The following is a 144,179-nucleotide window of genomic DNA, read 5'->3' as shown; positions in this document are numbered from 1 at the left end:
AATAAATCTCTTCCTAGACGGACTAAAGCAGCTGTCGTGAGCGACGTTCAGGGTTGCGGTTTTTTCTTTCTGCGAGGCTTTAATTTATTCAAACCTCCAAATAAGTTCAGGATGGCATACAGCAAGATGATGACGAGCGCTCATTATTACTAATATGTAGCCCGTAGCATGCAAAATATAGAATATATAGAAATAGATTACATATGAAAACGATACAAATATAACAATACGTGCATTATTAAATGTGAAATACTTACAAAATTATTCAATTTAGTATTTTTCAAGAATATACATGTTTTCTTTTTTACTGTAGCCTATAAGAGACATAACCTTTTTTATATTGTCAACAAGATTTATTATAAAATAAAGCATATTATATATATATATATATATATATATATATATATATATATATATATATATATATATATATATATATATATATATATATATATATATACATATATATATGTATATATATAAATATATGTGTGTACACATATTTTTTACAACAGCCATTTATTCTATTGAAAATAAGGTTTGTTTTATAATTAAAGCAAAAAATTGCCATTACAATTATCAATATTTAGAGAAACCCCCACTTTTTCTTTTAACTCTGATTTAAACTGGCTGATTAAAGTCGAGCGCTCCTTCCCTTTATATTTCAAGTATGTATTAATTAAACTTGCATTTAAAAACAATTTTAAAGCATTTAAAGCCTACTGGACTGTAGGCTTGTAGATATATGCAGATATTGTCACGATAAGGCACACAATACTAAATTTTCCCCACAAAAGATTCCTTTAATATTAATAATAACATTGCTTAATTTTCTAACAATTAATATTCAATAAAGTGGCTGCATACTCCTCAACTAAAAAGAAAAATCCCGTCTGTGCTTTAAAATGTTATTAGGCTATTATTGGTAGTAAAATATTATTCAGCTATTTTAAGCCTTCATTCAGTTATTTGGAAATTAAGCGAGGAGTCTTAAATCGAGAGGAGAAAACCCCGAAAGCATCTTTCTTTGTCCAGGAATAAAGAGAGATCAGGGGTCCGCGGTCCGCTGGAAGGAGCGTGTCCAGTGGCTTTCAAGAGGACCGTCAGAGTCGCTGATTCCTGTCAGCCAACCTCCTCTTCCTCTACAACTGCAGCGTATGTCACTTCATTACCATAATCCACCACTTTCCCCTCCGAGACTGTCATTAAAGCAGCACGACCAGTTAATGATGTCTTTTCTCCGTCCTAACCCCACAACGTGGGCCTCTTCACCCCCCTCGCCCGCTCTGCGCTCCCCTCCGTCTCCACGCGTTAAATACAGCTGGGAGTACACCTGATGCATGGGTACAATAGTGGAAACTGAGTAATTTAATAATAATCTAGTCTTGGTGTATATTAAATCCTAAAAAGTCCTTCCCAAATCGCTGAAACGGCGCCACAGATCACCGACTCCACATCGGAAAGTCATAAAACGACTCCGCTGTTGTGTTTCTGCTCCGCAGCTGAGTTCTGCAGCCTGGGCAGCTTTTTCAGGTGCTTTATTTTATTTGGAAACATGCTAAATTGCTGCAGTCACTGGTTTAAAAGTTAAAATAGATCAAACCTGAAGTAAGAGCAGAAAAACTAGGAAAATAGTAAATCCTGGGGATGGATGAGTTACGATCGGATGATTCGTGGCTGGACGCACGGAGAGGGGACGCACGCAGAAAAATGTCTAATCTGGTTTATTTTATCATTATTTTTCAATAGTAAAAATAAAGTATATTATGTTTAAAATATCTCGTATAATTATTAGTGAAAGCTCCTTTTATAAAACAGAAGAATTTGGATTTTAATTTCTTCCCAAGAGGTTTTGCGCACAGCGCGGCTTTCGCGCTGGACTCCGGACCCGAATCATTTGCTCTAAAACCTTGTGTTGAAGATGAACCGACTCCGCGGAGACCCACTGAAGGAGTAACATACCAAACTGAAGCGTATCTGGCCGAGCTCCAGGAAGGAAAAACCAGATAAAGAGCTTGATGTCCATAAAGTGGAGGAAAGCAGCCGCCCTGCTGCGGGTGGGGGGGCTGCTTAAGCCATCTGTTAAAGCACTAAAGTGCCCCAAAACCAGCGCAGCTGCAGCGCTGCAACACCAGCCGAGCTTTTTGTCTTTATTCCAGGACGCGTGCCCCTAAAACTCCCCGAACCACGCGCGCTTTCGTTGCACGGACCTACCTTTCAGTCGGTCAGGACGAGCAATAATCCACAATCAGTTTGAGAGCGATGCTGCGACTCCAAACGCAACCCCACAAAGATGCAAATACAAGCAAAAAAACAGCTCCGAAAGCGGGCAGCGGGGCGAGATGGCGGCGGCGGAGGTGATGGAGACGCGCTCCCGGTCTGGCCCGAGCTGTCAGCACATGCACATGCCCCCCTCCTGCAGCGGGAGAGAGACGGGTCTGCCGCGGGATGGAGGAGATGAGAGTGAGACGGAGGCGCGCAGATGGGGAGGATGGGGCCCGCTGCTCTGGCTCGCTGGCACGCAGACACACACTTTTTGTTTGCGCCACATAATCTACCCAATGAGGCGTGTCACTCTCCGTCTCCTCCCTTTAACTCTTCCCTGGCCGACTGTCATTTGATGCGATTTACGGACGCGCGGAGGGATAAAGAGCCCTCTCACCAGCTTCAATTATTATTGTAATTCACATCACAATAGTTGCTGGTTGTACTGGGATAAAGTGACATTTGAGCAGCGGGATGCTGGGAAGGATTAAAGAGCAGCTTCAACAGGATGACAGTCAAACATCTTCATTATTCTCCTATTATTATTATTATTATTATTATTATTATTATTATTATTATTATTATTATTATTATTATTATTATTATTATTATTATTATTATTATTATTATTATTATTATTATTATTATTACTGTTGTTGACAAGAGCAGCCATGGAAACCTCATTTTAACCCCACAATTATCCCCTGGTTCTCAGGCTTCTTTATTAACTGTGACGTGTTTGGATGTATTTATTCTAAATAAGCCATCTTCCTCTGTGATTTAAACACGGATCTCTTGTGCTTCGTGTCCGTGGGTAGCGGCGGCAGCGGCCTGTGTGCGCGGAGCGGCTGGACTCCCGCGGTGGATCTGAGCCGCTGCCGCTGCGGCTGCTGCCGCTGCGGCCGCTGCCGCTGCTGCGGCTGCTGCAGCGGCCGCTGCCTCCTCCGTCTGTACTGTGTTCAGGTTCATTTAGGGGGCGCCAGAGTATAATTCGCATTGAACACTTTCAGTTTTGCACAAGTCTGCAGACTGAAGAGAAGTTTCGATTATGTTGCGGTGTTAAAGAGCAGCTGATTGTTGAACTAAACCTGCTGAGCTCAACATGTTTAACCCTTCACGTATTCACGTCACAGGCGCTCGTGGAAGGGAAACAACAAAAGTATTGTGCTTATATTTATAATGCAACCAGTAATTCAGTTGTTTCAGCTGTGTGTGTTTTTTTGAATTTTATTTTTTTTTTACATAAACTACACTAAAATTGAATCACAATGTTGATAATATTTACAAGAATAGATTAAAAATAAAAAGAAAGGTAAAAAGGCACATCTCTTATTTCTTAGTTTTGAATGATTACCAGTAATTAAATGATTTTTTTGACAGAGGAAGATCCTTTGCAGGCGCAAATTAAACAAATTAATATCATCAAGGAAATGTATGAACACCTTGTCTTTGCCTTGATAAGGTACCAACACATTTCTTTATGCCAACGTCCAATATTCAGTTGATCAGAACCTTTTTCAATTAATGGTGTAAAGTTTTTCTTTAATTTGTAAAAATAATAATGTTATTATAATATTAATAATTATAATAAGAATAATAATGTTCACCATGCTTTGAAATAAATGCTCAGGATGAAAAGGCTAATTTGCAGGATTTCCTGTGTGACTTCCCTGACTTCGGACAAAAAATTATCCTATTTTTCAACAGCTCTAAATGAGACATAAACTTGGGCCTTTATCCTCTATAAACTTGACCCCTATATCTAAATTATTTGGAATAAATCTACTTCAACTTTCCAAGAGTTTCATTCATGTGTTAAGGACTCTGTTGACCTCAGTTTTATTAAGTTATTTAAATAAAAAAAAGATGCAAATAGTGTGGGTCCATTATAGTTTTAGTAACATGTGCCTGGTAAATTCACGGGTTGGGTCCCACCTATAAACCAGGTCCAATTCAGCCATGTGGGCGAACACAGGGACCCCAGAACCAGCAGACAAACCCATGTGGGGAACATTTTGCAGCCCACAGGAATTGTTTTCTCGAGTAAACCATTCGCCTTATCGTGATGTGTAACACAAGCCTCCACTGTGGCGTCTCCTACACAGGACAGGCCTTAAAGGAGTCGCTTGGCTCTGCAATATCAATATCAGGATATCAAATAATCTACTATATTTTTAAGTGTAATGGAGAAGAGAAAGTGCAGTTTCTTTGGAAAAAGCGGCTGATCTTTCGTCCCTCTGGTTTCTGCTGCAGAGCTAGGAAAGCGCTCACCTCTGGCTGTAAGACACACTCCTGCAGACGGAACAACATGACTGTGTTCCTCCTCTTCATCCTACTATGACGAAGAAATAAATCTTGATAATGTCTTTTATTTCAGAAGCTAAAATGATCTGAAACTGCACTTTCCTCCGATTCTGACACGTTCTCTCAAGTTGGATCCTCCAATACTGTAATCATTTTTTCCTCCTTTCTCCCTCTCTTATTACAGATGGCCGAAAATCACTGTGCATTAAAGACAAATTTGAGGACAGATCATCCGAATCATCCCGTCGGAGGCTGAGCGATCAGCAGCGCTCACAATTCTGGGTGGAGGGTGAATGTGCACACAGCACAAACCCACCAAGGATCAAACCCAGTTGTCACAGTTTGCAGAGAGCTACACGTTTCTGGCTTCGCCGTGAGCGTTCTTGAGAAAAAAAAGAAGTATTTCTTCCTCCAACTATCCGGGGCATTCTTCAACTCTGGAGAAACGCTCCTTAAAATTGTCTTTATGCACAAAACTCATCGCCAAGTCGACTATCTTCCTACTCCACATGTTTCAGAATGATACAGACAAAAATGAGAAACTTCAGCCTGATATTTATTCCTCATTCCAAGAAATCTTTGCAAATATTTATCAATAAAATTCAAAGAACTTAATTTAACCAGACGGGGGAAAAATAGTTTTTGATATTATATCAAATTTAATTTCTGCACTAAAATCTAAAGGCAAGAAAGACAAGAAACAAACAGGTTAAACTCTGATCTCATTACCTAAATATGTGAGGAACTGCTGAGGGACGGCGAGAGGAGTGTGTGAGTGTGTGTGTTTTCACACAGTTGCATTGTTCACTACAGTCCACATTCACATGATGTCGTCGTTCAGGAGATCTGGAATCACAAGAGACTCAAAGAATTTCCATCATATCTGAGAAAAGAGGGAAATGTTTTTGCAGCCGGTGACGACACTGCAGACAAAGATATCAACCTCCATTAAAGCCATTTCTGTCATGAGTTCAACACTATGTTAAAGTCCCTCTGAAGTAGCTCATCTGATTTATTTTTCATTTATTTTGTCATGTTTCACGTGAAAGAAGATTTTTTTCTAGCATTCCTGAAAAAGCTGCTCTGATTGATCTGCATCAGTGGTCTTATCGTCCAGCACTTAACTGTCAGCATCCAGCGGCAGACGCTCACGGATGCACGAGGTGGCATCTGCATCATCAATATGTTCTCAATGGAATAGAAAATAAAAATGAAAACAACTCAAATACTATAAAAGATGACTAAAGACAGAAAAGATTTGTGTATTGCAGGACAGTTTATAGAAGTACACTCAATCAAGACATTTCTATTTTATGAGTACTTTACGCTCATGAGCGTAAAGTACATGTGAATAAACACAGATGTCTTTGATTCTGAGATGTAGTGAATATTAAAGTGTTTTTCTCATTTCATAGTCCAAAATCAAAAGAGTGAATCTGAACCATTTTATTTGTTTTGACCCTCTTGTGTGAAGGAAAAAAACAATCAATCACATTTAAGGGCATTGACCTCTTTTAATTTAGGACCCCCTCTCAGAGCAAGAGGGAAAACTCTCTGAATCCAAATTCCTTGATCGTTTTAAATCTCTGTCCTGCACTATTCCCCGACCCACCTTACGCCAAAAGCATCCAGCTCACTTTTCTTCAGAACTGCCAGCCTCATTTTTCAACACAGATGGTAGTTTTCAGGGGAAACGTGCTGGAACAAGGCATTCGTGTCACTGCCATCTGACATACTGAGTTTGAAAGAGAAAGATCTCAAGCTTTTTAACCCTAACTGTGGAGATTTGTCCTTAAATATAGCTACAAAGTTCTGTTGCCTTACAGACAGACAGACAGACAGACAGACAGACAGACAGACAGACAGGCAGACAGACAGACAGACAGACAGACAGACAGACAGACAGACAGACAGACAGATCGACCAAACTGATCAAAAGTTGCTGGTAGCCCTCTTTAAAATAGCACAGTATTATGTCCACTGGTGAAAGTTGAGCGGTAGTGTGCATACATCTGACTTCATGTGAATAAAGCCTGCTGAAACTCCCAAAGCAAAACTAGGAATTAGTACAAACTGAATGTGATCTGTAGGGCGATGTTTCTGGGTCTCGGGAGTCCATCAGCCCCCACACTCTCTAAAAACGCCCCAATATGATGTTTTCAAACTCCACAAACTACTTAGAGATCAACAAGGTGGCCCATACCCAAACCATGTCTAAGTCGCCGTCCGTGTGGAACCTGATGACGTTTTTTTTTTTTAAATATGGCATCAACAGAACATTTTCTAACAAAAATCTGAGACCCCCCCCACACACACACACACACTAACTATCATTTTTTTCAAAGAAATATAACAACAAAGCAAATACACAACATACTGTAACGTGTATATATATATATATATATATATATATATATATATATATATATATATATATATATATATATATATATAAATAACAAAAATAAAAATAAATGAATAAAAAAAACCTCACCTCATTAACCCTTTGGCGCCACTGTTTTTATCTTGGGCGGCCGTGGCTGTAACCATAGTACTGTTATTGTTTTTTTAGCTACCAAAAGTAGTGTCATCAATAAAGATGATTTCTTTTGCCCCATTTGATATCCCGTAGGGATGCCCAAAATAAACAACTTTGGATCCAGTTTTAGTTTTATCATCAAAATATGTTTGATATCTTTCCAGTACACCTGCAGTTTTGGGCAGGCCCATATATGTGAGAGGTCTCCTCGGTGGCCACAGCCCCTCCAACATCGTTCTGAAGTTCCAGATTTACATGTTGTAGCTGGTGTTCTGAAATATCTATTTTTGATCTTCCAGTCAAATTCCCTCCAGTTTGGACTGTTACTTTATGACCAGACAGGCAGGTTTCATCCCATTCGTTTTCACTAATTATTATATTCAGTTCACGTTCCCACTTTTTTTTTATTCTATAAAGTCTTTATTATTGCAGTGCTGTATGAAACCTGAAATAATTCATTTCTTCAATTTTTCGCCTTCACACTTTATTAAGAGCCTTTGATAGTATTTGATAGTTCCCTAATATATTTTCCCACTCCTTATTTTTCTGAATATAGTGTCTCACTTCTATAATGGTCTTGAACTGATATGTCAAATTCTTTAATGAGTTGTTGAAATGATCTTAGTGTTGGTCCATCAAATACAGTAGTTGATCAAAGTACACCAGCCACTTTTTCATCCATTTCTTAAAACCCATGTTGGTCCTAGATGGTTGAAATTGATTTATTATAACGTTGGTAACTCTTGAGAGACTGAGTTTGAGATTCCCAGTTTTTTCCTTATTTTAGACTATATTTTCAATGTTTTCTCAGTCCATTCCTTTGTTAATTTAAGTTTTTTCAATTCTATCTAACTCATAAATGGTAGGTACCCTAATCTGTTCACTTTAAAAGAAGAAAACCATTCTCATAACTTAGTCCCCTCCCTTCCTTTCAGCACATCACCAGAATGAAAGATAGGAGCCCTTTTTCGGGGTTTCGGCAGACAGGAACTGGCAGCGCTGCGTCTCCCTGTCACCACATCTCATCAAATATTAGACACGCTTTGTGTACTGCAGGAGTTAAAAGAGAAAAAGAAGCTGCCCGAGAGGGCGATGCATTGATCTACGATGGGCAAACACATCAGAGGAAGACCAAAGTTATTCACCCAGATGTCCAAGTCGTCGGCTGCAAACATGATGGATATTGTTTGGAACAAAACCGATGAATTAAACACCATCCTCTTATACGTCAAATTGAGTAGGTTTGTGCGAGCACACACACACACACACACACACACACACACACACATCTTTCTGTTACTGTAGGGATTTTTTATTTATTTATTTATAAGCACTGGCCATCTGTGTGGACACTGGAACTGGAGTTTGACACCAGAACTCAGAGGAGCACCAACATCCATGAATGAATCTTGTGGAGATGTGTACGAGGGACGACAGGGAGGGAGGTTTGTGGGTCTCATCTTGGAGGTAAAAACCTGGCACGGGGGTGGTTGTGTTTACATTTCTACAGATTAATTTTAAATTGACTGAATTCCTTCGTTATTATTGGTGCTGCAGCTCTGACCCCGCTTGCTCGTGCTGCTGTTAACGCAGCAGCTTGGGTTTATTTCACTCTGATGTCATGCTTTTAATCCCAGGTAAGGAACGGTTCTTATAAAAAAGGTGCATGGATTCATTAGTTGGATGATTTTTAGTGAACTGCATCAGAAGCAAGCGCAGATTTAACTTTGTATTTTTCTTTTCTTTTCTTTGCAACGGCCCCCTACAGATGTTTGCAGAGATATTTGTTCCATTTTATTTAGTTTTAAAAGAGCCGTCGATACAGTTTCTCTTTGTCTCTTAAGGACGGCGACAGCTACACGCCATCTTTATTTTAGCCCCACATGTCGGGCGCCGGCGTCAGACCCAGCAAAGTGCGCCTCTATTGGGACGATGTGGTATTACAAGGCTCGCAAGGCCCGACCCATTTGTTAGATCTGTAGATGTTTAACTAAATTATTAGAATAATTGATAAGCAGGTTCCAGATTATAGCACAATTATAAAAAAAAAAATCTATATTTCTAATAGAAAGTATTTTTTATGTGATGTAAACTGATGAACCTTTAAATCATCATCTTTTTATAGGTTTGTGCTGATATAATTTTAGCTTTTTGCATCCCGATGTTTATTTTTGTGTTGGATATCTCAGAGTACATGCACCAAGCACTGATGCTAGAGGAAATAAATACGTGAAGTGGGTTTGTTTTATCCGTTAACATGAACTCAAATAAAACCATTTTCTCAGAAGGATTTGCTCACAGATTTAACCCCTTTCATGCTGGTAGTCGTGAAAGTGGACGGCTATGCAGGAACTGCAGTCTGGTACACGCACGGGTCTGATTCAGCTGGACATTATTCACATCGCAGGCATCCCACATTCCTTAAATAAAATACAATTGAAATAACATTTAAGATGTTTTTTAGACATTTAAATACTGAAATCCATGATAAACATGTTGAATCGGTAAACTTATCAACCCAATTTTATTCTGGCAACAGTAGAATAAATACATTTGATGTAAAATTCAGCTTGAGTTCATTGTTCTCTATTTTTGGAGGGATTTCATGACATTCAGAGGAGTAGCTGCATTAATAACCTGCTCAAAAATATGAGGACATTTAAGAATGAATCTTATTTAGCATGTTCTCAGATGTAAATAACTGACCATAAACCATAAATGCTGGATATGATTGATGTAGAAGTGATATTTTGGCCCCCAGGCTCTGGATATCTTTTCAGGTGAGCCCACCTGAAGAGCTGAGTTCTTTGTTAAACACAGTCCAGAGGCACCGAGGCGCATCGGGAGCTGCAGCTGACGACACGCAGAGCGTGGGAGTCGACGCAGACCTTCCAGTCCTTTTCCAATGGAGGGCAGAAGAGGAGAAGGAAGAGAGAGGCGACGACTCCGAGGAGGAGTCAGAGAGGAAGTGTGGGATGTTTGTGAGGAGACACCAACGCAGCACGAGGAAGAAATTCCTGCAACAGTGGAAGAGGAACGTGAAAGCTGCTTGTGTGAGACAGAGGAGGGAAAACTGGAAGTGGTAAACGAGCATCTGTGTGTCCGAGAGGTGCTGCCTAATTTATTCACAAGTATATCTAAATAAATGTCAGTCTGGCCGCTCGGCGACACGACAGTGACTCAGCCGGCAGCCAGCTCAGGGAGGGCTTACATTCGTCGTTCAAATCCTTTTCGGTAACAGAGGAAGTGTTGCGCTTATATGGCTTGATTGAATAAACAAAATGTGCTCAGTCAAGCAAGCCATGAAAGAGTTTTCCAAAAGGAATCTTAAATGTTTATGGACTGCCAATATTGTTGAATTTGGAGGGATGAAGAACGACCTGAACAAGACGTCTGAGGCGCCGATCCAACAGTTAACGCAGCAACACGTCATCTGCTGGTGCTGTTTTACACAGAATAAGACAGAGATTTCACATCCAACAAGAATACTGGGGGGGGGGGGACTTTTATATATAGATAAAATAGTCTTAAACTACAAATGTAAATGCGTAATTAGGGACATGCTTTTATGAGTGGCAGCTGCTTTGCAGTCTAGGCCGCCGAATGGCTAGACGTTATCATTTTAGCTACTTAGCAGTTTCGATGAGTTTCACTCCCAGAGTGTGAATAAAGACCTCATTTTAAAAAGAAATATGTGAATCAAGGCCTTATTTTAACGCTAGCATGACTGAAAATCAGCGATGGTCTCTGGGTTGGCCTGGAAGGGCCTGGCGGTGGTGGTAGCACCTTAGCTGCTGGTTCCAGGTGACTGCCAGCCCCGGGGAGCAACTGACCTGACTTTTCCAGATTTCTTTATAAGGTCTATGTTTTTACACCAAATGTCTGATTCTAACCCTGCTTTCATCCCAAACTCAGAACAATAATTATGTCCCAGCTCTTGATCCTGGTCCTGCTTTGGCATCTGGTCCCTACAAGGGAACCAAAAAACTTTGATTGGTGTCTTACTGAACCCGAGAAGTACGTTGAAACAGCCCTTTAAATTCAGCTTGTGTAGATAACATAGTTTTTTGTTTTGGGCAACACAGGACTTCACTTTCTCTGCAATTTGCATGCATATTAGCTTTTACTGCTTATAGAGAATCGATTCCCCTTATTACTATTCATGCATTAAAACACATTTGGCTACACAACACAGAATGAAACACCAGCGTGCTGCAGATTAGCACCAGACAGGGATGTTTCGCAAAGCTCCAGTGAGATGGAGATCTAACCTTTTAAGATGCTCTGTTCGATTTCTCACACTGTAAAGTGAAAAACAGGCCAGATTTGTGACTCGTGGGCTCAAATTCAAGTTGAACCTGTAAATAAAATGAAGCTACCTCCTTCACATCTCAGTGTGGCTCGCTGAGTGTTGGTGGAGAAAAATGTCTCTGGGACATTTGAGGAAAAAGCAAAAAAGACAAGTGGTGGCACAGGAGGATAACATTTCTGCAGTAAAAATTTAAATAGTTGAATATAGAGTGTCAATTTTTCAACAAACTACTCAAAAAAAATTTCTTTTTAAACTCACAAATTTGCAAAAAAAAAAAAAAAGTGCATTTGTGAGAAAACAATAATTGCGACTTCATAAATGCACAAATTTGAAACAAACAGATGAAATAAATAAAACCAAAATCAATAAACTCTGATTTATTTTCAACTTTCACATTAAGACACAGGGATAAGGACGTTTTAGTGGCAGTGGGAGCTCCGTCTGTCTCCATGGTGACAGACAGAAACAACTCTGATTTCTAACAAGCCCTTTAACAAGACGAGCACTACTATGAATTTAGACGTGATGTTTATGGTATATTTTGGTTTTGCCGAGCCAAGATACAAGGTTATTTCATCGTTCCCAGCGTCAGCATCTTTCAGGTTTCTGCTGCACTCACAAAAGGTTTTATGACCACACAAACCTCTCCGTGTCAACATTGTCATCAAATGATCATGAATCATCTGATGAAAATAGGAAAACAATAATGTTCCACTTCCTCTCATCTGACCAGTATTTGTCGCTAACCGGCGTGACCGGTGGTTCCAGGGAGTCGGGATGAATCTGTGCTTGTCACAAGCTCTTAAAGGCCCGCCTCCTTAGCAGGAACGTAGCAGTGGAGAGGAACCAGACATGATGAAATCATTAGCTGTTGGTTTTATCACATTATGTTTGTTGACAGTATAAAAAAGAACAACGGCGGCTCGCCTCTTTGATGCTTGCTGCTGGAAGCTCGTCCAGCGGGATAAATTATTCCAGATACAGACAGTGCAAGGCATCTGAAGTTACAATAGTTTTGTGATTCTTGTTGTAATAAAAACAATTGCATTTTTTTTAATTGATGCTACAGCAGAGCAGAATAACAAAACAGATTCATGTTCAGATACCGACAATAATCCCCACGTTTAGCTTTGAGTCTCCAAAAAGCTTTAATCCCCGCACGGCAGGTTAAATTAACTTGTCGTTCCCGTCCTCACAGACATCAAACGGATAGGGAGAAAAACGAAGCAAAAATTAGAAAGAGAGAGAGAGAGAGAGAGAGAGAGAGAGAGAGAGAGAGATAGAGAGAGAGAGAGAGCGAAGGAGAGGGGGGAAAAACACACACACCGGGGAACTAAAAGAGGGAAAAAATGGGAGTGAATGAATTAATAATGAGCCACTTTTATACCGGATCCAGCGATTATACAAATGGGGGAAATGGCCAAAAAATATTCTGTATGGCATATGGCACTTCAGCTGCCATATGTGCCAGTTTTCACAAAAATTGGCAATGACGTTCATGATGGTCAGTAGTAACTGCCAAAAACACAGCAAGGCCTGAACAGAGGGATGGAGGGATGGAGGGATGGAGGGGGAGTTATGCTTCAATTGCTTTGTTGGCCGACGAGGACTCTTCCCTCCACAGCTTCTGGTGCTACAGCTACAAAGAGAGGAGAGACAGAGGAGGGGAGGAAAAAAGGATGGAGAGAGAAAGTGAGTCTGTGTTGTTCACGTTTGTTTGGTCGAGTGTGAAGAATACAACAATGTCTCTCTGGTACTCTAAAATGTCCACCAACGAATTGAATTGCAGGTATTTTCTTAGCGTTACTGTTTTTTTTTATTTCTCAAAGAAAAGGAAGAAGGTCTCCTGCGATACGGGACACAAGAGATGCCCTTTGAGTCGGTTTTGATGGACAGGGATGCAAAAGCGGGCTCTCTGAGGAGCATTAAATGTTGCACAGCTGTTCTGTTTGAACGACTGCATCAAAACAGAAGTGCAGAGGAAATATGCAGAGGTGGAAACAGACCGAGAACATCACAGAGCTTTTGGCACCTACGGCAGTGATGATGCTGGTGGCACCAGGTGCCGATTCTGACCTGAATTAGTGTGGCTTGCTTTCCATTTCAATTTGGCTCAAAAGAGCACGGGCCGCTGATGCCAGCCCCAAATGACGACTTTGTGCTGCCATTCAATAAAATATCACATGTACCAACGGCACTGGAAAAGGTACAAACTACAGCACATGGTCATCAGTTCTTGAATGTTCTAAATGAGGTGTAGTTCCACGGCTTACATCAGCTCCCCGATGCAGTTTTATTATCTCCTGACAGAGAATCAACGTTATTCCTAAAGTTTCCATTACACTGAGTTGGGTTGAAGAGACACCTACGGTAGCTGGTGTTTGACAAATGCTAATTGACCCTTCATCAAGCCCTGTCCCCGTGCTAGGTCGCCCGCGATTCCAGGTCGGACAAAACAGTCATCTCTCCTGTCCACTTCCATTGTAAAAACTGGGTTTTACATCACTTTATTTTTAATTAATGTACCAAAGAAAATCAACAGCAACTAGATATAAATAAAAAGGAACACTTCAGTTACCGTGGAGTGAGTTTAAAACGGAGGTTTATGGCAAAAACAAGATATTTTGATGAATTTAGCTAATAGCAAGGTGGAAAGTGCGGCCGTGCACATAGCTTTATCCAAAACAGACATATTTTACCGTTGGTTTTGGGATGAAATGTATTTCTGTGATTCTCTCTGGGTAGCGGGTGTCACTTTTACAACTTTTACCAGAGCTTAACCCATTTTAAGATAGATGAATAAAAGCCTTCACGGTTGTAGCTATGGGTTGTAGTTGCTGCCGAGCAGACTTTGTTTTGGCAGCACGAATTGGATTTCTGCCAGTTTGGGGATAAAAATACACTGCACCCTCACTGCACTACAAGTGTTCATTTTTACTAAAAGAAAGTTTAAAAAAAATAAAGTAAAGTAAAAACTACTTTTTCCATTGATGTGAACGAGAGAGATGGCTGTTTGGTCCAACCCGATAAACCGGATGTAGCAACGGAGGATGATTTTTCTAATTGGTCAGTCAGGGACCAATCAGACGGCTGACAAAGGGTCAATTCCAGCAGAAATTTCTGCTGGAATTTTGTATGTTTAAACTGCATATTTCTATCTTTTTTTTTCATAATCCACGGAGGTATTAATTTTTGCTAAAATCCCATGTTTCAGTCGGTATTCCATGCAGTTTGGATGTTGTGTCGCTAGAGGATTTCAGCTGCTAACTGATTTGTAACCATGACAATGGGAGATTTACATGTCTGAACAAATGATTGCACTTTAAGCCCAATTAATGGCTGATATGAGACTCAAAATACAGACAAACTGCAGAGAAGACATGGGCGGAAGTAAAACAAATACATTTAATGAGCTCAGAGCACGGACAGTGGGAATACCGGGGATGCACTATGGTGTTTCAGCAAGAAATGGCTGCAGGATGAATAAATGAAGACTATGTTGCTCAAAGTTTTTAACTGACTGTGGTGCTTTTCTTTGTTTTGTTTTATTTTGGGTTTTTTTTTCAAGAAGAAATTATTTTTTTTAAATGCCTGGAGGCTAAAGATATTAAAATAATGTCTCACTTACACTGATAACTTACTCTGGGCTACTTCTGTGAATTCACTATCAAATCACATCATTTGTCATTTGCATCCCATGTGTTTTTCTGTCTTTTGCTCTGGGCTACATCAAAACAGCCCCACGCTTGCCCTCTCAAAAGATTTCAGACAGCTGTTCAATGTTGAAACTGGTGAGAGTTTAGGTCACACTGGAAACCATGCATGATTATTATGAGATTACAATAAATCACCACGCATCACCTTAGTCATAGCACACTCTGAAATGTATGAATGTACTTGGCATACAAATGGAAGTAAAGAAAAACACCAGTAAAAACCTGAGCTACATGACTATTCTGGGCATTATAGGCAAGAAAAGTGTGGTATTGTTTCTCTTAATCTCTGCTGATTTATATTTTACAACATTAGGGGCACAAACTTACTGTTACAAGACTCCTGTTTACTCTCAGTTAATATACAATACGGTCAGGGTTGATTTTTGTCATCTTAAATGTCCTGATGCGTCTGCAGATCATCAGATTGTTGTGTGGTGTGTTTTGGTGTGAGTTAATAGCCTTTGAAACCGGTCCAAACACTACTGGGCCACCTGCCATTAGAAAAAAACTACGAATGCTGGGACCTGGGAAGCAGGAAAATAACGTGGTGCTTTTCATTATTTTGTTTTATTTTGGTTTTTTTTTTTTGAGAAGGACTTTTTTTTTTTTTAAATGCCTGGAGGCTAAAGATATTAAAATAATGTCTCACTTACAGTGATAACTTACTCTGGGCTACTTCTGTGAATTCACCATCGAATCCGCTCTGAAGAGGAACTCAGTCCGTTCGGGTTATCCTCGCCTTTGCAAGACGTCCAAGTGGAGCGTTTGAGGAGTTTGGGAGGGGTCGTTGTCCTGCCCTGACAGAGCCAGAAGCGCAGAACCTTCCCCAAAGTGTGTTTCTGTGTGTTGGGTTGTGCATGGGAGGACGCCCCGAGGGCAGAGGAACCTGGAACATTAAGCCTTGCCATGGCAGCTCAGCGCTGCCCTGAGCCTTGAGCAGCTTTGGCAGCTTGCCGGGGGGGCAGAGGTGGTGGGTGGGGTGGCTGCAGGTTTGCAGAGGGACCTTTAGCTCGCTCCTCCTCACCAAACCCACTCAGTGTCCGAGTCAGAGGACATGTTTTTGTCACTTTGCTTTTGTTTCAATTTTAGTTTTCGTCTAGTCGTTGGGTCAAGCTATCATTTTAGTTTTTATTAGTTTTAGTCACATTCATACTCCTTTTAGTCATGTCAAGTTTCAGTCGACTAAAAGTCTGAGCATGTATTTTAGTCAGAATTGTCCAGGACCATTTTAGTCTCGTTTTAGTCAAAGATTGTATTTAGCCAAACCCATTTTAAATTCAAACAAGGTTATCTTATTATTATATTATTGTTAGATTCAAGAATACTTTCCTTCCAGATACATAAGATGCTCTAATTTGAGTTTACAACATATTTATTTTTCCACATTTCTCCCCATTTTTTTTCTTTTTCGACAACATATTCAGTTTTCTTTTCCACATCTATGTAGGAAAGTGTATCCAAAGATGGTCTCTTCTTCTTCTCCCAGCCCCAGAGAAGATCCCCGCGTGGCCGGCCATCGGTCCCTTTCTCTATATAACTTTGTTTTTAATTGACGTGAACCTAGAGCTCTGCGTTAACGGCATCAGCCTCTAACCTGCAGCTGCATCTTCTGGATCTGATTCCCCGCTGCAGCGACTGGGATTGAGGACGTGACGTCACCCAGCAGCAGAACTAAACCAGAGGAAACTACTTAAAACATGGATATTAAGGATCTTTGTTGGAGCTTTTTGTCTCGTCTCGTTTTGTTCAACGAAAATGAAGACACATTTTAGTAGAGTTTTTATTTTGTAATCTAAATTTTAGTCTCGTTTTTATTCGTCTACGATATTGCATTATATATTTAACTATCGTTATCGTCACATGACCAGCATTTTCGTTGCGTCTCGTCTTGTTTTCCTCAGGTGATAAAGGTTCGTTGACGACGATAATTAGTCATAATTTTCGTTGACGAAAGCAACTTTAGTCTCCACCCCCTCGACCCCTCGGTGGCCCTGAACTGCAGGAGGAGCTGCAGAGCGAATCAAAGCCAGCGGCAGCAAACGCACATGCAGGTCCCCGCGGCCAACTGAGCGGACGCCTGCAGCGAACAGAGCAGGCATGTGAGGGGGGGGGGGGGGGGTTTCCTCTAAAGCGGTGGGACGCAGCTGCTGCGTAGAGGGCATCTGAGGTGTGTGTGAGTGGTGTGTGTTTGGGGCTGGGTGGCCCCTCTCAGAGGAGACGGCCGCGCTCCATAAGTGCATCAAAGTGTCCTTTCAGAGACACAAACACACAGAGACAGAACAGTACGGGAATTCAAGGTTGACTGACGGGTTATAAGAACTGAAACACAACAAAAAGATGAATCCGATGCAGGCTCCCGAGGCAATCACACAGGTTGGGAAGGTCCTTTGGAACCCGTCCAGCGGGAAATATTTCAAATGGTGAGTTCAGAAAGTGCCTGTTTCTGAGAGCTAACGAGTTGTTTTGACACTGACATGAAAGAGGCCTCTGTGAGGAGGACCTCCACTCGCCGGCGCTCGCGAGGAGCAAGTGCAGAAATTACCATTGCTAATGTGCTGCGCCCCTGAGATGTGCAGCACATCTGCAGCTGTTCGGGAAAAAATGACACATTTTTGCCACATTGCAGCTTTGGCTCCAGTCAGAGCAGAAACTCATGCAAGGAATTAATCAGATTCAGACTAACTGGAAATAAAATCCACATTTTCTGAAGCTAGAAGGAAGTTACCCGAAAACGAAAGAGGTGCTAAAAAGATCTTTTATCCCCATTGAGTAGCCAGCTGAAATGCTTACGTGGAGCTGAACCGTCCAAACCCATGCATGTATGGCAATGTAATATGAAACAAAATAGTTAAAGTTAAAGACTGATAACGGCTAGAATAAAAGATGTGAACTCTCTAAACATGATGTAACTGAGTTCTGTTTTTTACAGAAGCAAGAATCTTTTTAAACTTGATGCTTCAATGCTGCAGATATATGATTTAATAAAGTTATTTTTGTCCATGGCTTTAAAATCTAACTTGCTGATTCTTTTCGCCGGACAAGAATATTTAGGTTTCTAAATGCCTGACATGTTTCGGCGATTACTTCCACCTTCATCAGAGGCCAAAGCAAGGACAGAACAATCAAATCAACCAAAACAGAGGCAGAAGCTTCACACACTTAATTAGGTTTATAAACAAACAATCCTTCTCTTTATCGTGTTTAACCACAATAGCCTCTGGTCTAATGTTTCCTGCAGCTTTTTCATGTTACACCTGTAAAAATCACTGTAAATAAAAATACTTTTACGAGCAGACTAAAATTCTGATTTTACCATCTGCACTTTGTTTGGGTTGACGTTTCCAGACTGAGCCTCATGTCTCAAGGGAAACGTGAGTTTTCTTTTTATTTAAAGTCTTTTAAATAGAAAAAAAGGTCTCTGATGAAGGCGGAAGTAATCGCCGAAACATGTCAGGTATTTAAAAACCTAAATATTATTGAAGCCTCACAGGGAGCAGAAGAGGCGGCACTGTCCCAGTACATGCTGGGAGTCACTGGGGATCCTTTAACTTCTGACCCCGGCTGACATGGATAACCATGTCTGGCCGTAATTGCTTTGAAGCCCCCTCTCCTCCAAGACATTTAAGCCGAGAGAAGGACCCCGGCCTTAATGAATGACCTCTGCTTTTAACGAAGCACTGCCGTCGCCCCCCGGCTCTGTATTCCCTGAACTTACTCAGGGGTCGTGGGCCCGGGGTACATCGACCTCATTCTCGTCACAAGCAGACGGCGTCGTCCTGCACACTTCCTACACGGGGGAGATTTCACAGCAGATTTACCTCATAACAACCCATCATCCTCTCTCCTGCTCTCTGGGGAATCCCCCATCGTTCCTACGCCTTTGTCTCCGTTGAAGTGGGCCTGGGCCTGGCGCGCACCCCACACCACCAGCTCGCTCTTGTATTAGGTGGTGTTGGGAAATGGGGGCAAGAGCACAAAGCTTTCTGGAGCAAAGAATGTGCGACGTGTAACAAGGACGCCTGCCAGGAGAGAGGATGGATGCAAGACCCTGCTCCCACTTTTAATTGGTCTCATATTCTATGCATTCAACTTGCCAAGATTGAAAGCAAGTGTGTGAAAATTAGGAATAAGAGAGGGGAAAAGGATGTGGCACAACTCAAAACAAATTCTGATTGTTTTAGACGAGAAATGAGAGCCTAATTAAATTAACTAGAATATCAGCTTCAGAAATGCTTTTTTTTTTAATGTGTTATTTCACAAGAATTTTTTTGTTTTAATGTGCAAACGAAGGCATATTCTGTAATACTTTAATTGCAGCTGGGATGAATTAGTCCTCGGTTACTTAACTCCAGAGTTTAAAGTCCTGAAGAAGTATTTAGGTGCATCCGCTCACGCTGCCCGAGGGAGTTGGAGCGACTTTGGGGAAGCAGCAAATATTTTATTGTGAAGCCAAGTATGTGGCTACGAAAATGTTTGCACTCACTTTGCGTCTGAGAACCTAATGGAGCGTCTCGCTGAAGCTCACCTCCCCACCCCGCTGTACTTGAGTGGCGTTTGGTGTTAAGCTAACATGACTGGAGGCTCAGGCACTGCAGCTCAATGTCCAGCTAAATATTGCAGAGATTGGCTTGAGTTTACTGGTATTTCTAAGTGCGCCCATTTAATCTCGCAGCCTTGGACCACACATCCGCAGCGCTCATTACTGTCACAGCCCTTTAATATTAGATTACGGACCCTTTGAAAATTAGAGGATGACCAGAGATGGAGGTTGCTGGATTGATTGCCAGGAGGGATGAGCCCACCATCCATCCAAACCTCTTATGTTCGCTCTGGGAAAACGGACGCCGGGGCCTGGACTCATGTCATCCATTGTGGCTGGTAATCGCATTAAAAGTTCACACAGTAGTCTGAGATGAAAATACTGTGCAGTGCTGCGGTTATTCTCAAAGGCTTTCCTCTCTGGTGTACATGACAGGGACACTGCTTCAGGCTGAGATGGAGCTTGTCAGCTGATGCTTCTTTAGATGCTCATGGAGAAGACATAGAAGACACCTTAACAGAAGATGCAACTTCGTACCTGCCAGTAATACCTTCTATGTGCTCAACATTTTATTCCTTTTAACCCGCAGAAGAGATTCTAAATGAGTTGAAATAAACTAGTCGGTCAGCTGCTATATTTAGTTTAGCATACCGTAGCTTCAAACATCATGATAGTTAAATAGCTAGAAGCATCTCAATAATGGCAAAAGCTAGACACTTCCTACATAGCAAATCACTCTACACTCTGTACTGTTCAATGGTTTTACCTTATTTAATTACTGCATAGAGGTCTGGGGCAATACATATAAAAGTACTTTGGAACCAGTATTCATTCCCCAAAAAAGAGCTATCAGATTATACACAATGCCGGTTATCTTGAACACACCAATCCATTATTCATTAAATGCAAAATAATTAAATTGTTCGATATTGCAGAGTTAAGGACTGCACAAATAATATTGAAAGCCAGAAATAACTCGGACATATACAGCAAAGGTTTCAGGAAAGACGGGAGAACTACAAGCAAAAAATGTTGCATTTCAAACAGTGGAGTGAGGCTATGGAACAGTCTGAGTAAAGAGCTGAAACAATGTCCAACCATCTACAGGTTCAAAAGCAAATACAAAGAAAATATTTTTGCCAAATACAGGGAAGGGGAGACATGAGGTAGTGATTGTGTGGGGATTCAGCATAATGTACGTATAAAAAATGGTATATATAATATATAATAATGATTATATAGTTTATGATAAGATGTGTATATATATATATATATATATATATATATATATATATATATATATATATATATATATATATATATATATATATATATATATATATATATATGTTGTATGTTGTATCTGTAGGAATTTTCCTTGTTTTTTTCCTTCTTCCGACGAAATGAGGTCCTTTTTGCCCCCCTAAACGTGCCCCAAAAGTCACCAAATTTTGCACGCAAGCCAGGCCTGGCAAAAAATTTGATATTTGATGGTTTGCATTAATGGGCGTGGCCTAATGGCTCAACAGCGCCCCCTAGAAAACTTTGTGCCTCAAGCCCCACAATACGGTTTGACGTACATGCACGAAAATCGGTACACACCTGTTTCATGTCGCAACTTAAAGAAAAGTCTCTTGGCGCCATGGCCGAAACCGAATAGGAAGTCGGCCATTTTCAATTAATCGTGTAATTTTGGCGCAATTTATGCCACTTCTTCGGCCGTTAATACGGCCCGAACCGTAACGTGCACCCAGGTGTGTTATACATAAAAATGTGTGTCTCGATCCTGCAACGACTTAACTTTTCTCAGTCAAAAGCGTTACCGTCAAGACGATAGATGCCAAAAAGCCCCCCCTCCCCTTCATCTGATTGGTCCATATTTGATAGTTCCTACTTTCTGTCAAAACTTTTGAATGGTTTGACATAGAGAGTCGTGGGTGGTGTCATCTGACTCGGTTTTGACTCCTTGACCATAATTGGTGCAAATTAGCCCCGCCCCTTCTTCTGATTGGTCGATATTTAATAGTTCCTATTTTCTGCCATATTCTTTGAATGGTTTGACATAAAGAGACATAAAGGTTTTGAGTCCTTGACCTTTATTGCGAGGGCCCGTTCATCGCTGCTTGCTGCTTTAATTTATAATTGCTCTGGTATATCATTTATTTATATCGTTTATTTATGCTCAGGTATAATATTTATAATGCACATGTATAATATTGCAATGAAGTGCTGTAATATTTTTATAACCTACTCCTTTTCGGGCATGAAGGTTTAATACCCTTTGATTTGTTTAATGACTGTGTATTTGTATTCTTTTCTAATATTTGCGTAATTTTTTTCTTTTTTCTTTTTTTAATATGCTTGAAATAAAGATTTCAATCAATCAATAGTTGATACAGAAAGTAAAAGAGCCAATATCAGACTACCCAAAAAGGGCCGTTTGGACCAGATATTTTTTTACCTTACCTGCATTGATGATGTTGGGTTTTGTCGCACTAGAATATCAAAACAAGCCACACCAACTGTCGGACACCTTTAAATGAAGTTCATGTGTTCCTGATACGCAGGAATATGAATGTTGTCCTTGTGAGCACCGTTGCCAGATTAGAAACTTTGTTGCCAGATTTGGCAACATTTCAGTCCTATTTAAGGTGGACTCCATGATGAAGATTTGCCAGAATGGGATGAATTTTGAGAGTCTACAGCCAACCCTCCAGGACACGTGGCCATATAATCCTGCACCACCAGCTAACTAATATAGGGGTTTGATGTAGTTTATGTTGGCAAACAACAAGAATGACCAGACTTTCAGTAGTTTATGTTTGAGTGAAAAGGAATCAAACCATCTGAACCGTGTGCAAAGAAACAAGGGCCCCTGTCCAACAAAAATACCACCATCACGGCCGTTCCAGTGTTTACCTCCATCTGTCTGTATAGAAGTCTCTGCTGGATATCTGCCGACATTTATTTGTTTATTTAATTTTTATTTAACCTTTATTTAACCAGGTAAATCAATTGAGAACAGTTTCTCATTTACAATGACGACCTGGGCATCCTGACCTGCAGTCTGTCAGGGTTCTTTTTTAAAGAAGTCTGACCTTGTTCAAAAACTGGAAGGAGGAAGTGATTTGATCAAAATTCACCAGAAGTGTTTATTGTACAGAATACTTGATATCAAGGGTCCAACACTGACTCATCACTAGATGAAATTCGAAAGATAAAAGACCCCGGCCGCATGGCTAACGTAAACATTTATACTACAGCCGCTCGGTGGCGTTAAGCAAGCGGCTCATATACTGAGGCTACAGTACTGCAGCGGTCGCACCTTTGCTGCATGTCATCCCCATTCTCTCGCTCTACCCCCTTCCTGTCTGCAACTTGAATAAAAGGCCACCAGGGCCCAAAAAAAGACAAAAACAAAAAACCTTTAAACTCCAGGTGGAGAGGGCGTGGTTTAGACTTTGTCGCTCCCTGGTTGGCTGGTTCTGGAGGCTCGTCTCCCCGTCCAATCCGGTGCCGCTAGAAAAGGGAAAAAACTACATCTGGTGGCACCGGAGGAGAAGAAACTACAACCCCCAGCAGCCTTTGGTCTTGGTTTCTCACATGTCCTTTGTTCCATACACGTGGTCCACCAAGCGCAACTAGTGAAACACATATTGACCACATTGATGATACAAAATGAAGATGGCAGATCCACTTAATGCATTTGAAAGATGAGGAATAATTATTCAGACATGAATATGAGACTCTGCTGATCAATAACAAAATAAAAATGGATGACATGAAAATTTAGAAGATGGTACATTTTTCGATCCTACAAGTCCCACCCTCTGACCATCTCAGTCAGTGCGGTTACTTGTACATCTAAGTCAAGCTATTGGCAATAATCAAGCTAAGGATTTAACTGGAGTTTCCGAGTAATCAGAGTACACATGTGCAGGAAGAGTATTGAATTATTGAGTGTGGTGCGTTCGACTCCGCAATGCTAGTTTGCACTTCATGTTCTTCCGGATCGTTGGAACAATTAGTAAACAAACCTCTTCAGCCTCTTCCTACTAGGAGACCCCACTGATCAACTCATGATCCACTCAGCAAATTTGTTTTTCCTCTTCTTCTTCTACTTGTTGTCATGCCCTGACTGATGTTATTCCTGCTTCCGCGGTCTCGTCACTTCTGGAAGGGGGAGTCCTGGGCCAGTCAATAGCTCGGTTAACCGTGGTTTGCGTATACATCCCAGAATAGCTTGATTTAGAACCTCGTTATCTGGCTCTAATAGCTCGATTTCAAAAACTCCAGTTCAGTTTGACTAATGCACGACTAAGGTGCCTACATGGCTTTTAAAACGTCGATATCAGTCAGACTAAGGCAATAATTCAACTTCCTCTTAGTACATTTAAACGTACTGATTTCTGCTGTGTACACTTGTTTATACTGTATATTGGACTCTGTAGTCCACCAACTAACCATGTATCGATTATAAGTATATACAACTCTTAGTTCTCCAGCTAACAGATAATAAATACTAATATATCTTATCATTTGTACCTTTGACAATATATATGTGCCCCTCTTCTCTCTGTTATTCATCCTCTCTTTCCTATCTCTCTTTTCCTGCTCTACCCAGCTGGTCTTCAGCAGGAGGGTCCCCCCTTATGATCCAGGTCCTGGTCCAGGTTTCTTCCCTCCTAAAGGGGAGTTTTTCTTGCCACTGTTTGGCTTAAGTTTTTTTCCCACTAGGGGAGTTTTTTGCCTGCCATTGTTTATGTTATGTTTATGTAATAATTGCTTGTGGGTCATGTTCTGGGTCTCTGGAAAGATCCTAGAGACAACTTGTATAAATAGACGCTATATAAATAAAACTGAATTGAATTGAATTGAATGGCATCCCCCTTGTTACCTTCTGCTCCTTCAGTTGTCTCTATGAAGGAAACGCCACACCAACTTTAAGCCTTATTTCACTTCTTCCATCACCCAATCTTCTTTTTGCTGTTGCTTTATTGAACACTGATTTTGCTTTTGGACTCACACCGATATTTGGTGTGTTCTTGGCCATTTAGCTTCTTCACTACATCAGCACAACTTGCTGGTGTCATCTCTCACGACTGATGGCAGCGCTGCCCCTGCCTACCACATGCACGGCCAGTGGCACGTCAACCGCTGTTTTCAAGCCTCAAGCTTATCAGTTAGACGCATCTGGTTCTTTTTGTAACTAGAAACACACTTTTGGTGGACGGCGAGCTGATGACTGATGCTGGATTCACACAGCAGCGCTGCAACAATGCATGACAGAAGGTGTGTCTGACACATCTGGTCGACGCCATCGTAGGTTGCTTTCAGGAGACAATCTGGCAACCTTCTTTCTTAGGCACATTTTGTTCATCAGAACCCAGGCAGAGAGGTAAATTTCACGGTGGAAGACAGTGATGATCAGCTTAACCTCCATTGACCTCTGACGTGTGCTCGAAACGATTCGCTTTTTACTTTTGATCAGCCTCTGTGGACGAGTTCATTGTTTTCGTCTCCAGCTGCGTAGCCGTCCATCTGTCCATCCGTCCGTCCATCCATCCATTCATCCATTCATCCATTCTTCCATCCAGATTATGCCGCTGCACCATTAAAAAACAATTTGAGAATTAAAAAAAAACTTCAGATATGACAACATGTTGTTTGTCTGCTTTTATCTCAGCTGAGTAAAGTAACCTTGGCGTTAGGCATCCTATTACCATCGTTTTTCTCCACCTCAGCCTCCCAGACTCCGGTTTAAGTTCAGGATATTACTTGTTTAATTTCTCTGTCTCCTCCTGCTATCATTCCTGCTCCGGTGGAGGCCTGCTGGCTCTCTCACTAATCTCCGGTGACACCGCGCCAGCTCCCTCCGCTGTCGCCAGTCTGCGCTCTGGAAACCCGGGCGGGAAGAGGTGGCGAGGAAGTAAAGTTGATGGGGACTTGGCGGTCGGCCGGCAACGAGGGCGAAGCACGGTACAGAAAATGGCAGCTGTCAAGAGATGTGATGCTGTGAGCAAGCAGGCGAGGACTTCCCCCCATGCCACACTCACCCGCCGCAGTGGCCTGGCTGAGGATTTTGTCACATGCGTTCGGTTCTCCTGGCCGTCACTGCAAATGCAGACGGGCAAGCTTGTCAGGTTGAGTGAGGAGGTATGTCCCTGCGTGAAGTCAAGTGTGACTGCTTAGGTAAATGCATTAAAGCGCTGCAAACGAGGTGCTCTCGTCTTTGACTCCTCCTGAGCTGGAAGAGCAGATGATATTTTCAGTTAGTTTCATGTGGAAGAGACGGGCTTGAAATATAAATAATTATGTTGCAATAAACCTGAAAGACTCATGACCGTAGGAGAAACCATTTCCACCTTCTCTGTGAAAGCTGAAATAAGAAATACTTACTGTGGTCCGTGTTACTCGAGGAGTTTCTAAACTTGTAGTGTTTTAAAGTGTTAGATTTTCACTGACATACACACCTGCTCACTCACCTACATACTCAGCCAACAGTTTTGGGGGACACATAATCACAGTAGTCTAGTCTTGATCCAGTTTTAGAGACCTGGAATGGTCGCTGTTTGTGTCTCTACCTGTTCCTGTTTCTGTTTGTTTTCTCTCTTGCAGATTCCAAAGGCTTGTGGCTTCTGGCCTGTTATTGCTGGTACCTCTGAGTATTAAAAAAAAAAACCCCAACCAATTTTGGACATATAAATCGTTGTATTCATCTAACTTTATGCGAAAAAACAAAACAACTGTAATAAACAATAAAAATGTTGCCCATACTGATGAAATGGTCAGACTCTTCCCACTGTAATGTTATATTTAACCGGCATTAATTCCAGAGGGTTTCAAGAAAAGTGTTTGATTTTGGTTCTTTTCACGGAGAAAAATCCCAGAGTGCCTTAAAGTACCGCCTCAAACCAGGCAAGGACATCCTCATGGCGTATTACACAGGGGCGGTGGGAGCAATGAACGGCAGAAGCTGCTCTGTTTTGAAACAGAGGTGTGATGATAGCTGGAGAGGAACGTCTTAAGGTGCTCAAGTTGCTGCAAGCACAAGAACAATGTAGTGCAGGAGTTTGTGTCCATAAATATTACAAAACGGTAAACTAAGCGATTTAGCTGAATGTTGCATCAAATGATGTGATTCTCAGCCTGCTTTTGTTCGGCCTGGTGTTCTCACCAGGACGACCACACCAGAGTTCACCATTCGATCTGAATTAAGACAACCTTTCAGGGTGGGGTCTTAGTGCGTTTGATTTGCTCTTCAGCCGAGTGCGATTACCTCCGATGACACCAGACAAAAGAAGGCCATCGTGTGAAAATGCATATTTGACTTTGTTCTTCGTAGACTTAAAGCCTGAAGGTGTGAAAAGAACCCCAAGAAGAAAGGAGTAATCCGTGCACATCTCAACAACTACCCAGTCAAGATGAAGACATGTCCTCAAAAGACCTCCAGCCACACAGTTCTTATTGACAAAAACACACTGTCATTGCTAGCAGGCCTTTTCATTTTGAGCAAACTGGGACAAAAATAACAATGCATCATTCCTCTAAAACTATTCCAGACAACTATGTGTCACCGGGCCTAAAGGTTCGGTAAAAATATCATAAAGGTATCCAATAAACTCTAATAAATCCATCAAAACCCAATAAGCTGTTGAGAAAATAGTCTAAAAAGAAGTCACATTTAATAAAAACCTCTTGTAGCAGTTGGCTCATCAATGGAGATAAAACTAAAATATCTTCTCAAACAGGAAAATTGGTGGCCGAGTTTATGAAACACAGACCAACACAGTCAATCGTGGATACATGGCGTCAGGATTCCTTGAAGCATTTGTCCTTAATGCAAAGTAGCATTAGGTAACGATAAAGAAAGAAAAATGTGCCTGTAACTTTGCTCCCGACACTGGAAAAGTGCAAAGACCTCAATGACAGGCTGGAAAAAACATCGGCAAGACGAACTGTGAACACAGCGCTGGTTTACTGCCCTGCTCGAAGGGCCCGGGGCAGTTTGAGCCGGGCCCGGTGGAGCTGGGGGAAGAGGACTGCGCTCTGCACCGGAGGTGACGAGGCAGAAGGGATTATTTGTTGGCAGCTTAAGCGACAGCAAGGCTTGTGGACTTCCTGCTTCTTTAAAAACTGTTTTTTCCCCCTGGGGGGACAGGGCGCTGTGGGACAGCCATTTAGCTCGGAAGGACCAATCAGCCCCCGTCAGCATTCAGGACCGCTGCAGCCTGATGTGAACTAACAGCTATTTGAAAGGCTCATCCATTTTGGCTTCACTTCAATTACTGCGCTCTTGCTGTTCTCGTTGTCCTTCTACATTTCACTCATGTTTTTCACTCCCTTCACGCATCTCCTCTGAATTGGATATTTATGTAAGGCAACACTAATTTTCCAGTGAATGAAAGTGATTCTGTGATAGCTCTGACACTGAAAATCAATTAAGTTGCCCACCACCTTTCAAAATAAAAGCATATAGCCGCCACTCAAATAACACTGACTGAAATAATTATGCAAAACAAACACAATAAACATACATTAAATAAACATTGAAAATACAATATACAGTAGCAAAATACTGAATAGCTCCCATATTTTGATTAAATTGAGATCAGTTCATTCAGGACTTAATTCATTCAGGGCTTCGTCTTGGTGCCGGTGGTTTCTGCTTTTAGAAATGTGTTTGTGACCATGTGTGTTTTCTCAAGGAGGAAGGAGAAAGAGAGAGAAGCCGACGGCCCGTGTGTTGTTCTTTTCACATATGAACAAACATGACGTCATCCTGAAGCCATCTACCCTACGTTTGATCTCAATGTCAGAGGAGGAAAAACCTCTATTGCGCAACCTTTGTGTGACTTGTGTGAATGATGAGTATTCGTAAGAAAGCTTATTTCAGCAGAAAGTACAGTGGTTTGTGGGTAACGTCCTCCTTCATCAGCACTAATATCCTCATCTCATCCCTCCTCTTTTACTTTGGTGTTCTGTATATGCCTGATGTTAAAACTGTAGATAAGAAGGCCAAAACATTGGTTGAATTTGAATTTTCAACTATAGTAATGATTACTATTTCTTTTTGCACATCCTAAACAGTTTTTTTTATATCAATACATTTTATCATAAAACATCCTTATTTATCTCCCTTCGTGCAACTTCAGAGACACTGTTTCCCAAACTCGAGAGCGTTGGATATGGAGTGTGCTTCCCCGGAAAGCCAGAAATCGTTTACCGGGCCTTTAAGAAGCACAATCTGTTTGTTTACTGACCAAAAAGAGGTGGCGATGTTTTTATTTTGGTTCATATTCTACATGTCTTTTCATTTCTAAACTGTTTTATACCGACCTCAGCCAGGTACTCGTTCACATTTGTCTGAATATTTAAACTACTAAAACAACTAAACTGAAGCAGCGACAGAAGAAGAAGAGTTCTCCTGCTACTAATAATAACAATGATAGAAAACCAGCTCTCATTCACAGTGAAGATAAATGTGTGGCCTTTACCGCCCAGATTCAAGCAGAGGGCGATAACTCGTACACACCTTTGAGCAGCGGGGACGGGGGGGACAAGAAGCCATCAAACTGCAAGAACAGACAAGTATGAGTAATGGAAAGGGATTTAATAACAGAGAAAGTAACGTGACGTCGGGACACATTTTACCCCAGAAGACAAACTTTGTATCACGTAAACAAAAACCAGTAACAAGGCCGGTTTTTCAGAAGCCAGCTGCATTTTGAAGGACTTTCCTGTTCGACACACTCGGCGGCAGTAAAACCAATCCCCACGTGAAAATGATCAAGCCTGGTCTTTGTCCTCTTCACATGGAGCGCGAGATCCTGTGGTTCTGTTGGACCTACAGTTAAAATAAGTGTCCTTTGTTCTATTCCCCTGCCTTCTTCTCCTTACATATGTGCTTGTAATCCACTTTATGAACTGTAAACACACCAACTAGACTGAACTGAGGTCAACAGTTGTCCCTGGGGACTCCTCAAGGGTCCCACCAAACAGAACCAGCCAGTGTTCACAGCTGTCGGACCCCTGAAATCCTCATGTGGTCTTTGCTTTACAGATTTTTGTAGCAGGACTTTTAAGCTGACTGGGTTATCCCTGAAATATGAATACTAAGTCACAAGATGTGAGGTAACCCCCCCCCCCTTTATCCCATCTGGACCCCAACTGTGTTTTAACCAGTAGTTTTACATGGGGTGAGACAGAGAGGTGAGATAAATGCAAACTGATGGTTGTGTTGTTCCAGACCGGCGGCATCGTCTGAACGGAGAGATGAAGCAGGTATTACCTGATCAGTTCTGAGGAAGCCAAGCGTGAAGCCGGGGTGCTGAGGGGGATTCAGTCTGCAGTTTAGTGGGAAGAGGTCGGTGTGGAGCATTACAATGTACAATGGTTTTTCAAAGTTATCCATCCATCCACCCACCCATCCGTCCGTCCGTCCGTCCGTCCATCCACCCATCCATCCATCCATCCAACCATGCATCCATGCATCCATGACAATTTTTTACTTATTTTTATTCACTTTCGTTTATGTGGGAACTCCCATGATGCACTCTGCTCTCCTTACACGTCTTCTATGCATATTTGATTGTTATTAGTCTTAACTTTCTATTTGCACTATATATTTAGTAAAATAATGTCTTTGCCAAGGAATGTTGACCAATGCTTCCACTTTCTCTGCAGGCATCGTGCCCCCACTTTCCCCAAATGTTGCATTGTAATGGATACAAATCCTGAAAAAGTCAAATCAAAAAACGGTTTTGGTTGTGGACTTTGGAAACAGCTGTGGAAAACTCAGTGTTGTTCTGTCTTTAGCAAGGAAACAAGTCATGGCAAGTAGACACATTTTTTGGTGCTGCAACAATCAATCTAAGATAAATATTTTCTGTTCCTCAACCTTTGAAAAACATGAATATTTAAAAGTTCTCAGAGAAGTGAGTTTACCAATAGCCATGAGAAGTTCCTGCTTTCCTTCTTCTCTCTCTTTTTTAATTTAAAGGGGACTTTCTGAACTTTTTCTATAGGTTGGCGGTTTCCAGAGGTTGTAATTAAATACCTGCTATATGTTTGGTACAAAAAACCAGACCGACACTGTACAAAAGCTTGATTCCCATCTATATTTACACAGCTGTGGTCATAGCAGCTTATAGGGGGTGGAGTCAACCACTCGACAAAAACCCCTGATCGAATTGGGGCCCTAAACGAAATGTTATTTGGAGGCCCCCCCACCCCCACCCTCACACCTCTCCCCATCCAAAATGTATCACAGGTAGAAAATGACCATATAATAACATGCCTTTTAACTTGACAACCTTTATTAATTCTAACAAATGTACAGTAGGTATAGATACAGTAGTAGTAAAATAAAACAAATCAACATGAAATAAATAAAATATTAAATAAACTTCAACCTGAAATAAATAAATAAATAAATATTAAATTAAAAGAATTGAACCTGAAATAAATACATATAAAATAAACTTCAACCTGAAATAAATAAATATTAAATGAAAAGAATTCAACCTGAAATAAATAAATATTAAATAAACTTCAACCTAAAATTATTAAATATTAAAAAGTAAAAAGCTTCAACCTGAAATAATAAATAAATATTGAATAAAAAACTGAAATAAATAAACAAATCCGGGTTGCATCGCACCCCTCTGATTGGTCAGATGTCGAATGTTCAATCATTGCAAGGTCAGATTAGAGGTTTGTTTTCTCTCCTACGCAAATGCATCCCCTCGCACTAAATGTGGTCCCCGATGAGGCCCTACGTATGTTCTGCATTTCTGCTTGTACTGTACTATACTGAACCCTCGTAACGAGCTATAAAAGTGGCTGAAAGTATCCTCTTCTCTGTGACGTCCATTGCAGCTCTGTGAGCATCATTGTTGAAGTGTCAAATATACCAGTATCTCTATTCCCTAACTCCATGCAGGCTGCTGCCGTGCGTGCTACAGATGTTGCCCCACCCCAACACACCGGGGCTCAAACGGATGGGTCGTTAACAGACTTCTGCAGACCTTGATGAGAAGCTGTGTGCAGATTTTGAAAGTCAAAGGATTATCAAAGTCAAAGACAGCGATCGATCGATTGATTGATCAATCCCAAACTGGAAAATTTGAAATTTGAGGAGCAGCAATATTACGATAATACTTCCTGGCAATTTGATGTTATTGTCTGTAAAAACAGAACCTTCATCACAAAGCATTGTAAGGATTGTCCCTTTGAAGGATATTATACTCTAAAGCAAACCATCCCATCATGTGCGTACTCCGGACGATTCCACTCCTGAGCATCAGGAAATGTTCCTACTTTGACGTTAATGTGTTCCGCCTAATGTTTCCCCAGATTAATACATACGCCCTCACACAGGCTCCCGCGTCCTCCCGCGGTTCTCCGAGCCGGAGAAATCCCTGACATCCCCGCCGTGCCGTAAAGAAGTTGATAAGGTAATTCTGAAATAACCCCATCACCTGTTTTCCCTGCATCCGGTCCTCCCTGACGTGTGTCTGCGAGTGTATTAATCCCGACTCCCCTCTAATCCAATTAAATGTGGGAGCAGAGGCGCTGTCATCGCCGAACATGTTTCTGCAGGAGCCAGCTGAAAAAAGGCCTCCAGACAGATTAAGGCAAAGAAGATCCTTAATTTGTTAATCACTGAACTCTGCTGTCGCTGATAGGGGGAAATGAGCACGTCTTCATGCGCAGGCCCTGATGTGAGTGGGGAGTCAAGCGTGAAACACAAAGGGGGAATCAAGAACAATTACCGGGAGATGACGAGAGGATCAAACGTGGATTCATTTCATTATCTGGACGATGCCTCGCTGCCTGTCCTCCGCTAAACGCTAACGTCTGCCTCCGAGGAGCTCGGAGCCGGTGAAGACGTGGGCTTCGTCTGAGGCCTGTTGTGAAGGGACGGAAAGCTACATCTTCATGAGTAGTGACACGTTAAAGACAAAATCCCCCACTGGGAGGCATCAGGGCGGCTTGGTTTCGGTTCACCCGTCCCGAGTGGAGGGAAAAGAAATCCAAATAAATGTAAACTAGTTCTGAGTAATCTTATTTTTCCTAGGATGGAATATTTCCATGGAAACTCCACGGAGAGCAGGATGGCGTGTGGAGCATCAACTGGCGCTCTGCAGGTGCATAGCTGTCTGAGCTAGTGTTGTTTTTGGCAGCCTGTTTCAATTTGAGTTTTAGTCTAGTCTTTGGGTCAAGCTATCATTTTAGTTTTTATTAGTTTTAGTCACGTTCATACTCCTTTTAGTCGTGTCAAGTTTCAGTCGACTAAAAGTCTGAGCATTTTAGTCTTATTTTAGTCAGATTTGTCCAGGACCATTTTAGTCTAGTTTTAGTCAATGATTGTATTTAGCCAAACCCATCTTACAATTCAAACAATGTTCTCTTATTATTGTATTATTGTTACCTTATAGACTCAAGAATACATTTATTCCAGATACAGACGACGCTCTAATTTGAGTTTACAACATATTTATTTTTCCGCATTTCTCTCCATTCGGTTTCCTTTTCCACGTCTATGTAGGAAAGTGTATCCAAAGATGGTCTCTTCTTCTTCTCCCAGCCCCAGAGAAGATCCCCGCGTGGCCGGCCATCGGCCCCTTTCTCTATTTAACTTTGTTTTGACGTGAACCTAGAGCTCTGCGTTAACGGCATCAGCCTCTAACCTGCAGCTGCATCTTCTGGATCTGATTCCCCGCGGGCCGCGACTGGGATTGAGGACGTGACGTCACCCAGCAGCAGAACTAAACCAGAGGAAACTACTTAAAACCTGGATATTAAGGATCTTTGTTAGAACATTTCGTCTCGTTTTGGTCAACGAAAATGAAGACATATTTAAGCAGAGTTTTTATTTTGTGATCTACAATTTAGTCTCGTTTTTATTCGACTATGATATTGCATTATAGATTTAATAATTGTTATCGTCACATGACCATTATTTTCGTTGCATCTTCCTCAGATGATAAAGGTTCGTTGACGGCCAGATTTAGTCATAATTTTTGTTGACGAAAGGAACTTCAGTCTGAACCTGCCAGGCATCCTTCGCCCCCTGTAAGAGAAAGGCAGGGTGCTGGTACCGAACAATGGGAGAAAACCCTGCTTCAGCTCAGTGATGAGACAAATGGAAGGTCTAAAGACTTAACGATCGGATGAGCTAAATGTAGTGGAAGGGAGGAGGGAGAAAATCCTGGCTCGGTGTCGTGGTGAAGATACGACGATAAAGGAAAGAGCGTGCTGGAGGTCTGTCCTGTATCCTCGGGCTGAGATGAGCTGAATGTTTCTGACTCCCGCGACCCCGTGTGTGACTAAGCCGGCACAGAGGATGGATGGGGGAACGGATGGTTAAAGGACATCTGATTGTCTTTTGCTTCAATCTGGCATGGCCGACCTGCTGAGGTACAGCAGAAACTGATGAAGGTGATGTGGAGCAGCTGAGTTCGCCCGTTAAAATGAAAAATGGCTTGTTAAAAGCAACTCAAGATGGTCATTGTGTGCATAATTATCACTCACTCAAACAAAAACACGCAAACACACACACACAAACACACACACACACACTGTTGGCTCTTGTGTATTTTGACACTTGGCCTCAAGTCGTGATTGATAGATGCTGTTTACTTCTGGGCAAGGCACTCAATTTCAACTTAAGATGCCATTAGTGACAAACAATGCTTCTCAGAGGAGGAAAAACAAGCTAAAATAACAGTTATTAAGGTAATTATGACTTATAGATGCCATTAGGGCTTGGTGGATCTCTGTTATTGTGACTAATACTACTTTGGTTGGTTTTCTTGAGGTGCTTTAGTAATTTGATGCTTCTGCAATTATCAAAACAAGTGTTTTCCCCTTGATGAGGACAGCAGTTCTGAACTTCAAGGATACTTCAAAATACGTTTTTTTCAGTAATGTGTGGAGTTCCACAATATGACTCTGTGCAATTGTTGTACTGTATATGAGACTCATTGTGCAGCATAGCTCTTAAAAACAAACGCTTAAACCATTAATTCGACTTTGCAACGATCCAGTAGCTTGTAGAGCCACCGTTACCAGCTAGTCATTCCCTGCATGACTTCATTCCTGTCTGGAAAAATTGTGGATGAGTTCTGGTCCATGAGCTACAGGATTCTGTTAACAGTCAGCTGAAAGATGGAGCTGTCATCGTAGCAGGGGACTTCAGTCGTGCAGGCCTTAAAACTGTAAAAAGCCCAGATTATACAAAAACGTGCACTTCCCCACCAGAGACCTCAACATTTTTGTTTCTGAAGCTTATCAAGCCACTTCATCCCCACATCTTGGACTGGGTGACTACAACTCACTCGTACTTATCTGTAGAACCCAACTATTAAAACTCCTGGGGTCTGGAATGAGGAATCCACCACTCAGCTACAGGACTGTTCTGGGAGGTGTTCACAGACACCACAAACTTGGAGGATTACAGCTGATCAATGTTAGATTACATCCCATTCAGATTCAGATTCAGATTCAGACAACTTTATTAATCCCTTTGGGAGGTTCCCTCGGAGAAATTGACATCTCCATCTCACTCACTCAGCACTGTCATTTACAAATCAAACACCCCAAAAACCAGACAGCCATATAAAGATAAAAAAATTTAAAATAAAGATAAAAATAAAAACAAGAATAATAATAAAAAATGCAGTGCAATAAAATAGAATTATATGGATAGAAAGAAATAAGTTTCATGTAATATTGCACCAAGTTATTGCACTGTGCTGGTTATTGCACAGTCCGGTTTGTTGTTGGTCAGACTGACTGACCCCCCCACAGTCCCTCTGTTCTTCAGGTCGTCTTTGCCCTCCTCCCCCCCAGTGAGGAGTTGAACAGTTTGATGTCACGGCCGGGTAGGGTTGCCACCTTTCAGAAATAGAAATAAGGGACGCCCTGATTTCAGCAGCGCAGGAGCCAAAAGAAAAAAGCCCCCAAACTTCTAAACTGAATAAAAATGTGTTTATTTTTATATAAAATTTTTATATAAAAAAACAAAATGCTTTGATTTCAAGTTTAAAGTGCTTTAATAGCATTGAACTTGCATGACTGTACAGACAGCCAACCATACTAGCAACTGAAATAGCCTCCTATGTTACTCTATGTCCACATCAGCCCAAAAGTATAATATAGCCTACAGGTGAAGAATATGGTGTAAAAGTTAATTTATTTCAATAATCCAACTAGAATATGGTTTAAAAGTTAATTTATTTCAATAATTCAACTAGAATATGGTGTAAAGGTTAATTTATTTCAATAATTCAACTAGAATATGGTGTAAAAGTTAATTTATTTCAATAATTCAACTAGAATATGGTGTAAAAGTTAATTTATTTCAATAATTCAACTAGAATATGGTGTAAAAGTTAATGAAAATACGGTACAAATCGCGTCCCGTATTAGTTCAATACGGGACGCAACATTTTTTTCTCAAATAAAGGACAATTCCGTATTTTACGGGACAGGTGGCAACCCTAGTCACGGGGGACGAAGGAGTTCCTCTGTCTGTTGGTCCTGCACCTGGGGAGGAGCAGCCTCCCACTGAACCGGCTTCTCCGGCTCCTGATGACAGTGAGCAGAGGGTGGCTGGCATTGTCCAGGATAGCCAGGAGTTTGTGCACTGTTCTCCTCTCTGCCACTGTCTCCAGAGGTTCCAGCTTGGTGCCCACCGCGGAGCCGGCACGCCTGATCAGCTTCTCCAACCTGGAGAGGTCTGCCTTTGAAGTGCTCCCTCCCCAGCACACCACAGCGTAGGACAGGACGCTGGCGACCACAGACTGATGAAACATCCCCAGGAGCTTCTTGCAGATGTTGAACCATCTCAGCCTCCTCAGGAAGTACATCTTGCTCTGAGCCTTCTTGTACAGCTGTCTCATGTTTGTCTGTGGTGTACAGAGTGAAGAAGATGGGGGACAGCACGGTCCCCTGTGGAGCTCCAGTGCTGCTGACCACAGTGTCAATTTGGGTCAATTTAAAAAAAAAAATAACAGTGAGAATGTTATGTCTTTGTTTGTCTGAGGTTGTATTTGCCTAATAAGTGTAATAGATGTAGTAGAATCCTCTGTAGTGCTTATATTTATTTAAATGTGGAGATGGGATGGGAGATCTTGGACCAGGATAGCAAGTTACTGGTGATGTTTTATCTGATTTATCTCCAATTGTTATGGACTTGTCTTCCTTTATTAACCCTCTTGTTCGTATTGCTTTGTGAATCTGATTTAAACTTCGAAACCTCTGAACCTTTTCCAGGGAGAAGTTCCTTAACTCGGTGGAAAAGGCGTCAGATTTCTCTGCTACCGTTCATAAATACTTGTTTGTTCTCGCACTTTTGTTGTTTGTCATGGCCGTATCTGCTGATTAGCTTCCGCGCCTCACTGCTCTCATAAATTAGTTATTTTAACCGGCGCTTTTGATTTCTCCTCCAGTTAAAAAAGGCGCTGTGACAAATTGCGGCGCTGCAACTATTTTCACGAGCCACTGGATTCCCACGCACACTTCAGTTCCTAAATAACAGCAAATACATGCCTGTTTTTTTGTTCTCTTTGTCTTGCGGAGCCCTGCTCAGGATGCACCAAGTTAGCTAGCATATACTGGAACCAAATGGCGTGCAAAAGAATTAACATTCTAATTAAAATCTAATTAGACTTTGATTTGCCAGATAATTGTGCTCGTGTGTCGTGGTTCTCGGGACTATTCAGATTTGATGAGGTGTGTTACGGTAATTGCCTCGCTGATGTTGAGTTGTGTGACAGCAGAGTTTTCACAACAAGGAAAAACAAAAGAAAAAAAAACTGATTTAGTTTGTGTGTATAATCCATATTTCAGTAGAAGATTGCAATTATTCTCATCTGTGTGACATCATTTAAGATTTGATAATGATTAAAAACAAACAGACTGACCTTTTATGACTTAAGTGCTAATGACCAACCTCTCTTCCGTCTCAGTCTGGTAAATCCTCACACACTCACCCTATAAAAAAGCGTGGCAGGTATCCCAGAGGCCAAGGGGCAACATCCGGGGTTGCAGTTCATTGACCGACCTATAAGGGGGTGGGGGGGAGGGGGCTCTGAAACTGAGTCCCATATTAAGCTGTCTAACTTTACAGCTGAAGTATGTTACAAATAAATACATTAATTTCCCCTTCAACCTTCACCTCAGATTAACGCCTTTACCTCAGTAAAGGAAGGGGTGGAGAACAGTGACTGATCCCGCCTCCTAATACCGCCAGCTAGGAACGTAACTGTAAACATATGGTTGAAAATACAGATTTTGGACTATATTCCTGAGGTATTTTGATCAAAGCATGTCATAGACATTTCTTTATTATTACATTACATTACATTACATTATTACATTACATTATTACATCATTACATTAATCATTCATTCATTCATTAAGAGGCTCAATACCTTCCTTTTTAGTTAAGCTTATAACTGAATTTTATTTATGTTATTAGTGTGGTTTAATTTATTTTTATCTGGTTATTATTATTTTAACTACTTATTTTTCAATTATTTTATTATATGCTTATTCTTTTATATGAACTTTTTAGGTTTATTTTAATGTTGTTTTTACTTTTTCACATGTTAACTCCAGTGCTTTTTCATTGATGATATTTCATTAGGACTTCAGGAATCTGTTAGCATTTAAAAAAAAAAAAAAAGAGTGTCCTTTAAGATGCCTTTCCTATTTGACAAATAGATCTCGACTTGAAAACCAAGACTCTGAACTTTTTAAAAAAACATTGTCTTACATTTGAAATCAAAGAAAGTTCCCGTAGATACACAAATACACTCTACCCTGGGTTTACCTTCGGGGGCGACATTTGCAGCGGTGGTTCCAGGTAAACCAGGTAGAGCTCAACAACACGCGCTTTTCCACAGACTTTATAGCCTGGAGCCACATTCACACATGATCTGTTCAAACACATGAACGTAACCGCTGAGGTGATACCTCACCGGGGAATTTCCAGTCGGCCCTGAAAAATACCACCTGAGGAAATATACTATTACCGTAGTTGAACTGAAAGGAAATTAGTCAGAGGCTTAGGCAAGAAAGACAGGAATTATGAAATGATGTTGCTCATCTATGAAAACATTTGCACTATCTGTCTTTTTATCAGAGCACTTCTGCTTTTTGAAAAGCCACTTTGCAACCTGGTGAAGTGCAGCTTGTAGTCAAGACTTCCCAAACCGAGACCAAGATGGACCAAGACAAGACCAAGACTAGTTCAGCTCAAGACCAAGACCAGAAAAAAACCTAGTTATTTCATCAACGATATGCAAATATTAGTCATATATATTCAAACAAGGCCGTTATAAACACGGAACTGTAATTAAATACAGACACATGCAGATGCACCAAAACATTAAATCAAATACAAAAAACAAATAGTTTGCAAAACTGTACATTAACAAGAGGAAGAACTGCTGACACCAGGTTCTGTCACCTTGGTGTGCAACGGATCTCAGTTATCCGAGTCCGAGACCTGGCGAGACCGAGACAAGAGCAAGACCACAAAAAAGTGGTCTTGAGACCAAGACCGGTCTCGAAAACTACAAGTCTAGTGTGGCGTATACTGCCGAATCCAGTGCTCAGCTGTTTTTTTTCAAAGTTGAAGCCGGTTCCTTCTAATATCAGTAACAGAAAGATGTCACTGTTTTGGCAGAAACAGTGACATAGAGGAGGTAGAAATAACGTCCACAGACTTATGTGCAGGAACCTCTTTGAGGCCACATATGGCAGGACACACATCTGCAGGCCGTCTCTCCCAGCCAGCAGGCCTCCCTGATTCTCTCACAAGGCTTCTTCTTTCTACATTGGGAAAATAGTTGTAGATGCTTGGTTTTTTTTGTGCTACGTGGTCATACTGCTTAAAAGGAAGTGTGTCACAGACAAGATGCAAACAGAGCTCAAACCAGGACGCTCTCAACCTGGATGTCATAATGAGATGGGGAAATGGTGACATTGTGAGAAAAGGGGAGCGGACGTGTTCTCATGGCTCATTACGTGCACGGGGAGATTTGTCAAGTTTGGAAAAGAAATGGGAAATAGACTTCAGTCGTTATTCTCGTGTCAAAGAGTCAGATTGTTAATTGATCCCTGATGTACAAAAGCAAGATTTGTTGTCTGCAGGCGAAACATGAACTCCAGTGTTGGTGGTCCCACTGGCACCTGGTGGAGTAAATATGTTGTTTCTCAACTGCTGAAAACAATAAAAACAGAATAAAAGACAAAACGGAAATACCTGACATGTCATTTTTCTTTTCTTCTTCTTTTTTTTAACATTTGATTACTTTTTACTCATTACAGATGTTGCTGGGTGTGTTGCAGCGTGAGCTCAAAACAGCTGGTCTCATCTTGGGCATGCGTACTGGACTGGTGCCTTCGGGTGTTCCTGGAAATGTTGCAATTCCAAACAAAGTTTGGGAAACTTTAAAAACCCATCCCTTTTTCTTACTTTTTTTCCTTTCAAGTGGTCTAGTGAGGTGTTTGGAGACATGCATTTAGGACAGAGGCCGCTAAACAGTTAAGTGATTCATCTCCTGCATCTGGAGTTGGGTTTGCATCGGTTTGCTTAAATTGTATAACTCATCATATGAGTATGCAACAATGGAAGTAACGGTTATAATCAGGGGATGATTAACCCTATACTGCCAATACAATAATAATAAAAAAAAAGAAAAAAATATATAATAATAATAATAATAATAATAATAATAATAATAATAATAATAATAATAATAATAATAATAATAATAATAATAATAATAATAAACAACTAAAATAAACATGGTAGATGGTGGAGCTGGATTATTCCACTGATCCGACCTTGTGATGTCACAGTACGCAGCAAATTTGAAGAACACACAGGATAACACATTTTCAGTCTTTAAGGCTTCCCAAACAAACAAAATACATATAATTTTATAGTATACCCCCTTTTAGTGTTCCAAAATATGATTTAGTGTTTCCATAGTCTATATAAATCTAGTAGTGAAGCATGTGCAGTGTAAATCTGTGCTTTTATGCTTTTACTTCTGGTCTTTTATGTGTCTTCATTTTATTCCTTTTTGTTTATGTTGGCACTTTGAGATTATTTTATGAAAAGTGCATATGAGTATGTATTATTATTATTATTATTATTATTATTATTATTATTATTAAATGTTTCCCGTCTTCAGTGTGAACTATGAACTCTAACTGCATCATGCTGATTATGACTACTTACAAAGGACAACACGAGCCACCGCGTGTTATGACTCATGTGTCTATAACAATAACATCTTCAAGTTAGACCCGCGGTGCTCAGAGTTACGAGTTTTCTCCGGGTCCGTGAAGGCAGCTAACTTTTCTCCGTGCGGCATAAGTTGAAGTTTGATAATAACATCGATTTAGATTATCTTTACAGGGCTGGGGCGCGTCACGGACCAGCTCAGCTCTTTATTGAGGATGTGAGTGAGTGAAGGGTGAGTCAGGAAGATGTAGAAACTTCAGTTGACGTCGAGCTTGCGGTTTCCTTTATTTTGCAAATCACTCACAGAAGTTTTTCTTGTTTTGGAGGACGTGTAACATGTGTCTTCCCTCGCTGCTGGATATGAACCTCGCATTCAGCTCTCTGTGAAAGATCATCCTTTGTTTCTACACTTTGTTTTTCCTGGTGGCAGATATGTTAAGAAAGTCGCCCCCCTCGCTCCCGGAGCAGCGGCTCCCCGGCGGGACGCGCCGCTGCGCGGCTGCCGCTGTGTGCGCGCTCCTGCTGGGGCTGCTGGCCGCGTCCGGCCGCGCAGAACAAGCGTCCTGCCACGGAGCATACGACCTCTACTTTGTTCTAGACAGGTAAGTAAGTCACACAAGGGGAAAACAACCCTGCAACTGGTAGAAAACGACTACACATTTCCCGCAGAATTGAGAAAACTGGAGATAACTTGTGGAAATGTGCTTCTTCATTTGTAACAAACTGTTGCATTGGAGCGTTGGAGTCGGAAAATACTTAAAATGCTCCAATCATACTGTTTCAGTCTGTTTTCAGACACTAGATGAAGATCAGATACAGTTAGTGTGTGGGAGAAACTGAGAGCCTCAGCCTCAACCTTTGTGGTTTGGGGTCATGGATGTCAGGAGAGCATCACTGAAACAGTAGCGAGAACAAACTATGTGAACCCCTTGAAATGAACTGGTTTTCTTTATTAATCATCTATAAAAGAATGCTTAAGGGCTGATGGGGGGGCGGGAATAATATCAATATGGCAATATATCGCGATACTTTGCTGACCGATTCAATATTCAAAATTTTAATATCGATTTGTATTTATTTATTAATTTTTCCAAATTATAAATCATGTTTCAGACAGGTTGTAAATCCAGTACGAATTTATTGTATACATGGGCTTAAATAGTTTTGTTAATGTTCATTTCATATTATGTGAATAATATAAAAAACATGCAAATAATTTGTGACTTTAGCTTGTATAGTTACAATAAAACGGCATGGATAATTTGAATAATTTTGTTTTGACTCAGTGACTCACTATAATCTGCTGGACGTGCAACTCGGATTTTAAGATGCATAATGCCTTTTACAGTTTTCAGCAAACTATGTATAACATCGCAATATATCGAAAAATTTGGATATCGCAATATCATATATCATGACTCAAATATCAGGGTGTGTATCGTATCGTGAGGTCATTGGTAATACAAATGAATGCAGAAAACCAATGATTGATTGATGCACTCACACTTGACATGTGATGTGGTAAGCATCACATACTCAGAAATTAAGCGAATATCAGTGCTGTTATGCGATACCTGAAATCCAACTGCTGTGGATAATATTGGGCCTGATACGTGATATTAATGTGGGTTCAAGCAGACATTACACAGTGCAAAAGTCTCAACCAGGTATGAATACATATAAAATCAGTTTTTATCAGTTTACAAAAGGCAAAGTGAGAAAAATCTAAGATCACTATTTGTTGTGGCCGCCCTTCAAAACGGCACCTGTTATTCTGTGCGGGACATACCGTCACTTCCTTGATTCCTTTGTTCTCTTCCTGCTGGAGATGGTTATTAATGACGCTGACTCCAGTCGTCCTGCTGCAGGATACATTTGGAGCAGGCAGATGTTTTGATGGGGGACATCTGTCTGCATTTCCGGGACTCCGAACCAAATACCAGGGGGGGATCGATTCAAATGTCAAGAATTGATTCGATTCTGATTCTTAAGATTCAGAATCGATTATCAAGATTTGATCCGATTTGATTCCGATTCGATTCCGATATTGATTTGGGCTAGTGTTATTAAAACAGTTTTTTGAGCTGTTGCATGAATAATATCACTGTGTAGTTATGCAACATATTAATACTAGTGTTATATTGAGATTCACAACACGTATTGGCAGCTAATGATGGCTGTAAGGACCAATCACCTCCCAGAATGCTGATATACAGTAACTGCTTTCAGAAACATCGTGTGGGGCAGAATGATCAAACAGATCCAGGGCAGCAAACAGAGCCCGTATGAAATTGTACGTCTTTTTTGGTTTTTAATTTTTGAGAATTTATTTTTTAGACAGTATATAAAGTAATTAAATATAGACAATTTATGCAATTATAACAGAAATATTTAATGTTTTTATACTTTTAAATATATTTAAAGACAAAAACATGGCACAAGTTATTCTCGTGTCCAACAAAGCATAACGTTTTTGGACATAAACAAAAAAATACAAAAAGCAATGTAATGATGAAAAAAAAAATCGATCTTTATGACATATGAATCGATTTTTAGGATTTAATATGAGAATCGATTTAGAATCGAATAATCTGTGTTTTTTTAACACAGGTCTACCAAATACTCAATTCCATTTGCCAAAAAGTAGACCCGATGCAACGAACCTCCGCCATATCTCACTCTTGGCTGCAGACAGTCGTTAATGTACTTTCCTCCGGTCCTTCAGTGAGCAAAACTTCAGTGAGATCAGATCTGCTGCCGTCTACCTGCCTGCCTGCCAGTTTCTGTGTTGTTCAGATTTCTGGATGTCCTTGACCGCTACATCTGCAGCCCTCAGTGTTTCCCAGGTATTAGCACTTTCTGCTGCGCTCAGCCCTGCCGAGGCGTATGAGCCCTCCACATCCTCAGCTTGGTGGCACAGTTACTGTAACCTGTTCCTCTCCAAGGTTTAAGCCACCTTCACACCTGTTTCTGTTTCAAGTAATGACTGTTTCCACATACAGAGGAAACTGGTGGTCCTTCGCACCTGATGGTTAATCAGACACCTGACCACGACCCTAATAGATCCCTGACTTAGTGTACCTGGAAGAACTGATGCAGTCTTGAGGGGGAAGGGGCGTTGCACCAGATCTCGGTTGGAGTTGGACTTTTCCTCCCTGTGCTCACTTTGCATTTTGCAAATAGATTAAACTTAACAGTTACATTTTGTATTTAGTTTTTCTTCGCAATCTAAGACTTTTGCATCACTTACAAATGATGCAATCATAGACGCTTTATACATTTATTGGTTGTTATAATTTACTATGCAGTTAGGAGTGTGTGTGCATGCTTGTGTGTGTATGTGTGTGTACTTTCATCTCAGAGTTTCTTCATCAGAAAAGTAGACCAAAGATTCCTTATTTTGCAATTCATTTCCTGCGCCTATGCAACTGATTTGGCCGGAAGCATGAGGAAACTCCTCTCCAAACACGCAAACGTGGACTGAATCCGAACACAAACTGAGTTCAGTCATACTTGGCTCCTCCTGGACGTTAACCTCTGTTGCTGAAGTGTAAATAATAGATGATGGGAGGAAAAAAATAGGCAAGAATCACATCCTGTTCTCATTGCAGCAAAGCCGAGGGAGTCTCTGACCCTGATGATTTATCATGGTGGTGTTTGGAGGATGTAAACCTTTGTCCAGTATATGTAGCAGCTTGTGCAGCACTCTTCTGTGTGTAATCAGCCTGAGAGGCTCGGTCACAGGCCCCCCTGCACTGAGCTGAGTCTTCTTTATGAGTTTGTTCTGTTTCCTGGAGTCACTGATGCTACACACCCAGCAGATGACGGCAGACGAGGCCAACAAGGCCACCAGGGCCACCAAATCCACCAAGGCCACCAAGCCACCAGGGCAACCAAGGCCACCAGGGCCACCAGGGCCACCATGGCCACGTCACCAAGGCCACCAGGGCCACCAAGGCCACCAAATCCACCAAGGCCACCAAGGCCACCAAGGCTACCAGGGCCACCAAGGCCACCAGGGCCACCAGGGCCACGTCACCAAGGCCACCAGGGCCACCAGGGCCACGTCACCAAGGCCACCAAGGCTACCAGGGCCACCAAGGCCACCAGGGAAACCAGGGCCACCAGGGCCACGTCACAAAGCCACCAGGGCCACCAGGGTCACCAGGGCCACCAAGGCCACCAGGGCCACCAGGGCCACCAGGGCCACCAGGGCCACCAGGGCCACCAGGGCCACGTCACCAAGGCCACCAGGGCCACCAGGGCCACCAGGGCCACGTCACCAAGGCCACCAGGGCCACCAGGGCCACGTCACCAAGGCCACCAGGGCCACCGAGGCCAGATACAACTTGTAAGCCAGCTCCCTGAGGAAGTACGGTACTCTATGTCCTTTCTTGTACATGGCTTCTCTGCTGCATCCTGAGTCTTGCTGTATCGGTACCTCTTCTCAGATGTGCGAGGGAATCCAATGGGCCGCGCTCTCCAGCCCAATCCTGTGCGACTGTGTGAATTACGCGGGGTTCCTGACCTCTGCTGCTCCCTGATCCCCAGTACCTTGGTGTTTCTCACCGCACCACATCAGAGCATGGATCTATAATATTAACTGGATACAGTGCCCAAAATGGCCGCCCATTCATTTCAATGCATTCTGCTCAGCCAGCGCATGTGCCGAAAAAATCTCAGACTTCCTGGTTTACTTCCGTGTACACGGGCCCATAGAGCATGCGCAGTTGAGTCACCTCCCATGATGCTCTGGGGCCTCCCATCATGCCCCGGGGCAACATCAATGGCACCGACACGGCCGTGACGTCACGCCCAGAAAGAGACTTTTCTTTGACTTTTCTGGCCGTTATAAAACATTTTTGACGGATATAAAGTCCATGACTTAAAAATATAGAATACAAAGATTAGTAATTGCCGGTGATTACAGCTGGAGGTGTCCTGTGAACAGTTTTAGAGGCTTCTCTTTTACTATTGCAGTCTATGGGAAAAAAGCTTTCTGGGCCCCATGGCCCCATTTTTGTTGCAGTACCGCGGCTGGCCACTGGAAAAAATCGGCACACCTTCTGAGCGCGAGACTGGGGGGTTGCATCAGAGTGTGGTCTCACTGGCCAGCATCCAGCTACTACTGCTACTATTGTCATTTAGCAGACGCTTTTATCCAAAACGACTTACATCTGAGAGAACAAACTAATGCTAACTTCTAATGCGGTGCAGAACTCAAATCGTCCTGCAGTGGTATGGTAACATCAAACAAACGTGATGTTCAGCGGTAAAAATAGTTTGGGTTTTCATTAAGTCTCTCCAAATGTTCATAACAATGGGCAAAATTTGGGAAATGTCAATTAGAAATGATCGAATGCTAATTATAAATTGTTCCATTAGATTACTTTGTATAACCTAGGAAGCAAATACATTATTTCCAAGCATCAGTATTTTATTTATGTCTTTTATGCCCAGCAAAACTCTGCAGAGCTGCAAACGGACTTCCAGCGTAACCTGGAACATTTCCAGCCTCGACAGGAACTGAGTTGAATCCTGTCCTCCCATGCCGAGCAGCAGCCGGCTCCCCTGACATGTTCTTAAACCACCCTGCCCTAAACGGCATAATTACCGGATGATGAGCGAGATTATTGAGCAGTTATGTGCTGAGTTTATCCCTGCAGATAAAACAATGCTCCTCAACCTTGCTGTGCAAAAGGAAATATATTTGAATTTTAACACAATCTAGTATTGCATTAATTGGATATCTCCTCAGAATTTTTATTTGATTGTTGTTTTCTCCAGCCATCTCTCCGGTTTAACGGTAATTGACCCTTTGTCAAGCCCCGCCCCCGTTGTCAGGTCGGACAAAACTGTCATCTCTCCCGTCCACTTCCATTGTAAAAACTGAGTTTTACATCACTTTATTTCTAATTATTGGACCAAAGAAAATCAACAGCAACTAGATATTAATAAAAAGGAACACTTCAGGTACCGTGGAGTGAGTTTGAAAAACAGGTTTTCGGTGAAAACAAGATATTTTTGATGAGTTTAGCTGATAACACGGTGGAAGGTGCGGCTGTCCACATAGATTTATCCAAAGCAGACATTTTTCTTAATTTACCGTTGGTTTTGGGATGAAATGTATTTTCTGTGATTCTCTCTGGGTAACGGGTGTCAGTTTTACAACTTTTACACACCGCTTAACCATTTTAAGATAAATAAATGGACGCTTTCACGGTTGTAGCTATGGGTTGTAGCTGCTGCCGAGCTGACTTTGTTTTGGAAGTACGAATCAGATTTCTGCCAGTTTGAGGATAAAAATATGCTGCTCCCTCACTGCACTACAAGTGTTTCTTTTACTAATATGAAGTTTAAAAAAATAATCCAGTGATTTAAATGTTGATACAAGTAAAAACTACTTTTTCGATTGATGTGAACAAGAGAGACGGCTATTTGGTCCAACCTCATAAAAAGGATGTAGCGACGGAGGATGATGTTTCTGATTGGTCAGTCAGGGACCAATCAGAAGACTGATAAAGGGTCAATTATTCAGCCGTTATCGAGAGTTTCTTTGTTTGAGGAGCAGCAGCAGTCGCAGAACCATGAAAAGTCAGTCCCTTCTAAGCCGGGCCAGGCCTGCCTTTGAGGTTACGTTTGATGATGCTATTAAAAAAGAACTACCCTCAAAGTGAAACTATAAAACGTATAACGCACCACGTGGTACAACAGGAACCAGGCCAAACAGCAGCTGCAGCTCCGCGCTCGTTGTTTCCATCAAGACTGCAGGAAGGAGCCACGTGCTGATAATCTAACGCACCGAAATACCTGATCGTTGCCAAAAATGAAAGCTCCAGCTTTGCCAGGGCTGTCAGCTGTGCGTGAACATAAGGCCAAGGAAGGAAAAACATCAGCAAAGATCTGGGAGAAACAGTTATATGAGGATCGAGGCTGTTTCTAAATAATTTCCGTCATTCGACGGGGAGAATAATTACTTTCAAGTGGAAAACATTTAAGACAGCTTCTCATCTTCTCAGGGGCGGATGTTGCAGCATTTCAGTCCCAAAGTCCGACTGTGCAGCGTTCAGAGAAGTTAGTTAGGTTTCAGATCTCACGAGTGTCAGAGGTTTCTGAGGTGTGGGGGATTGACTGAACAGATTTGAGGAGTTTTCCAGGGGAAAGTTTCTCCTCTCTTTAAGGAAAAATAAAGATTAAAAGCAGGTTTGTAATGTTACATCTGATGAAACCACGAGGCTGTAGGTATTTCAGCCCACTCTTCTGTACCACATTGTGTCGGTGAATATGGATTTTCAGTATCGAAGTGATATCAGAAAGAAACGGTGAAATATTGTTATTTCCATGAGTCTAAATGCCAGTAACACATGTGGCCAAGCAGAGGGAACGTTACAGCCCAGTTTAGACGTGTTTCGTCTGGGCCGGTTGAAGCCAGGAGATAATTTCTGCTGCAAAGACGACATACACTAAAATTTTGGTTTTTACTGTCATGTTGCATATTTCATGTCTTCCTTCTAACTTGCAGCTCTAGTTTGTAGACATTTGTTGATGTAAAGCTCTCTTAATGTCCCACCAAAAGATGGAGTTTGACAGGGTTATTAATACCTATTAGTTAATACACCTTGAGTCTTTCCTGCCGAGGGCTCAGTCTGATTGAAATGCTGCGGTGGAACGTTAAGAGAAGGTAGAATAAGCAGGCGGCTGTGAACCCCAGTGAACTAAAGAATGCCCAAATTCCTCCAAAGTGATGTGAAAGACTGATAAAATCACAAAGAAAATACGTACTTGACGTTACAGTGTGTTTTTGTTTATCTGAGGGTCTACGTTCAGACCTGGTTAGGACCATTTGATCTGTTTCTGCACTTATTAAGACGTTAATTGCGTTCTGATATAGAGGGAGGCTGAGAATAGAATAGAATAGAATCCTTTATTGTCACTGTAAACATTGTTTCCAACTTCGCTGTGAAAATCTGTTTAGCAGCTCCACATGACAGCATAACACACACAGAAAAAACAAGAATAATAAATAAATAAAATCACTTATACAAAATTGTAATATAAAACTAACTGTACATGTAGTGCAAGAGGAGAGATAAATTCTTAGGGAGGCTGAAGGAGGCCGGGGGCCACGACGGACCCCCACCCAGTTCTGTTTTCAGGTAGAGCTGGGCGATATATCGAGATTTTAATATATATCGATATATTTTCAAACACGATATGGTACGAGACAATATCGTTTATATCGATTTAAATTTTTTTTTTTTTTTTTTTTTTTTTTTTTTAATGATTTTGATATAGCTTATTTTGTGACAAATTGACTTGAATGTTTTATTTGAGATTTGCACAAATGTTTTATTTGCACAACTGTCAACCTCAGTGGAAAAGTCTGCCTGTTACTGTCTACATTGTATTAAATGCACAGTGTATTTTAATTTAATTGTTATGCAGGAAAGGGATATTTGTTTTATTTTATTCAAGAAGCATTTTTATTCTATAGATGCAGGCAGTTTATTTTTATTTCATTTGTTTTATACATTTTGATATTGTGCAGACCTCTGTTAACAAAGGTACCTGTGTGACATTTGGCACGAGGCTTTGTATTAAAACTGACTGTTTTTTTAAGGGTTTGCCTCAGAAAAAAATGAAGCTAACAGAGATGCTATGCTATAATGCTTTGGGGGAAACCCCAATTAAGGCACAGAAAAAATATCGAGATATATATCGAGTATCGCCATTTAGCTAGAAAATATCGAGATATGACTTTTGGTCCATATCGCCCAGCCCTATTTTCAGGGATTCCCACATACATATCAGTTTTAAAGAGGAGTAGAAAAAGAAAAGAGAACCAGCACGAGAACATGTCTAGATGTGTGGAAGGAAGGAGCTCCTGTGAGAATCCTCCGACAGCTGAGGCAGCGGCTGCGGTGCAGATTTGTCAGTACAACCACACGGCATGTGGCCGGTGTTGATGTCCAACTGTGGTGGTCGCAGCGAGCACGAGTGCCCAGAACCCAGAACCCCCCCTGCTGCCGTGGACTGACTGTTGGGTTCCCGTTTCAGGTCCGGAAGCGTGGCGACCGACTGGGGCGAGATCTACTCCTTCGTGAGGAACCTCACCGACCGGTTTGTGAGGTGAGTGTGAAGGCGCCACCGTCAGAGTCTCCGGTTTAACTCCTGATTAGTTCGTTTTAAGGAACACGGAAGAGATATAACTCCGCTCTGGCTCTGCTGTCCGGACCCCCCAAGACCATGGTCACTTTTTGCTTGTTTGTTTGTTTTTCCCTTTATGTCTCTCTTTCTCTCTCCTTTCTTCTCTCTTCTCTTCTCTTCTCTTCTCTTCTCTTCTCTTCTCTTCTCTTCTCTTCTCTTCTCTTCTCTTCTCTTCTCTTCTCTTCTCTTCTCTTCTCTTCTGTCCTCCCTCCTCCCTAATCCCTTTCTCTCTCATTTCTTCTTGCGTTAATACTTACTCCCCCTTTTAACCTTTTTTTTAAATTATTATTCATTTTTCATTTTCCTTATTTATTTATTTTATTCATGTATTTATCCTATTTATTTATTTATTTATTTATTTATTTATTTATTTATTTATTTATTTATTTATTTATTCATTTATTTATTCATTTATTTATTATTTTTCCTTATTTATTTATTTTATTCATTTATTTATCCTATTTATTTTTTTTATTATTATTTATTTATTATTTTTCCTTATTTATTTTATTCATTTTTAAACATTTTATTTTCCTATTTATTATTTTTTATTATTGTTTATTTATTTATATATATATATACAGTATATATATATATATATATATATATATATATATATATATATATATATATATATATATATAATTATTTATTTATCAATTTTCCTTATTTATTTTATTGATTTATTTTTTTATTTTTTTAATTAATCCTATTTATTTATTTATTTATTTGTTCATTAATTTTTTTTTACTGCTGTCTCTCCTAAAATAACCATAATTCGAGAAAACCATCATACTCATACACACCCACATACACGCCCACATATAAGAAGAAATCTGAGCAAAAACATTGATTCTGTTGTTTTGTTTTTGTACTGCTTTGTTTGTCTGTTTGTAATAAATAACACAAAAAGGAAGACGGAAGAGAAACACAACAGCGTAGCTCAGGTCAATCTGACCCAGTCTTGTAGCCCCACTCTAGGGCGCCATAGTGGCCCTCCGTCTGGCCAAATGAACGTTCGCTGCTTATTTATTTACCACGTCGGAGGAAAAAGCGACAGCAGGAAATATAAACAAAAGTTCTGGAGGTTGGGGAAAGAAGTGAAAACATTTTAACTGAATTAGTGGCGTTTACACGTGTTTGACGTCCCGCCGGCGGTTTTCTCTCCCCCGCGCTCACATCAGCATCTCCGGCCTGCACGATTTTCCACCTGTTTTCCAAACTATCCTTTTTTTTTTTTTTTTGCACAACCCGCAGCATCCCCCCGCTTCATATTTGAGAGGAAGGAGGCCAAACCGTGGAAATGTGCTGGACTCGCCGGGCTTGCGTAACGGCTGAGTCAGGCGGCGCCTGCCAGCACAGTACAGACGGCGGCGACCCAGCCAGAACGGGGGGGCTGGTGGAAGAAAATAGCTAAAGGCACCAGGTGGGAGTGGGTGGCAGAGAGGAGTAGTCTTCTGGGCTGTGAGAACGGCCATTTGCACCGGGGTGGGGGGGTGGTGGGGGGTCCGGCTCCACGCTTATCCCCTGACAGGATGACAATGTACAGTAGAGCAAGAGAAAGCGCTGGAAGGCGGCAGGGACAATCTGCTGAACAATGCTCCACCACCACGAGCACTTCTGTTCCTCCATGTGGAGCGAAGTGGACGGATCCATCACCCTCGCTTGATTATCTGAAACTTAGCTGCAGGAATTGGATGATATTCACTTCCTTCGCTTTGTTACTCCTACTTTTGGGAACTTTGTGTTTTCTGAGATGTCTTAAGCTCAAATCTCAGCCTCAATTGCTGATTGAAGACGCTCTAATTTGAGTTTATAACATATTTATTTTTCCCAATTTCTCCCCATCTTTTTCTTTTTCAACGACACATTGGGTTTTCTTTTCCACGTCTATGTAGGAAAGTGTATCCAAAGATGGTTCTTCTTTTTCTCCCAGCCCCAGAGAAGATCCCCGCGTGGCCGGCCATCGGTTTCTCTATTTAACTTTGTTTTTAATTGACGTGAACCTAGAGCTCTGCGTTAACGGCATCAGCCTCTAACATGCAGCTGCATGTTAGATCTGGATCTGATTCCCTGCGGGCCGCGACTGGGATTGAGGACGTGACGTCACCCAGCAGCAGAACTAAACCAGAGGAAACTACTTAAAACATGGATATTAAGGATCTTTGTTAGAACATTTCATCTCATCTCGTTTTGGTCAACGAAAATGAAGACACATTTTAGCAGAGTTTTTATTTTGTATCTACATTTTAGTCTCGTTTTTATTCGTCTACGATATTGCATTATATATTTAATTATCGTTATCGTCACATGACCAGCATTTTCGTTGCGTTTCGCCTTGTTTTCCTCAGGTGATAAAGGTTCGTTGACGACAATATTTAGTCATAATTTTCGTTGACGAAAGCAACTTTATTCTCAGAGGTCCTCCTTTCCTTCAAGGTTCTTACGTTCCTCCTTGGAGATTTCTTCAAAAGTCTAACGTACCGTCCGAATGGGGTCCCGGGAAGGATCGGGGGTTTCGCCAGGTTGTCAAACATCCGCTCCTATGAAACCTGAATAAAACGGACTAATCCTGGATAGAGTGCAGCTGTGTAACCAGCCAACTGATGCAGTGCACGTTTACAGGGACGTGTCACATCTCCGACAGGAAGGTGTTTAGGGACGTTTGTTTTACCTCTGTGTTGTGGGACATTTAGGCAGAAACCGGCTGTTTAGATCCTCTGATGTTAAATATAAACAGCACCGGATTTACAGAGATATCTCTCAGCGTTATTTTAGTGTCCCAAGGTAATTTACATGCTTAGAAAGTCACAAGTACATATATAAATATATATATATATATATATATATATATATATATATATATATATATATATATATATATGTGTATATGTAGTGTTTTAGCGGCAGGATGTGTGGCAGGATGTGTGTGACTCACCGTCATCATCACAGAACGTGTCCTCACTTCCTCCCAGAAGCTTAAATCACACACTAATATTAGTAGACATTAAAAGTGATGCATCTCAATAATGGGCATATCAAGTAGTGGCATGCCCATATTGCAATTGTCCAAAATGGCCCAAAGGGCAATGTTGCTAGCATTTTGCTAACAAGGTAAAGTCGCAAAAATCCCCCTGCGCAGCCGCGGGGTACAGCATGACCCCGCTCTGATATGGAAAAAAAGTCTATATTGGTATACAGAAAAGGTTTCCCTTTTCTTATTATTATTCCACACGCTTTTTTCGTCCGTTAATGCGGCCTGAACCGCAACGTGCACCCATGCATGGCATACATCGTTGCCTCGATGGGCATTACTTTTCTCAGTCAAAAGTGTTACCGTGGCAACGCTAGCGGCTAGCAAGCAAAAAAAAGGGCAAAAATTCTGTTCCTCTTTAAGGCTGAGTTATCGTTCTGCGTCAAAATGACGCCGTGCCTACGGCGTGTGGTACGTGTCGAAACGTACCACACGCCGGTTTCCGGTTTGAAGCAGTCGTGAACTTTCAGCGCTCTTTTCTTCGTGTATGTGTGATTTTTTTGTTTTTGTTTTTTTGCACAATAATTGTCCTTATCTCTTTGACTCACTGTGACCGGAAAAAGTCGAATAAACCATTCAGGAAAAGATCGCGACATAGCGGTCACGGGGGGTACTGCACCGCGACGAAATGGACTGACGGAGAAGTCCGAAGGGTTCACGACGGCGTCACGGTTACGGCGTCACGGTGACGGCGTGTGCACGGCGTCGATTTGATGCAGAACCATAACTCAGGCTTTACTCGGCCATACTTTATCGTAGAGACATCGTTCAAATTTTCAAACACTCGGCTCGATTGGCACTAAAGGACCGTACAACCTCATTATGCCAATTATTACAGTCTTTGCGATATTTACATTTCAATTTAGAAAAATTTCATTTGAACGCTTGTTGCTACGCAACAGGTTATCGTAGAGACATCGTACAAGTGTTCCCTGACTCAACATGCTGCAGGCTTCAACATATTCAAATTTCATGAAGCTGTGATTTAAGGAAATTTTATTATTATTATTAACAACCCGAAACTACTTCTTGGCCATATTAATCACCCTAAACCACACCCCGTGCGGGGAGCACAGGAATGAATGCAATACAACCATAAACACCTCAAACTGACATAGGCTACTGTAGAACCACCCCGAACACAACCACTACAGCCCCAAACCAAAGCAGCAAGAGGGGACGAATGGGAATGGGAATTTCCTCTAGTTCTCTTTTTATAAGGCCGTCACCTACACAAAGCCTTTAAGGGTTCAGGAAGCAAAGATCAGATGAAGTGATGTCAGGGGTTTTTCTCTGGTCCGACTCAGGTGGATGTGCTCTTTACTTTTTTTCTGTGTCTGAGTTTATGAGGTCTGAAAAAACCGCCTTGGCGCTTGTTTCTCTCACCAGCCCGAGCATGAGGGTGTCCTTCATCGTTTTTTCGGCCAACGCAGAGGTCCTGCTGCCTCTGACCGGAGACAGGTAACAAACACTCACGTTCACGGCTCACGGTTCACGGTTCAGGGTTCAGGGTTCAGGGTTCAGGAATCAGGGTTCAAGGTTCAGGGCTTGTTGTTTCAGATTTGGTGGACAAAAACAAAAAGATGGGCATCGTGTGCACAGACGCTGATGAGGAATAAAATTTAGACAAGGACTTCTGGTAATGTTGTTCTACTTTTTAAATCTTCATTATTTCAAGGTACCAGATCGAGAAAGGTCTGGAGCGGCTGCGGGATGTGAACCCGGCCGGGGAAACCTACATGCACGAGGGACTGAAGGCGGTGAGTGGTCTCTCTCAGACTCTCAGCTTCACTGCGTTGGTCGTTGATACTCTTGAGATCTGATGAAACGTCTCGTTGCTTCAAACTTCAGGCCTCAGTTCAGATACAGCAGCAGCCGGTCAAGTCGTCCAGCATCATCCTGGCGCTGACGGACGGGAAGCTGGCCGTCTACGTGCACGAGCTCACCGTGAAGGAGGTGACTATCTTCTCACTCAAACACCTGAAGGGTTAGCGCGCACGCTGACTCATGGCCTTTTCTTCTTCTCTTCCCGTTCACGCCGTCCTCCGATCTGCAGGCTGATGAGGCGCGGAAATACGGCGCCCGAGTCTACTGCGTGGGCATCAAAGACTTCGACGAGCAGCAGGTAAGGACGCCAGAGGAGGGATCACAACTTCTGTACCAGACATTTTTAAGACTTTTCTTCATAGCTTTTATACAGTCCAGGTCAGCGGCGCCCCCTGCAGGCGTGGAGGGTCGTTCACTCGCGCTGGGGGGGTTTCGTCTTGGGCGATGCATGCGCACGTGGAGTAACATTCAGGCTGGTATCGGCGATACTGATTCGATACAAACATTCAGTCACCTATTTATCTATTTATTTTAAAGTCAGAAGTATAATTATATATTATATATATATTAATAATATATGATATATATTATATAAGCATACTGAGGTAGCAGCCTCATTCACAATACAGCCGAGCTGTTACAACAACAGAAGAACCAGCGTGTTTGAAAAAGCTGTTTTCCATCACTAAAAAAACATCCCAAACCATTAAAATAAAAGAATAATAAACAATAATAAAAATTACTATAAATACTGAAAATAAAAAAAGCAGTTCCTACCAGCAGCGTGTCATTTAGACAAAATCTGAATAGTTTAGTTACTTTCCACGTATTCCTGTTAATACATTACCACAAATGACTAAAGTATCAAAAGTATCGATATTTTAGTTTGAGGACGCATGTAAGATTTAGTCTCACGTGTCACTCATTTGTTTTGAGTGTCTTTGTCTCTGTGGGAAGTGGTTTCACTGTCGCTGATGAAGTCGTGTGAGTTATAAAAAGAGACGACCAGAACAGACAAAAGAGACATGTTTAATGTGTTAAAAGTGTTAAAAGTGGACATTAAAGCAGATAAAAGAGCCTCTGACTGAGGAATAGTGCTGCATCTGTTATCAGAAGAACATTTCACTGCACAGATGAATCAGTTGCAGCAGATAAAGTGGAGAGAAGTGTTTTAACTTGTGAATGAGCCAGCATTGTTCCCTATCCATCCAAGGGCGACAACATACACACGAGTGTCACTATGAGTTTAGCGAGAGCGCTGCGTGCCGTTTCATCGGGAAGCGTTAAAGCATCATTTACATGAGCTGTGAAGTTGCTCGTTGGCCCATCAGGCTGTTCACACTCTTCATCCCTCAGTTTCAGCTCCCAGCGTCACACAATGCTTCTTGTTCCGTCTGTTTTCCCGTCTTTCATCCAACATGGGGGTCTATCCTTTACAACCACTGGCAACCGTCCCGCCACGAGCCCTCACCAAGTCAGAAACAAGGGAAATATCGCTCCACGTTTGGTTTTTCTGTAATAAGTTGAGCAAAGCGTTCGCCGCCATCTGCCACGTCTCCTCCTGCCCATGACACGAGAGGAAGGGACGGTCCTCAGTCATGTACAGGAAAGAGAGGAAAGCCGTGTTAAATCAGCACCACTCCTGCTTTCTCCTCTTCTCCTCTCCTCCGGGATGCCGGCAGCTCGCTGAGATCGCCGACACCAAGGACCAAGTGTTTCCTGTCAAAGATGGCTTCCACGCTCTCAAAGGCATTGTCAACTCAGTAAGTGTACCTCCTCTTCATCTCCATGTAAAAGACAAAACCGTCCACTTTTAGCTTCATTCTTTCAAGTGTTTATTCTGCAGCTTTTGTGGTGAAGGTAAATTACATGTGATTTTTAATTGCTGGGAAACTTCTGGATGAGCTGCACGGGAAATGAAAGAGCAGCCAGCCTAAATCAGCGAGCACGTCTTCTCCGTGCACAGCAGGCAGCTCTGGGAGACTCAGAGCCCTTTAAACAGTGTCAACTCTGCCAGCCAGTTAGCGATACTTTCCACTCGCAGCAGCTCTGAGGCCGAATGCTGTCGGCTGTGTGACGGCATCCTCGCATTAGTGCGAGCCCACGGCTCTGCAGGATGGCCCGACCCGAGCCGGACGTGCATGTGTGTCACAGCCGACGGGGCCAGCAGTGTTTTGGAAAAGAGCTGTCAGACATGTAGCTGGGAGCGGCGGAGCCGAAGGGCGGGACTCCTTGGAGCCGCTGTTCTTAAAATGACCGTCACCTTCATACACATCTGAATTCAAGCTCTCCTTTCATGTTTTTTATGTCTCAGAAGAACAAATAGCAGAAATGATGCATGCACTCTTTCACGCCAAATATTATTTGGTGTTATATGACTTGAATCTGCTGCATAATAAAGTCGTCTGTGCAAAAGGGAATATCCAGGAATTAAATATCGTCCTGAGTGTCTTTAACTTTATTGCTTCTGCAATGAAACATGTGACTGCATTTCAAAACGGCTGGCAGGATTGTTTCAGTTGAAACGCACACAAATTGTGATGCTAACCGAAAGTATGCAAGTTCTGGAGAGCTTTTCATTTCATCTTTAGTAATTATCATAATAATACAACTAAAGCCTCTGGAGTACTTTTATTTAGGGATATTTAGAGTTTCTTTTTTACTGTATTTTTGTATTTTTTATTTTTCATACTTATAATTTATTTTTATCTTTTATTCAGTCTGAGTTCATGTTGCCCTGAACATGTACCTGACTTTGAGCTGCTGTAACACCCAAATTTCCCCTCTGGGGATCAATAAAGGACTATCTTATCTCATCTCATCTTAAATCCTTTTCTGATCGGTTTGTGCGGAGTGGATCGACGCCATGTCCTGCACAAGTGTTTGCGTGTGACTTTCATGTGCAACAAGCGATTCCTGGAAGCCTGTGAGAACATCCCCGGCCTCGACGCACGGGGCTGAGCGCCGCAACGCTCCCAGCATCCAAATGGAGCGAGCAGCATTCCTCTCTGATTAGTAATCCTGGATTCCGGCTAGTTGGCCCGATCGCTTCTCCGCTGGACTGAGATCATCTGTGCAGCCGTTTGCTGCAGGATCCGTGCACCGTGCACGCCACGAAACCCCCGGGAAGAGTGTGCTTCTAGCCTCTCGTAGGCACCTTGTTTACTTTCCGGGCCGTGACCCTTTTGGGGGGTTTTCCCACATTTCAGTGGATCCCTAAACTACAACTACAGACTCACGGCTGTTTGAGTGTTAAATAACTCATGACGGAAAGCTGATCTCGTCATGAAACTTTCCCCAAGTGTCTAAACGAGCTGCGTGGCTTCAGAAATATCCCAGGTTGCAACACTTAATAAGACAGTTGGATCAGCGCCTCCTTCTTTCTGTGCGGCTCATAAACAGCATTTGTCATTCCACACAAATGGAAAACTACTGCTCGAGCGAATCCGGGCCAGGGCCTCTTATCTCGCCGTACGCTGCAGCCGGTCCAGTCACTGCAAAACACTCATGTGTGGACGTCCTTAACTGGACTCTAAAGTCATTTTCCCTCATTTTGATGAAGTGCAACTCCCAGTTTTGGTATATTTTCCCGTTTTCCTGCATTTTTCTTGGGCGCTGCCGAGGAAGTAATGAGATGGGCAGGAAAGTGGCCCAGAGGATCAGCAGCAGATCCATTTCCCCCCCGGCTGTCAGACCGCCCTCTCCCCCTTTAACAAGTCTATATCAAACCATCATCTCCAATAAAGCCGCTGTAAACATTCGGTCTTCGGCGTTTCAGATTGAGCCTCCGTCCAACCTCGAATGAAAGGTTCAAGTGTCCTCTGTTGCAGTTAATATGCTTCTTTTTACTGACTGTGAACCGGTATTTGCATAGTTTCCCCTTTGTTGATTTATTGAATGATAGTGGGAAGTGCGGCTCGATGACAGTGGGCTCACATAGACCTCTTTATATGATAATGCACGATCCCGGAGCTTTTAATACAACTGAGGGACAGTAATAGTCTTGCATAATTTCCCCATAAAGGCTGACACAGCTGCTGTTTTACCTCCTGTTCTCCTCGCCGCTGATATCCAGTGTTCTCCTTTAGCCGCCCCGGCGCCGATACGGAGCCAGACATTTCTCAGGTGTTGCAACCTAATCTGTTTTCCCCCGAACGTGACGGAGAAGATAACGCCCAGGAGTTGATGTATTTATTCTTCTCCCCCGAGCAATAATGTAGCCATTTTTACCCTTTCTTCATTCCCCAGATATTAAAGCGATCGTGCACGGAGATCCTGAGCGTGGAGCCTTCCAGTGTCTGCGTAAATCGTAAGTGAATCCTCCTGTTAGGTTCTGTACCGGCAGATTTATGCTCTGCAGGAGGCCTGCTTTAACTACCAAAACTTACTGGACTTTCAGTCTGACATCAGTCCCAGAGATACTGCAGCTAAATAATGTTTGCAGCATCTCTGAGCCTGCTGAAAGACAAGACAGAGTCCCGATTCGGAGGTCATGGCCTTATCTCCTGTTTGTTGACATTCCACAGAGTCCTTCGATATCGTGCTGAGAGGAAACGGCTTCGCCCTGGGGCGCAGCAGCGAAGGCGTCATCTGCAGCTTCATAGTCAACCAGGAAACTCTCAGTAAGTGATACTGCCGGCCGCAGTGCCGCTGCATTCACACTCACAGCAAAGCATCATCCGTGGCAGAAAAGTTTCTGCACATTTAAATTCAGCAGAACTCTAAAGAAGAAAAACTGTCTAAAGCCGGGCATACACTGTGCGATTATCGGCTCGTTTTGAGCCGATTTTCCAGTCGTGCGACTTTTTTTTGATCGGGCCCGATTTTGACCCAATCGTTGCTCGTGCCTCGTGCAGTATACGTGGGGTAACGACGAGAGATTAACACCTCACGACGAGCTCCCGATCACAAATCGTGAGGTCGCAAGAAAATCAAGCATGTTTGAAATGCTGGTCGCTCCTCGTGAAGGCATCGCACAGTTGAAGCAGCTGCGACCCGATTTGCCTCATCCTTTCGCAGAGAGCATGCGCAATATCTGATGTCACGTCAAAAACTATTATTTGCAGTTTAAGTGTTGCAAATTCACATTACAAATCATGTTTTAATAGCAAAAAAAGACCGCATTTCCACGTATGGTGCGGGTCGCCGCGTACCCTGCGGCGTAGGCTCTGCGTTGGTGTAACGCGGAACCATAAATCAGCCTTTAGTGTGTGCGCTGTCTGCTGTTCTGAACAACTCTTTTTTTCTCTTCTCATTTTGCTGGGACGTCGGGTTCCTCCGCCGAGACACAACTTTTTGCGGTTTGCGTTCTTTGTTGTGTCAAACAATGATGCGCAGTGCACACACCCAATCAGAAACGGTACAGATATTTGGGGATTTTTTTAATATATATATATATATATATATATATATATATATATATATATATATATATATATATATATATATATATATAATTATAAAAAAAATAAAGGATCCCATAACCTTTCATCAGGTGGGCAGGACGCACGTTTGGGTTGGAACAGCCTACCCGTGCCCCAAAACCGGCCTCGAGTTCCAGTACAGAAGTCCGACGGGAGGATTATGATCGTATAGTGTGAGCAGACGGGTCGCATCAGAGCATCGGCTCCTACAGTGTGAGAACATAAATCGTGGGCTCTGAACTTTTGAACTCCGCGATCTAGTCGTGCAGTGTGAGATGGGGCAGTCTCAAACGATTTAAAATATCGCACAGTGTATGCCCAGCTTAAGCTGTGAAAGTATGTTAACTCTTCCATTGCACTGCAGTCGAGCACGGTGGAGGGTGAGGTTTGGGTTGTCGTGCTGCAGCCGCAGGACCTGGATATGTCCCGCGCTGCATCTCAGCTTGTATTTATGTCGTTCTAAAACCTGTTCAGATTCAGATTCAGATTCAGATTCAGACGACTTTATTAATCCCTTTGGGAGGTTCCCTCATGGGAAATTGACATCTCCATCTCACTCACACAGCACTGTCATATACAAATCAAACACCCCATAAACCAAACACCTATATAAAGATGAAAAGATAAAAATAAAAACAAAATAGAAATAAAAAAATAAAAAAATATTGTGCAATTGTGTTATGTAATATTGCACAAAGTTATTGCACAGTCAGGTTTGTTGTTGTTCAGACTGACTGACTGACCCCCCACACAGGACCAAATGATGACTTTCCTGTTACGTACCAGTACGTAAAGCCCTTATATGTCGGATGGTGTGCCCTCTCTTCCACTTGTGTGTCTCAGCTGAAATCGACAGAAAACAGAACAGAAAATGCCGCTCGGGTCATTTCAGTGTATCACATCTCAGTGTAGCACAACAGTCCCAGATTTGATTCTGATCACAGCTTTCTCCAGAGACAAACTCACAGATCTGCAGACCCTCCACCCTCTTCCCCGTGTGCCCTGATCTGTGATTGTTCCTCGTCTTCACTTGTAATTGGGAACTATGAGGATTAATTGCCTTTTATTAAATTAAATGTCAGTGTCACGATGAAGTTCATTTGTCGGGAGGTGCTCCCATTCAGCCTTCTGCATTGTGGTAGTCTCAGAGATCGGACGTGGCAGAACAAACCCTGATCCAGACTGTTATCTCCCAGCCATGCCTTATCTGTGTGATCTAAATTCAGCAGAAGAAAGAAAGCTATGTAGGTCACTGTGCTCCTTATTTTGAGCTTGCAGTCTGTTCTGTCGAGAAATCCTTTTTCAGGAAGCAAATGGGATTTGGCACCAAAAGCCAATCTTTTAAAGCTCCTCATTTGGCCATGATCTGTGGAAATCGGCAACTGCCAGTGACAACACTTCCATCCTTGTCAAGTTATTTTTGACTTTCAACATTTCAACTCAACTAAAATACTTGAACATATTTGTTTGTTTTTTTCATTTTTAAAAAGAACTTCATCTGATTTAGGACGTAGCCACTAACAGATGCCTCCGTGTTAGTCCTTTCTCAGTTTAGGCCGCCTCACATTCGCCCACTTGGGGCTATTTATTCCCTTATTGGCTTTTGCATGTGTTCAGTCCAGACCTTTTTAGCAGTGGGGCACCTTATAATTATGGACATGCATCATGGCAGCTATGGAGCACATGCTGCATATGTGAAACAGATGCTCCTGTCTTCTCCATCATCAAACCGGTTGGAGGCCTGTGCAGAGAAAAAGAGGATGCAGTATAAATAATTGCTGCTGCGGCTTCTGTCACCTGTTCTGATAACGCACAATAATCATCACTTATGTTTTTATCCTTTTACACCTCCCAATGACAGTATTCAAATATATTAAATGAAATCCTCTAGGTTCCTGTTAACAACATGTGTGCAGCTGTGACCGAAGCGTCAGTAACACAGCACTGAAACCTTTTCAGTAGATGGCAGTTCAGCTCAGCACGGCTGCTCCATTGTTCATGAGACCAAGGTTGTTTCCTCAAACTCTTCTGTTTTGTGGTAATAATACACATAAAGGTTATTCAGACAGTTTAGACATTGTGGCCAGTTTCCAAAGTCGTTTCCAGAACAATGAGAAATAAGAGATGGTTCAAGACAAACTCTCTGGCAGACAGCCAATAACATCACCTGCTGAGAGAGATATCTCAACAATTTCCTGGATGGAGCTCAAGGCTTCCTCCTGGTGTGATAGGCAAGGCAAGGCAGGGCAAGTCAAGGCAAGGCAAGTTTATTTGTATCCCACATTTCAACTACAAGGTGATTCAAAGTGCTTTACAGAGACATTGAAACATCACCACATAATAGAAAAAATAAAATAAAAAGCATGATTTGAAATGTAAACAAAATGAAAGAAAGAAAAAAGAACAATAGATAAAAACAGCAGTTAAAACATGATCAGGTTTTATAACTCAAGCTTAAAAGTACCAGTGCAGATGTGGAGCTTTATTCAGATGCAGCTAAGAACAGGTGAATCAATAGTCAATAATCAACCTACTAAAGAGGAACGCTGGATCTTTTTTTTAAATTAAACTTTTTTAAACGTAGACTAAAAACTCATCTCTTTGGTCTGGCTTTTATGTAGCATCACTTTTTATAGTTTTATTCTGTTTAACATTTTTTAAAGGTATTTTTTAAAGGTATTTTTTAAAGGTATTAAAAAGGGTTTTATTTATTTATTTATCTATCTCTTATAATGTTTTTATTATTTTTTTATTGTTGTGGACTGATTATTTTTTAGCCTTAATCCTTGAACTTTTATCTTTTTATACATTTTATATATTCTATATTGTATGTCAGGGTGCATTGGTCTCCCAGTTTTTATTTATTTGTTTATTATGCTTATTTTTCTGTGTCTCCAGGTCCTGCTGAGACATCAGATCTTTTAATCTTGATATATTCTTAAGGTGTTAGTAGACTGACGTTGTTATTGCCTGAATGTGTTTTTCCAGATTCAGGTCTGAGTCCATCACTACACCCAGATTTCTGGCCTGGTGTGCTATGCTATGGTAGCTATGGTAGTTTATATCAAGAGCCTGTACAGAACCATGGTCTCCTGGTGACACTGTAATATATATCTGCGTGTCATCTGCATAGCTATGGTAGTTTATTTTGTTGTTTTTTTATAATCTATGTCAGTGGGAGCATGTAGACGTTAAACAGCAGCACGGGGGCCGTGCAGGGTACAGGAACGGGTGCTCGCTCCGTTCCTCTTCACACTCTACACCACAGATTTCCACCACAACACAGACTCCTGCCATCTCCAGAAGTTCTCCGATGACTCCGCCATCGTGGGACGTGTGTCCAGGGGGGACGATGTGGAGTATAGAAGGGTCATTGCTGACTTCGTCAAATGGTGCGAATGGAGCCATCTGCACATCAACACCAGCAAGACGAAGGAGGTGGTGATCGACTTCGGCAAGAACCCTCTGCCTCATGCACCGGTGAACATCCAGGGGCTGGACGTGGAGGAGTACAAGTACCTGGGTGTTCACCTCAATAATAAACTGGTCTCACAACACCGACGCCCTGTACAAGAAGGGCCAGAGTCGACTCCACCTGCTGAGGAGACTGAGGTCCTTCGGCGTGTGCAGGGAGCTCTTAAGGACTTTTTATGACTCTGTGCTAGCGTCTGCTGGAGCTGCGGGAGCTCGGAGAGAGACAGGAAGAGACTGAACCGACTGGTCAGGAGGGCTGGCTCGGTTCTTGGTTGTGCTCTGGACTCTGCCGAGGAGGTGGGTGAGAGGAGGATGCTGGTCAAGCTGAACTCCATCATGGACAACCCCTCTCACCCCCTACATGACACCGTGGGAGCATCAGCAGCTCCTTCAGCCAAAGACTGCTCCACCCGCTGCAAGAAGGAACGCTACCGCAGGTCCTTCATCCCGACAGCCATCAGACTCTATAACAACCAACTCTAGTCATTCAAGTGCAATCAACTGTTTTTCTGAAAGTGCAATAACCTGCAACAAGTGCAATAAGTGCAATAACCTGCACATGTATATATTATTCATATTTCGGGTTTAGTATTTCTTTTGTACATTGGTCATTTTTTATATTGCTCTTTTTTAATTATTTAGCTATTTTTATTTTTTTTTTAAGATATACTTTTTTTTATACCGTTTCATACTTTTGTGTATATTTTGTAAAAACTGCGTGTGTATGTTTGCTGCTGCACAAGTGAATTTCTCCTCTGGGGGATCAATAAATTTGAGAACCAGTTGAGTACAAATTGACTCCAGATTGACTACGATTGACTCCATTCTAGGAGATTTGGTCATTATGGTTGTTTGTCATTGTGCTTATTCTTTTGGTCGCCATCCACATCTCTTTACTGTAGATTTGAGTGGAAATGCAGACGAGAACGTAAACTGACGTACATGCCTTCAGCACAACGCATCAGCTCCTTAAATGTGAATGGTTCTACAACTGTATCTAAGCAAAGAGTGTAAAAGACTTTAGGGTAGGCTTTTTCCTACCCTTTTTAGGTCACACTCTTTATCTGACTTTTATATTCAGGTATCTCATTAGCATTTAATCTATTTTTGTGCTGTTTTTTCCAGATTACAAGCCGAGCACTGTGCGCAACGACTATCTGCTGTGTCCTGCACCAACGTTGTATGAGGTTGGACAGTAAGTAGCAAATGCTTGATTTATTTTTTAGGAAGTGATTGTGAAAGGCTTTATTTACTGCATGTCTTGTTTCTTTCATTTTTGTATGTTTCGGACACATTTTTTTTGTCATTGTTGGAGGTTTTCCTATTTTTCTTTAACAACAGATAAAACTTAAAATACTATAAGGTTTTCTCATCAGGTTTGATTTCCAGAGTTAGTTGTGTTATAAATATCAGTTTGTATGAACAACTTTTAACAATTGGAATCACAGTGTTAACTCTCCGGAGTCTCCGAACACGCCAGCGCGTCCAAATGACACAACCAATTTGCAACGACGTAGCAACGAGGCGTCGCATCGCTGTGTCTCCGTTTCAACTAGTTTAGAAAGTGTAAACTATATGCTTGTTTTTAAATCATGTTGGTAGGCCAAGTAAAACCAGAACTATGATAACTAATATACAGCATGCTTTTTTCTGGAAGTTGATAACCTGCTTGGTGTTTGGTGCAGGCAGAAACCGTGAAAATGGCCCGGTCTCCGGAAAGCACTACCAAGCCTTCAGGTGGATAAAAGGAGGAAAGACACTCCCTGGAGGTGTCAGGACTGAGATGTGAACCTCTGTCTTATATTTTTCATGTGGCGCAAATTGTTTGTGTGGCATCTTGTTTTGACACCTGATTTATTTTGGAAATCCACAAAAGGCGTGAGGCATTGCCTGCATTTTAATGTAAATAGTGTATATAATAGGGTTTTTTGGTGAATTTTTACATGTTTTTTGAAATTTACAATTTATATTTTCATTCTAAGCTATAAAAATGTTTTGTTAAACGCGTAAGAAAATTAACGTTTTTCTTTTTTACATTTTTTCATCATTTTAGGTCCAATGTGTTAATACAGTTGATCACAACGAAGGAATTACTTTAAATTCACACAGTTGAGCTTGTGCTGAAAACAATGATACCAAACAAGGAAAGGTAGATAGTATTTAAGGTGAAATATAGAGCTAAATTCAAAAGTAGTCAAACACATCCAATTATACCTAAGACTCCAAAGAAACTGGGTTTAGCAGTTTTCTGAGCTGATTGGATGGATGAATAGATAGACAGACAGACAGACAGACAGACAGACAGACAGACAGACAGACAGACAGACAGACAGACAGACAGACAGACAGACAGACAGACAGACAGACAGACAGACAGACAGACAGACAGATAGATAGATAGATGGTCAAAATTAACATATACAGTAAGGGAGAGAAGAACCTTTTTTAATTAAAACAGTAAAACAAATGTAATTCCTTTTTTCTTGACCATAAATCAGAAACATAAGCATAAAGAACGGCTATAAATATGCAGAGTGTGTGTCGGATTTTCAGAGGTGCTCACACAGCTGATATGCTTCCTCTTAAGTTGGTTTTTTTCGTAGAGGTACGTTTGCTACAATCTTGGCAAGCTGACAGCGATGGATGTGTGAAATTTTAATGACAGAAATCACATGGACGCTATAAGGGGGAGCTCTTTAATAGAATTAATATGCGGTTCTATAAAATGTATGTTTTAAATTTTAAGAGAGAAAAAAGGATTATTGTAGGTTATGTGGTCAAAAGTAGGTCCCAGAAACTGGTCAAATGTCACGTCCTTTCCTTCCTCTGTAAAACCCAAAAACCCCATCATGACAGATAGTTCCTCTTTCCTCCTTAACCACCATGACAGCTGTTTCCAAATCATTTTATTTCCCTTTTTTTGCTGCTCTGTAGTCGCTATTCTGTGTTCAGTTGGGTATTTGTTTTTATGTGAATCAAGCGCGCGACTCCAAAGTTTAGCTAAGACGTTTTAATCCTCTTACTCTCCTCAGTTTTGCTGCTTGTTTTTCACGTCATCTCTTCTGCAAATACACAGGCTTAAAGTCTATAGATCATCCATACGTTAAACTCGAAATGCACAAAGACGCAGTCGGCCATACAGACGGGACAACAGCACGTGTACCCAACCTACGGAGACAGCAGTGAAAACAGAACAAATATGCCTTTTTTCCAGGGTGCGTCGTTATTGTTTGATCTCAACAGCATCTTTTATAATCCCGAAGCACAACAGATGATTGCTAAGGCATTCTAGATGGAACAACAGATTTTAATGTCCTTGCTGACTGCAATCCAATCAAAAATGTATGATTATGAGCGCTGCTGGCTCCTGAAGGTCTTTGAGCTCTAAAAGAGATTAAGTATCATATGATGTCGACGCTGCTGTAACTACTCCAGATCAATTTGAGCCTCACCTCCGTTAATCCGCTCCCTTCCCACAATCCAAACTGCTCGCGATAACATGTTTTTGCCAGAAGCTGATGACAAATTTTGGAAGCGGCGTGTGAGCGATGCTTTTAGTTTTGTTTTGGCCTGTTTTTGATAGTTTGCAGCATTTCTTAAAGAACAGCCGTCAGATTTCCACTCCTTCATCTTTGATATGCAGGTGATGGATGTGGCCCGGATAAAAACTGGGAAATAAACACTCTGCCACCGAGCACATGTCAGGAATGCACTTCATTTGCTTAAACATTCACTCATATGAAAACAGCCAGTCTGGGAGGTTTGAGGTAGAATCAATTTCTTTTTGTTTGATGTACACCGAGTGTTTTTTCTGGCAGCCTGTTTCAATTTTAGTTTTAGTCTAGTCTTTGTGTCAAGCTATCATTTTAGTTTTTATTCGTTTTAGTCACGTTCATACTCCTTTTAATCGTGTCAAGTTTCAGTCGACTAAAAATCTGAGCATTTTAGTCTTATTTTAGTCAGAATTGTCCAGGACCATTTCAGTCTAGTTTTAGTCAAAGATTGTATTTAGCCAAACCCATTTTACAATTCAAACAAGGTTATCTTATTATTATATTGTTGTTACCTTATGAACTCAAGAATACATTCATTCCAGATACAGAAGACGCTCTAATTTGAGTTTACAACATATTTATTTTTCTGCATTTCTTCCCATCTTTTTCTTTTTCGACGACACATTGGGTTTTCTTTTCCACGTCTATGTAGGAAAGTGTATCCAAAGATGGTTTCTTCTTCTTCTTCTCCCAGCCCCAGAGAAGATCCCCGAGTGGCCGGTTATCGCCCCCTTCCTCTATGGAACTTTGTTTTTAATTGACGTGAACCTAGAGCTCTGCGTTAACGGCATCAGCCTCTAACATGCAGCTGCATCTTCTGGATCTGATTCCCCGCGGGCAGCGACTGGGATTGAGGACGTGACGTCACCCAGCAGCAGAACTAAACCAGAGGAAACTACTTAAAAAAATGATCTTTGTTAGAACATTTCGTCTCGTTTCGTTTTGGTCAACGAAAATGAAGACACATTTTAAAAGTTTTTTTATTTTGTAATCTACATTTTAGTCTCGTTTTTATTCGTCTATGATATTGCATTATATATTTAATTATCATTAACGTCACATGACCTGCATTTTCGTTGCGTCTCGTCTCGTTTTCCTCAGGAGATAAAGGTTCGTTGACGGCAATATTTAGTCATAATTTTCATTGATGAAAGCAACTTCATGTACACCTCCAAGGGATAAAAACGTATTATTTATACTATTTATTATTGAAAGGGCAGAAAATATTAAACAATAACAGTCGATAGACACCAATATTTTTAGGATATTTTCAGCGACTCAGTTCTCGATCACAACTCGTTTGAACCATTTGGACCAGAAACATGCATGGTCGGGCCTTGTTGGCGTATAACACCAATATAGAGGTCCGGGGGGAGGGAGGGGTTTCTTTCAGTCTCGATCGCTACGACCACGTTGCATGTTTAAACAAGCTAAGAAAAATCCAAGAAACCTTGCGTCCCTTAAAGTTGCTTTTGTCAACGAAAATTATGACTAATTATCGTCGTCAAGAGGAAGACGAGACGCAACGAAAATGCTGGTCATGTGACGATAACGAGTACAAAATAGTCTATAAGGTATATAAGAGTCTATAAGGTAACAATAATAGAAGAAGAAGATAACCTTGTTTGAATTGTAAAATGGGTTTGGCTAAATACAATCTTTGACTAAAACTAGACTAAAATGATCCTGGACAATTCTGACTAAAATAAGACTAAAATGCTCAGACTTTTAATCGACTGAAACTTGACACGACTAAAAGGAGTATGAACGTGACTAAAACTAATAAAAACTAAAATGATAGCTCGACCCAAAGACTAGACTAAAACTAAAATTGAAACAGGCTGCCAAAAACAACACTAGCATCCCTTCCACGTTTACATGTTTCTCCCCTTTCTTTTGCTTCGTTTTCTACTTTTGTTAACTCCACTGTTATCTAGACGTGTCAGTTTTATTCATAAGCTACGCAGAACAGACTGCCCTGCCTCTCAAATCATCTCGAAGAGTTCAGTAAAGCACTCGTCATGGTCCTGCAGCCGGATCCGACCCGAGCCGGCGCCGGCGTTACGTGCCGACCATTTACCAAAGCACCGCTTAATTAGCTCCTGGCTGCCGACGGTGACCCATTAAGCAGTTAGCTGCTGCGGCTGGTGAGCAAACACATCTGCTGAAGGGGCTCTGAAAGGATGTGCGACAGATGCAGCCATTCCCTTTTCCACACTCCCGGTTTGAATAATTCACCAGGCGCTGACAGTCCCTGCACCCCGGACCACCTGGGGGGGGGGGGGGGGGGGACCGGGAACCTCCGTCTCCATCCATCTGTCTGCCCGTGCTCCACGGCCACTGCTGGTGCGCCGGGCGCTCCTGTAACACGGCTCTGCTCAGCCGTAGGAGCATCTCCCCCCCGCCTCCCCCTCCGTAACCATGTTTTACTACACGTGAGAGAAACACTGCCGGAGCTGCTTTTCCACACATGGATAGCTGCGATTTCTAGACCCGCTGGAGACCCAGGGGCGTCCAGGGGGGTCCAGGTAGACTTGTAGTTCTCGAGACCGGTCCTGGTCTCAGTACTACTTTGGTGTTGGTCTTGTCTCGGTCTCTCGGTCTCCACAGGTCTCACCCCCCTCACCAGGGGGGTCCTGGGGGGCCCCACGTCCAGCCTCCATGTCCAGGAATCACAGCGTCCTCCGTTGGTCATGTGTGTGTGTGGAGGAGCATCATCTGTGATGACAGCTGTGGCATCAGGCCTGAAACACTGGCATCTGCCCCCCCCGCCACCCCTTCCCCCTCAACCCTCCAAGACTTCCAACTTTCCCTATATATCCACACTCGGAGGCGATTTGACAAATACAAAGTGGGGGTGGGGTACCACCTCCGGAGGCAGGTGACACGTGTATTACAGAGCAGGTACAGTAGCAAGTGCTCATGCTCGTTAATAATTGACAGGCTTTTTCACGGTCGCTGGGGGGGGGGATTCCTCCGGGGGGCATCGCCCCGCCGTTTGATCACATGTGCCGCATTCACGCTGATTTGTTGTTAAAACCAGCTCTGCTGTGACTGACGGCTGGGATGGGAGTGTGTTGGCGCCCATAGCCCAACCACCGAGCTAATTATGTTCATACCTATATTTCTTACCGAACATTAATTGAAGAGGAACATTTGCAGACTTTTCACACTAATTAAACAGCCTTTTATAAAACTAGAATATTTCCTCCTTCAGTACTTTCTGATGTACGTAGGTGTGATTTATGGTTCTTAGCTCTGCTTGGTCCATGGCTTTTCTCTGGATGCGGTTCTGCTCAGTGGATTTTCTTTTTTTCCTTTAATTCTTTTAACATTTGTCATGATACGTTGCCATGACAACAGACAATTGTGGGAAAATCTTAGAAAAAAAAAAAAAAAAAAACACCACGATGACCTGAAAAGCACAAAACTGCGCCCGGTTGGAGCTGAGAGTTTGAGGATGCGGAGGGGGGGGGGCGCTCCTGATGCTGTGTGTGACATCATCTGCAAGGTTGTGGCCAGGCGATGAAAATAAATCACCCCTCTGGAGTATTATGATTCTGGGGTTTTCAGCCCGTCTTCTCCCTCCGCTGTACTCCCTGCTGGTTCTGGTTTGATTGTGTTCTCATCAGCAGATTTTCAGCTGATGTTTATTTTACTTTTTTTACATCCCTGTTCTGAGAAAGTTACACTGCATCCGCTGCAAGTCTGAAATGAGAGAAACACAGGAAAACACACAACGGCACATAGGCCTTTGGAATCTGCAAGAGAGAAAACAAATAAACAGAAACGGGAACAGGCAGAGACACAAACAGCAACCATTCCAGGGGCCTCATTTATAAAAGAGTGCGTAGGAACCACACTAAAAGTGCACGTAAAGCCAAAAGCCGAAAATGGCGGGCGCAAAAAAAAATCCGGATTTATAAAACTTGCACGCAATGTTCGCTTTATAAATCACAGTCCAGCTGGAAGGTTGCGCAGCTGAATTCGCCTCATATCCCGCCCTCTACACGCCCACTTTTTTTTTACCATATATGGGCAATGCAAAGTAGTATTAGCATATGAATGAGCCTGCTGAGCCTGCTGAGCATGCGCAGCGGCTTCCTGCAGCCTGTTTGTGCGTCAGGATGAATGAAAGTGTCGAGCCACCGTGCCACTAAATTTCACGGAGACTGAGAACGAGATGTTGTGGATGAGGTGGAGGACAGGAAAACCACATTATTTGGTGGTCACAGTAAAAGTAGAAAAAGTATATAAATAGTATAAAATAAAGCGAGTGAGTTGCAGCACGGCGTTGCTGCGCTAAACGCCGTGAGTGCCCCAGCGCAACAGGGGGGGGCATGTCCCCCCCGTCTTTTCAAAATCATGTTTTTGTCCCCCCCACTTTTTACAGTTTAAAAACTAGCGGTAGGCTCAGCCTGTAATTGCAAATCATCAAGACACCCTGTGCCAAGGCGATGCGAGAACGGCCCGGCAGCCCCGCATCCCCTCCGTAGAGCCCCTAAACCAGGGGTAGGCAATTCCGGTCCTCGAGGGCCGGTGTCCTGCATGTCTTAGATGTTACCCTGCTTCAGCACACCGTGATAAAAGTACCTGTGTCATTAACAGAATTGTGCAGCCCTGTATGACAAGCTGATGACGATGATTAATTAGAATCAGGTGTGTTAAAGCAGGGAAACATCTAAAACATGCAGGACACCGGCCCTCGAGGACCGGAATTGCCTACCCCTGCCCTAAACGCTCTACGGTTGTCGCGGTGGGTGAAGAGGAGGTTCCCGGCGTGTCCTGACACTGCGGCTCCAGCAGCACCAGAGTTCTGACTGACGCTGTGCTTCACACACAGAGGGACACGATCAGCGCTATTATATTATAAGTCTGATATATGTTGTGATATGTGATGACATTATTAAGAGTATGACATGAATCTGGCTTCATTTCACCACCTCACCGCCTGCGTCTTATCTTAAGTAAGTTCCTACGGGAGGGTCAGGGTTGCCGTAGGGATACGCAGATTTTTCGGTTAGTTTTTTCTTTTTAAATCCCAACCTTTGCGTGGAAGGTGGCTTGCGCATCTTTCAAGCCCTGTTTTGTGCGCAAGCAAGCTTTATAAATGAGGCCCCAGGTCTCTAAAACTGAATCAGTACTAGGCTACTGCGATTATCTGTCCCCCAAAACTGTGGGGGGGCATGTAGGTGAGTAAGCAGGTGTGTATGTCTGTGTAACTGTGTGTGTGCAAAGTGAACTACAGTGGAGGAGGGAGGGCACAACCCCGCCACCCGAGAGACCAGAAGTCGACAACGAAGAAACCCGACTTTGTTAATTTCATTGAAGTTATTCCACTTCTGCTGTGGCATCTACAAGACAGAAGGTATTGAATGAGCGTAACCCTCCAGTAACCACCAGCTCTGACTTGTTATAATCCCAGGATCAATTTATTTTTAGCTTTTATTATCCATTAATGTTTGACGGTGCGTGCCACTCGCTCCTCATCTGGTCCCCAGGCCTTGCGAGTCGATTTCCCCCCCTCCATCATAACTTCTGCAAACTTCTGCAGACTGATGGCTCGTGGATGCCGAGCGACAGGCCTCACATATGCTCTGCTGTGAATTATTCAGCCTCCTCAGTTCTCACGTCTTTAAGGGAAGCTTGAAAGCCACTAGCGTCGCCATTGGCGGCGGCTCCAGCTGTATCGCCTCAACAGAGCTTAGTGTCACGCCGGGCCAACTTTCAGTGCGGGGAGCCGGAGAAGACAGACTCTGCCGCTCAACCGGGGTCCCTGGAAACCAGCGGCTCTTCCCGCCCAGATGTTGACGGATCCCTGAGCCCCGTGAGGATCTGGCCTCTCATCATCATCATCGCCAACCCAGGAAGCAGCTGCGTCTCCCTCCTCCGTGTTGCTTACTGGCCCGTCCTGCAGAAAAGTTCGGTGACGGCCAACATCCTTTTGAATAATTCATCATACTTTTTTCCCCCCCTCCAAAGCTCTCAGCTGCCTGTTTTTTCACTCTTTCAAACGAAGAAAGGTACATTTGGAGCATGAATGCAGCATCACCATGCACGCTGAAGGGGAATGCAGCTAACTCCTAAACTCTGAGGATAGGCACATTAATAGACCCCCCCCCCCCCCCAATTACCGACTGTTCTCTCTGTAATAGTCGGTGATAAGAGGGTGGACAAGAGAGGAGGATACGTGACTCAGGCCTCGGTGGCGGAGCAGATTCTGCCTACTCAGCAGTAGCTGGGTAAATCGGTCATCTGTGAGGAGGAAGAGGAAGGGCCTCAGTCTGTCTGGGGGGGGAGAAAGTGGGCTCGTCAGAGTAACTCGCTCGGGAGATTTCTCCGCACCTCCACCTTGATTAACAGCCTGCCCAGCGGTAACACGGGTTGAGAGTGTCAGCATGAATTACCCAGAGAGAGGATTTCTGACAGAAGCACACGGGTTCCTACTCGGTACCCGGTTCCTCCCATTCGGGGGGGGGGTTGGTTGGACTTCCCTGTCGGCGCCAAATCCAAGTGTCTTCAGGTGGGAGACTGAACCCACATGGCCTCCGGTCGGTTCATTAGTGTGATTACATTTTTACATTTCCAATTACCCCCCCACCCCTCAGAACCTCTGTGGGTCTTCCCATATAGTCAATCAGCAATACAACATTAGTGAGTCATTTATACACACATATACATCTTACACCAAAAAAGGGGAGACAAAAATAATAGTTATAATGACAAATAAAAAATACTACTGTTAAAGATTAACAAAACAACCATAACAAATGTATATGCATATATGTACACCTACCATACAGAGAGGAAAGAATAAAAAGAAGGCTAACACGATTCATGTGCTTTACTTCTGGAGGTCTTACCCTCAGGGACTCTCAGGAAGTGTCTTGAGCTTTTCAAAATATTTTATTAATGGATTCAAATATTATAAAAACAGTCATTGGACCCTCTTAGTGTGTATTTTATCTTTTCTAATTTTAGATACAACATTAGATCAGTCATCCATACAGATCATTTTGGTGGGTAAGAAGATTTCCAGTGTAAAAGAATTTGTGGAAACGCCTCTTTCTTCTGCCTCCGCTCTCCTGCTGTGCATCGACAGGTTGGAGGTGGTTCGGCCGGTAGAGTTCCTTCCACCATCGTGCTTTTCTGCAGTTCCATTTCACACGCCACTCTGTACGCCCCCTTCACACCTCCGTCACTCGCACACCAGGCAGTACAGCTGTGCAGTGAGACGTTTACGGCTGAGGTACACTTGGTTTACAACTTCAACCTTCTAGATTCGTTTAGTTTCTATTCCTTTCGTGACGATGCGTCATCTAAACTTTTCCTCCTGACTTCTGTTTTTCTGAGTAAAGCCTGAATTATGGTTCTGCGTTAAACCAACGCAGAGCATACGCCGTTGCCGTGACTCCGTTGTGAACCCTTCGGACTTCTCCGTCACTCCATTCCGCCGCGGTGCATTACCCCCCCAGAGCGCTAGTTGATACTTTGTTTAGCTTCCGGCTTTTCCGGTCACTGTGAATCAAAGAGATAAGGACAACTATTGTGCAAAAAACCAAAACAACCCCAAAAAAAAAATCACACGCGCACGAAGAAAAGAGCGTTGAAAGTTCACTACTGCTTCAACAACCCGAACCGGAAATGCGTTGCTACCGAGCAAACCAATCACAGCCCTCTCGGTCTGCGTTGGGTCTGTGTCGCCTCAACGCGTATTTACATTTTTTTGGGAGGTGCACGTCAGGCTACGGCGTAGGCTACGGAGAGCCTCCCGCGTAGCCGCGTACCCTACGCCGTAGGTTTAACGCAGAACCATAATTCAGCCTTAACTTTACATTTGTAAGGCAGGGTCTTCAACCAGGAAATCCTTCTTCTGGGGGAATTGTCTCAGATGTTTCCCAGTTAAAAGACAGAAATACACAAATATACATATATGTTCGCTAGGGATGTTAAAAATTAATCGATTTTCGATTAATTGCCGTTATGAAATTACCCGATTAAAATTAACGATTACAATGAATCTATTTATTTATTTATTTTTTTCGTTTAATTTCACCAGCTGGTATTACGCCCGGACCACATTTAATGCGACACAACTCGCTGCGTCGCGCACATAAAGTTAGAAGAAAGAGACGGCGGATATGTTTGGTTTTAGTAATATCATGCTCAGGCAATGAGTCTGCAATGGCCCAGACGGGAGACACATGTAGCTCAGTGCTTAACTTTTATTTTTAATCCACTCTATATTCTTCTGGTTGTTCTCCGATATGCTCCCCTAAAGCCTGAATTATGGTTCCGCCTTAAATCGACGCAGAGCCGCCGCCGTAGCCTACGGCGTAGGCTCTGCGTTGTTGTAACGCGGAACCATAAATCAGCCTTCACCCGGTACATACATAGGTTCCTCTAAACATCTGTCCCTGCTACAGTTTTAACTAAAAGAAAATGTGCTCCAATACAGCAGGTCTCATCATTTTATTTTGAACACTGCCAAAACTCTAACCTAAAACGTAACTAGAACTTAAAATTTGCTTGACACAAATGACACTATTATGGCTGCTGCTACTACTAATAGCCTTGAAGTCCACTTTATATTATATTCCTTGTGGTACAAAAATGTCTTTTTGTTACTTTTGTATCAAATAAATATTTGATTAAGGAATACATTAAAATGTCCTTTGTATTTTATATAAGCAAAAAAAATTATGTTTGTATCTCAGATGGGGGGAAAACGCCGCTTATCAACTAATCGATGATCGATCGATAAGGTTATCAACTGTCAATTAATGAAATAATCGATAATTTGCATCCCTAATGTTCGCTGCACCGCTGCACCGGATGCAGCGGTTCTTCTTCTCTGCATGTAATGTCCTCTCCTCCTCCCAAGGATGCACCAAAGGAGCCCCGTTTCCAACCGCCACAGCCCGACCCGCTGAGGTTATTTAGGTTCGTGAGGCAGAATAAAAGTATAGTACACAACTCCCTTTAAATATATGAAGAAAAGTGATGATCTTGTGGAAACAGTTGGGAACAGAAAGCATGTTTGCGGCTGTTTACAGTAATGCGTTGCCAGGCAACAGAATGCTGAAGTAAAGTACAGATACTTGAACATCTTATTGAGAAACAAAGGTTTGTGCCCAGCTTTTATTATTGATGTTTTCGTGAATGTTTCTAGTCATACTTGGGTTTACTGACTGGGATTTCGTTTTTGTTCTGCTACCAGAAAGGATAACTATCACATTATCCCTAAACATAGTGTTCCTGAACCATTAACTCGTCAAAAGTGCGCCCCGTGTTGAAGTTCTCTGAGATGCATCTCAAATATTAAGCGTGGTAAACAAGATAAGGTGTTTAGAGTACACTGCAGAGTAATGGACACATGGTCCAGTCGCTCATCTGTTCAGAACCACAGGAGAACCGGCGGCCCGCGGCACTGCCTCGGGCGGCGTCCAGAGCAAAGAGAGCGCTCTCGTTGTTATTCCGCAGCAGCGCTCCGACCGCGGGGCTCGCAGCACACCTCCACCGTGGATGTCTCTCTCTCTCGTCTCCTCTTTTTTCATGTTAAGGGGAGGATTTCAAGCGTTTCCGTCGCTCCATATCCTGAATTCTCATTAAACCCGCAGTAATTGGATCGAGCATAATAGACATATGGAAATTGCGGTGCCGTTCATCATTAGGGTTTTAATTGCACCCGTTTTGGCCTCCGCGCCTTTTCCCTCTAAATAAGTCGTACAAGTTCACGAGCCTCGTTACTGCCAGTCAAGCTACTTCATGGGCACGCTGACGGCGGAGATAATGAGAGGTTTTCCCGGCTCCAGTCTGGCCCGTTATCGTGCCGTGCTCTTTGTTGTGCTCTGCGAGTCTGCGTTCATGCGACCGCTGGACGTCTCACAGTGTTTGGTAACAAACTATTTAAATGATCTCCCTAACTGAGTGAGTAGATTCGGAGATACTGATATTGGAATTGAGTTAATGTTTGAGCTCGTTTGTGGATTAAAAACAATGTCCAGTGTAGTGGAGACCTATTTAACAAGTGGGGGTGAAAAAAAGGCTAATACCCCTTTTCCACCAAACTGGTTCCAGGCTGGTTCTGGGTCAGTCAAGTTTCCAGTCACGTTGGCAGCTGAAAGTTCGTTCACGCTGCCTGCCGGTGCTGTGTGACGGCATCAGCTAGATTGTTGCCATGGCTATGGATGCCACACCCCTACACGTTCACTCTACCCCTTTTCCACCAAACTGGTTCCAGGGCTGGTTCTGGTTCTGGACCAGTGCTGAGTTTGGAACTTTCTGTTTCCACTGAAAAAGAACTGGCTCTGGGCCAGAAAACCCGGTTCCAACTCTTTGCTGGGCTAGAGGAAAGAACCGATTGCGTAAGCGGAGGGGGCGGAGTTATTAAGACCACCGGCAATAGCAACACTGGGACATTTTCAAATAAGAATTAATCCGGACGCAGCAAAGCAGCAGTGGTCTGAGGACGAAACAACCTGTCTTTTAGAGATGTGGTCCATGGAGGTGCTACATGGACCAAGTCCTATTAGAGCAAATACCTTGTTGTTGCTTCAACTTTCACCCAAACGCAGCAACGTAATGACGTGGCTCCCCATAGCACCCGAGCTATGGAAAAGCAAACCGGTTCTCAGCTGGTTCGCAAGTTGAAGGAGTTGTGAACCGAAGGGGTATGAGACGCCTGAAATGGCTCACGGTCTCAGTGAAAATGTTCTGTCCTGGTGGAGCGTTTGGTGTCTCGGTGAGTCGTGGTGTCTCCCTCCCCGCCAGGCTGGTCCCGACCGAGCTGGAACGTTACATGAAATCAGTCCCTGTAAACTCTCCCGGCTGCAGCTCGTCTCCTCGTCAACGCAGCTTTTTTTTTTGTCTGATGTGTGCATCCAAGTCCATGACTTAACAAAACAGTTAGTACCTGATAACTTCCTTGAAAGCCATTTGGTTGTACCGGTGACGTGCATGGACGTGATGTTGCATGGGTGTGCTTCATTACCTCTGCGTTGGTCGGGTCTGTGTCTCAATCTTTTACTACAAGTAGTTGAAGTGAATTCCTGCTTCTCTTCTCTCCAGGTCCACAGATCTTTGGTGTGCACATATTTGGATATTTGTATGTTATTTAAATCCCCGTGCAGCCACAGTTCAGCCGTGGTTCACTACAATCCCTGCAACAACAGAGAATCTGTGCAACTTGCACGAGTAAAAACATGAATAACAAGAGCAGATTTCAGGTGGTGAAACATTATGTTAAACAGAGAAACTGCCTCGGAGGACAGTTTCACCGAGAAGTCACACGTACTTTCATCAAAGACCACTGCGACTGTAAACAGAACACAACATTCCCATCATGCACTCAAACGTGAGGCCAAGTTGAAAACTGTTTAGAGATCAAGTGAAAGAGGAATAAACAAGAGTCGGTTCTGAGTTCCCGGGAATCAGGGACACTGAACAGAACGACCCTGCACACTGACACAAACTCAACGCCTGTGTTCCAGGTCTGTAGACGTCCTCATCAGCCTGAACAACGGCAAGTCCTTCATCTCCAGCCCGTTCACCATCACCGCCTCCACCTGTGTGAGTTACTGCTGAACCTCCGTGTTCCCTCGAAGCAGCTCACTTCCTGTTTACATTTAAACACTCATCATGTTGCCATCTCAGTTCATCTCATCTGTTGCAGGATTTGAAACTTCAGTGAATATTTTTAACGATTTCCTTTCCTCCCCCAGTCGGACGGTTTGGTGGTGGCGATAGTCATCCTGGTGCTGCTGCTGCTGGTGCTTCTGGCCCTCATGTGGTGGTTCTTTCCCCTCTGCTGCACAGTGGTGAGTTCCCCCCTTCGGTTCACCGCAGCCGCAGATTCAGGGTTCATGTGGAGATGATGGCATGCTCATGGGACTCTCAGATTAAGAGCGGGTCCTCTGACACCTTCAAACGTCTAATCCTTCCTGAAAGCCCCCCCCCCCCCCCCCCCCATTTACGTTATTCACCAATTTTACGGGTTCGCTCAGCCTTCCATTGACCCCGTTCAGTGTGGTTGAACAGCCCCGAAGAGGAAGTGAAGAAGCCACATCATGCAGATTGGAGGCTCTCGGCTCCTTCAGACCAACTTTCTGAGAAACAGTGAAGCAACTTCGTGCAAACAGACCCGGATCAGCTAGAGCGGCATGTGGGGGACAGATTGCCTGAAAGTTGCAGAAAATCTCTCTTTGCACAGGACTGATATTGGAGCTACCTGGGGACCGGCGTGATTAATGATAATCTCAGGGATTGTTTTCTGGTTTAATCCCATCAGAATCTTTCAGTGGTGCAGCTTTAAGTATGTTTCCTGATCTACTCAGTTGGACTTAGTTCTTTTGTCTTTGCTTCTGTTTCCTCTCACTCCTTGGGGTTTCATCGGCCGGTGTTGCTGTTACTTGTGTGCACTCGTAGACATTTTATCATGCTGGCGTGGACTCGTCCACATCGCGCCGATCCTCAAAGTGTTGAACCGATGGCAACTGGACGACCTGCTCGTGGTTCGGCCGGTTTTTGCTTCAAGTCTTTGAGCAGCCACTTCTGTTAAATCCACATTGAGACCACAACCAGTCACGTAATCACACGGCAGCCACATTTAAACACGACTGAGGTGACCTGTTCAAACCCGCAGAAGTTTAAACCTGTAGAAGCTCCAACCTGCAAAAGTTCAAACTTGCAGAAATTCAAACCTGCAGAAGTTCAAAAGTGCTGAAGCTCAAACCTGCAGAAGCTCGATTGAGCATCAAAATGTGGCGAGCTGATTTAAATGACATCTTATTGTTTATTGTAAGGTTGAAAAGTTTATTCATCAATGAAAAATTAAGTATCCCTGGATATGCAGGAGAACTACTTTAAGGTCCTCACCCCTTCTGCAAAATCAAGACAAAGGAAAGAATCCTTACCCTCTTAGCCAATTACAGAAATTCACAAGAGATTGTTGTTCAGGGTTATAAGAAAGGCTACAGATGGTACCCCCCTTCCTCTTTTCTCTATTGAGATCTGATTAATTTGCCCTCCAACCTCTATACCAGCCCACCTCCACTCAGCCAGGCCGAACCCCGGAGTGATAGACGTCACCTGCCTTCCTGGACCTGCAGGGATCCCATCCAGGATGAGATGGAAGCATATTTTGGAAAACCAACAAAGGCATTAAAATGTAAACCCCCTGCAGCATGTCTGGCCGCGGATGTGTTTGTCTTGGTGGAGGGAGCTGCTGTTGCCTTCCATCCAGGGACGCGGCAGAAGAAGAGGGCCATGTGTGGCTTGTTAATATTTAAACCCCCAGTCTGCCAGGTTTCAGCAGTCGGGATGAAGCCGAGCTCACACACGCACGCACACACACGTCCAACCTCTCTCCACAATCCCTCGCTCTTTGCTGCTACCCGCCTGGACCGATGCCAGGAGAGAGGTCAGACAAGCTGTGGAGTGGTAATTTCTTTGTTTATGATTTGTTTGGAAATTAAGCTCTGAATGGTGTAGCCTTTTGTCTAAACCCGAGGATTCGGGGGGGGGGGGGGGATTAAGTTTTGAGTTGCAGTGCCAGTTTATCCAAACAACAAATGACTCACTGCACTTTTGGAAACATTTACAACCCACTTGGCTCCTGACATGTTCACAATATCTCATTATTTCATGCCGGTGTAGCGTGGAAACGATCAACGTCGTTGATTCACAACTTTTCCTCCGGTGCCCTTCGAAACCGCCTCGACCGGGTCAGCTCAAACCGTTTTTATGCTTCCAAATATGCTACCTGCCACTGATCCATCATAAGCCTCCCAAAACAGCTGGACACGACACCCTTTGAGCTTGATTTGGGGAACGAAAGGGATTATCAAGTCCAGTTACTGAGACAGCCATATGGGGACAGAGCCTGTGATTGGTCTGATTGGTGCCCGCCCCCTCCCGGTGCCGCGGCTGCAGTGGCGAGCCGCTGGGGCTGGTGTCAGATGGCCAAGTGTCCCGCGGTTTAGTTTTTAATTATAACACCACACTGCAGAGCTCTCACATCTGTCCATCAGGTCGCTGGGAAAGAGCAGCAGAGCCCTGCCATTTGTGTAATGCTTTATTTAGCCCACAACATGTGCAGGAAATCTGCTGCGTAATTACTTAATAAAAAGAGATAATCCCATCAACGTAAGGTGTAGCCCGAAACGATGTTAATCAGCGTATGGAGGGGTCGTCGCTAGACCTTTGCAGGGTTTTCATGCAGCCAGTTGTGTGTCAAAGAGAAATTAATTAACCCTAATTGATTGTTTTTCATTATTCTAATGACAACAGTATGCAGAGCATCTGATCGTATCCCTGAGCTTAACGGGGGACTCAAACAGCTGTTGGGACCTATGATACATCATAATTGCATTGCACTTCTTTTCCCTCCGAAGCCACTTTAGCAAATGCATAACCAGGTCTGACGGAGGTATCCGTCGTCGGGTCTGCCCTCCACTCAAGTTGAGATATGCCCCCGGTGTAATTGCATGTACAGTATTTATAGATCGCCATCGTCTCTGTTCAGAGCTAAAGTCCACACTTGTGCAATCATAAAATGAATCCGTATCTCAGAGCAGCGTTGGGAAGATCAGGGCGGAGCCGGAGCAGGAAGAGCTCCTTCCTCTCTTATCAACCTCTGCTAATGAAGCTTCAGCACATAACGCGGCTTCATCACCATCTGTTTACAACGATGGTCCTGAACAAGCTCAGGAGTTCATGTTAACCTTTAAAAAAAGACTGTTAGATCATGCAGGGGGGAAGATGAAACAAAATACATGTTTGGCATTTCTTCAGAGTAATAACGTAGAGGATGTATCAGTTGTACACCAATTTTACTATTTTTTTAACAATCTGTTTATAAATTTTTTACATAAGAAAACAGCTGTTCTCCATAAAATACAATCATAACTCAACATAATCACCCCCCCATTGGCACCTAACCTCACATAATAGACATAAATACCAACAATAAATCAAATACACAAATAATACACTAGAATAAGTAAATAATACCAAAGAAAGAAAAAGAAAAATGAAAAAAGGGCCCAATATTACCTTGTTCAGTTCAAATTTCACTGACATACTGTAGGTCAAAACACGGGTCCAGGTCTTGTCAAATGAGATGCCCTTACCCATTAGTGACCAATTTCATAAAATAAAGCGTCTCCTTCACCCAGTTTGTATGGGTGGGGGGGGTTTCGTAAGATCAGCCTCCTGGCCAAAAGGGTTGTGAATGATATCAAGTCCTTTTTATCCGGTGGAAGAGGGGGCAAGGAAGGACACACACCAAACAGAGCAGTTAAGGCATTGGGAGTCACGTCTCTTCCTGTTACCTTAGATAAAGTGCGAAAAATCTCAGACCAAAATTGAACCAAAGAGGGGAAGCTCCAAAACATATGTGAGTAGGTGCTGTGATCTGTTGACATCGATCGCAAAGAGGAGACACTGTTTCAAACATTTTCTTTAGTATAATGGGCTCGATGGAGGATTCGGCATTGCATAAAGCACAAATTGTGCACTCTTTTTAAAATATTCTCCCGAACATAATCTGAGATCACCTCCCCCAAGTCTGTCTCCGTTTTATTTGACTATTAACTGATTTATGAAAACTTGTGGCTTTTGGATCGTAGAAAAATTGACTTGTCACAGTCGTTTTTATTGCACTCCGAGCGATGATTATGTAGCGCTGAGGGTTGCTTATCCTGATCTCATGATGAAACTTGAGCCTTGAGCCAGAAATCCGTCTTGGGTCTTTGGGCTCACTTACAGGGACTCGTTAAATGTCCGTCTGCTTCGATCTGACCTCCCCCAATGTGAAGGGTTTTGGGTATTCGGCTGAGACGGACGCGCTTGTGTGCGGTCCACAGACTGCGTAACCCCATTGGTCTCTGAAGACCGGTTTTATTCATACGGGGGGCAGCCATGTTCTACGGGATCTACTGTAAATCGACCGCGCGCTTATCCGGCGCTGGCGTAATATATACGGGTTGTTGCTTTGCTAAGCGCGGTAGCGTGACGGATAAAGATGAGGAAGTAATTCCAGCTAGCCAATGGCTGAGCCGAGTGTCAATCAGTCATATTAGAAATTCATTTATTGCTTCACATAAACTCTCCTTAAGTCATATTAAAAAAAATCACCCCAACTCAATCAGATTACTGAAATCAGACAACTGAGACAATTTCTGCTCTCAAGTGTTGAACATTGACTCCTATGATTTTGGAGCCAGGCTCTAGTGGTCAGATGGGGAACTGCAATCCGGAAGCTCGGTGGTTGGTCAGGTGCAGTTCTACAAAGAGCATTCAAGTGTGTCGGTCACAGATGAAAGCTAGATGAGTTGGGGGGCGTTACGTGTTTTTTCTTAGAGTGCCTCAAGTGGCAGGAACACGTAACAGCATGAAGACCAGTATTTGGCCACTGAAGGGAGTGTCAGACGGCTGATCATTGATCTGTTCAGAATACACAACTTGTCCCTCAATATAGGATGTGACAGCGACTGGGTGGGTCACTGCTCTCTGAAACTATGTTTTATAGGTAAAACTAGTGTTTTCAAGCGATTAACATTGTTTTGCAATTAATTAATTAAGATCTGTAATTAATTAATTAATAATAATAAATAAATAATAATAAATAAATTCACTACATTATTGTAGCAGATCAAAACATTAATATATAACAACAAAAAAGTGGCTTTATAAAGTCATTAACTTATTTATTTTAACAGATTTGAAACGATGCAGTCCTAGCTATTATGTGGTAGCTAAACTTGAACTGCTTCAGTGGTGAGCAAAGTCCTTTCCACAAAGACACATATCACTCTACCTTCATCAAAGGTGCTGTCGGGGCGTTTTAGAAATGTATATTCCTCATTCACTGGATCGACAGCCAATTAATACCCACTTCAAGGTGGGACTGACCGTTGTTTCCCACCCCTAACAACTCAAACACAAATATAGATTTCAAAATAAAAGCAACTCGCAAACAGAAAAAGTATAGTTAGAGATTAAAAAATAGATTAAGCAATTAAAAAACATAGCGCTAAATATGCCTGTGATGAATTAATTGCAATTAACGTACTAATTTGACACCCCTAATCAAAATATGAAGAAATGTCACTTGATTATCTGAAAATGGTCAGAGGGAAAGAACAACTGTTGCAAGCTTTGTGTAAAGTGATTCATTCAAAGGACAGACGATGGAAAGATGATGAAGTGGTGAAGGAATGGACTGGTGGCGGAGAATAATCAAGGACCTTGTAATGGCGTGTTTAATGCCGACGTAGCCGTCTGCTCCCGTTGTAGTTGGCCATGTTGTGTTTGTCCTCCTTGCTGTGATTCCCTTCCTCCTTATGACTCCCCCCGACAGCTCCAGATATTTATCATGATGCATATTTATTATATGTTGGAATAAAAAACAACCCACATTTTGTCTTTAACTGTTTAAAATGATTCCTCTTGGTATAATGAGGAGAACAGAACACAGAACACAGTCTTAATATTTAGTGGAGGACGACTCGCAGCCGCATAGAGAGCCATACCTGTCAAGTCTCCCGTTTTGGCTGGGAAACTACCGTATTTTACCCCTCTTTCCCGTAAATTTCCTGTTTTATAATATAATAATTTTGAAACAGCAAACAATTGCCACTAGCCTCGCGAGAACTGCCCCCTGCCGTAGCCTGGGTGGCCGTTCTCACGAGGTTAGTGGTGACAACGGGAACAAACTCGGAACAACAAATCAGAGATGGATGGATGTAACGACAGAGAAGATATTTCTGCCAAAAAAGCCTTTGTGTAAAAATCTCTAAAAATGGGAAACCGAATTTGCTTTCCTAAAGAGGAGCAGGATGGGGCTCAGTTACCCGTTCTGAAAGTTTGTAACTGCGATGTTAGTGTCTCTCACGGGGGAAGGACCGATGTCCAGAAATATGCATTTGTGTAATCAGTCATGAAGGCCAGAGCTACATGAGTGAAAATGTAAATGTTTCACTTGAAGACAATCAATGTGTATATAAACTGAAAATTTTTTTAAAATAAATAAATGTGCTTTAATTCCCTTTTGTGTCTCTATTATAGGAATTACAAACATAGGAATGTCCACAGCATTTCAGTGTCAACAAAGGTAGAACCAGCAGATTCTGAGCACATAATTGTAGTTTGTAAGTAGTTGACAGGTAGATATTTTCGATTTCTTGTAAACCTGTCTTAAAATGTAAAATACTGGACCTCGGTTGGGCTGGTGGGACAGCGGGTGGCGGATAATTTCCCTTATTTTTAAGTCCAAAACTTGACAGGTATGCTGAGAGCCGAGACCACATAAGGACAAATCTGCCTGTCCAGCTCCGTCTTTTCACCGTCGTATTACCGGCGAGCGAGCGGACGAGTCGTCTTCAGCAGTCCTGCTTCACAACGTCGGACATCAGTGTAAGACGCTCCGCACTGATGCCTGACTGACGCCTGACTGACGCCTGACGAATGTCGCCGCCGGGCGTCTCTGCTCAGCAGTGCACGTCTGAAAAACCCAGTTAAGACATCTTGTCCTTGAGTGGAATCACATTGTGGACAACCTGCTCCTCAGGTGCCGTGTCATGGACTGATGTCATGAACGATGCCGCAGGGCTGTTGGAGGGACGTGTCACACCCAGGTTTGTGTGTTTCCTGCTTCCCCCCAACTGGTCGCCCCCCCCCCCGGACGGGACTTGGAGCCGAGCCCAAGCTGCCTCGACTGCATCTCATTGGAGCTAATTAACTCCTCAGGACTTTATGATTGGGGGGATTGCTTCGGAGCACTGAACCTCATCCAATTAATTAAGAGCTAAACGGGCAGCAGCGCTCGCCCCAAAGACTCCCCCGTCAACAAGTTGATTTTTCAGCTCCTCTTTATTTTGCACGGGGGGCCCCTGATGTTGCTCGACAAGCAGAGTCCTTGTAATCAGCAGTCAGCGGGGCGACGGTGGCCCCGTTGCAGCGGGACGACCGCCTGGCAGTGATGGCGTCTCCATCATGAGACGAGCTCGGGGATGTTTGACTGCGTCACCTGTCAGCCTGAGTGTGTGTGTGTGCGTGTGTGTGTGTTCATCTAACTGTGCTGACACGCTCTTGTTTTTCTGTTGATTCAGGTCATCAAAGACCCGCCAAGGCCTCCTGCTCCCGTTCGTCCTCCTCCACCCGTGAGTACTTCGCTGTGGATAAATAGAAAGGATCATTTTGTTGGTCATTATTTGGTTTTATGACAGTAAAAGCGATCCTTAGACTTATTGAGAAAGTATTTCATGTTAAAAGCTCTTTAAATCGTCAACAAGACTAGAAACAAGTGCATTTACCATTTACAATATCTCTTTTTTTGGTTGCCATAGTATAAGAGGTTCATCATCATTCTTGACTGACTGATCTTTCTGAGATGAAGTTCATGTGCATCTTAGACTTGTATTCAAGACCGCCTTAACCGAGACCAAGACACTACCAAGACCAAGACTAGTTCAGCTCAAGAACGACACCAAAAACAAACCTAGTTATTTCCTGATCCTGCGTGAGTTGTAGAACATCAGCAGCATCCTGGTTCAGCTAGTTTCCATATGAGGTTGAATTCAACTGCAGCACAATAACACAGAGAACTGGATGTCTTATGTTGAACTCACTATAAATGTTTTCATCAATCAGCTGAGATCAGATATGTGTGGTGACTGCACTACCGCTATTTCTACACTATTGGAGGGTTGACTCCAGTGCCTGTAAAGTCCTCTAACACAATAACCAGCCTCCAACACCCCCCTGCACCTCAGAAAAGTAATGAATGGTAAATGTTACTGATTTAAATTGGACTTAATTTGGAGATGAAACATGAATTTTAAATATTAAAGATTGAAATTACATTATTTACCATTATAGTAATCAGATTACACCGTATATCAGCATCACTGAAATGGACCTGATGCTTAATCAATCACAACAATATGCAAATATTATTTCTATATTTATTCAAACAAGACCGTTATAAGCACAAAACTGTAAATAAATACAGACACACATGCAGATGCACCAAAACATTAAATCAGATGTAAAATACAAATAGTTTACAAAACTGTACATTAACAAGAGGAATTATCTCAATTATCTCAAGCATCTCAATTATCCGAGTCCGAGACATGGCGAGACCGAGACAAGACCAAGACCAAAGACTGTCGAGACTGAGACAAGACCAAGATCACAAAAAAGTGGTCTTGAGACCAAGACCGGTCTCGAGAACTACAAGTCTAGTGCATCTTAAATGATAAGTGAAGAGAAACAGAATAATGAACTAAAGTTACATCTTTGATTGAACACAAGTCGGCTGATCTTTCCCCCCTTTTCCCCGCAGGAGCCCGAGCCGCTCTCAAAGAAGAAGTGGCCGACTGTGGATGCCTCGTACTACGGAGGACGAGGAGCTGGAGGGATCAAGCGCATGGAGGTCAGAGACCAAGCGTCACCCTTTTCCCACATCCTTTCCCGTTTTGAAACAAACCCTGTATTCTGTCTGGAACACGGCCGACCAAATGGGGTGAAACCTTACAAAGATCCCGTAGGCCTGCATCATCGCAGGAACCTGCTGATGCTCCGTCTTTGTGCCAGGCGAGAAGTTTGTTGAGGAACTGACGGACCGACCCGTCAGGCCGCCGTCCCCGTCACTCGGCTGATGAACCTGACAGGCCCTGCCATCTTGTCCTCGGCCATCCAGGCTTGATTGGATCAAGTCGTTGCCTGTGATGAGAGACTGAGTGCTGCTGTCAGCTCCACTCATCCACCTCTCCGCCTCCCTCTTTCTTTTGGCAGCCGCTTTGTTATCCTTATCCATCTTTAAAGTTGAGCTTCTCTCCTCCTCCTTCTCTGCCCGGAAGAAGATGGTGGCTCGCCGGGATTTCCCAGCATCCTTTGGGAGCTGGTTCGTCTTGACGCGGGGGATGCAGGCAGAGCTCTGTCTTCTTCCTGTTGCAGGTTGATTCCCATCGACAGGCACGTCCCCGCATCCGAACCCCCTTAAGGTTAAGCCACCTCGGCTTCGCTACCGTCGGTGCTTCAAACGCTTCCCGAGCTCGTCGAGGTGACGACGTATCTTTTATTCATGGCGCCTCCTTCTCTCTTCTCGGTGATGCGGCAGGATCCCAGAGATGATTCTGAAAAGCTGTTCTATATTGTCACGGCTTAACCTACAGCTTGAAAACTGTGTCGCTAATTAATCACCTCTCCCGGTTCCTGTGATAGTAGCCTTTTTTTTTTGGTCTTTTTTTATCCTCGCAACAGATGTGATGATTTCAATTAAAAAGCAGGACAGCTTAACTCACACACAGGCTTGCATTCAGAGGCTGACACACACACACACACACACACACACACACACACACACACACACACACACACACACACACACACACACACACACACACACACACACACACACACACACATGCAGCTGCCTGCTGATTGGCTGATACCACTGCCACCACTCAACCAGCATCTACACTTTCAGCAAATCAGTTCCTGTCTGACTCGGCTTATTTGCTGTGCGAAGTACCTCAGGGTTCTTTTTTGGGTCCACTTTTGTTTCTATTATATGTTCTCTCGTTGGGTAAGAAAATCCAGGAGTTTGCTGATGTTTCAAATTCTTTACATTTGAACTCAGATAAAACTGAAGTACTGGTGATTGGCCCTGATGATGTTATTCCAGCTATCAGCCAGTTTTTAGGTGATTTGAGTATCTCATTTAAGTCAAGCCTAAGAAATCTTGGTGGTGGTGGTTTTTGACATAGAAATGTCATTAGAACAAAACTCCAAGCAGCTGACAAGGAACTATTTTTACCAGTTAAGGAATATCTCCAAACTAAGAACAGTTGTTTCAAAAAATGATCTTGAGCAAATTATTCATGCTTTTGTGTCGTCTCGTTTGGACTGCTGCAGCAGTTTGGAATCCCAAACATCTATTTTTACCTTGATATCTTTCCAGTGCCGTGGCGTCCAGCGCATCATTTCACGCTGCTTTCTTACAGGCTGATTTATAGACGTGGATCTGTGATCGATGGACTGGATGGAAGTGTTTTTCCAGGTTACTGTTGCCCGCAGACTGTAACACCATTCGTCTTTTATGGGGCAAAGCAGGACGAATAATTTGGAGCACCAGGGGAAATAATATCCTGCACAATGTCCTCATGTGAGCTACCTGTTGTCAGGAAAACTCATAAGCTCTTTGGTCTCCAAAACACCTGAGAACACCTGAGAACTGCGGAGCATTCAGGCTTCTCCTTCAGGTCTCCTTCTCTCACGAAGACTGCTTTCCTCTGTCTCTACCTGTGCAGGTGCGCTGGGGAGAAAAGGGCTCCACCGAGGAGGGGGCCCGTCTGGAGATGGCCAAAAATGCCATCGTGTCCATACCCGAGGATGCGGAGGAGCCGATGATCCAGCGGCGCCCGCCGAAGCCTGCCGCTGCCAATCGTCAGTCTCAGAACAAATGGTACACGCCCATCAAGGTGAGCGCTGCTTCTCTGCACCTTCTACCGACGGAAGGAGGTTATCGTTCAACATAATACGTGTTTGTGTTCCAAAAGAGATACTGCGATAGAAGGTGGTTTTTATTCCTTGTTTTATTCACTCTTTATTTGATGTCTTTACTCATATTTGATTGCGTCAGTTCTAAAACACACCTTCTTGTTTATATAAACCTTCCTTCTGCAACAGAGCGATTGTTAACGGCGGCGTAATTGTCATGCTTGTGCAGGGTCGTCTGGATGCTCTGTGGGCTCTGTTGCGGCGGCAGTATGACCGAGTCTCGCTCATGCGTCCCACCTCGGCAGACAAGGTAAGTCGGAGGAAGAAATACTCAACATATGACGCATACGCAACCTAGTGGTTCCAAACTGTGGCTGTGCCTAAGTTTGGCAAACTGCACCAACGCCGACCAAGGTGCACGTATATTCCTCTGGTTTGCGGTGGACGGTGAGTGAGCAGCAGGGCGTGTTGGGTTTCAGCTGCACAGATGCATCCGCCAGCAGTGTGTGCAGTCTTCCTGTTCTCTTCTTTCCTTCTGTTTAAGCCTTTCTATGAAATTGCTGGTATGATTTATAAGCGAGGTCTCACCCTTTGAAACCATTCAACTGGGCCAAATTAGTTAATAACATATACATCTAGTGTCGTGTTGCATCCAACTCATCTGGTGCTATGTTCTGGTGCACGTCGTGTCTCACAGTCACCAAAGCAGGCCGGCGTGAGCTGCAGCTGCAAAGACTCATGCAGAGGAAGTGTGGTAGCGACCGCCTTATATGGTGTCGACTTTTTCAACCTCAGCCGGAGAAGAGGAAACATAAAGACTCCACAAACCAGCACGGTCAACCTGACACCCCGCAGGCGGTTGCATGAACCGGATGTTTGTCTTCAATCATACAGAAATCAGTTGCGATTGAACAAACTGCACCACCTGCAGCAGAAATAGACTTTCATTCTCAAAATAAGTTAAATTGAAATTAAAAAGTCCATCTAGAACCAATTTGAAGATGCTCCACCCTTTTCTCTGCATTAATGTTCCACACCTCTGTTGTATACTACAAAGTAAAAACTCATTAACATGTATGCAAAAAGAAAACTGGTTGCATTTAAAGGGTCGATGTGTGTGATTCACTGCGGTGGGCGCGTCTGCTCAGGTCGCCGAGGTCTCAGATCAGGATCCATGTGAGTTTTATTCAGATAGTGATGTCAGACTGTAAATCTGTCAAGTGGAGCAGGTTTTACAGCCTTGAAGAACAAGGGAAAAGCTGAGCCAGCCGGCAGCTCTGGGCCTGCCACTCGCTGCTCAGGTTATCGCAGTTATTCAGCGGGTCTAAAACGGCCGGACCGTTTGAAATTTCTAGATTATCTCTTCTTTTTTTTCAAATATTAAAGCTCATCAGCATTTATATGACATATAACTATATTTTCATATAGTATAATGTGGAAAAAGATCAGATATGCTTTTACAGCAGGATAAAAGATCACTATAGAAAGCAATGATTATGAAATGAGCAGCAGAATGTCTAAAACGATGTTAAACAGGTTGGTCTGAACAGGATCATGTTTTTTTTCCTGCTTCACACATCCGGACCTGCTATTACTTACCACAATCAATCGTAGGGGCGGGCAAAAATATCGATATGCAAATATATCGCCATACTTTGCCGGCCGATTCGATATCCAAAATTTGAATATCGATTTGTATTTATTTATTTATTTATTTATTTATTTATTTTTCCTAATAATAAATCATGTTTTAGACGGGTTGTAAATCCAGTACGACTTTATTGTATACATGGGCTTAAATAATATTGTTAATGTTAATTTCATATTGTGTAAATAATATGAAAAACATATGCAAATATGTTGTAACTTCAGCTTGTATAGTTATATTAAAATGGATAACTTGAATTACATTGTTTGAATTATCACCATATTCTGATGGACGGGCAACTCAGATTTTAAGATGTATAATGCCTTTTACAGTTTTCAGTGAACTATGTATAACATTGCAATATATTTCAAAATTTGGATATCACAATATCGTATTGTGACTCAAGTATCGTGATATGTATCGTATCATGACCCAAGTATCGTGATCCGTATCGTATCGTGAGGTCCTTGCCAATACCCACCCCCAATCAACAGTTATTTGTGACCTAAACCTTTAAAAACAACTCTTTTAAACAAATGAGTCTCTGACTGGAAGGCGATGTTTGTTGCTCTGTAACTCACCACGACGTGCTTTCAGATCCTGCATGCCTCAAAGGCGTCTGCTTTCCAACCCTCACATAAAACCTGTCAAGTGTCATTCCCAGGATTTATATTTACATTCGTTCATTTTGGCTGACTTTTTGGATGTTTAGCAAAAAAGAAAGTCCCGGCAGGAGGAAGCTGGAGATCTGAGTCACAGAAAACAGGTCGTGCTGCAGCGAACGTGCAGATATCTTCCTGGAATCCTTGTGCGTTACCGTTGAAACGTCCTGTAAAACACCCTCTTCCACTGCTGTGAAAACCTGAGCTTTAAATCATGAGTGGACACCCACCTTCAGGACGTGACTCGGTCTCCATGACTTCACCTGCTCCAGCTGGGACTGGTTTTGTCTTTCCAACGGGGGGGATTATGGCTCAAACATGCACTGTGGCTCGTGGTATTTCTGGATCTCAGAGGCATCTCTTTATCCGTTCACTCATGCGAAGAAGCAGGCGGTGAGGAGCAGATGCTACTGATGCGTTGGCTTCATGTTGTTTCCGGCCTGTGAACAGCGGTGTATCTGCTGCACACGTGTCCTTTACCATGAACCCTCTCTCTCAACTGGTTTTGCTCCATGACTTATACATTGTCCTGCAATTAATATCCTCAATCCAACAAGAAGCAGCTCCAGCCAGGGTTTCCGCTAGAAAAGATTGGCACCGGAAAACGTGACCGGCAGGTTTTTAATTTACCGGACAGACGTAGGAAATTCCAGTCAAATATTATCTGAAGCTTAAAATGATCAATGATTTTCAAGCTGAGGCTATACAAGAATAATATCAAGGCATGTGGATTTATAATCCTTTTTTTTATTGAAAGGTAGGCCGCTATATGAAATAACATGAGTACAGTCAATTAACTCACTTGCGTGACTTCTAAAATGAATAGATAAATATTGCACAAGCCGGCGTTCTTTAAACAAGAATGTAAAGAAAGTGAAAGCCTGAACACATCTGAACTGGCTCATAGCATCTTAATAATGGAGCAGTAATTGCTAAACATTTTTTCTGATCCATTGATGATGTTGCACCTCAGCCAGGGATATTTCTCTTTCCATTCGGACTGGAACAACCGACTTTTCAGTTTCTTTTCGGCTGGAGCCTGGGCATCGTCCGTGGCCGTCTCCATGATTTCAGATTACATCTCAGTCTCATCATCATCCTTCTTCATTTCGCGTAAAGAAAAAAAGGAAAAAAAAACAGTTTTGTTCCACATATAACATTCAAACCAAAATAAGATCCCTTCATTAAAAAAATGACGTGTGGAAATTGCCTATTTTAATACAATTCAAATTGTGCTTTCACTGACATTTTGAGCAGAGGAGGATAAAAATAGGGGACTTCTGCAGATTTTACCAGTCAAAGTCCGGTAATTACCGGGTAACGGAAACCCAGGCTCCAGCTGTGTTAAATATGAAAAGCTCTTCCCACACAAGAAGTCACCCCGACCTCGGTGCAGAAAACAGGGGGCGAAGCTCACTGATGAGTTTTCCTTGTTCAACCACGACGTCTCTCTCGTCACAGCAGCCGGTTCAAGGGGGCGGAGTCAGCCGTTTGAGCTCTTTATTTCCCTCTAAATTCACTTTATGCCACGTCTCCTCTGTGGTGGACCAAACGTCACAAGTGGCACATCCTGTAGAATAAAGATGGGCTGGATAAGTCCGCCCCCGATAGGGGTCTGTGATGTCACCAACCCGATGATACCGGTCCCTGCAGGGTGCAGCAGAAATGTTCAGAACTAGACTCCCAACCAGGCGACAGGATCGAGCTGCTGGGTTGTGACTTCAAACAAAATTCTCTGTCTCTCTTTTCTTTTTATTATAATAAATCCCCTTTCAAAGAGAATATGTTTCCAGTGGAGCTCCTGCCTCTGGTGGCTCCCTTTCCTCTCGTTCCCGTCACCGTGGCAGACTCCTGTGATCACTGCTTCTGGCGCCGTTTGCTTAGCATCTCAAACTCTATTATTCTTTAATCCACTTTTTGTCATAGATGATTTCCCCCCGCAACGATCACATTCAGTGTATCTCCACATTGAGTGGGTCCGTGTAGATATGAATGATTTAATGGGCTTCTCACTTTAGGGTGTGATTTCTTGCGACACAGTTGACAGTCTTATATCTAAAACTCTTAAGACTCCAGTCTTTCCCCGCACGTGTTCCCTGTGTGGGAGGGTGTGTTGTAGGGGCTCGCTGGAGCCTGCTTCCACTCTAATTTACTGGGTTTGCCATTCACAGCTCCGTGGTTTAGACGCATTAAAGCGTCTAATGAAGCACCACCTCCCAGACATGTAAACTGTTGTGATCAGTGCAGTGTTTATCTGCTTCATTACAAACGAAGCCAACATCTGGGAAAAGAGGAAATTGAGTTTGCAAATGATGAGTTACATTATTCTCTACCTTAACTAATTAAAACTTTGTGACTTCAAAATGATTGTCCAACTCAGGGGACCAGATAATACAATTATACTTATACTGTATATATAGCAATATACATGTAACCCCCCGTTCACACTGAAAGCGTCACGGGAGTCATAGGCGTCTGGCTGCCATTCATTGTCTATGAAAAACGGGTGTCAAGAGGCGGCGGGGGCGGCGGGACCGGCAGGAGCGGCAGGAGCGTCTGGCGGCGGGCGCGGCGCGTCAATTTAAAAGTTGAAAAATCTGAACTTTATGCAAATGAGCAGCGGCGACGCCGAGGCGTCGTCCAATCACAGACCGGGATTCCCGAAGTGAGAACCCTCAATGCAGATTGTACTTTCATGTTCACACAAACGTACACTCATTCACATGCTACAGGAGCAGAGCTGTGCACTAACAAACTTATTTTATCAGGAATTAATAGATTTCATCCAGCAAAATGACATTTTTGCTGGTTTGACTGCCGTTTTTACCTGAACTGATCAAGTGAAACACGTATCTGATGGGTGAGGAGCTGGATGGTCCTAACTATTTTATTTGCTACATTGATCCAACGAAAAATAATTAAAACCCGTGCTTATTAATCACAAAACACAGTTTAAACATCATGACCAAATCCGCTCCGACCCGTCACCCGGTGTGTCAGTGTTCACCGCACAGACTGCAGTGCAGCTTCGCCTGATTTATGGTTCCGCGTTAAATCGACGGCGTAGCCGACGGCGTAGGGAGGCGTTGCGGTGTGCGTCGCCGCGTACCCTACGCCGTAGGCCTGCGTTGGTGTGACGCGGAACCATAAATCAGCCTAGGCGGATTTATGGTTCACCGGGAGTGGGATCTGGCGGTTGATGTTGAATCCACGGACCAAACTTGTTAAGGAGCATCAAACTCACTCTTATCTACGCGGAAATAACGCTAAAATATAAAGAAGGCGTCCCAAAGTGCGATCTATGGTGAAATAGGAAGATTAAGATGTGTAGGCTGTTCCCACTGTTCCCTCCAGTTCTGCAGCGCAGCTTTAACCCCGCCCACCGCCGCCCCGCTGCAGGCACTGACGCTTTCAGTGTGATTGCACCAAGCGGCGAGATGCTGGCGTCGGGACGCCCGTGACTCTTTCAGTGTGAACGCAGGGTAAAGCTGTATATGGACTCCAATTAGTCTGAACTTTTGCAACGTCTTGGTTACATTTGCCGCCACGTTGCAACAAAGTGGCCTCGCTGACTGGCCTTGTGATGCAACAGATGGTTTCTGCTATGATTTCATGCATCTTGCAGAAATGTAGTTTTGGAAGACAAACAACAACTAACCTCTGCAACGAATCAGCCGTGGCCCGCTTCGTATCAGGGCTTGATGACTTGAATAAACGTGTAATTTACAGCCGAGCAGAGTATTGAGGGTATAGGTTGGTGCTCTCAGGTCTCTGCTGTGAACTAGATTGTAATTTTAATTTTAAGAAATCTACAAAATATCCGGGAAGGCTTCGTCTGCTCAGCAGAAACATCTGCTGTCAGCTGAAGCGCTTATTTTTAGCCTCAATAACAATAACATGGCCGCAGCAAACAAATCTGGACTTTTACGTTCTCACTTCTCATTTGTGGATTTTGCCCAGCAGTCTCGGCTCGGGGTACGATTCTGTGAATTCTTTAAATTTGGAAATCTTATATGGGAATATGTAGGTAAATAATGGGAATAAGCATTATTTTGCAAATTAGCAGGTTAGTATAAAACATGGAACCACATTCTTGGTTAAAAGCAACCAGGTTGAAGGTAAAGTCAGCTGAATTTCTACCCTCCGTCACATGCAGGGATCAATCCCTGACATGCTGAAGCATGTATTTGCTTAAATGTTGATACAAGAAAAGTAAACAGGCTGTATCAGACCAATATTATGAAAGCTATCTAGCCAGTAACTTAGATACGCCAGCTTATAGTTTGTTTTCACACACTGGCGGATTCTGATAATTTCTATGTTATAAAATACAAAAAATGTTGTTATATATTTCAGGAAGTACCTATTACCAGGCTGTATTAGATGCATGGCATTAAAGTTTAGCTAACAGATACAACATGTGTAAATAATAGCTATAAATAAGCTAAATATGATCAATAAGATAAGCTGGTGTTATCGATGATAGAAGAGGCCGGGTACCTCGGTGCGAGTCGCCTCATAACTACGATGCTGTTTCTTCTGCTGAGGCAAGAACGTAAACGCTAATTTATTCATCTAGTCTATTTCAGTTCATGTTTAGACGATAGATTACTACAATTATTTGAAATAAAGTCCCATAAGTCCTATGAAAATGTTCAAAAATTTCATTTTTTTTTTAAAATTCCATAACTTTCCGAAAGTTTATAGAGATTTCCTGGAAATGGTCCAGGGCCTTTCGACCGTCATCATGGCGGTAACAGCTGAACTTGATCAAGTTTTAAATTATGGATTTATGATTATCAAAATGAAGCCCTTATCATGATCAGAGGGGACTCAACCAGCCTCGCCATCTTTATGACCACTTCCTTCCACTTGGTTCCTCTTTCTGTGTTTCCTCCTATCGGTGAAGTTGCTTTCGTCAACGAAAATTATGACTAAATATCGTCGTCAACGAACCTTTATCACCTGAGGAAAACGAGACGAGACCCAACGAAAAACTGGTCATGTGACGATAACGATAATTAAATATATAATGCAATATCGTAGACGAATAAAAACAAGACTAAAATGTAGATTACAAAATAAAAACTCTGCTAAAATGTATCTTCATTTTCGTTGACCAAAATGAGATGAAATGTTCTAACAAAGATCATTAATATCCGTTTTCAGTAGTTTCCTCTGGTTTAGTTCTGCTGCTGGGTGACGTCATGTCCTCAATCCCAGTCGCTGCAGCGGGGAATCAGATCCAGAAGATGCAGCTGCAGGTTAGAGGCTGATGCCGTTAACGCAGAGCTCTAGGTTCACGTTAATTAAAAACAAAGTTAAATAGAAAAAGGGGCCGATGGCCGGCCACGCGGGGATCTTCTCTGGGGCTGGGAGAAGAAGAAGAAGAAGAAGAAGAGACCATCGTTGGATACACTTTCCTACTTAGATGTGGAAAAGAAAACTGAATGCGTCGTTGAAAAAGAAAAAGATGGGGAGAAATGCAGAAAAATAAAATATGTAAACTCAAAGTAGAGTCTTCTGTATCTGGAATGAATGTATTCTTGAGTCTATAAGGTAACAATAATATAATAATAAGATAACCTTGTTTGAATTGTAAAATGGGTTTGGCTAAATACAATCTTTGACTAAAACTAGACTAAAATGGTCCTGGACAATTCTGACTAAAATAAGACTAAAATGGTCAGACTTTAATTTTACTTTTACGAAACTTGACACGACTAAAAGGAGTATAAACGTGACTAAAACTAATAAAAACTAAAATGATAGCTTGACCCAAAGGCTAGACTCAAACTAAAATTGAAACAGGCTGACAGAAACAACACTACTCCTCGGTCTGAGCGGAGATCAAACGACTCGTTTACCAGCAGTTTAATCAGAGCAAACTGTCGGTTGCAGTGTGCAGCTATGCCGAGGCCCGTAGAGGAGCCGTGGAGGGAGAGGGGGGGGCAAATCAAAGGGGCGATGGGGGGGTTGGCAGCGGTCTTTGATGGCAGACAGGAAACCTCTGGGGTCATGCATTTTTCATGCATCCGCGGGGGTCACGAGGACTCGTACAGGTGTAAGGAAGCAGGTTGTCGTAGACATCTGTTCAGCATGGGGACCTGGGTGTCAGTGCCACCCCGTTTGCTCGTCACCGAGCCCCCCCAATCACCCACCCCACCGTCATACCTCAGCAGCCTCCTTCCCTCATCCCTCCCCTTCCTCCACCCAAGCCTCGGACTGCAGAAGCAGAAGAGAGACGGAAAATCAGAGTGATATTTTTATATTTTTTTTCCTCTCATGGTCTCACATTTAGTGCCGGAGGGCCTCCGACACCAAAGGTAGAGCGGGGGGGTGGACACAGCTGCGGTGCCGAACTTGCCCCGGGCACAAATAAAGAGATCTGATGCGGTCTGACTGTGTTGTGGGTGAGAGCAGGGAGCCGGGGAGGCACTTCAGAGCCAACTTAGCTCAGCAACATCTGCCGCCAAGTTCTGCCGGGAACCGACTGGGGACAGCAGGTAGAGGTGGAGGGAGGCCGCTACCACCCCCTTACCCTCCCCATGCAGGGGCCCATATCTTCTCATCATAGGTTTTGATTTCTAAAAGCAGCAGTCTGCAGAATGTCAAAATCAGGTGTGCAGGGACCGATGCTCCGCGCCCCCCTACTCATCTGCTGCTCGTCAGACGGCCGTGTGGGCCGAGCGCACGTGTGCAGAGACGAGCAGTATTACCTGACAGACATCCAGGCACAGACTTTCCAAGATGAATACTTGTCTTTTCCTGCCACAAATACTGGAACGTAGCGCGGCCCGACTTTCTACGGCGGTCGCCCCCGACGACGAGAGGCGGTGACGAGAAGAAGCAGATGGATGCTGCACGTCTCGTCTTACGAGGATCTTGGATGTCGTTCATGACTTCACACTTCGTCTGAGCACAAACACTCCCGACGTTCGACTACTCCCCATCTTGAGCCGGTCGTGTTTTGCATCTTTACGCCGCAGAAGCTCATTTCTGAGAAAGTAAAAAAGAAAATTAGGAGACAGTTTTAGATTAGTTTGTTATTTTTTTTTTAAGAATTCTAGTTTAAAAAAAAAAGTCTTTCTAACCCCACTGGCAAAGATATTTTAAATAATAAAACCATTTTAGCTAGATTTATGGATTATTAGGCCTGTTTCTAGAGGGGCGGTCGTTGCAGTGGAGGTGTTTTTAAATACAAATCTGGTGTTTCAGTGGATAAAAGTTCAGCATATTTATATACAGTGGGGCAAAAAGTATTCAGTCAGACACCAGTTGTGCAAGTTCTCCCACTTAAAAAGATGAGAGAGGCCTGTAATTTTCATCAAAGTTATATGTCAACTATGAAAAAATGAAAAAAAAAAAAAAGCCAGAAAATCACATTGTGTGATTTTTAAGGAATGCATTTGCAAATTATGCTGGAAAATAAGTATTTGGATGTATTTGAAAACACGACAAGTTGTGTTTCTACCAAAAAGTTCTGTTTTGGTTTCATCTGACCATATAACATTCTCCCAATCCTCTTCTTCATCATCCAAATGCTCTCTAGCAAACTTCAGACGGGCCTGGACATGTACTGGCTTCAGCAGGGTGAAAATTCTGGCCCTGCAGGATCTGAGTCCCTGGCGGCGTAGTGTGTTACTGATGGTTCCTTTGTTACTCTGGTCCCAGCTCTCTGCAGGTCATTCATTAGGTCCCCCGTGTGGTTCTGGGATTTTTACTCACCGTTCTTGTGATCATTTGTACACCACGGGGTGAGATCTTGTGTGGAGACCCAGATCGAGCAAGATTATCAGTGGTCTCATATGTCTTCCATTTTCTTTTTTTGTATAGATGTCTTTATTGAGGGCATTAAAAGAAAAAGAAATAAGAGTTACAATAACAATATAATTATCAATATTTTCCCCCCTTTTTTTTAAACTTTTCATAACATTAATTAAACCAAAATAAATAAATAATAATAATAATTAAAAAAAAAAAAAAAGTAAATAAAAATAAAAAACAACAGCACACCCTCTCCCCTTCCCTCCCTCATATGGTCAATAGATTACATCATTCAAAATCATTTAAACATATGTCTATCAATACTGGAACAAAAATGAATAATAAATTAAATAATCAAGTCCTGTGTAAACACATTCATTAATATAGTCGATGTCCATTAAAAGCAAAAAATCCAAAAAAGGTCCCCAAATAAGGTCAAAGTCTCTAGGTTTTTTTCTAACGGAAAACAATATTTTTTCTGGAGTACAATATGATCCAAGTTCATTGATCCACTGTTTGGGTGCTGGGGGGTTTTCTGATTTCCAGTTTTTTTTAAATTGGAAATCAGTCTTCCATTTTCTAATAATTGCTCCCACAATTGATTTCTTCACACCAAGTTGCTTACCTATTGCAGATTCAGTCTTCCCAGCCTGGTGCAGGTCTACAATTTAGTTTCTCACATCCTTTGACAGCTCTTTGGTCTTGGCCATAGTGGAGTTTGGAGTGTGACTGTTTGAGGTTGTGGACAGGTGGCTTTTATACTGATAACCAGTTAAAACAGGTGCATTAATACAGGTAACGAGTGGAGGACAGAGGAGCCTCTCAAAGAAGAAGTTACAGGTCTGTGAAAGCCAGAAATCTTGCTTGTTTGTAGGTGACCAAATACTTATTTTACCGAGGAATTTACCAATTCATTCAGTAAAAATCCTATAATGTGATTTCCTGGATTCTTTCCCCCCATTCTGTCTGTCATAGTTGAAGTGAACCTATGATGAAAATTACAGGCCTCTCTCATCTTTTTAAGTGGGAGAACTTGGTGGCTTGGTGGAATACTTTTTTGTGAAATAACATAAATAACCAAGGTTACAGGTTTAACTATGAATAAAGGGGAGATGTGGGCCGGAAAGCTTTTTTTCTTTCATAATTATTGAGAATATATTTGTATATTTTGCTTCATGAAATCAATCTGGCTGTAATCTGCTCTTCGTTGAATTTTCAGCGTCTCCACAACCTTTTGAAATTGATATTCCATACATATTGTGGCATATAAATAAGAAATGAATAGAGCGTGATCATTTATATTCAAAAGGAAGAAGACTTAGATTTAAATAAAGCAGTTGAGCTGTCAAGGTTCTCCCATCGGTCGGACGGATGCTCGACTCGGCTCCTTCGTCGCTCCTCATCGTCCGGGTGTCGGAGCTCCGGCTTTGATGACGTCTTAATTCAGCCTCCCCTGTTGGGGCGTCTCGTTACGTGACTGAGCGGAGGGAAGCCGCTCCTCGGCCTGAGCCGGAGGCCACCGAGGGTTGGGGTGACCGTCTGTCTGCCTGCTGCGGAGCTGCACGCCGCCGTGCGCCAAGGTCACAGCGGTGCATGCTGGGGTTTGTTTTCTGTGATGACTGTAAACAAACACGGCTGCGGTGGGGGGGGCCTGGCAGCCCGTCTCTGGCCTCTATGCTGCAGTTTCACATCGTGAGCAACCGGGTCACATTTAGAGGGAAATGTTCTGATGCAGAGGGATTACGGGGGGGGGGCACTATTTCTGCAGGTCCTAGCTTTTACTTTCCTGCAAACTGTTCCATTATTTGAGACTGATTCCTAATCTTCAGGTGGTATTTCCAGTCACCTAGGTTACCTGACGGTTCTTATGCATGTTAAAGTAAACAGACGTGTTTGTGTTTATACGTCACGCTAGACTTGTAGTTCTTAAGACCACTTTTTTGTGGTCCTGGTCTTGTTTTGGTCTCGGTTTCGGGTCTCTCGGTCTCACCAGGTCTCGGACTCGGATAATTGAGATGCCGTTGCACACCAAGGTGACAGAGTCTGGTGATCACCAGTTCTTCCTCTTGTTAATGTACAGTTTTGTAAACTATTTGTATTTTGCATTTGATTTAATGTTTTGGTGCCTTTGCATGTGTCAGTTTTGTGTTTATAACGACCTTGTTTGAATAAATATATGGATAATATTTGCATATCGTCCAAATTATGTCCAATTTAAATCAGTAACATTTACTATGCATTACTTTTCTGAGGTGGAGGGGGGTGTTGGAGGCTGGTTATTTTGTTAGAGGACTTTGGGACTAGTTAGTCGTCGTGTCAATCCTTAAAAGCACTGGAGTCAATCCTCCAATAGTGTAGAAATAGCGGTAGTGCAGTCGCCACACATATCTGATCTCAGCTGATTGATGAAAACATTTATAGTGAGTTCAACATCAGACATCCAGTTCTCTGTGTTATTGTGCTGCAGTTGAATAAAACCTCATATGGAAACTAGCTGAACCAGGATGCTGCTGATGTTCTACAACTCATGCAGGATCAGGAAATAACTAGGTTTGTTTTTGGTCTTGGTCTCGAGCTGAACTAGTCTTGATCTTGATACTCTCTGGTCTTGGTCTGTCTTGGTCTCGGTTTCGGCGGTCTTGACCACAAGTCTACGTCACGCCAGAGAAACCTGGATATGTTCAGGTAGTCGGCAGGCCTTGCTCTTGGCCGAGGCTGGACCACCTGAAGCAGCTCCGGATCCCGGGGGTTCGGACTCAGCAGGTCGTGTGACCCGGCTTTGTCACGCTGCTCCAGAGTCCAGTCTTTATGCTCCTCTGCAAACTGGAGCCTTATTTATTCTTATTCTTTTCAGTTTCTGTTGGACTTCCCAGCTGTTTAGTGGCCAAACTCATTAATCATTGCTGGAAGTTTCTCCTATTAGATGAACATTTAAGTGCCAGTCAAGACTTTTTAAGTTGTTTTCTTTCCACAGTAAAAGTGTTGGATTGTTTAATCAGCTGCTTCTGGTCATATATAACAATCTTGATGCACGACAGATTTACACGCCGGCCTCTGTGCCACGGGATTGGCGGTAAGCTGGCTGACGCAGGCTGGTCAGGTGGAAGTGATCCACGCGGGGAGATGGCTGCCACCGCTCACTTGGGGCAGGTGTGATCAGGTTGGAGAAGGACGCAGTGCTCACAGTCATCCACAGCTGCTTACAGGAATAACTCTGCGTCTGATAAGAGCAGAAACACCAGCACGGGACTGATACTTGGCTGAAGGGCGGATCGAAAGGCGACGCGGTTCAGAACACGTGGAGATGCTTTTACATTCGCCGGGACGTTCAGGCGCCTCTCTGAAAAACAAGTGTAGCACTTAATTTCACGATAAAAGGCTTTAATGGAAAGTAAACAACCTGGCAAATGATCTGACGTCGAAACGCAGCCCTGGATCAGAGAGCATGAGATTTCCTAATTAACGGGGGTAATTGGAGTTAAACCGGAGCGAATAATGAAGCGTCGGGAGGGGAGACGAGGCCGGGGCCGGCTCGGGAAAACAAAGGCGGCAAATTACTGCCGTTGCTCGCGCTTGACCTCTGACCTCCGCGGCCACCCTCACGGGCATCGATCCAGTCCGTATACATGTACCGTCTCACGACCTGGTCTCTGAGCTCTGGGTGCGGCGGCGGTGGGCCCTGGGCCTCATTAGTCCTATCAGTGGACGGCCTTGTTACCCTTAACAAGTAGCCGGCTGACAGCTCCATTCAGCCCCCCCCACCCCGCCCCCCCACGAGAGGAGTGACAGCTTTAACGACGGCGGAGAGCGCCGGCGGTTTACGAGCCGCGCCCCGGCTCTCTTAACCAGATTAGTTCTTTTTACATTAACGGAGGAAAAGTAGGGCAGATGTCTGTGTGGCTGGTTGTAAATGTGATAATGACCGCCACAGAAACCCCCCCACCCCCCTCACCCGTCCACAGCTACGACCTGGCTGCTAACAGGATTACCCGTGAGTCGGGAGGGGGGGGGGGGGTTGAAAAGTGGCCTAATGTGGGAAAAAGAGAGGAAGTGAGCGGCCAGTAGCGCGTGGGGGGGTCCGGCTCACATCCAACCAAATACCTCACGAGTCTCACGTTTGATTTGATGGAAATAAAAATCCAGTTTTGAACAGTTTAAAAGATTAAACCTAGAAGGAAATGTTTTATTCTCACAGTCTAACTCTCACACAATCACTAAATATGAACTCTTTACGAACTAATTATTGGACTAAAAACAGTGAGGGGATTTTCTCCAGGACAATAATACAATAATCTTTATTTTTTCCCCCAAAAAACAACAATAAAATTATACAATTCCACAGTTTGTTCATCATGGATGAAAGTTTCCATGAAAGTTTCCATCCCCCCCCCCCCCCCCCCCCCCCCCATCGGGCATCTGGGAGTTTTAAACGTGCTTTGTGAATAAACCCGACTTGCAAAATTCATCTTTTTCAGGAAACATGTTAAAAAAAACCCAAAAAGGAAATTGCACCATAAAAGCAATAAATAACATAAACAAATGGAGAAAATAGGATTCATCTTCTTCTTAATATTTTCTGAGCTGATCTCTTCTGGTAAGTTGAAGTCAGCGTTTGTAAATATTTTGTTATATAATCAGGTGTTTTATTTTATGATACTAGTATTTCACTGGTGGGGGGGGTTGGTCCACTTTTCCTCTCCATTAGCTGATGGTTGTTGTTGTGTCTGGGTGGCCGGGGCTGGTACCTGCACCCGCCGTCCTCCCCGGCCCCCCCCCCCAAACCCCCCACCTCCCTCCCCCCGCTTGTCCCTGATACAATGTGAACTGATGTCCTGCCGGTGCCTTTTTTCCCAGAACCCCTCAGACTGGTCGGAGCGGTGACGGTGTCGCCGTAGCGACGAGGCTTTTCTTCATCACCTATTAAAATCAAAGCCCCCCCCCCCCCCGTCGCTGCGCCACGACTGCCGGGATCGCGGCTTTAATTAAATTACATTATTGTTAACGTCAGCTTTGCCGAGGCCAAGTCCGCCGCCCTCACTTCGCCCTCCTCCTCCTCCTTTTCCTCCTCCTTTTCCTCCTCCTCCTCCTCCTCCTCCTCACCTCTCCTCCTGACAGACGTATAGGGGGGGGGGGGGGGGGGGGGGTGGTAATGTATTCTAATGCTCCCCTCCTCTCCTCCGTGGATTTGAATTTTTAAAAAGATGGAAGCGGGGAGTCGTGTTATGCCGCGAATATGTTCACAGTGAATATTCAATTAGGCCGATCGTACTTTAAACACATGAACGTAATGCCGTGACAGCGGCGGCTAATACGTAGTGAAAGGCCCTCGCGCGGAGCGCCGTGTAACACGATCTTTGCTAAAATGTTTGATACCAGACGCACGCTATGAATAAACATGTAAACATGTGCCTCTGAGCCTCAGAGGGGGATTCTCATCGTCAACGTTTGAACGTTAATTCCCTGTTTTTCATACTTGCCTCCTTCTCGAGCGTTTCCTTCGGGCCTGTAACAGAGTCATCCTTCCTTCTCCTCGATTCGGCTCTCTCGTAGGTTTTTCTAACGTTATTATTTGATTTCTTTTGGGGGGTAATCCGAGCATCCCTTGTCTATTGTGCATGGAGCAGTGAAGTGTGGCTAACGTGACTCTATTCACTGGTGTGCAGGCTGCATTCACGTCTCTATGACCAGTCTGCAGCCTCCTCGCGTCCGTCCCTCTCTCCGCTGCTGTCCTCTTGTACCCACATTAGAAACCGGCTTTGAGGAGCAGTGAATGTTTCTTCAATAGGAAAGTTTCAGATAGCAATTGCTTCTCTGAGACCATGACTTATGTCTTTCCTTCTTTGCATTGTGTTAACATACTTGAATGCTAAAAGCCAAACACCAAAATGTCTGCTTTTACAGATGTCTGCACACTCTACCTGGTTGCAACCGCTTCATCCTTTTAAAATCCTCCTGGAGAAAAAAACAACAACAAAAAAATAAATAAATAAACCTCCTCAAATTGTCACAAGAAAGAAAAAAGAAGATTAAAATGCATATATATGCTTTAAGTTTTACCAAACCATTAATAGACGGGGGAAGAAAAAATAAATAAATAAAATAGTATAAAATAGTATTGCCACGCCATTAATGTTGTTGTTCATCTGCGATTATATTTCCCTCATACTAAAACTGTAGAGTTGAACTCATACGAACATGCAGAGTTGCTATCCTGCAGATTTAATCTTCACACTTTTACCCTCTCTCAGTTCAGTTCAGTTCAACTTTATTGTCGTCGAAGGTAAATTTGCAATAAGGTAGTCTAGCGAGTCCAGCAACAAGAAACCATCAGTACGTACATACAGCATGAACATAAACCATAATCACAACATAAAAGCCTGGAACCTTATCTATTTATTTAGGAGGGTTATAGCAGCAGGTATAAAATATCTTTACACTTTTGGTCTCATTTTGGGACATTTTGGGGGAAGTCGTCGCATTTCTCACACCGTGCTCCTGACATAAAAATAGACTTGTTTGTTTTTACACGTGCAGATATGGTACATATTTGTTCCATTCACATTTGGACATTTGGCTGTTTCTGCTTTTATTTGCAAGGTTCCTCCCGAAAATTCTTATTCTTCCCTGAAATTTCATTAAAATCTGAGGAAATGGTGTCAGTTTTGAAGCAGGTTATATATCCCCTGTAAGATATTCTGTAAACGCTGGCCGGTGCATCACCGGTGCGTGGAGAGGTCAGAGAGGAGGCGGGGAGAGTCCCACCAACCCTTCTTCCCCTTAGGTTTTCATTCACTCACTTTTATTTTGTTTTAACCCTCTGACTGCTTTATTAAACGTAGGAAGTGGAGCTGTATGTTTTGGGGCAGGAACAGCATGTGATTGGGTGTAAAACCAAGACGACGAGAGACTGAGGTGGAACCTCTTCTACAATGTGACTCATTTTTCTCAAAGAGGTTGTTGAGAAGGCAGAATTTAAATTACCTCAATTTTTGCGTATTTTAGCAGACCGGCATTGCTACCACACTTGTTACACTGTTTAAACATGAGCTGAAGTGGCTCAAACGTAAAAGTAATAATGGAAGATTATCAGAGCTTAAATCCTGCAGACGTTCCTGGAGGATGTCCACGGCACAATGGCACAGATTCAGATCACGTCACACAGAACGTTAAGTAATGACTTTACTGGGGTAGATTCTCAGATTCTGAGCATCAGATACTTTATTTTTCATATTATATGAGTCAGGTTTTCAGTTATTAGCAGGACCTGTAACAGGTCCGGCCTACTCCTCAGTCCTCTCAGCCTATCGTGTTTCATCAGGTGCGTTTTGGGGGTTCTGGGTGGAGCTGTTTCCATTACCAGGAACGGCCCTGCAATAAGTGGCTTTCAGGAACCTTTCCGGTGCATAAAACCTTCCCTTAGCCGGAGTTGTACTGAGGTTAGCCTCCAGAAACCACCGGGCACATAGACGCCCGCTGAAGGAGCCGAAGGAGGATATGAGCCTGGTTTCAGGTGGGTTTACCCAGAACCCCCACTAATGGAAACGTGCCCATTGATGGTCCCAGTAGGATTCACTGACCCATCAAGGACGCTAGTGGAAGTAGGGCGCTACCTTACCGTAAATACAAGAAAAAAGAGGGTTAAGAAGAGGAAACAAACGTTGTGTTCTGACCCCATAAAATTCCTGAAAATCCTTGTTGCAGGTTCTTTTCATGGCCCCAAAAACTACAAACAAGTTGATAGTCAGTTATGATAAACATTTGTTTGAATCATCGTGTAACAGCCTCCCACGTGTGGTTATTGTGACTATTGCTCTTCACAGCGACACAACGCCAATTACATCCATCTAGGAAGCATTTAGGTGAGTTAGCAGCGCCCCTGTCACTGGTTGTAAAAGGGTCGCCCCTCATCCAATTAACGGCTGAACCTCGTTAACTCCTTCAATACCAGGCTTGTGTCATTTGAGTTAATGTGAGCTTAATTACGCTGACGAGCTTGAGCATTAGCTCTTTCCTTCTAAACTTTAGGCTCAAACGCTGTTTTAATTGGTTTTTGACCTTTTTAATTAATTTCTCTGCTCGCGTCAGGTGACCTTGGGTGAGAGATGGACCCTCCACGCTTCAGACCCACTGTGACTGGTCGCGGGTGGAAAGTCATTCCTCCCTGGAGTCCTATATAATTGATGAACAAAGCCCAAGTTGAAATGTTTTGCGTCTTTTTTTCATTTAATTTATATAGTGGCATGCAGGTGATCAAAACACAAAATAATACAAAACAGGTAACAATACAAGTGTGCAAAACAAAAATGCATACAGGTACAGGACAAGAGAGGACGCTAGAAAACAAACAAAACAAACAGACAAACAGCAGTACAAAAACAAAACAACAAAATCAATGTTTTTGCTCAGATTTTTTCTTATATGTGGGTGGGTATGAAGGTGTGTATGTGGGTGTGTATGCATGCACGTGTGTGGTGTGTGTGAGTATGATGGTTATTTTAGGAGAGAGACGGCAGCAAAATAAATAAATAAATATAAATAAATAATAAGAAAAAATGATAAATAAATAATAATTAAAAAGTAAATAAGTAGGATAAATAACAAAATAAATAAATAGGATAAATAAAAAATAAATTAATAAAATAAATAAATAAGGATAAATAATAATTAAAAAAATGTTTTTTAAAGAGAAGAGAGAAGAAAGGAGAGACAGAGAGAGAGACAAAGGGATAAACAAACAAGCAAAAAGTGACCATAGTCTTGGGGGGCAGGGCGGCACCGGTCCGGGTGGCAGAGCCAGAGCCGAGTTTAATACATTCATTTGTTTGTGTTTTGTTTTTGTTTTTTATTTCTTTTTCCCTTTTAATTTGCTTCTTAATTTGGTACGTTTTGGTACCCCATTGACTTAGATGAGAAAGTGTGTTCAAATTCCCGACAGGCAGTGCACATATTTATTTATTATACATAACTTATTTATTATAAGTTCTCAAGTTTAAACTTTTTCCCCCTCGTTCCTTCTAGCTGTCCCTTATTTTGGGCCATCAGACCCGTAGGAGGTGGCCAGCCCTTTATGAACCAGATCCCTCTCCTACGGGGGGGTTTATTCACCTATGGTATTTAGGTCGGGGATGGCTCCGCTGACTTTTTAACACACGTTTTACGTCTTTAAATGCATCAATAGTCCTACAGTTGTGCCGTCAAAAAAAACCATCTGTGTGTCTCTGCTTGTCCCGCGGCGGGAACAGGCGTCTCCTTCACGACTGCTGCTGAAAGCCTTTTTTCTCTTCTTTTTTTGGCCGGACGTCAGACTCTTTTCACTTTCACCACGAGGCTGAATGTTCCAGGAGAGAAACGCAGTCTTTCATTATTGATCGAGAGGGACGACGCGCAGACGTGACAGGAGTTGGCGGAAGAGCGCGGCGGCTAATTGAAAACACTCTTGAAGGGCTTCCAGATGTGGTTGTCGTCTCTTTGTTGGGTCCCTCTCCGTGAGACGCCCTCACCCCCCCCTCCCCTTTTCTTGGCCCTGGCGTGTTGGTGTCGTCCGTTTCACCTCCTCCGTCTCGGAGCGAAGCGCCAGTTTACAGCAGGTCTGATCAATATGTCATTCATCACTGTAATAGATGTATCGGAAGTTAATGACGAGGGTTTATAAAACAGCTTATTAACCTTAATGACAGAGTGATCTTTTACAGTTGATAGGTTGTCTCCCCTTCAATTATACTGAATAATGATGATACACATTTAATTAATGCTTAAGTGCTCTAATGGCTTTTTTAAATCGCTGCACGGGCAGCTCGGCGAGGCTCCGTCTAATGCTCGTTGTTTACTCGTCTTTCTGCGGGTCGGAGCGGCGACGGCGCCAGCTGCTCCGTCAGGAGCGAGGAGTCTGCTCCAGCTTCTCCGTGGAAAATGTAAATCATTCATGTTAACGTAGTTTTCTGACGAGCATCCGGAGAGATGAAGCAGTCGTGAGGACGAGTCACTTTCTGCAACCTCCCGGTGCCAGACCTTCGTCGGCCACCTTCACCGAGACGCTTTCAACAGTTTTAGAGCCTCCAAAACCTGCGTATCAAATTTGTCACATATGGTTAGGTTTTCAGTGAGCAGGGATGAAGCCTGAGAGGCCGGACCTGTAACAGGTAACTGTAAAACACTATTGTGTTTCATTAGGTGCGTTTCGGGGGCTCTGGGTAGTAGGGATGGGCGGTATGGACTAAAAAATGTATCACGATTATTTCTGGTATTTATCCCGATAACGATAAAAACGACGATAAAAAAAATACCAATTCAACTCCACCTTTTTAACTATGAATCTATCTCGCTCTCACATCTGCCATGTTTGTCATCAACGGGAATTTATCTTTCTTTCTTTCTTTCTTTCTTTCTTTCTTTCTTTCTTTCTTTCTTTCTTTCTTTCTTTCTTTCTTTCTTTCTTTCTTTCTTTCTTTCTTTCTTTCTTTCTTTCTTTCTTTCTTTCTTTCTTTCTTTCTTTCCTTCCTTCCTTCTTTTTTCCCTTCCTTCCTCCTTTCCTCCTGCTCTTTCCTTCCTTCTTCCCTTCCTCTTTTCTCCCTTCCTTCCTCCTTTCCTTGTTTCCTTCCTTCCTTCACCCCTTTCCTTCCTTCCTTCCTTCCTTCCTTCCTTCCTTCCTTCCTTCCTTCCTTCCTTCCTTCCTTCCTTCCTTCCTTCCTTCCTTCCTTCCTTCCTTCCTTCCTTCCTTCCTTCCTTCCTTCCTTCTTTTTTCCCCTTCCTTCCTTCTTTCCTCCTGCTCTCTCCTTCCTTCTTCCCTTCCTCTTTTCTCCCTTCCTTCCTTCCTTCCTTCTTTCCTTGTTTTCTCCCTTCCTTCCTTCCTTCCTTGTTTTCTTCCTTCCTTCCTTCCTTCCTTCCTTCCTTCCTTCCTTCCTTCCTTCCTTCCTTCCTTCCTTCCTTCCTTCCTTCCTTCCTTCCTTCCTTCCTTCCTTCCAAAAATCAGCTTTACACAAAAACATCATCAACGGGAATTTATCGTTTTTACCGCGACATGACAAATTCTTATCGTGAGGAATTTTTTTGACGGTATATCGTGAACGGTAAAATATCGCTCATTCCTACTGGGTAGATCCTTCGGGGCTGTTTCCATTACCAGGAACAGCCCTGCAATATTGACCTTCAGGAAACGTAGTTTTCTGACGAGCATGCGGAGGGATGAAGCAGTCGTGAGGACGAGGAGGTTTCTGCAACCTGCTGGTGCCAGACTTTCGTCGGCCACCTTCACCGAGACCCTTCCAGACCAGAGGCCTCGTTTAAGAGCGTGAGAGGTTCTGCTGGACAGTACTTTCTGTTTGAGACGGCTTCAGACATTACAAAGTTGAGCTCCGATTGGCCTTTCCTTTGCAGCGTATTTGTAGTTTGCTGATTTGAGAGGGGGACCGGCGTGTTTTTTTCAGACCATCCACTTACATCGTAAAGGAGGACGACAACAGAGAGTCGAGATCACACGAACGCTCAGGGTTTCATATTTCTAGATTTCTACGTCAGCCGAAACTTCGTTTCTTCACGTCCCTCCTCCTCCAGCTGATCGTCACCCTCCTCTTCTCGTCCCTTCCTTCCCTCCTTTGTCTGCCGCCTCCTCGTCCGCCTCCTCGTCCTCCTCTCCGTCTTTCACACTGCCTCCCCGTCCCCATCGCTCTCTGTCCGATCGCATCGGGGACGGGGAGCGCCGGGCGCCGCTGACAGTGCTCCTAATTAAGACGTAAAACTGTGGGCAGCAGGTTTCTGAAGGTTACACTGTCTGTACCGCGGGAAGTGATAAGGAATGGAGGCGCTGATGACATGTGACGTTTTCGGCGGGGATGATGCAAACCGCTGCTAATGAAGCCGGAGCTGCTGAGGAGAGAACGGAGGGGACAGGGGGCCTCTGTGTGTGTGTGTGTGTGTGTGTGTGTGTGTGTGTGTGTGTGTGTGTGTGTGTGTGTGTGTGTGTGTGTGTGTGTGTGTGTGTGTGTGTATGTGTGTGTATGTGTGTGTGTGTGTGTGTGTGTGTGTGTGTGTGTGTGTGTGGTCAGGTTCTGCTCCAGAGGCTTCTGGGAGTTCAGGATCAGGATATCTGAGTTAATTAGACAGATCGAGTACATGAGCCGCTGCCCTGCACTTAAACTTAGATCGGGCTGCAGCTATCGAATATTTTGGTAATCGATCATTCTATCGAATATTCCATAGATTAATCGGATAAAACATACTATTGCTTAAATAGAAAACAAGACAGATCACTTAATAAAAACAACCAATTTCTTTGTTTTATTAGAATAATTGACGTTTATTCAATTATTATGCGTACTAATAAATCGTTTGTTATATTTTCTAATAAAAATAAATAAAATGATCACGAATAAAAAAATAAAAATCTTAAACACTGCCTTTAAATTGTGCAACTTCACATTCAGAACCAACACGTTTCAACAGCAATGCTTGGCTGCGGACTGGGACTCGGAACAAGAGTTACTCGACCAACACGACTTTGCTCCAGATATTTTGGTATTTAATCTCCTGACGACATGCGCGTGCACGCTCCAAGCTCGTAACTGGCTGCTACAGCTCGTCCCCGTCAGGTAGCGCAGGATGACAACCAGCTCTCTGCTGCTGTCTCGGAATCGCCGTGTCTGGTTTTGAGCTGAAGTAGCGGGACAAGTCGTCAAACGAAACGGAGGAAATGCGGAAATATATCCGTTGCTGCATCGGCAAGATGAACAAGCTCTCCAGTCTCCCGACGGCTCTGGTTGAACGGCCCAACAAACCATCTTCGACCGCGCCGTTTTCTGCACCGAGATCACAAGCAGAGCAATGCGGTGATCTCCTCTTCACCCAGTGTTGCTGTCTTGTTTATTTATCTTTATTCCCACCGCTGGTTTATCATACTACTACCAAATATTTTAATACTTTCCAACTGTTGCATACTGCATACTGCCCCCCAATTGGTTAACGCTGGTACGACGCGCTCTCCTCGCGTACTACGTGAGCAACATTCCAGTTGGTTGTGAACGCGAACGGACGCGAACGCAGGCTCAAACAGCAAGTATATTCGCCCCTTAACACAGTAGCAAACATGGGCAAACAGCCAGAGAGGAACGTAAGCCCCACGACTGTGGGATGTGCATGCTGCACGCTGCACGCTGCACGCTGCACGCTGCACGCTGCACGCTGCACGCTGCATTCGTCCAAACACGACGCAGGGACTTTGAAAGAGTCGGTCACATGGCCCACTCCTGCTAAATGGACATTATTCTGCTCACTTTGCCTCAAAAGTGAGAAGCAATGATACGTTAAAATCCATGAGTCATAATCGCTTCAAACAGACGTCAGCTGTTCTCCACCCAGATGCTGCATCAGTGTCGGATCCGTCTGGGCCCGTGTGAAACCTGGCTAGCGGTCGAGGCCGGAGCATCTGCAGTGAGCGGAGGAAACCTGCAGGCTGGGAAACTCACAACGACGGCATGAAGAGAAGCCCGGCTGCAGAACCGATGCATAAAACATGACAGCTGGCGTTCTCCTTCGCATGCGGGAAAGTGCATCACAGAAGCCCGCGGGCCGCAGCGCTGCTGATCAGCATGCACGCCGCCCCGACCGTCCGGCTCGACTCCCTCCTGAGAAACGTGGAAACATCCGAGGAGGTTCTCCCGGCTACTCGCCGGGGCGTCGCACGCAAGTCTCCCCGGTTGCCACCAGAGAAGCAGCAGCGACTTTTTATTAGGGCCCGAGCACCTTCAGTGCGAAGGCCCTATTGTATCTGTAGGAATTTTTTTTCTTTCTTTCTTCTGACGAAAGGAGGGCCTTTTTGCCCCCCTAAACGTCCCCAAAAAGTCACCAAATTTTGCATGCAAGTCAGGCCTGGCGAAAAATTTGATATTTAATGGTTTACATTAACGTGCACCCAGGTGTGTTATACATCAAAATGTGCGTCTCTATCCTGCGACTACGTGCATTACTTTTCTCTCTCAAAAGTGTTACCGTGGCGATGCTAGACGCCAAAAAGCGCGCCCCCCTTCATCTGATTGGTCCATATTTGATAGTTCCCCAAAAGTCACCATATTTTGCACGCAAGCCAGGCCTGGCGATAAATTTGATATTTCATGGTTTGTATTAATGGGCGTGGCAAAATGGCTCAACAGCGCCCCCTTGAAAACTTTGTGCCTCAAGCCCCACAATACGGTTTGACGTACATGCACGAAAATCGGTACACACCTGTATCATGTCGCAACTTAAAGAAAAGTCTCTTGGCGACATGGCCGAAACCGAGCAGGAAGTCGTCCATTTTGAATTAATCGTGTCACTTTGGCGCAATTTATGCCATTCCTTCGGCAGTTAATACGGCCCGAACCGTAACCGTCCATATTTGATAGTTCTCCAAAAGTCACCAAATTTTGCATGCAAGCCAGGCCTGGCGATAAATTTGATATTTCATGGTTTGCATTAATGGCCGTTGCCTAACGGCTCAACAGCGCCCCCTAGAATACTTTTCTCTGCCATAACTTTTGAAAGGTTTGACATAAAGAGTCGTGGGTGGTGTCATGGGACTCTGTATTGAGTCCTTGACCATTAATTGGTGAAAATTAGCCCCGCCCCTTCTTCTGATTGGTTGTCCCTATTTTCTGCTATAACTTTTGAATGGTTTGACATAGAGAGTTGTGGGTGGTGTCATCGGATGCTGTATTGAGTCCTTGACCTTCTTTGGCCTGAATTAGCCCCGCCTCTTCTTCTGATTGGTTGTCCCGTTTTTCTGCTATAACTTTTGAATAGTTTGACATAGGACGTCGTGGGTGGTGTCATTTCTGATATGCTTATGGGGGACGGTGGCCATGTGTGCGAGGGCCCGTTCATCGCTGCTTGCAGCTTTAATTTATTTTTATTTCATATTTCTTCCCCCGGACTCTTTAATGCGATGCAGTAGAGAATGGAGCCGCTCCAAACTGTTGAATAATCACACTTAACTCTGAGTGTTTGGGAACGAGGCTCTGGGCAACCGTGAATGTCTGTGCACTCCAACATATGCAAATAAATTAGCATAATACAGACTGCGCTCAGACTTGGAAGGAGTGTTGACCCACTGAAAATCCGCTAAATTAATTGGCGCCATCAGTGTTGCAGCCGTGGTACAAACCATGAAGAGAGCAGCGGCAAAGACGTCCTTTCTCCCTGATTCCCCCTGATGTTCTCCCTCCTCGTCTGCTGCTCGCTGGGGTCCAGACGGACCCATGTTACTGGCTGGTGTCGGCTACAGCTGAGGGCAAACTGGCTCAGGTTTTTAAAGTGGATGTATATTTCTGAGCATCTGCGAACTGTGCAGCCGGCGGATGCTCGGCCTTTAGCTGAACGGATAAAAGAAAACAGTAACTATCGGTGTAGATTTGTCTCTTATTCTTCCGGGATTTAAAACTACGGCTGCTACTAGTGTTGTTTTTGTCAGCCTGTTTCAATTTGAGTTTTAGTCTAGTCTTTGGGTCAAGCTATCATTTTAGTTTTTATTAGTTTTAGTCACGTTCATACTCCTTTTAGTCGTGTCAAGTTTCAGTCGACTAAAAGTCTGAGCATTTTAGTCTTGTTTTAGTCAAAGATTGTATTTATCCAAACCCATTTTACAATTCAAACAAGGTTATCTAATTATTATATTATTGTTACCTTATAGACTCAAGAATACATTCATTCCAGATACAGAAGACACTCTAATTTGAGTTTACAACATATTCATTTTTCCGCATTTCTCCCCATCTTTTTCTTTTCCGACGACACATTGGGTTTTCTTTTCCACGTCTATGTAGGAAAGTGTATCCAAAGATGGTCTCTTCTTCTTCTCCCAGCCCCAGAGAAGATCCCCGCGTGGCCGGCCCCTTTCTCTATGTAACTTTGTTTTTAATTGACGTGAACCTAGAGCTCTGCGTTAACGGCATCAGCCTCTAACCTGCAGCTGCATCTTCTGGATCTGATTCCCCGCGGGCCGCGACTGGGATTGAGGACGTGACGTCACCAAAGCAGCAGAACTAAACCAGAGGAAACTACTTAAAACATGGATATTAAGGATCTTTGTAAGAACATTTCATCTCGTTTTAGTCAACGAACATGAAGACACATTTTAACAGAATTTTTATTTTGTAATCTACATTTTAGTCTCGTTTTCATTTGTCTACGGTATTGCATTATATATTTAATTATCGTTATCGTCACCAGCATATTCGTTGCATCTCGTCTCATTTTCCTCAGATGATAAAGGTTCAATGACAACGATATTTAGTCATAATTTTCATTGACGAAAGCAACTTTAGTCTGAGCTTGGTGTGAACTCTGGCCGTATGCAAGCATTTCACCCCTCCCACGAATACACGAGTCACGACTGTTGGCTGTGCGGCGTTGTGACTCACATAACCCCTCACAAAGGATCGGGCCAAGCGCCCTCAGCCCGGCCCAGCCATCTCTCGTAGGACCCTAATTGATCCGACGGACTCGTGTGTGTTCACACCCTTTTGCCAAACATTTGCCTCCCATGAGATGAAGACGGTGAACCCTCCGCGAGGCAGCATCCTGCAGCTGTCTGAGGAGACAGCCCCGGCCCGCCAACCTGGCTACTTTCACTGCTCAGCCTCGGGGAGGGTTCTACCTCGGTACAGGACGGCCGAGGCTCCTACTCCCTCTCTCCGCTCCACACCCGGGTCATCTCCAGTCGGCTGGACTTCGCTTCACTTTAATTCGTCAGCATGTGCACTTTATCTCAGCGGTTCGGTCTCACAGATATAGCAAATATAGCAAGAATTAGAGGCTATATGTCCAAACAAGACCTGGAAAAACTTATTCATGCTTTCATTTCTAGCAGGTTAGACTACTGCAATAGTCTCTTCTCAGGCCTCCCTAAAAAAGCCATTAAACAACTTCAGCTCATTCAGAACGCTGCTGCTAGAGTTTTAACAAGAACCAAGAAAGCTGAACATATTACACCCATTCTTAAATCTCTGCATTGGCTACCAGTGTGTCATAGAATAGATTTTAAAATACTCCTGTTAGTGTACAAATCCCTCAACAGGTTAGGCCCAAAGTACATCTCTGATATGCTTTTACACTATGAACCCCCTAGACCTCTAAGATCATCAGGGACTGGTCTGCTAACTGTTCCTAGGACCAAAACCAAGCATGGCCAAGCCGCTTTCTGCTACTACGCCACTTATAGCTGGAATAAGCTCCCGGAAGACCTTAGATCTGCCCCAACTTTGCCTATTTTTAAAACTAAGCTAAAGACCCTTATGTTTACTTCTGCTTTTAACTGCTGCTAAACCGCAGCACTTTTTATCGATTTTCAGCTTTTACTTCTTACTTCTATTTAAATTTTTAACTTTATTTTTTAATCCAACTGTTAATGTTTTTATTGTGTTCTGTATGATGTTGATTGCAATTCATTGTTGATTGTATTGGAACGTTTTTATGTAAAGCACTTTGAGCTGCTGTGTGCACGAATTGTGCTATACAAATAAATCTGACTTGACTTGACTTGACTTGACAGCATCAAAAGTGGGTTAAAATAAAAGTAAAGGCCTTTTTGGATCCAAAGAAATAACATTTTTTCCAGTATTGTTTGAAAGTACTGACCAGCATCACATCCCGGGGAGTTCATGAAGAAAAAGAATCGGGAGGGGAGACGATAGGTCACATTACAGTTTCTGCTCATGTCGTCGAAACGTTGGAGCGGGCTGATGGCACGATGAAAGGTCAGGCCCCAAGGCCCCAAGGCAGCGCAGCGACTCAGCAGCAGTGAGACCGAAGTGAGGAAGAGTCTCCAGAAGCCAACAACATGAGGGGTCAGCGTGTCGGCCGAGGTCGGAACAGCGAGCTACGGGCGAGGGAGGACAGGAAACTACGGGCGAGGGAGGACAAGAAGCAGGGTTATGTTAATCAGTTGTCCCCTAATTATTGAGACAAGTGAAGAAAGGAGGTTAAAAAAGGTGAATAACTGTGAAAAATAAACATAGATTTGGTCGCTAGTTTTATTGAAATCTTCAGTGGTCAAACAATCGTACTGGAATTCATTCTTTATTCAGTTTAATAAAACTATTTTATTTAACCAAATAGACATAAACATCAGTTACAGACAGAAATCTTTCTGTTAAAGATTTAATCTCCCAGAGTTCAGTAGTGATTTGTTGGCATCTAAAGGTTTTGCTAAAAGAATATAATTTAAATGAATGCCAATAAATAGTTGTTTTAGATCCACTTTATTGACTAACTTATACAATAAAAATAGATGGTTTGTAAAAAAAAAAAAAAAAAACCTGGAAAAACATATTTTAATTTCCTCTTTAGCCGTTAAACGGGCCGTATTTCGGTTTTTCGTCTCACCTTCACTGTTTTGACGTTGAGCTGAGGCGTGTTTACAAAACACCACAAACCACATTTGCAAAGTCTGGCGGCCCTCTGGCTGTGGGAGAGATTGTTGGCTCCATCAGAGACAACGACGCAGAACATTTACTTATAAGGCTTCGGTCGTAACCAGGGAATGGAGGGGATCCGGTTTGGGAACCTCAGGATTTCATCTCTGCTTTTTGCAGATGATGTTGTCCTGTTGGCTTCATCAGGCCGGGACCTTTAGCATGTGCTGGGGCGGTTTGAAGCGGCAGGGATGAGAGTCAGCACCTCCAAAACCGAGGCCATGGTTCTCCATGGCTGGCTGGCTGGCAGGACTCGGACCGCTTACCTGAGCTAACGCCAGCATGTGTCCTGGGCGGGTATCTCTTGATGATGTTGAAGTCATCCTGGATGCAGAGCTGCTCCTGCAATACTACAGAAGAAATGAGCATGCCACTTGTACACGGCCTGGCCCTCCTCCGATCCTCTCTGAGAGTCGGTTTGGTTCATCTGGATTCAGCGGTGACTCCCACGTGACGGTAGCCAAGGAGAAGGACAAACTGGGCACCGAACCAGAGGAACCAAACTGGATGGAGGTGGATATTCTGGATGTTTCCAGTAGCTGCTCTCAGATGCTTCTGCATGAACCCGCCCTGTTGCAGTAGATTTGGTTCTGTACCTGTGGAAGTGGCTGATGGGAAGGGTGCCGGCCTTGTCACCTGGGGGGGATTTTGGTGCAGTAAACGGGTAAAGAAGGCCCAGGGGTACGGGTAACGATAACAGCTGCTAACGTGTACGAGTGCAGATGAATTGATGAAAGATGAGTTATGGATTTAAAAACATGCAGGTTTGCAGCATCAGAGTCCTCGTCACGACTGTGTGTGTGTGTGTGTGTGTGTGTGTGTGTGTGTGTGTGTGTGTGTGTGTGTGTGTGTGTGTGTGTGTGTGTGTGTGTGTGTGTGTGTGTGTGTGTGTGTCGTCGGTTTTCCCCAGTGTGTGTGTTGTTCCTCATGTCTTCTGCACTCAGGTCACATTAACCCAGTTCTCACAATTTGTAGCCGATGTTAAAAAAAAAAAAAACTGAACGGGGGTTTAAAAGAGAAAGCCGACACACACACGAACGCCTCCCTGCAGTCGGCGTAGCTCCGGGCTCCTTCACGCTGTTATATTTCCAGCATCACTGGCCGATGATCACTTTATTTACTGCTTGTATTAACATGCGGCATGATAAGCATATTTTCCTCAGTACAGCTAACAAGATGCTTTATCACCCAGCCTTCCAGCCGCGCTCGCAGGCCGCCGCCGCCGCCGCGCTCATATTTCCACCCTGTTAGTTTACGGCCTCGTAAATAACAACTTTTTCTCGCGTTGAGATTTAAAGCCGGAATTTTTGCTGGAAAATCAGATTTAACTTTTAACAAGAAGACAGATTCTGGGTGTTAATTATTTCTGCTGAACCGTAAGCATAAATCAGCCATGACCCCTGCTTAATAAGCAGAACACCTTTGAAAAAAACAAAACAAAAATACACCTCACAACAACAGAGTTGGAATGAAAAATGAATTATATAAAGATAAAGAGCCGGGTCTCAAACGTTCTCCCTGAGGCCTGTAAATGCATTTAAAATAATGATGAAAAATGTCAGAAATTATGAAAAACTTTACACCTTTTAGGTTTAAAAGTGGCAGCTAAAGTTAAGCCTATTTCAGGTCAAAAACAAAACAGTTGCATTCAAGTACAGCACGAAAAAATGATACAGATGAAACCTTTAAATGGCTAAGACAGCATCAGAGACGTTACTTTCACGTCCGAACAATTGATGGGAACCAGTTCATCGTCTCAAGACATGTTTAACTTCTTCATGTGTGTAATTAAAAACATTATTAAAGAGGATGAAACACTGTGACCTCTCAGTGGAAGCAATAAAAACTGGAATATGAGAGGTGTTTATTATCTTTTATTAGGTAAAATACTTCTTTTACATGCCAATCAAAAGAGAAACACGTGCAATTCAGCTTGATTGTGTCCGTTTCTTTCCTCTGCCGCACGTACAGTGCAGCTCCGGGTCGACCCGACCAGCCTCCCCTTTCACCTCCCGAGCAGGCGCCACGCCAAGTCCATTTCCTCCCGCATTAGTCTCATCAGGGGACGTGAATATGTGGCACCCTGTAGGAGGGGAGCCGCCCTGGCACGCGCAAACACACCGCCCCCATCCTGACAGCTCACTCCAATTACTGGCCCTCCCTGTCGCATGGCCTGCATCTCCGCTCAGAGCAGATCGCATGTGACCCCGTCCAGCATGCCGCTGGTGGAGGGGGGAAACGGGGGGGAACAGGAGCACACACACACACACACACACACACACACACACACACACACACACACACACACACACACACACACACACACACACACACACACACACACACACACACACAAATTGGGCCAATCAAAGAGTTTATTTCCAAAAAAAGATTTTATGTCGTCAGTCTCACCGTCGGAGGAAGGATATGTCATGTATATGTTTGTAAAGGAGGCTGGTAGTTTACTCGTTTCTTTCTCCTCCATTTGAATGTTTTTAAGAGTTATTATCCTCTTCCAAGTTTACATCCAACACAGAGTTTGTAGTCTAGATGAAATTAATACCTTTTTTTTGTTATTGCGCAAAAATCTTATGATCTTATTTATCTTATTTGGCCACTTCCTGTTTTATTTTGAAAATCCATCCTTAGTTGCCCTGTTTTACTTGCCCCTCCCAAGTCTTACCTGATCATTTGCATCCGTGCCCACCTGTTGACCCAGTCTGGGACAGGCTGTCTCAGTGTTTCCCAACCCCTGGTCCTCGGGGCCTGCATGTTTTTTTTATTTTACAAACAGACAAACAAAGCAGTACAAAAACAAAACAACAAAATCAATGTTTTTGCTCAGATTTCTTCTTGTATGTGGGTGCGTATGTGGGTGTGTATGCATGCACGTGTGTGGTGTGTACGAGTATGATGGTTTTCTAGAATGAAGGTTATTTTAGGAGAGAGACAGCAGCAAAATAAATAAATAGGGTAAATACAATAAATAAATGAATAAGTAAAAAAGGAAAAATAAATAAATACTAATAATTTAAAAAAAAAGGTTAAAAGGGGGAGTCAGTATTAACGCAGGAAGGACTTCTAGAAGGACTTCTAGTTTTCCAGTGGAGCTTAGTTGTATTTTGTATTTCTATTTGAGCGGTGCTTTTTGTTTGTATGAAATAACTGATGGCTACTGGTTTGGTTACTGCGCCCTCACAGTCTCCTTGCTCCACCCCCAAAACCCAGACCAAAATTACTTATTTATAGTCGTGTCAAACAGAAAAAAACATCCTCTATTCATTCTTAAGTTTATCATGATATGACAACAAAATAAAAAACATGCTCTTGGACCTTAAATGGCCTTAAAACGGAGTAAATAGAACCTCAGATGAGCAACAGGATGACAGACATGAACATGTCGTTTATCTAATACAGACAAGGCAACAACGTAGAAACTGGAAAAAGATGCATTAGCATTCACACATGTGTTCACATATTGCCAAGGAGGAATAACATCAGCAGTGATCTTAAAGAAGCAGTTGTTTGCTGACCATTGGCCCAGGAAGGGTTGTAAGCTCATTTCCAAACAATGTGTAGTCCATCATTCTACAGAGGGAAAGATCATTTGCAGATTATTCACAGCGTTGGTGGTTTAGGGTAGACTTGTAGTTCTCTTGGTCTCAAGACCACTTCTTCGTCTCGCCAGGTCTCGGACCCGGATAATTGAGATGCCGTTGCACACCAAGGTGACAGAATCTGGTGGTCAGCAGTTGTTCCTCTTGTTAATGTACAGTTTTGTAAACTATTTGTATTTTGCATCTGATTTAATGTTTTGGTGCATCTGCATGTGTCTGTATTTAATTACAGTTTTGTGTTTATAACGGCCTTGTTTGAATAAATATATGGATAATATTTGCATTTCGTTATGATTGATTAAGCATCAGGTCCATTTGAATGATGCTGATATACGGGTAATTTGATTACTCTAATGGTAAATAATGCAAGTTCAATCTTTAATATTTAAAATTCAGGTTTCATCTCCAAATTAAGTCCATTTTAAATCAGTAACATTTACTATGCATTACTTTTCTGAGGTGGAGGGGGGTGTTGGAGGCTGGTTATTCTGTTAGATGGCTTTGGGACTAGTTAGTAGTCGTGTCATTTCTTAAAAGCACTGGAGTCAATCCTCCAATAGTTTAGAAATAGTGGTAGTGCAGTCGCCACACATATCTGATCTCAGCTGATGGATGAAAACATTTATAGTGAGTTCAACATCAGACATCCACTTCTCTGTGTTATTGTGCTACAGTTGAATACAACCTCATGGAAACTAGCTGAACCAGGATGGTGCTGATGTTCTACAACTCACGCAGGATGAGGAAATAACTAGGTTTCTTTTTGGTCTCGGTCTCAAGCTGAACTAGTCTTGGTCTTGATACTGTCTGGTCTTGGTAGTGTCCTGGTCTCGATTTAGGCGGTCTTGACTACAAGTCTAGTTTAGGGTTGCATTCAGTCGACCGTGAGGTCGGTTTGGTCATGTAAAAGACCCCAAAAGACCCAAAATAATCCCAAACGCTGTCCGACAAAAGAAAACAACCAAGCTGTTGCATCGGCTCAAGGAATCTAATGATTTAATATGAAGTGAAATTTACTCTGAAATTAAATGTTCTGCCAAGTAATTGTTTGGTTTTAAACATGTTATTTAAATGAGCCTCAAGTGTGTGTGTGTGTGTGTGTGTGTGTGTGTGTGTGTGTGTGTGTGTGTGTGTGTGTGTGTGTGTGTGTGTGTGTGTGTGTGTGTGTGTGTGTGTGTGTGTGTGTGTGTGTGTGTGTGTGTGTTTGTGTGTGTGAATATATTTCAACAAAAACCTTCAAAAATCTAATGTTTAATGTATAACAGTAATTATTTTAAATCTGTGTCCTTGTTCTGACATCTCCATGAGTAACTGGTCTCGTCCGTTGTTTATCTGTCCGACGTTGTGCCGCCGTGACGTCTGCAGAAGCTGCGGCCGCATGGCGCATTTCACACCATTTACATTTGCCTCATGAATAAAGTTGATCTGTATTTTGATCAGCAGCAGTTTTGTTGCCTTTAAATAACGTGCCACGCTGAAGTCTGAGCAACGACAGCCTCCGTTCCCATCAGTCGGGATAAGCAGAGCTAAGCATTCGCAGAGGAAGCACTAGAAGATGCTCGCTGACGGGGTCGCCGCCCGCAGACGTGATGCGAGCGTATGTTCTTAGTGCAGCTCTGAGTGTTCATGGCGTCTCTGCTGGCCTTTCCAGGAGGACGGTTGTGGCCGTGACACATAATTTGAAAGTACAGATGAGCCTGCCGGCTCTCCGGGAATGCTGATGCACTCTGGCACCCAGAAGGAAAATTAACAAACGGCTTCCTGTTTATTTTTGGTTTGCGTTGGGAGTCCTTGCTCGGAAGTGTTGCACATGTTGTCTGAGCGGCTCCGCTGCAGATCTGAGCTCCCGGGACACCAAACAGATGCAGAACTGGGCCCTTTCTTTTCCTTTTTTTTTCAAATTCGGGCGACGCTGCATGTTGTTTTTTTTTTCTTCTTTTGTTGTTTGACATCAGAGCTTAATATCTCATCTTCCTGTGGCCATGGCAGGTTTATTTGTACCCACACGCTGCATGTGTAGTAGTTTCTGCTGCCAGATCGCACCTGATGCGTGTTTCATCCATACAAGCTGTTTACTAGTTTTTAAAATGTCACGCTGTACTTTTTCCCCCGCAGGTTCCAATATGCCCTCCTGTATGTTTTTATACTTGGGCTCTAAAATGCCGCCTGCATTTTTTTGGCGGGGGTTACGTTCCAAAAAGAACCGTGATAGGTGAAATTATTATAATAATTATTATGGCGGCAGTAGCTCAGGTGACAGAGCGGGTCGTCCAATGATCGGAAGGTCGGCGGTTCGAATCCCGCTCTGTCCCAGTTTGCTGTCGTAGTGTCCTTGGGCAAGACACCTTACCCTCCTTGCCTCGTGTGAATGTGTTTGAATGTGTATGAATGTTGGTGGTGGTCGGAGGGGCCGTTAGGCGCGATATGGCAGCCACGCTTCCGTCAGTCTGCCCCAGGGCAGCTGTGGCTACAAATTGTAGCTTACCACCACCAGTGAGAATGTGTATGAATGAATAATGATCTCTGTAAAGCGCTCTGGGTGCCTTGAAGGGCGCTATATAAATCCAAGTCATTATTATTATTATTATTATTATACAAGGCTTCAAATTGTGGAGATCAGCCAATCACTGTGACCCGAGTAACTGGATTTTAACGGGAGAATCTGTGAAACTGTTTTACGTACATGTACAGTACATATTAAACCATAACTTTATTGACACACAGGAAGTGAAGAGGTCAAGAGACTGTTTAGCCAATCAGAATGCAGAACACAATGCACAATGCAGGGAAAGGTGAACCGCATTATAGCGAGGGATTACTGTATTTCATCTTTCATTTAAGGAACAAGGTTTTCTTCCTACAAGCATCTGTTTAACTCTGTTTTGAGAGAAATACATGACAAATGTTAAACTCTGTAGCTTGCCAGCCTCTCGTGGACCCGGGTGGGAAGGTAGCCGGCTATCTGCGGCTATCTGCGGCTACGGTGTGGCGTACGAACCGGCTCCTCCAGAGCGTCTCTGGAGTGGGTTGACTTGGACGAGGCCTGTCTGAATCCCTTCAACACATATCAGCCTGAGAACAATCTCTCCTCTGTCTGATCCTGCTGGCGCGGCTCCACGCCGGTCCTCCCACGGTCTCCCTCACTTATGATTATTTCATCAGTTTAAATTCTTCATGCCGCATCGCCGTGGCGCCGGCCCCGCTACAGCAGAGCGGTGCGTTGGCCATGCAGTACATTCACACTACAGTTATTTGGACGGCGCTCCGGCGTGGCTCCGTCCCGGTCCCTCGGTTGGATTCTGCTCGTCCATTAGTGCCATCTGTGCCTTCGTGCGCCGTCTGTGATGGCCCCGTCGACGCCAAAACGATTGGCATTTGTCTGGAACAACCAGAGGGACGGTGCCCAGAGCATTTAGCTGCCAATGATGTGCACTTACTCTGACAAAACCAGAGAGGGCGGAGGGCTGGGAGGGTGGGTGCAGGAGGCTCAGGCAGGAAACAGCTGTACCTACAGTCCTGCTGCTCCCACGTTCAAGCTTCGGTCCGTGCCACTTATCCCTGCAGAAACAGGGATGCATCACTCAACCTCCACCTGATTTCCTGTTTTGTGGGATCCTTTCGTTCGATGATGACACACAGCGTTTTCGAGATGAGCAGCATGGCCGTCTAGAAGTGAGATGTAATCAGGCGATTGGGACTTCACCCTAAAGTCTTCTTAAAGATTCTCTGCATCTGGAGTTAGCCACTCAGAAGGAAGCTTCGAGGGATTTAACCCTTTACCCTGAATGATCTCAACTTTATGCAAATGAGCAGCGGCGACGCCGAGGCAGCGTCCAGTCACAGACCGGGATTCCCGAAGCAAGAAGCCTCAATGCAGATTGTACTTTTCATGTACAAACAAACGTCATTCACATGAGTACATGAGCAGAGCTGTGCACCTGAACTCTGCTCAAGTGAAACACGTAACTGATGGTTGAGGAGCTGGATGGTCTGAACGATTTTATTTGCTACATCGATCCAACGCAAAATAATTAAAAACCGTGCTTATTAATCACAAAACACAGTTTAAACAATATGACCAAATCCGCTACGACCCGGTGTGTGAGTGTTCAGTGTTTGTGACAGACTGCAGCTTCACCGGGACCAACGGTTGCTGTTGATCCGGGGACCAACCTTTTAAAGGGAGCATCAAACTCACTCTTATCTACACGGAAATACCGCTAAAATATAAAGAAGGCTTCCCAAAGTGTGATTCATGGTGAAATAGGAAACTGAAGATGTGCACGCTATATATAGATATGTGTAGGCTACTGTATATACACTTTGTTCCCTCCAGTTCTGCAGCGCAGCTTGAAAGCCCCGCCCACTGCAGGTTTCGACAGTACATGCAGCTTTCAGTGTGAATCCACCAAGCAGCGCGATGCAGGCGTCAGGCGATTTTTGACGCTTTCAGTGTAAAACCAGCATTATGATCGGCTGGAGCGCCGGCGCTCCCGTTTGCATATTGATTTTCAAAACGTATGTACAACTACAACCAAATAAAACAGAGCAATAATTCTTTCTGCATGTTAAACAGGAAGAGTTTCACTTACATATCCTGCATTTAGTGTCTCAGAGTTTTAATCCATTAAATTGTTTGGAAAAATCACATAATAATCCAGTAAAATTGCCGAAATCTCCATAATTGATTCGCAGGTTATTTATAGATCCGGTACGTTCACAGCACGTCCTAAGTTGACATGCATTGACACGTACATCATCACGTTGTCAGCGTGTCATCAGGTTGGATTTTTTCACACCACTTCCCGCGAAAAGGCAGGTGACATCATTCCCCAGGAAACTAGTTGCTTTGAATTTGCGCTCTTCGTGTTTTTTATCAGATATTTTCACGAAAGATTATTCAGCGACAACACACACACACCATACACGCACTACACACTCACTATACAAGCCCACACACACGCACATAACGGATTACCATGAGCGAAGTTTTGGAACTGAGTTCAGCGCCGAATGAAGACGCGATATTTAAACGCGATATATAAAATAATATATCTGAAAAACTAAAGTATGAATTCATTCCAGATAGACTTCCTGTGGTTTGAAAGGCTTCTGTGTTACTTTTTTCCGTTGACAGTTTTGAGGGATCTAGCTGTGGGATTTCTGTATTTAGAAAAATATGTGTAAAATTAAAAAACGATTTTCATTTTTTTGGTAGTTATTTGCACCTTTTAGCAATTTATTTAGTTAGTATGGACTTGTAACATACAGATTATTAAAGATTGGCTTATATGGCTTGTTTTGATGCATAGCAAATAAAAATACTCCATAAAATGGCAGTATAGCATGCAGAAATGTAAAAATATGCTAAGGCGGACTTGTTCTATGGTAGGTTATAAAGGGTTAAGGTGGCACGGACATCAATCTTGGGATTTTATTATAAAAAACCATGTATGCTTGTATTGAATTTTTGTGTGGGGGGCAGTTACATAACAGCTGGTGTATCTTAAGGCTGGAAAAGTCATGTGAAGCTTAAAAAAAGGAGGAAAAAGCAGCTTTGGAAGGATAGATGGATTTTTTTTTTCCTGTTGCTCATGAGTCACACGGGCAACAGCTGGAGTAGATCCCCGTCCCTCCGTGCCCCCCGACTCCTCCAGCTCCACTAGGGACCACTGAGGCACTTCCAGACCAGTGAGAGACGCAGACTCCACAGTAAGTCCCGGGTTGTCCCTGATGCCGTCCGTCTGATGGGACGTGTTGGAGGAACGTCCTCTGAAAAGTATCCATCGTTTGTTCCTGATTCCTCCAAGCTTCAGTATATGTCCCTATTTAAGGTGTTTTGCACTTCTTGTCATGCACTGAACTGGCGCAGCGAATCAAAACACATGAATGGAACTTTTGCCGTTTTTAGCTCAGCTGGTCCACCTAAAGGTGTGGAGGGGAAAGATTTATTCCTGCCCGGTCTCTTGGTCGGTTGCTCTGGTTTTCTCCTTTGTCATATTTGTCAACCTTGACTCTCTTGCTCACCTCTGCCTTCTGCACAGGACAACGTTGATTTTGTTGGGTTTTTTTTAAACCTGATGTCGATTTGAAACAAGCATCTGAAGTCAGCTGGGAGTCTACTTCTTACATCTATGAAAGCAAAGTATCTTTGGCCAAAACATGGCCCATATCTGTTGTTTTCTTTGGCCCTGACTGACAGCGTGTGTGGCTGCTTCATCTCTTCACCACATTTCCATCTGACCATCTGACCTGGCCCTCGCAGTACCTGCTGTATCCAATGTCAAGGCTGGCTTTTTGAAATCTAGTCAACATCTGGTTCATGCAACAGGTACCGAAACCCGAGTTTGCCCCAGTTTTAGACCTCTAGGACACATCCGGTCCACGTAGGAGTAGCCCAGATTAGGCCTGGGTTAGACCCAGATTAGGCCCAGATTAGGCCCAGATCCGTCTGCTATCAGGGTTAGCTCGTTTTTCTGGAAAACTCGTCCAATTTAGTTTTAAAGCCGACCGACCATATTTAGCTGACCGACCACCGCAAAGTCCAGTACACCCTCCCGTTGACTCGTTCCCGTCGATCTGAATACATTGCCTCGTCCGTCAGTCTGGCTGGATGTAGCGCCATCTAGCTGTGTGCACTCTGATCTATCAGGCTGAAAGATTACATTTGATTTTATATTTCACAACTAAGTAAAATCAGTCCAGTAAATAATCACAATTCACTGACCGTAGATTTAAGGTACTGAACCGCTTGACTACAAGTCCCTGAGCACCTGAAGAGAGAAAGGAGAAACGGTTTGGTCTTAATTATCCAGTCTGAATCATATCAAATTTCCGAAATTTCCTTTATTCCGAAAATGAAAAATCATTTTTGCTAATCCATTTTAATTTGAATTATGGTGCAGAATTGCTTCCATAGCATCATTCCATGTCCACATGAGGCGAGGACATAAACCTGTACAGATGAGATCCCCGATGCTAAAGGAAACTTGCGCAAGAGAAAAGAGGCAAGTTTTAGCCGTCGTGGGGCAGTTCCAGACTAAACCGACACACCAGAGCGATGACTGTTTCTGAACGGCGAGGAGACGACGGGCCGAGGAATATGACCTCCTTTTTCTCTGTTCTGGTGAAATCGTGTCCAGGCTGCCGTAGACGAGAGCCAGCGAGCCGCTGACAGTCTGCAGACCATATGTTGCTGCCTGCTCGTCTAACTTTTTCCTGCAAGCTGTCGCTCACTCCCTCTCTGCTCTGGGGTCGCTAGAGTTGCCGTCAGAGCCCGACTTCCCATCATTCAATTCAATTCAATTTTATTTATATAGCGTCTAATACAACAAAAATTGTCTCTAGACGCTTTCCAGAGACCCATACCCAGAACATGACCCCCGAGCAGTTATCACATAAACAATGGCAGGTAAAAACTCCCCTAGTGGGAGAAAAACCTTAAGCCAAACAGTGGCAAGGAAAAACTCCCCATCATCCATCTACGTCCATGATGGTGTTCATGGAGATGCCTGTTTTTTTTTATCATTTGGTTGGCAAATCTTTGTTTTTGCTTATAAATAAATGCCAGTAACTTCTTAAACAGTGTCTCCCAACCTGGGGTCCCGGCCCCCCCTGGGGGGGCGCCAGAGATCTCTGGGGGGCGCGAAACTTTGTCTGCTTTGAAATTATGCAGTTGTAAAAATTATATTTGCGAATTAATCATTCATAAGACATTGTTAGGAATGATTTATGAACGTCTTGAATATTTTTTGTGTTTTTTATACACTGGTGACAAACACAGGAAATTATTTCATTCCTTATTATTATATCATTACTCAACATTTAATCTACTCCGAAAGGTTGTTAAAAGAAAAATGTAAAAAAAATGTTGGTCTCATATTAAAAGAGACATTTTTCAGAAATATTTTTATGTCCTTTTATGTCCTTTTATGCGTATTTTATACATTGGTGACATTGGAGAAAAACAAAGTCATACAGTATGTATACAGAGTAAACGAAAGAGAAATGTATCAAAAAAACATAATTACCGGTAATGTAAATTTTTTCAATTAAAGACTATTTTGGTGCTAATACATAAGGGTGGGGGGGCTGGCTGATCTTAGACACAAGTAGGTCCAAGGAAAAAAGGTTGGGAACCACTGTTCTAAAACATACACAGCAAAATGTTTACATAACTTAGTTCTGGCACAAAAAGATGATTTGAAAAACGCTATGAAGTATTAAGTTCATCCCCACCTTCAGGGTGACACGCAAGACACGGTCAGGTAGCAGTATCCACTTTGGATCTCCCTAACACGATGGATGGATGGATGGATGGATGGATGGATGGATGGATGGATGGATGGATGGATGGATGGATGGATGGATGGATGGATGGATGGATGGATGGATGGATGGATGGATGGATGGATGGATGGATGGATGGATGGATGGATGAGATAGATAGATGGAAAGATGGACAGATAGACAGACAGACACTTTATTAATCCCAAGGGAATGAATGGGAGCAGATCTCTCCATCGGGCTCCAAACTCCACCAGAAACCGTCTAACCAGTACGGCGGAGACTCATACCGGCACCCTCTGCTACACGTATCTGCATTTACACAAACGTAGGACGGATATTCAGCGCAGATGGAAACTTGTGTCTACTTAGGAACTGGGGAAAAAAAATCTTCCTGAAGCGAAACATATTTTCCAGGATTTTCCAAGATATCTGCTAAACTCCACAGCGGGGGGGAGGGGTTCTTCCTTCCCCTGATGCACCTTCTGTGCTTGTATAATCTTTATTCATCTCTTTACAATCCGTAGCGATGCCCGAGTTGTCAGCGAGCGCCACTTCTTTGGCCGAGTCTCAGGTGGCTCCGATTTCCCAGCAGGCCAGATGGCAGCGCTGTGTGGGCAGCGAGTGTGTGGACGAGCGGCGGCGGAGGAGAGGGCCAGCAGCCTCGCAGAGGGGCGGCTCACCCCCACGCTCCGTCCTCGTGCAGTGGTGCCTCTCCCCCCAACTTGAACTTTTAATGTGTTCAATATGCGGCCGAGGCCTCGGAGCAGAGCAGAGCACATGTCTGGCGGCGGGGCCGTCGCACGCAGGGGCTGATCCCAGTTTGGGCTGCAGTTATGTGCTGAGTTTATCTGCATTTTCTGAGTATATTTGAATTTCAACAAAATCTAGTGTTGCATCAATTGTATATCTACTCAGAATTTTTACTTGATTGTTGTTTTCTCGAGCCACCTCTCTCCGGTTTAACGGTAGTTGACCCTTTTCTCAAGCCCCGCCCCCGTTGCCAGGTTGGACAAAACTGTCATCTCTCCCGTCCACTTCCGTTGTAAAAACGGGGTTTTACATCACTTTATTTCTAATTATTGGACCAAAGAAAATCAACAGCAACTGGATATAAATAAAAAGGGATACTTCAGGTACCGTGTAGTGAGTTTAAAAAACGAGATATTTGATGAGTTTAGCTGATAGCACGGTGGACGGTGTGGCCGTCCACGTAGCTTGGTTTTGGTATGAAATGTATTCCTGTGATTCTCTCTGGGTAGCTGGCGTCACTTTTACAACTTTTACACACCTCTTAACCATTTTAAGATAAATAAATAAACGCGTTTGCGGTTATAGCTATGGGTTATAGCTGCTGCCGAGCCGACTTTGTTTTGGAAGTACGGATTGGATTTCTGCCAGTTTGGAGATAAAAATATGCTGCACCCTCACGACACGTGTTAATTTTAAAAATGGTCCAGTGATTTAAATTTCAATACAAGTCAAATCAAAACTAGGCTTTTTCCATTGATGTGAACGAGCGTTTGGTCCAATATTCTGACCCGGATGTAGCAACAGAAAATGATGGTTCTGATTGGTCAGTCAGGGACCAATCAGAAGGCTGACAAAGGCTCAATTAAACTCTCTCAACTCCTAATTCACAACTGATGCGTCCTATTCACGAAAAATGCATGAAAGTGATGACAGCTATAAATGCCATAGACTCCAATGCAGCCATCACCTAAGCCACACCCCTAACTATGCTCGCATTTGGAGCTTTATATCAGCCTCTGGATCAAGCGTTCTGCACATCTGCACACACGCTCACAACAACACATTGAATGAATATTTTTCCTTCCAACACACTGTTTGAATGTTTGAATCGTGACGGATGCATTTTGCAGTCATCCTGTTGCTGTTGGGTTAAGTAAACCCCAGATTAACTAAGCTACAGTAAAGGCAGCAAAGCACCAATGTGGAAAAAAGTCTCTCTTCTGGTAATAAAATCTTTCAAAGCCTGAAGCTTATCACTGCAAAAATAAGCATCTTGCAACTGGATTACAACTCTCGTGCTTGCAAGTGTTCTGGCGCTGCAGCCCAGATGGGAGATTCCTCTTCTAACCCCGACGTTTCTGTCTTTGATATTACAAATGTGACGCTATATACAGTCAATTAATTCCCCGAGCCGATCCAAACACGTGGAGAGGAGCTGGTACACCATCAGCTGTGTTTATTTCCTGGTATTTGGAGACTCGCTGAGAACTTGTTGTGAGTGTTAAGAGACAGGAGCTGCCTGATTTGTTTAGCTCTCAAATCATAAATGACTTCTTTATCAATCTATCTATCTATCTATCCATCTATCTATCTATCCATCCATCCATCTACCCACTAAAACGTTGAGGGTCAGCCTGTTGGGCCGTCATGTTAGCCTGCCCACCCGAGTCCTGCAGCTCAGGAAATAGAAAAGTGTCACAGTTTGTAGCTGAGTTTGGTGTATTGTAATGTTTCCAAGGAAACATCCTGGCACTTACCTACCACTTCCCTTTTAAAATAGATCCACTGCCCTTTTTAAAAAATAAAATCTCCAGGAAAAAGCGCAGTTTTGTCACTGCTATCAGTTCCCCGAATCTCCAGAGAGCTCTGGGGGGAATGAAGTGGCTGTAGGTGTGAACACTGGGAGAGGATCGGAGTCACACATCCAAGCCCACACTGCCGTTCACTTCTGGAGCTCTGCCTCCGGTTACGAGCCAGCAGCCCGGGTGACAAACATGTCGCCTGAGCGCTGGGCAAACGTACACCTCCGCGGCTTCTCAGCTTGTGTCAGTGGGCCGGACCGGAGCCGCTCTTGTCTTCTCTCGTCTTCTCTCGTCTTCTCTCGTCTCAAGATATTTTACACAAAAAGTTCAAGTTTATTATTATTAAATCAACATTAATTAATTATTTGAGATGTGTATTGTCTAAAGAGCACTTATCAATTGAAAGAAGTCTGAATTTGGAGTGTTATTGCCTGAAATCAGCTTGGGTTGCCAGGTTGGATCTCTCGGGTTATTGGGGACTGATGCCATTTTATAATCAGTTTAATTTGAATTTAAGATTCTATATATTTCCATTTACTTCTGCGGGAGATCACCTGAATGTGTTTCTTTTACTCTCCCTGATTCTTCCTCTGTGAAGTCAGGTAAAGTTCTGTTAAATGTTTGATCGATTCCCTTCAGCTGGTTTTCTTGTTCTGGTGTCGAAATAAAAGTAAATTATACTTTATTTTTTCTGCTCATCCCATGTCTGTTTTACGCCTTTCGGTTTTACTTTATTACTTTCAATTATTAAGCAGTTAAAAGGCAGTGAGAGTGGGACTACCTAAAAAACACATTCAGAAAAATCAACATTAATGTATTATTTGCGATGTATATTGATGTATATAAGGAGCACTTATCAACTGGAATAAGTCTGAATTCTGAGCTCGGGTTGCCAGGTTGGGCCTCTCTGGTTATTAGGGACTGATGCCATTTTATAATCAGTTTAATTTGAATTTAAAATTCAATATATTTCCATTTACTTCTGGGGAAAGTCAGTGGAGTGTCGATAATGAACCTTATTAATCACAGTCTTCATTTAGAGGGTGACGCCTCCCTCTGACCCTCCTCCTCCTCTCGTCTCTTCACCTCTCCATCTCGCCACCTGACTCATGCACCCGTCTATCTGCCGTCACGCTGCCGTCCGTCTGATGAGATCTCACTGTCGTTTCTGGGCTGACACATTCAGACCGCTGCTCTGCCGCTCCCGGGGGCGGGGGGTGGGGGCGCAGGTGGGCTCTCCGTCTCTCCGGCACGGCCCGGTTACAAGGCGGCGCCGCCTGCCAAGCCGGGCCCCGCTGGAATGGGCTTTACCGTATACACCTGCTGCGCCCGTCGCACCAGGCTGCCGTCCCGCCACCACTGAGAGCCCCTCTTCCCTCTCCGATCTCCCCCACCCCGCCACCCCCCCCCGGCGCCGTAAAACCCAGAAAATCCACTGAACTTAGCTGATCTGATGGCCGCAGCCAAAACAGCATCTGATGTGCCTTATTTGTTGACTGTGCGAGATTAGTCGCAGAGGGTACACGTCGAGGGGCTTACCACGCCGAGACGGAGCCGAGCCCCCGCTCCTCCACCAAATACCCACCAGCCTTGCCAAATAATGAGAGACGGAGTCTTCTCCAGCTTGTCTAAAGCCCTCATCGCAGTCGGGCCCGTGCACGCTCGTGCTCCCGAGCCAGACTGCAGGGCAGATACAGTAGGAGCTCTGCAGCAGGGGAGACGGCCTCCGCCCAGCCGCCGGCTCTGGCGCCCTGTCCTGGTCAATCTTGGCCCTTGTTTCTCTGCTTTTGTTTTCTGGAGGAAGGGCAGCGAGCAGGTTTGCAGCTCTGTCTCTAATTCAGATGCTGCGCCAGATCCAAACCAACCCTGAAACCACAGTCACTAGGTCTGTGTTGAAAAAATCGATTTTCCGATTCTAAATCAATTTTCATATTAATTCCTAAAAATCGATTTGTATGTCTAAAGATCGATTTTTTTTTTTTCATCATTACATTACAACTTTTGGTATTTTTTTGTTTATGTCCAAAAAAGGAATGTTTTGTTGGACAGGAGAATAACTGGTGCCATGTTTTTGCCTTTAAATATCTTTAAAGGGATAAAAACATTAAGGTTTTCAGTTATAATTGCATGAATTGTCCATATTTCATTACTTTATATACTGTCTTGGGGTTACATTTGCATAAAATGCTAAAGACCAAATTCTCGGAAATTTAAAACCGAAAAAGACAGAAAATGGAAAAAATAAAAACGGAATGTGTTAAAAATAAAAGCGATTTCTTTCGTCCTCTGTTTGCTGCCCTGGATCTGTTTGATAATTCTGCTCCACACGATGTTTCTGAAAGCATTTATATCAGTATTATGGGAGGGGATTGGTCCTTACAGCATCATTAGCTGCCAATACTTGCTGTTGAATCTCAATATTATACTATTATTAATATGCTGCATAACTACACAGTCATATAATTCATGCAACTGCTCAAAAAACAGTTCTAATAACACTAACCCAAATCGACATCGGATCGAATCAAATCTTGACATTTGAATCGATCCCCAGCCCTGACACTCACATCCGTGATTCTGTTTTTAAATTGTAATAATATCAGATTTTCCTGTGTAGTTTGTCACTTTGATCAGTGATTTAATCAACCTTAAGTTGATGGATCTTTCTGACAGGTCGGCTTTAATCCGCAATATACAGATGGTACCCTCCCTTGAAGGAAAGAAACACCCACAAGGGTTACTGGAAAACCTTAAAAACGGACAAAAGTAAATAGTAATTTACTGAAAATGGACCAGACATCGTGTTTGAATTATGGTTCAACAGAATTATTAAGAAAACAAACTCCTATTGGGAAAATGGGTCGGTACACCTGGAAAAGGTGTAAAACAATGTGACCGTATTCAGAAGTTTAAGGTGCACAGGACTGAGTTCAGCCTCCCGAGACCCTATTAAGGTCCAGGTCCATCATTGTTGGATCACACCGTCCATCATTGCTGGAACCAAACCGTGGACCACCGAGACCGAGGAGTCCACAGAGCTTCTGGGAGAAAACCTTGAGATGCAAAATTGAAGCCTTCAAAAAGAAAGAAGAAGAAGAAGAATACTGTAGCTATGAAACACAGAGGAGGCTCGGTTCTGTTCTGGAGCTGCTTTGCTGCATCAGGTACCGCCTGAATCTGAGCAGCCAAAACAAACTCCTACGACTGTCGTGGTACGCTGGAGCCAAACAGCTCGTCCAACAGGATCATGGCCTGAAACAGACAACGAGAACCCGCCAAGACCGACTCAGAACCAAATTTTAGACTACTCCCTCTATGAATACATTTAATCCCGATTAAACGGCTGGTTTGGTTGCACGTGCACGTAGACGAGGGGGTAGATGCGAGTCTGTGGACGTGACAGTTGTGGCGATCGTTTAACAACATGGCGACGTATTTCAGAAATTGATAAATGTGACGCAGCTAAATTACCGGAGCAGCTCAAAATAAAACACAACCTAGTGTCATGCAGGTGTGTCGCGTCAAGATGTGCCGCTTTAGACGACTGAGGTGGGAGTCATGGCCAGCGGAGGAACCGTCAGAGGGGTCAGTCGTGTCTCGGTACACCAGGGTGCATCTCATCGAGATGAAGGGGCCCTTAAAGTCACTGCTCGGAAAACATCCCACTAAAGTTGCTTTCGTCAACGAAAATTATGACTAACTATTGTCGTTAACAAACCATTATCACCAGAAGAAAAGACGCAACGAAAATGCTGGTCATGTGACGATAACGATAATTAAATATATAATGCAATATCGTAGAGGAATAAAAACAAGACTGAAATGTAGATTACAAAATAAAAACTCTGCTAAAATGTGTCTTCATTTTCGTTGACCAAAACGAAACAAAATGTTCTAACAAAGATCCTTAACATCCATGTTTTAAGTAGTTTCCTCTGGTTTAGTTCTGTTGCTGGGTGACGTCACATCCTCAATCCCAGTCGTGGCCCGCGAGGAATCAGATCCAGAAGATGCAGCTGCAGGTTAGAGGCTGATGCCGTTAACGCAGAGCTCTAGGTTCACGTCAATTAAAGGAGCCGTCTGTAAGAAATGGCCAAAACTGGTACTGCAGTCACTTTCAAAATATTGTTGAGCGGCGTGTACCCTCCCCCTCCTCCCCCCGACCAGAGGTTGCCAGGTAGGCTGCAGAATGCAGCAGGAACGTAGGCTGCCATGGCTGCGATAATTAGAGCCGAGCTGGCAACCCGGATGCCGAAACAATACTGACTTGGTGATTGGGAGATAGGTGGAGGGTGGAGCTTCAGAAACAATACTGACTTGGTGATTGGGAGATAGGTGGAGGGTGGAGCTTCAGGCCAAAACAAAAAATGACAACATAAACATCAGTTGAGGGCTGCAACTCCTCTTTTTAAACGGGAATATCCTGGCTTGAGTGCTGTTGTCAGTGACATAAGTATTTGAAATGAACATGATTTTTAAATGTCTGTTGACATATCGGGGTCATTTTATGATTCGTTTTATTATTGCTCTTACATACAGCTCCTTTAAAAACAAAGTTAAATAGAGAAAGGGACCGATGGCCGGCCATGCGGGGATCTTCTCTGGGGCTGGGAGAAGAAGAAGAGACTATCTTTGGACATCTTTGGAAAACCCAATGTGTCGTCGAAAAAGAAAAAGATGGGGAGAAATGCGGAAAAATAAATATCTTGTAAACTCAAATTAGTGCGTCTTTTGTATCTGGAATGAATGTATTCTTGAGTCATTAAGGTAACAATAATATAATAATAAGATAACCTTGTTTGAATTGTAAAATGGGTTTGACTAAATACAATCTTAGACTAAAATGGTCCTGGACAATTCTGACTAAAATAAGACTAAAATGCTCAGACTTTAGTCCTCCTTCATGCATACTGACTGTTTTACTTGATTATTTGTTTTATCTTTTGTATTGTGTTTTAATGTCTTTTTGTGTATTTATATAACTTTGTTTTTCATCTTAGCTCCCTCCCCTTACCCCCCTAGGCTGCACTTGTAAATAAGAAGTTTGTTCTTAATTTGCTTGCCTGGTTAAATAAAGGTTAAATAAAAAAAAACAAAAAACTTTCAGTCGACTGAAACTTGACACGACTAAAAGGAGTATGAACGTGACTAAAACTAATAAAAACTAAAACGAGACCCAAAGACTAGACTAAAACTAAAATTGAAACAGGCTGACAAAAACAACACTAGTTGCAGGTGTTGAACACAGCGCTATGATAAAACTTATACATTTGTTTAAAAGCTTCACATGCGAAGGGAGGAGCTTTTAATCCCATCCCGGATGTCAGAGGAGGCTAACGAAATGATATGATTGCAGATTTAAGATCAGCCCTAATTCTCATCATCAGCTGGGGGGCCGTTCAGAATAGTATATTTAACTAAACTAGATTTATGTGCAGGTCGGAGGAGAAACCCACGCTGTAAAACAAGCTGAGAAACTCACATCTGTGCAGACGGATCCGAAAGGAAACGAGTGGGTAATCTGAGCAGCTCAGATATCAACATTCATAAGTGAGAGGATGCGGTCAGAACCCCCCCGAGAAGCACAGATGGATTTAGAGGAGAATAAAGCGCCTTTGTGATGATTTGAGCCTGGTTCCAGTGCTGGGCGGAGCTGCGTGTTGATGCTGAGGATTCGCTGTGCGAGAGCTCCCTCTTGGTGTCAGTCGGCCGACTGTTGCAGAGCAGGCTGCTGCTGCTGCTGCTGCTGCTGCTGCTGCAGAGATGCTCCGACACACAAACACGTGCACGAGCGTATTTATTCTATTCTCCCTGATTCTTCCTCTGATGGATTAAGTTCTGTTCTACATTAAATTCATTATTTGAGATGTTTATTGTCTAAAGAGCACTTATCAATTGGAAGAAGTCTGAATTTTGAGTTTTATTGCCGGAAATCAGCTTGGGTTGCCAGGTTGGATCGCTCTGGTTTATTGGGGACTGATGCCATTTTATAATCAGTTTAATTTGAATTTAAAATTCAATATATTTCAATTTACTTCTGCTGGAGATCACCTGAATGTGTTCGATTCACCTTCAGCTGGTTTTCTTGTTCTGGTGTCGATATAAAAGTAAATTATACTTTATTTTTTCTGCTCATTCCATTTCTGTTTTCACTTTATTACTGTAATTTATTAAGCAGTTAAAATGCTTTTATAATTTTTTTTTCATTCATAACATCTGCAGATGTGAAGAAGAGGAGTTGCTTAATTACATCTGTGTTTTTGTGTCTCTTCAGGGCCGCTGTATTAACTTCAACCGAGCGCCGCCCCAGTAGAGGACAGGAACCGCCGTGCGCCACGACGACTGGTGCTGCTGGTCTTCAGGTTTTTCTAGAGAAGCGTCATCCTGCAGCCAGAACCACTATCCGCTCACTCGGCTTCACCTCCCGATCTTCACGCGGGGTGACATGTTGATATTTGTATTACTTAAGTTATTTACTACCTTTTTTTCTGGGAGGGGGGGGTTTATTTGGATGAAAAGAACTTGTTCGGCTTTCCATGCGCACCAAAGACCCAAAATATTCGGACCATATTGCGCCTTCTGTGAGAAACCCTGTTTCATGGACACAGACGGAAGCTATCTTCAAATAAATAAATAAATAAATGAAAATAACCCGGACGGAGGGGCTGCCTGCCGTCGGCGTGGAAGTGGGGATGATCCCAGCGGGCCTCACAAGTGCAGAAGTCCAGCGCCTCTTGGCGATGTCTCATCCCGACTCGTGTCCAAGTTCCGCGGCGCCGGATGCCCGGCGGCCGCCCTCTGACTGGCTTCCGCTGTCATTTTATCACCGAGAAGTGCACACGCGTGACAAATCGTAGACAGGACGCCCCAAGGTACTGGAAGGCACCGAGACTTTGCCCTTTAGTTTGTTTTTTTTTAAGACACCTTCCTCTCATTATGCACTCGGGACGAGGAAATTAATAGAGCGTTATCCGACCGCAGGACAGCCTCCTGACCGGGACCGTTTCCAGCCCGGTTTGAGGGATTGATGCCTCCCAGACCTTGACATGGCGCTTGGTGTTTTCTGCCCCTGTTTTCCGGAGCAGTCTGCTCCCTGCTCAGTAAGGCGTAGCCCATCACGGCCGATAAACAGGCCCATCAGTTAAGACGTAGGACCCGGGCGGATGCAGCTGTTCCCCTCGCCGCGCCGGCTCAACCCTCCGAGGGCCCGGGTCACAACTCGCCAGTTCTTTGGGCTCCAGAATATCAAAGTTTAATTAAAATAATTAAAGGCAACAGCAAGCAGCAGCCTGTGAAGACTTGGCTGTCTCTTTTTTTATGCCTTTTTGACTTTGAATGACCTATTACCGTGCCACTCGCGGGAAAAAGAGGACACCGCGCCGCCACGACGGTGCGCCACGTCCGAAACGCAAACCCAAAGCAGCGGATGCGACGGACGGATAAGTATTGTTCATTTCCGGAAATTATGCCCCCCCCCACTCCCTCCAGCCCCCAAAAAGCCGGGGAATTATGTTTCTACATATATGCTGGACTTCTCAAGCACGCTGTCATGATGCCAATCCCGGGTGATGTGGTGGCGAGCCTAGGCTCTGTGGGGGGGGTAAGGGGGCAGCAGCTGAGGAAAAAGGCTCGAATGATCCAGTCACTTCGGATACCGTACTTCAGACGCAAAATGGATATTCGAGTCGAAACCTGACAAAGCGTGCCGGCTTTGATGGGAAGCGGTATAGACAATGACCAGTGGCTGGGTCAGTGGGATGTCTCCGCGCAAGCAGGGAAGCTTATCAAATGACACTAAAAATAAGTTCAACCACCATCAAGTTTGAGGGGGGAATGGGCGCGCACGCGCTGCGTTCGGAGGGCGCCAGAGTGCGCGAGACGGGCACCCAACGACGCGCCGCTCTAATTATTCCTTTGTTTCCTCCCTCCGTCCCGATCGGACCGGCATAAATAATTCCAGCTCAAATCCTCGGGGTGCGCCGGTATTTGTGTCTGACTTAAACGCTTTTAGCCTCTTGCATAATTTTCCAGGTTGACATTTAGTACGTCGCCCGGCCGTTTCTGGAAATCTGAGCACTTGGATCTTGTGTTGTCGGCGTCGGAACTACGAGACGGGAACGCTGTTAACCTGAACTAATGAGATATTTACATAGCAGTCACAACACGGCTCGTCCCGGCTGTAACACGTCACCAGCGGGTCCCCCTGCTCACATCAGCGTACCTACGTCTGTACATTTAAAAAAAAAAGAAAATGTTGAATTTTTTATGCCTTTTTGTAAAGTGGTGCTTTGATTTTTTTTTTTTTATTATTATTTTTGTATATTTTCACCTTTTTATTATTTTCATTGCAACTTTTTTTGGAATTCATTTGTTCTCAGTTTTTATTTTTGGCAGCATTTCCACCAAATGTCAGCTTCAGTTTCACTTGCATGCACTATTTTTTTATTGTTTTATTTTATTTTTTGATCAGCTTTTATCATTTTATCCAGGTTGTAGCCTCCTGTATCCACGCGGCACCTTAAAGTTTCAGGTTGGAGTCACAAAAGCTGCACATGTGTGTGCATAACAAACCAAAATATATATATCTGTTTTATTTTTTTATTTTTTTTTCAACTTGTTTAGTTTTTCCCGAGTTTGACACTGTTTTTTTATGTCGTCTATTCCTTTTATTGTTTTACACTGTAATCTTTTGTGTCAAATATACAAACAACAAAGAGCCGAGTGTTTTTGTTTGCTTTGTTTTTCCCTCTCCGAGTCGTTTTAACACGTGCGTGCGCTGGTAGGGGCGCGCATGCTAAAGGCCATCTTTAATTGGGCCCTTACAGATTTATAGGGCCCGACAGGGAACGTGATTATACAGGGAGATTGTGTGTGTGTGTGTGTGTGTGTGTGTGTGTGTGTGTGTGTGTGTGTGTGTGTGTGTGTGTGTGTGTGTGTGTGTGTGTGTGTGTGTGTGTGTGTGTGTGTGTGTGTGTGTGTGTCAGTGTGTATCCTCTCCCCCTGTGAAGTCAGTTACCGGAGGCACCACACATACATGCACATACATGCGCACACACACATGCACTCTCACACCAACTGCCCAAAAACAAGCTCCATCTGTGTGTGCATGATACCTGCTGAGGTGTGTGTGTGTGTGTGTGTGTGTGTGTGTGTGTGTGTGTGTGTGTGTGTGTGTGTGTGTGTGTGTGTGTGTGTGTGTGTGTGTGTGTGTGTGTGTGTGTGTGTGTGTGTGTCTGAAATATTTCCTCAAACATGAAATCCGAAACAAATTCAGGTTCAGGTTCAGTCCAAACTTGAAGATCACAGATCCCCCAAAAAGTTATTCGGAAACAAAATTCAGAAACAAAATAGATTTCATTTAAACAAGGCCATTACAGCCACATGTGTCTGAAACCCGCCTGACACTGTCTCAGGCAGGAAAGCTCCTACATTCATGTTTTTCTCCACATTTACATCAAATTTGTACGTTTTATCACAGCGCTGTGTTATGTCAACACCTGCAACTAGTGTTGTTTTTGGCAGCCTGTTTCAATTTGGGTCAAGCTATCATTTTAGTTTTTATTAGTTTTAGTCACGTTCATACTCCTTTTAGTTGTGTCAAGTTTCAGTCGACTAAAAGTCTGAGCATTTTAGTTTTATTTTAGTCAGAACTTTCCAGGACCATTTTAGTCTAGATTAAGTCAAAGATTGTATTTAGCCAAACCCATTTTACAATTCAAACAAGGCTATCTTATTATTATATTATTGTTACCTTATAGACTCAAGAATACATTCATTCCAGATACAGAAGACGCTCTAATTTGAGTTTAAGTAGAATACATAAAAACAAACAGCGATGGGGTTATACAAACACAATTACAAAATAAATTAAAGCTGCAAGCAGCGATGAACGGGCCCTCGCACCCTTGTGCACGTTCAGGCGTGCTGCAGTGGAAGCGCTTGTATGACTTGTATGTAGATTCTTCAGGCCTGGACATTTAGTGGATGACACCACCCACGACTCTCGATGTCAAACCATTCAAAAGTTATGGCAGAAAGTAGGAACTATCAGATATCGATCAATCAGAAGAAGGGGCAGGCCTAATTCATGCCAATGAAGGTCAAGTACTCAAAACTGAGTCAGATGACACCACCCACGAGTCTCGATGTCAAACCATTCAAATGTTATGGCAGAAAATGGGGACTATCAAATATCGACCAATAAGAAGAAGGGGCGGGGCTAATTTGCAACAATTTTGTTCAAGGACTCAAAACCGAGTCCGATGACACCACCCACGAGTCTTTAAGTCAAACCATTCAAAAGTTACTGCAGAAAGTAGGAACTATCAAATATGGACCAATCAGATGAAGGGGGGGCGCGCTTTTGGCGTCTATCGTCGCCACGGTAACACTTTTGACTGAGAAAAGTAATGCGCGTTGTTGCAGGATGGAGCGGCACATTTTGATGTATAACACACCTGGGTGCACGTCACGGTTCGGGTGAAGAAGCGGCCAAAGCAATGGCATAAATTGCACCAAAATTACACGATTAATTCAAAATGGCCGACTTCCTGTTCGGTTTCGGCCATGGCGCCAAGAGACTTTTCTTTAAGTTGCGACATGATACAGGTGTGTACCGATTTTCGTGCATGTACGTCAAACCGTATTGTGGGGCTTGAGGCACGAAGTTTTACCTGTCTGGACCAATCAGATGAAGGGGGGGACGCGCTTTTTGGCGTTTAGCGTCGCCACGGTAACGCTTTTGACTGAGAAAAGTAATGTGCGTCGTCGCAGGATGGAGACGCACATTTTGATGTATAACACACTTGGGTGCACGCTACGGTTCGGGCCGTATTAACGGCCGAAGGAATGGCATAAATTGTGCCAAAATTACATGATTAATTCAAAATGGCCGACTTCCTGTTGGGTTTCAGCCATGGCGCCAAGAGACTTTTCTTTAAGTTGCGACATGATACAGGTGTGTACCGATTTTCGTGCATATACGTCAAACCGTATTGTGGGGCTTGAGGCACGAAGTTTTCTAGGGAGCGCTGTTGAGTCATTAGGCCACGCCCATTAATGCAAACCATTAAATATCAAATTTTTCGCCAGCCCTGGCTTGCGTGCAAAATTTGGTGACTTTTGGGGCACGTTTAGGGGGCCAAAAAGGCCCTCATCTCGTCAGAAGAAAAACGAGAAAAAAAAAATTCCTACAGATACAATAGGGCCTTCGCACTGTAAGTGCTCGGGCC

General features: G+C 43.3%; 2 protein-coding genes across 3 annotated transcripts in view; one reads left to right on the top strand and one right to left on the bottom strand.

The window, feature by feature from the left end:
* prdm8b (PR domain containing 8b) overlaps positions 1–2,490 on the bottom strand; it is a 5,960-nt gene extending 3,470 nt beyond the window's left edge. The window contains exon 1 of the mRNA XM_061729888.1: positions 2,215–2,490. The gene's annotated coding sequence lies outside the window, so the exon portion shown is untranslated. The remainder of the gene's footprint in view (positions 1–2,214) is intronic.
* A 38,567-nt stretch (positions 2,491–41,057) lies between these two features.
* Positions 41,058–141,664, top strand: antxr2a (ANTXR cell adhesion molecule 2a). 2 transcript variants are annotated; one of them, XM_061730674.1, is made up of 18 exons: positions 41,058–41,180; positions 41,379–41,550; positions 50,006–50,077; positions 54,579–54,650; positions 54,868–54,949; positions 55,041–55,145; positions 55,246–55,314; positions 56,699–56,779; positions 59,265–59,325; positions 59,543–59,638; positions 65,039–65,108; positions 78,960–79,038; positions 79,191–79,286; positions 86,580–86,630; positions 87,818–87,907; positions 89,787–89,957; positions 90,206–90,286; positions 139,223–141,664. In XM_061730674.1, exons 2-18 carry the CDS (start codon positions 41,381–41,383, stop codon positions 139,259–139,261), a joined length of 1,485 nt encoding a protein of 494 aa, XP_061586658.1. In that variant the 5' UTR covers positions 41,058–41,180; positions 41,379–41,380; the 3' UTR covers positions 139,262–141,664. The 2 variants fall into 2 exon arrangements, with proteins under 2 accessions (XP_061586658.1, XP_061586657.1); XM_061730673.1 differs by having other exon boundaries at positions 41,082–41,550.
* The last annotated feature ends 2,515 nt before the right edge of the window (positions 141,665–144,179 follow it).

Source organism: Cololabis saira, chromosome 9 (genome assembly GCF_033807715.1).
Source record: "Cololabis saira isolate AMF1-May2022 chromosome 9, fColSai1.1, whole genome shotgun sequence".
In the NCBI taxonomy this organism is placed as follows: Eukaryota; Metazoa; Chordata; class Actinopteri; order Beloniformes; family Belonidae; genus Cololabis; species Cololabis saira.
Note: the sequence above shows the minus strand (reverse complement) of the source record. Positions and strands in the feature narration are given on the sequence as shown.

Coding starts and splice junctions, on each gene's coding strand:
- antxr2a (XM_061730674.1), top strand. CDS start 41,381: ATGTTAAGAAAGTCGCCCCCCTCGCTCCCGGAGCAGCGGCTCCCCGGC. Junction 65,109..78,959: donor ACGTTGTATGAGGTTGGACA/GTAAGTAGCAAA, acceptor CCTGTGTTCCAG/GTCTGTAGACGTCCTCATCA. Junction 86,631..87,817: donor CCGTTCGTCCTCCTCCACCC/GTGAGTACTTCG, acceptor TTTTCCCCGCAG/GAGCCCGAGCCGCTCTCAAA.